General features: G+C 38.0%; 3 protein-coding genes across 12 annotated transcripts; 1 reads left to right on the top strand and 2 right to left on the bottom strand.

Annotated features, from left to right (window-relative positions):
- The first annotated feature begins 54,563 nt into the window (after positions 1-54,563).
- LOC129775294 (UPF0430 protein CG31712) lies at positions 54,564-69,456 on the top strand. Of its 3 annotated transcripts, none has more exons than XM_055779857.1 (5): positions 54,564-54,853; positions 55,509-55,656; positions 55,721-55,921; positions 64,270-64,353; positions 68,758-69,456. In XM_055779857.1, the coding sequence occupies exons 1-5, from the start codon at positions 54,708-54,710 to the stop codon at positions 68,914-68,916; spliced, it is 738 nt and encodes a 245-aa protein (XP_055635832.1). In that variant the 5' UTR covers positions 54,564-54,707; the 3' UTR covers positions 68,917-69,456. The 3 variants fall into 3 exon arrangements, with proteins under 3 accessions (XP_055635832.1, XP_055635834.1, XP_055635833.1); XM_055779859.1 differs by having other exon boundaries at positions 54,800-54,853; positions 55,090-55,656; XM_055779858.1 differs by having other exon boundaries at positions 54,839-54,853; positions 55,011-55,656.
- A 12,376-nt stretch (positions 69,457-81,832) lies between these two features.
- On the bottom strand, positions 81,833-132,487 carry LOC129779088 (tubulin glycylase 3B-like). 2 transcript variants are annotated; one of them, XM_055786354.1, is made up of 4 exons: positions 132,366-132,487; positions 109,142-110,649; positions 82,345-82,866; positions 81,833-82,278 (listed from the first exon to the last, which is right to left on the bottom strand). In XM_055786354.1, exons 2-4 carry the CDS (start codon positions 110,565-110,567, stop codon positions 81,971-81,973), a joined length of 2,256 nt encoding a protein of 751 aa, XP_055642329.1. In that variant the 5' UTR covers positions 110,568-110,649; positions 132,366-132,487; the 3' UTR covers positions 81,833-81,970. The 2 variants fall into 2 exon arrangements, with proteins under 2 accessions (XP_055642329.1, XP_055642330.1); XM_055786355.1 differs by lacking the exon at positions 132,366-132,487 and adding an exon at positions 111,008-111,147.
- LOC129779087 (tubulin glycylase 3A-like) lies at positions 110,587-132,871 on the bottom strand. 7 transcript variants are annotated; one of them, XM_055786346.1, is made up of 4 exons: positions 132,744-132,871; positions 131,073-132,461; positions 117,581-118,093; positions 110,587-111,688 (listed from the first exon to the last, which is right to left on the bottom strand). In XM_055786346.1, the coding sequence occupies exons 1-4, from the start codon at positions 132,751-132,753 to the stop codon at positions 110,784-110,786; spliced, it is 2,817 nt and encodes a 938-aa protein (XP_055642321.1). In that variant the 5' UTR covers positions 132,754-132,871; the 3' UTR covers positions 110,587-110,783. The 7 variants fall into 7 exon arrangements, with proteins under 7 accessions (XP_055642321.1, XP_055642328.1, XP_055642325.1 ...); XM_055786353.1 differs by having other exon boundaries at positions 131,073-132,513; positions 132,764-132,870; XM_055786350.1 differs by having other exon boundaries at positions 131,073-132,513; positions 132,791-132,850.
- Between the last annotated feature and the right edge of the window lie 11,308 nt (positions 132,872-144,179).

Genomic DNA, 144,179 nt, shown 5'->3' with positions numbered 1-144,179 from the left:
AAAAAAAAGGTTCGTATGAAACCTAACTGATCATGTCACTACATTGAAGGAATGGTTGGATTTCTAAGGCATCAAATTCGTACACATCGTGTACGTATATAATTAACAAAATTGTTTGATTGATAGACAGCTCGGAAACATTTAGCATTTGTTCGGCGAGCACCAGGTACCGGCAATCGAACCAATGGAACGGTCCGAAACGTCAAGTGTGGTTCAATATTAATTTAATGTCCTCAAGATTCTCCATCTTTCTGAGCAATCGATATTCGAAAGAACTATGCGATTGCGAAACCTTCCCCAACCTTATCTATACTTCGTGCCCAAAAAGGCTATCGAACTTATAAGGATTTTTCTCTGTGTACTTATTACTGGGCCGAGATGTGTTTGACCTAATGAGAATGTGCTATTTCCAAAAAGAATTGTTTACTTTGCACTTTATCACAGACGTTAAGATATCACAGACAAGTTCATACCACTCACCCACAATACAAAACGCCTTTTGACCCTCTTCCCACAGACGATCAACCCGAACATCCGGTGACTTATGTTTAACGTAATAAATATTTAAAATAAATAGCATTAAGCATGGCCATAAATCCGACACCAAATCGAATCAACTTACCTCTCTCCACTCAGAGATCGCCGGCAGACGGAGGAGGGAACGACTGAAATCCCATACTAAACCGCTTGTCGGCGCTGGAAAATCACATGTTTCTGCAGCTCGGTAGCAACTTTACCATGTCCGTCAAACGCAGGAAGCGCAGGGGGAGAACTGTCGGGGCGAGACCGCAAACCTCCTACACGATTATCACACGGGATAGTCGCAAAGCACTTCGACTTCTGTCTAGCCCGAAATTCATTGACATTTAATGAATTCAATTTCGCACCGCTGTCGACGATACCGTGTTTGGCCTGCCGAGCGTGACCGAAGGGAAGTCGCTGTGTGCGGTTGGGTCTGTCCGGATCACGCACTCTTTTCCGAGGGAACAAAACATGCGAAACCACTGCTAAAAAAGGGGTGCATAAATTTAAAACAGTTTCACACATTCATTAATAAAAAGTAGCGTCGATCGGTACGGATCGGGTGGGAGGAATAAGATATAGTTGTCAAGTACAGCCCGATGGGAAAACTCGTATAAGATTACGAGCGAGTTGATGGCCTGTAGGAATTGATTGCAGGGGTGATGTAGTTTTCAGCGGAAAAAGGGTGTCGACGGTTCGGAAAGTAATCTGTTTAGATTGCGACGGGATTAGAGGGTGCCGATGGTTAGATTGAGTAGGTTTGCCTGTAGGCCGCACTGGGTGATTTAGTCGTTGCGTTGATTGATGAGAAACGTATGCTAAAACACCGTGCTACATCGTTCAGAATGGATGACACACTTTACGAAAGGTTGAAACCAACCATTTTTACTTGAGTTTGCTCACTCTGTTTTTATTTCATTTCATTCTATTTTTGTATGATATTAAATCGATGAGTTATCTTAATGTTCCAGAAATAAACTAATTTTTAGGAGTAATTTTAAGAAATATACAGAAGTATACTTGAGAACTGAAGAGAAAACGTCAAAATCAACATAGAGAAATCATTCAACACGCACACATCTACAAACACATACTGTCGACCGATCACTACCCTGTGGGGTGATGGATTTGGGTGCTTCTTCCGAGACATCCATCAGTTCCGTTCCGGCACCTTGGGAAGTAGTTTAAGTTCCTGTACCAAGCTTCTTCAGGATTGCACAATGGCCCAGGAGATGCATTTAAGTGGAAATTAGCATTTAGAGCTCGACAGTTATTCTCTAGACCAAAACTGTCTCGAACAAAGTTGTTACACATAATAGAGCGCTCATTTTTATGTCATCAAAAATAGGATGACCATAATTTTCGAAGAAATAACAAATCTAACTTTCTCATCTTTATAGATAGAGTTAAACATAGTTCGACAATATTGTAGTCCCAGTTTTTTTCTCTATTATAGTGACTTTCAACACATTTCGGCTGGTTCGTCACTTTTACTTCCATTTTTTTTTGTTTTTGAAGAATGTCGGGAGTGAGAATTGAACTCGTGATCTCTGCGTGAGAGGTATGGATGTTACCACTACGCCAGATCGCCTCCTCAAAATGTAGTCCCAGTTATTTAAAACATCTTTGCAAAACAAGATTGTTTTCTATCTCTTGAAATAACCGATATACCGCCTTTCTTCTATGTTACGTAAGGGTCACCATGAAAAAAAAAACTGTTTTTTGCTCTAACTTTTATATTTCAAATTCTACATACAAACTATCTTCGAAAAATTTTTAGAGCTTACTAATACAAACATTTTTCGATGCAGAACTTGTCAATATCTCAACTTCAAAGTTATTGATATTTCTTCCCAAAAAATACGCTCTCTGCAATTGTTTGTCATTCTCTCTGGGCAAACATAAACAAAGTTTATTGGCGGCATTTGAAAGAGTTCACTCTACATTATGTGTGAACTCCAAAACTATGTTATTCTTCGTGTTTGAGTAAATTGAAATTGAAATCATGAGTTTTTGGGTAAAAAACCATCAATAACATTGAGACGGATTAAGATATTGACAAGTTCTGCATCACAAAATGTTGGTCTTGATAAGTTCTAAAAGTCGTGCGAAGACAGTTTTGATGTAGCATTTGAAATATAAACGTTAGAGCAAAAAATCCGTTTTTTCATGGTCACCCTAATGCAACTTAGGTAAAAAGCGCTAAATCGATTATATTAAAAGATAGAAAAAAGCTTTGTTCTACAAAATTGTTTAAAATAATTGTGGCTACAACATTGTCGAACTATGTTCGAACTATCTATAAAGATAAGAAAGTTTGATTTTTTATTTCATCGACAATTTTGGTCACCCTATTTTTGATAACATAAAAATGAGCGCTCTATCATTTGTAATAACTTTTTTCGAAAACAGTTTTCATCTAAAGAATAAATATCTACCACAAAGTTGTTTTTTAACTAAGTTGCATTAGGGTAATCATGGAAAAAACAGTTTTTTACTCTAACTTTCATATTTCAAATTCTACGTCAAAATTGTCTTCGTACAACTTTTAGAGCTTATCAATACCAACATTTTGCAATGCAATAACTTTGAGCAGATTTAAGTGAGCACTCTATCGTTTATGTCATTCAAATTCGGATCGAATACAGATGTCAAATCCAAAGCCCTCTCTTCTTCGAGCAGACCGAGGGGAATTTACTATCGGGATTTCCAAGATAAACGAACTGGAGCAAATTTCTGGAAGCCTCAACTGACCCTTAACCAGCACCAAGAAGAAAGCGTTAGGATAGACTTAGAATATCGCGACACTACACTCTGTCCAACTTCTATAAAACCAGGTGATAATCTTGTTGCTTTGCTTCAACTTATATTCTAGTGGGTAGGTATTGATGGCTACCATACATTGCATGATTTTCATAGGTGTGCGTGCAAGCGTTGAGCGTAAATGAATGTTTTTGTATCTTTCAAGTGTCAAGTTTCTATAAGACTAGTCACATCTTCCGTTGTTTTAATTGTTTTGATCAATAAATTTGGAAAATGCCGAAGGAAAAAGTGCTCACGGAGAGAGAAGAAAGACAAATTGATGCATTTCACCAAGGAAAAGTTGGTATCAGAAAAATTTCTCGTCAGATGGGACGATCCCATCAAGTAGTGTTCAATTATTTGACGAATCCTCAAGGATACGGTAAGGAGGAGAGAGCTTCACGTAAATCGAAGCTCTCTGACCGGGATAAGCGGGAAATAGCTAGTACAGTTTCGAATACCTCAAAATCGCTTATGCAAATAAAGCAATATTTCAATTTAAATGTTTCTCGGGTGACAATTTATCGAATTTGGGTAAAAAAATCACACATAAAGAGGGTAAAGGAGGTTGAAGCTCTTCATCTTACACCGTCTCACATCGGAAGACGTTTGAGTTTTGCCAAAGCTCACATGAACCGACAATGGGACATGGTATGCCGTGACAAAGAATTTTCCAAAACAATACATTTTGCTATATACCATAACGAAAAGTTCTTCAATGTATAGGTTATCTTCACTGACAAAAAAAAGTTCAATTAGGATGGTCTTGATGATTTCAACGAGTACTGGCGTGATTTACGGAAGAAGGAACATTATTTTTCAACCAGGAATTTTGGTGAAGGCTTGTGCATGGTTTGGGCGGGATTCTTTGCAACCAGAAAGCTCAAGACAGCTTTCATATCATTCAAGGATTACATACATGTTCTGGAATCCTCTCTCCTACCGTTTTTGCGTGGATATCGTCACAGAAAATTCACATTCCAGTAAAACAATACTACTATTCATATCAGCAAGGAAACTTAACAATGCACAATGGTCCAGGAGATGCATTTAAGTGCAAATTAGCATTTAGAGCTTGACACTTATTCTCTAGACAAAAACTGTCTTAGACAAAGTTTTTACTCATGATAGAGCGCTCTATTTTATCTTGTCAAAGATAGGGTGACCAAAATTGTCGATGAAATAAAAAATCTAACTTCGTTATCTTTATAGATAGAGGTAAATATAGTTCCACAATGTTGTAGCTCCAATTATTTGAGACATCTTTGTAGAATAAAGTTTTTCTCTATCTCTTGAAATAACCGATATAGCGCTTTTTTTCTAAGTTACGTTAGGGTCACCATGAAAAAAACTGTTTTTTGCTCTAACTTTTATATTTCAAATTTTACATGCAAACTGTCTTCGAAAGACTTTTAGAGCTTACTAATACAAACATTTTTCGATGCAGAACTTGTCAATATCTCAACTTTACTCAAAGTTATTGATATTTCATCCCAAAAAACATGCTCGTTTCATTTGTTTGTCATTCTTTCTGAGGCAAACATAAAAAATGTTTGTTGACGGAATTTGAAAGAACAGATTTCACTCTATATAATATGCGATTTTCAAAACTATGTTATTTTTTGTGTTTGAGTAAATTAAAATTGAAATCATGAGTTTTTGGATGAAAGCCCATCAATAACTTTGAGCAGGGTTAATATATTGACATGTTCTGCATCGCAAAATGTTGGTGTTGATAAGCTCTAAAAGTCATACGAAGACCATTTTGATGCAAAATTTGAATTATAAAAGTTAGTGTAAAAACCCCTTTTCACATAGTTATCCTAATGCAACTCAGATAGAAGGCGCCAAAAAGAACTTTGTGGGAGATATTTATTGTTTAGACAAAAACTGTCTTAGACAAAGTTGTTACATATGATAGAGTGTTTTTTTTTTATTTTTTTTTTATTTTTAAAGAGACTGTATATTGATTAAATTTTATTTTGTGAGTTTACAGTAATTCATATCTGATTGTATAGTTTGATGTCTTTTAAAAATTTCAGTACTTTTTCTTCCATATTGTTGTTGTTACTTAAGATATCCCTTATATTGTTTGGTAGTCCGTTTCGTCTTCTTTCAATAGCGTATTTACAGCAATCGAGTAGTAAATGGTTCACAGTGTTTGGTTTGCTACAGATGTCACACATCGCGGGAGGTTTCCTCTCGAACTTGTTGAACCAAGTATGTCCCAGACGCAATCTGGTCAGTACTATTTGCTCTCGCCTAGTTTTTCTGTCCTTCCATCTCGTTATGGTACCTTTAATAAGTTTTAGGCCTCTCGGATCTGCGTTGTTCCAGATAAATTGATGTTTTTGCCACAAAATCCTTCTACACCAGCTAACTGCATCTTGTGCGGGAACCGAGGAACAAATCACCTCCGCATTTCGTCCTTCGCGAGCCATGTCATCCGCCTTTTCGTTTCCGTCGACCAGGGACCCAGCATAGAATGATTTGTTTATCCTTCATCTCTTTTACAATTTTTTGAATGAAAGGATGATGCAACTTCCCTTTTTCTATCTCCTGTAAGCAGCTTGCAGAATCTGTGAAAATTACGCTTCTATTTTGTATTTGCCTTGTAGCTTTCGCAATTGCAAAAGTTTCGGCGGAATAAACGGAACATTGATTACCAAGGCTTCCACTAAGCCGGTAGTTCGGGCCTACAATTCCAACTCCAACTTTGGATTGTGCTAACGAACCATCTGTGAACCAAAGGTCGTAATCAACGTATTTTTTTTCCACTAGTGATTGAAATAATTTTTGGGCTATCAGACGTCCTTGACCTGCTTTGATCCGTTTTTTCAAAAACCAGTCGATTTTAGGACACGCTTCATACCAGGGTCTACCTAGCTTAGTGTGGATTTTTGTGATCATCGGGAGTTTTTGATTGGTTAGAACATTAAGTGCTTGATTGGTTTTCTTCCATATTGTTTTGGTTGTAGCCTTTTCCCTCTCCATGATTCTACAAGCCTTTTTTGCCAATGTTAAAGTTGCCACAAATTCCCATGGGAGCCGTGCTGCTTCGGCCATCATCGATTGTGTTGGAGTTGTCCGGAGGGCACCTGATGCAATCCGAATGACAGCATTATAGGTTGGAGTAAGTTGGATGATATTTTGCCACTTGAGTACCTCAAGTCCATAAAACAGTTTGGAGAGAACAATAGCGTATCCAATTCTTTCGAGGGTTTTCCTGTCAGCCCACTGAGAAATTGCTTTCAGCAGATTTAGTCGACTTCTGCAGTCTTCGATCAACTTTTTGGTGTAATTGTTGAACAAGCATCTTCTGTCGAATATCACACCAAGAATTTTTATGGTTTTTGGCCTTTGGAGTTCAACTCCGTCCAGGTCTATCTTCCCTCCGTCAAGGTGCCATTTTCGGTGTTTTTGTAGTTTGCAGCAATGCATAGTTGAAGACTTATCGACCGAGATTTCAAACCCCACGCTAGAAGCCCATTTCGAGATGGCTTAAACTGCTCTCTCCAACTTTAGGCGCAAGTGTTTGACCATTTTGCCTGTAGCAACGACCACAATATCGTCAGCATAAACGAACATACGGACGTTCTTAGGAGCAGCACCAAAGATAGGATTGATTGCCAACAAGAATAGTGTCACAGAAAGCACAGACCCTTGGGGCACACCATTTTCTTGAATTTTTGCTCGCGATAACGATCCTCCATAGCTTACTTGAAATGTTCTTTCCGCGAGGAAATTTCTTATGAATCGCGTCATGTTCTTCCCCATGTGGTTGCTGATAATTCTATCCATCACGTGACGGTGCCATACACGATCATAAGCTTTTTTCATGTCGAGAACTACAATTTCACAATGTTCTCGATTTTTTGCTGCTTCCGTTATCACATGGTCTAATTCCGAAAAATAATCGCTTGTGCCCATACCTTTACGAAAGGCAAATTGATGTGGGTGGAATACTCCGTTTGTTTCTAGGTGGGTAGTCAGCCTACGGTTGACCATTTTTTCTAAGGTTTTGGCTATACAGCTGGTCAGAGAAATGGGACGAAATTGGTTATAATCCTTGCTGTTTTTTCCCGATTTTGGTATTGGAATCACGATGCTTTGTTTCCATGAATTCGGAAATACTCCATGAGACCAGATATGGTTGAATGCCTTTAGAAGGGTGTATTTGCAATGGAGTGGAAGCCGTTTCAGCATCGGGTAGCCGATGTTATCAGGACCCGTTGATGAACTTTTCGTGTTATCTAGGGCTAGCAGTAGTTCGTCAATTGAAAAATCCTTGTCTAGGGGTGAGGATACTTCAAGGCTGTAGTCTAAGTTATTCTTTTCACGATCTCGTTTCAGTTGTTGAAATTCTTCTGAATAGTTGGCTGTAGATGAGGTTGACGCAAAGAACTCGGCAAAGTGTTCGACGATTTCCTGAGGGTCATCCGTTTGTTTCCCGTCGATGAAGATACTACGGGCTCCAGTATGTTTTTTCTTCGCAAGTTTGTTGTAATTTTGCCACAATTCCGACGAGTTAGTATTCGAATTGAAGATTTCCGCGAATCGTTCCCAAGATGATTGTTTGGCTTCCGTGATAATTTTTCTGGCATGCTTATTTGCTTCTAGATATTCCAAACGCGCAGCTTCTTTGCTTGGATTCTCTATGCTTAATTTGCGGAGTTTCCTCAAAGCTTTCCTTCGGTTTTTTACCGCCATCGCTATCTGTTGGTTCCACCAAAACTGGCTCCTCTTCCCGATTTTCCCACTTGATTTTGGAATTGAAAGTGATGCGACATGGATAATGTTAGTAGTGATATTGTCTAGCGACATGGTGGCACCAGCTGGAATTTTTTCATCAATTATCATTTCAAAAGCAGTCCAGTCTGCATCCTTGAAAAGCCATCTTTTGCGATAGTAAATGTTGCGGAGCGTATTGTGGGATCGTATGAGAATCGGAAAGTGGTCACTTCCATAACTGTCTTGCTCAACTGACCATGTAAAATATGACACGAGGCCAGCAGAAACAAAAGAAATATCAATTGATGAAAATGATCCTGACGTGCAGTGTATATGAGTAGGTGATCCATTGTTCAGCGAGACAAGATTATTATCAACAGCCCATTCAAAAATCCTGCGACCTCGAGTAGTGGAAGTTGATGCACCCCAAGCTTCATGTTTCGCGTTGAAATCTCCACAGATTATGTAAGGAGGTTCACTTGTCCTTATGAGTTCGTTGAGCTCGTTGACCAGGTTTTCGTTGTTCGCATTGTTTGGAATGTATAGCGAAATGACAGTTATGTTCCATGGATCGCCAATTCTGGCAATACAAGCGTGCATATCAGTGGTATTGTTTATGCTTTGGTAGCAGAAGTCATTCCGAATGCCCAAACCAGCGATACCCTTCCCTAGGCTCGCTGGACGATTGTGTGTTATCCAGTTGTAATTGTTGCATAGAAGGTTGTTGGTTTTATCGGTCATCATTTCTTGTAAACAGATAACGGCTGGAGTGTTGTCATCAGCGAGTTTTTTGAATTCGGGATAGTTTCGCCATATACTTCGCACATTCCATTGAAGAAGGAAAGTTTCGTTGTTATTTGTGTTGATTTCGGAGATATTGCTGAACTGACTTTCGTTCTCGTTGTCTCGTACTCGTCGGAATTCAGTATCTGAGAATGAGAAGGTAGCTGGGGAGAATTGTCTGTTGTCAATACGCTTACTTGTACTTGCCTGTAAGGGCAAGTCGCCAACACCGGTAGCTGCTGTAGGATCAGTCCGAGGTACGGGAACATCTACAATCAGGACCGGTGTTAGGAAATGCCCGGGGTTAACGGACCCCTCACCGATAGTAGTTGCAGCTTGTGAAAGATGAAAAGACGTTGTAGGCGGTGGTGAATGATGTTGAATCATTGGGGCTGACATTCGGGAGCTCGAACCTTCGCCTGGATCCCACAGTTGGTAAAAACCACGTAAAGTTGGTTGTGGGGACAGGCCCCTCACATCGAAAGCTTTTGAAGGGTTGCTCCGAGATTCGAGAACATCTACTGTCAGGAACCGAGTGTGGAAATGCATAGACTCTTGATAGGCATCGTTCGAAGAAAATTCTAGAGTTTTGAAATCATTTTCAATGTTGGAAGCAGAACTAACGGTGCTAATTGGCGTTGAGCAGCTACTACTGCTTTTACTGGTCGTAGAGAGGGTTTCGCTATTAACAGGTGTGGGTGTAACGTCCTGGACAAGTATGTTATCCTGCTGGGCTTCCCGGCCGGAAAGTGAGGGAGTGTCTACATTTTCGTTCGTCTCAATCCAGTTAGATGCGTGGTTGTTGTTAGTATTGTTGTTGTTGATGACGTCTGCGTCATTGAGTCTGGTGGGTTGATTGTTGTGCGTTGGTGTTGACTTACTGGGTTTTTCGAACATAGTGAGGTGAAGAATCTTCATCGAACTCTAATTCAAAATCGGAAATATCCACCACTTGTTCTTCCGCGTATAATACAGGAGGTTGATAAGTTGCTGGTAACTGTGACTTTTTGGAGGAAGGTTGGTTGTTTTCGGGAGAAAATTCCTGACTGTGTTGATATGATAATGCTCGAACATTCACACGCTTTGATTTTCGTCTAGTTTCAGTTTCACTTTTGTTGGTACTACGCGTCTCGAATTGGATTTTTTCTTGAAGTTTTTGAATGTAGTGTTTCATAGCAGAGTTTTGTTTTTCAAGCTGTTTGTTTGCTTGTTTGCTTGCTCCTGGACTGTTTTAAGTAAGTTGTCAAATTCGTAGTTCTTTTCTGCTTGCACTTTGAGGATTACATCCATTTTCTGTTCCAACGCTTCACTTTGCTTAACTTTTTCGGTTAGGAGTGCAATTAGTTCATCTTTTTTCTTGTTTTCTTCCTGTAGTGCATCTAGTCTAGCCCGATCAAGGCGAGGTTGAGCGGCCACTTTAGAGTAGGTAGTGTGTCCAGTTGCTACACGTTTTCTAGCTTCATCAAACGAGAGGTTGAGATCGATTTTTGTTTGGATGACAGCTTTTTCTTCTTTGTACTTTATACATTTACGACTGGACGGTCTGTGGTTTTCAATGGAGGCAATGAGAGTTTTCTTCGCATGATTCTCTTGCATCTTCATGTGTTTGGGAGCAATTGTAACATCTTATTGGGCCGGGACATTTGATTTTGGGGTGACCATACTGATAACATTTGAAACAAAGCATCGGTTCTGGGTAATACGTCCGCGTTTCAATTCGTAGCAGACAAACTTTCACATGCTTAGGGTATGTTGATTGATTCATAGTCAGAACAAAAAGTGGCGTATTTTTTATATGTTTCATTGCTTTTACTCGTTGACTTTTCAACTCGCTCAGTAGTTCATCGTCGGTCATGTGAGCAATGTTCCAAGACGCGATAACACAGCGGCATGAGTTAAGCGTAGGGTGCAGCTTAATTTCGATCTCTGTCCCATCTGACAAGTGAGTGAGGTTGAGCAGCTCTTCGATCTGATTTGGTTTTCTTTTTTTAAGAATGTATTGTGTACCTTTTTCTGCTGTCCGTGCACTCTCGATCTGACCGACCTGTGCTCGAATGCTTTTTGCAATTAGAAGAGGTTTCTTTGGAAGTGGAGATTGGTTTTTGCCTGTCATAAGCAAAGTTGTTAATGCTCCAAACTCATTTTGATGGTTGTAGAGTTCAGGAAAACTTCTTCCGGGAGGTTCATCTGAACCGCCCTCGCTGGAAGAGGCCATATAGGCCTCGATACGGTGATATCTAAAACACTGTGCGGTTGATTTCTTTAATCACGATTACACCGACTTTTTTATCGATTGTATGGGTTGTTTGCTTAGTATGGATTTCCAATTTTTTTGTTGCACTCACTATTCACAGCAGCGTTATGGAAAAATATCAAAGCACGAATATTAATTATATATATTTTTTAATTTTCCAAAAATTGGAGCAGGTGAAAAAATTCGACAGCTGTTTTTATGTTATCAAAAATAGGGTGACCAGAATCGTCGATGAAATAAAAAATCAAACTTTCTTATCTTTATAGATAGAGATAAACATAGTTGAACAATGTTGTAGCCCCAGTTATTTCAGAACTTGTCTATATTTTAATCCTACTCAAAGTTATTGATGGTTTTTTACCCAAGAACTCATGATTTCAATTTTAATTTACTCAAACACAAAAAATAACATAGTTTTGAAAATCACACATCATGTAGAGTGAAGTAAGCTCTTTCAAATGCCGCCAATAAACTTTGTTTATGTTTTCCTCAGAAAGAATGACAAACAAATGAAATGAGCATGTTTTTTTGGGAAGAAATATCAATAATTTTAAGTAAAGTTGAGATATTGACAAGTTCTGCATCAAAAAATATTTCTATTAGTAAGTTCTTAAAGTCTTTCGAAGACAGTTTGCATGTAAAATTTGAAGCATAAAAGTTACAGCAAAAAAACAGTTTTTTTCGTGGTGACCCTAACGTGACTTAAGAAAAAAGCGCTATATCGGTTATTTCAAACGACAGAGAAAAACTTTGGTCTACAAAGGTGTCTCAAATAATTGGAGCTACAATATTGTCGAACTATGTTTAGCTCTATCTATAAAGATAACAAAGTTAGATTTTTTATTTCATCGAAAATTTTGGTAACCCTATTTTTGACAACATAAAAGCGAGCGCTCTATCATGAGTAACAACTTTGTCTAAGACAGTTTTTGTCTAGAGAATAAGTGTCAAGCACTAAATGCTAATTTCCACTTAAATGCATCTCCTGGACCATTGTGCAATGGATTAAGGACCAAACACTTAATGTTTTGGACTGGTCGGCTCACTCTCCAGATTTGAATCCTGTTGAAAATTTTAGGGGGATGCTTGTACGCAGAATCTACACTGAGGCAAAACGGTACACCACGATTGAAGAGCTCAAGGTAGCAATTTCGGAAACATGGAAAAATATCGAGAAATCCGTTCAGCAGAATTTGGTGAATAGTATTCCAACACGAATTTTCTAGTTTATTAGCCGAAATGGCGAGGTTGTCAATTATTGACATGGAAAAACGGCCGATCATTCTGAATTTTTCATTGATAATCCATATGAATTTTGAAATGGTCTTATAGAAATTGGACAGCTCAAATTATCATATTTAAACACAATAAATAAACAAACAACTCTTTTGAACGAAATTGATGTATGAATGTATCTTGTTGAAATTCTAACTATTTGTGTTGCAACGAAATAGAATCAGGGTGGTCTTACAAAAGTTGGACAGAGTGCAGAACAACTGCCCAATGTTTCTTGTAGAGCAAAGTAGTTTATGAAATATTTCACTAATCAACAAAATATTTCACTTACATGACAGCTGAAACACTCCTCTTTATTTCGATGTCCAACATGTTTACATTCTTCTTCAGTTTGGTAAAATGGCGTCGAATCAAGTGGAAGTACGCAAACACGTTTTTCGTGAACGGCAGCAAAATCCAACACTGTCGGTACACGATTTCTCCAAAAAGCTAAAACTGCCGAATAGCACTGTGTTTAGTGTGCGCAAATCGTTTGACCAACGCTTAACTGTGGATCGGAAGGTTGGAAGCGGAACAAATCGAAAAGTATGCTCCCGACAGATGGACCGAAAGGTGGTTGCCATTATTGAGAAACATCCCCACCTTTCAGTTAGAAATGTGACTCGAAAGGTTGAAAAATCGAAATCATATGTACAAAAGGTAAAGCAGAGGCATGGACTGAAGGCGTACAAAGTTAAAAAGGTGCCCAATCGTGATGATAAGCAAAATTTCACTGCAAAGAACCGTGCTACGGTGCTCTCCACCTAGTTCTTGCAAAAATGTTCATGCACCATAATGGACGATGAAACTTATGTTCTCGAAGACTTAAAACAGCTTCCGGGTCTCGCTTTTTATACTACAATGCGAAGGAATGCCGTAGCCGAGTGTTTCCGGACCAAGAAGCAGTCTAAATTCCCCAAAAAGCACTTGGTTTGGCAGGCCATAATTCCGAAAATTCAAATCATTCGTCTCTACCGGCACTATCAACAAAGATGTCTACGAGAAGGAATGTCTCTAGAAGCGGTTGCTACCATTCATAAGAAGCCACGACTCTCCAGCGTTGTTTTGGCCAAATTTGGCCTCTTATCACTATGCAAAATCCATCCTGGAATTGTATAATGCTCATGAGGTCAAATATGTGCCATAAACAGCAAATCCACCGAACTGTCTAGAACTTCGCCCAGTGGAAAAGTACTGGGCTCTGATTAAGCGAGAACTACACGGAACTAAGAAGAAAGCGAATGGCATTAATGATTTCAAGAGAAGTTGGAAAAGCGCCGCCGCCAGCATATCTGAGGATACTGTACGGAACCTAATGGCAGATGTTCCCAAGAAAGTTGGTGAATTTTACAGACAACGTAATTAACATCGAAGTAAGCTTTCCTTGTTTTAGATATAAGTCTATTTTACTGAAATAAATAATTGGTTTTGTTGTAAAAAATATTCACGTAGAATTTTTGTTTTACTGGCATCATCTTGGTGTCCGAAATTTAACGTGGACAGGCTTCAAGCGAACGCGCAACCAATGTTGCTACGAAGACCCCCTGCCGAATGTGTTGATAAGCATACAACTAAAAGAAGGAATTGTCCAATTTGAGCTGTCCTAGTACTAGGAAGTACTAGAAAATTTATAATAAAAGGAAATTGTAATGAGTTAAAGGGTAATCAATCAATGAAGAGGATCCACGAACGTTCGCTTAGTAAGAAGACGTGAATGTTTGAAAGAACCATATCAAAAAAATCAATTTTGGGTGGGACGAAGTTCGCTGAGTCAGCTAGTTTAGAATAAAACTTTATCAGAAGAAAATGTTCTCTATTTATTGAAGTTCAAAGATACACTATGAGTATTGCGTCCATTTTGCCACTTCAGTTTAGATTTGATGATACCTCAGTACATTTCGTCCGGTCAAAACTTGACGGGACCCGAGGAGACTTGGAGGGATATGTCGGTCTATCCGAGTCAATTGCTGCTACCGACAACAGATTTAGTTGTCTGGTCCCTTCACTCATATCCCGACTGTAATGCTTTGAATAACGGACAGTGTGTTCTGCGTATCGGGTGTTCAGAAGTTACGCAACAGTTTTCCAAATGGCTGAGGAGTTGAAGTCGGCCTTGTAGCGATTTTTTATCACCGTATCCGTTTTTTGTCGTTTAAGGTTCCAGCCTCTCAATCCGCTCCAGTGCATTTCGGATATGAGTGGGAGTTTCTAGCTAGTTCTGGCTTCCTCTTTCGGTTCTGGTGTCTTGCTTGTAAAATCAATTGCACTGTGACATAGTGTTTCTTCAATGTAGAACCGAAACAGGAGTACTTTGCTCTCAGCGAAAGCTGAGTCCGCGGAGGGTAGACGGAGGAAGATTTGAGCTGCCATACACAGCACGATAGTGTATGAATATCTTGTCTAGCAGGGTTTGGATGCTGATGTCGTGTGTTCCAACACACAAGAGAAACAGAAGTCTCATATGGAATTGCAAACGTTCAACCTTGTATTCCGGTTGGAGTTTGCGAGTCGCAAGTCATCTGATCCGGTTGATGCGGCTGTGGCAACCATTTTCAATTCTATCGCTGAAGGACATCTTAGATCGATGACGCCATACAGTACATACAGTACAGGATACAGTTGGAATCCCGCTGAAGAAGCCTATTTCGCCATTCATGAAACGGCTTGAACGAGCATTTATCTAACGAGTTTGACAGAAGGGCCCACCACCATTTACATCACATTGTCCGTCATCGCATTCAAAGATACGGATGTTCTTTGATAGTTTCTTGAAGATGCTATACATTTTCACCAGGAAAAGTGTTACGCCTACCACCGAGCCTAGGGGAACTTCAGTTTTTTCGGCGAATTCCTTCGATTTTTTGTTATATATTATTAGCCGGAAGGAAGGGAGGCTCAAGGAAGTTATCACGAAGGGGAGCATGTAACCTGCGATGTTCTATCTCTACAGCTGATACAGAATAGCCGGTATCCAAGCATGGTTATATCAGTCAGTCGTCGGTTCACCATTCTCTTCATGACATTGAGGGTGCAACAGGCCATCGATACGGGACCAGCGTTTGGTTTTGTCTGGTTTGCTAATAGGAACGACCAGATTTTGTAGCCATTCCCGAAAGAAATCGCGTTCAGTCCCGATCCCGTTGTCCAGGTGATCTCCAGCGCCTTCACCTGGTTCTTACGGTAAGTTTCTTGAGGAGTGGATATCCTACCTCGCCCGGCCCCGCTGGTTTGCGAGTGTTGAGGGTTCATCGTCGTTCGAATGATGATCGGGTAGAGTCGAAGTCAAGACGGAGAGTGTGTCCCACAGCAGACGGGGCAGCAGGTTGCGGCTGAAAAACCTTAGTTCGCGGTTTCGCCGTTCAATGCGGCCATGTACGAAGGTGGGGACCCTTCGATTAATACTAATCCGAAAATATGGCTTTTGAACATACGGGCATGAATTCTACAAAATGTTGTGAAAAAATGTGAATGAATATGAATGGGAAAAAATCGTGAAATTATTTTCAATTTAAATATGTTATTAGAAAAGTCTAAAAATAAATCACAAACTACTACTTACTGATCATAATCTAAATACTTAATTTTTTGACCCTATTGAAGCAGGAAACCCAATTCTTTAACAACACCCTTTTTTGATTTTAAGGACACACAGAAGTTTATATTTTAATTGAAATCTGTCAGAATACCCAAATACCCAAAGAAACCCAAAAAACAAAGAGATCCTGGCGCCATTCACCACTGGACCTTGATAGCTTTTCAGAATAGACAAAATCGCCATACTTGAATCACATTCATTAATCAATACGAAGTGATTGCAATTATAATCGTCAACTGACGATTTTGTAAAATATTTATATCCTGCAGCCAATAACAACTCCTTTCAACACCTCGCAGAAACACGAACACGCGTGATAAAATGATGAATGTGTCGGCAGATCTACACTCGGCAGATAAGAACCAACCGCAACAGGCGTCATTTTTCGCTGTCTTCACTGGAAGGCAAAATAAATGGCTGTAAGGCCTACAGCACAAAATGAAGGCCCAGAAACATGTGACCTAGCCTCGAATGATTAACGCCGCAGAACCGCACATCAAACCACCGCCATCAATCCATCAATTGTAATGTAGGCAAATACAGACGAAACTGCGCGACGAGTGGGCTTCCTAACCACGGGGATGTGTGTGCCTCGCGGTGAACTGCAGCCGGACAGATCGTACCGGCCGCGTGTACGGAGTCCAGAGATTTGCTGGCCCATATGGAAATTCTCCCAAGTCTCAGACCCATCCAATATTCGAGAAACGGAGCGAAATTTGACTTGTAATCAACTGGGCAGTATCTGACTCGTTAGAAGTCGGCCGCATCCGTATTACCTGCTGCCATCGAACGAAACGGCTCCGTCTCCGTCCGGCTGGAGGTTATTAATGGGAGTGTTAATTAGATACAATTTGTTTTTGGTCCGTTCCGCGTCTGGTCGGGTAAGATTGGCTGAGTGAATGTCATCTCGGTTTGCTTGGAGAATGAAGTTATCAATAATTAAAAAATATTACTTGCCATAACTTGGACTGGGAAAAAAGATTTGATGCATCGACGTACATTAATAACCAAATTTGCGCTGTACGTCCAGGATGAGAACATCAATCAACGCTTCACTTCCATCCAACACTACATAAATACGTTAGCAGCTACTCAACATTACAGTTTTCATTATCATATGGCCGATTTTATTTTTTTTTTCAATTTTAGTAAGGGCGTATTCACAATTATTGTCATTTTTCAACAAATAGTAGCTCGAACGTCGGAATCGGAATGTTAATGGGAAGATAAGGGGTCTCCTTGTAAATTAACTCATATTAATTACTTTATTTTTGTTAAATTTACTAAGAAGAATTTAATTTTAAAAAAATGTATGTCTCATTACATATTTCCGTTTCAACATGTATCATGTAGTTCAACTTTTTAAAATTGAGTTTAATAATGACAGAAGGATCTGAACTGTTTATATAAAATCCAAAAAAACTGTTAATAATCCCGTGCAACGCTACCATTACGAAAAAAAAACAAAATAAACGCCAGTGAGAGTGGATTGAACAGCCAAAAAGATGAGTCTTTGGTCCACCCACAATGATAAAAGGACGATAATCCAGACATCACCTCGTCAGCGCCAACGATGTTCACAGAATAAGCAAAATGTTAATTGCAATTAACGTTCCGCTTCTTAATTACTGGCGTCATTAGAGCATAACGACGGATTTGTTTCTGTTCCAGTAAGGTGGATATGTTTTGTTTGCCGACGAGACTTTGAAAGCTTCGTGATGAAATTTGCTCCTCTGCATCCGCCGATACAGCGGTGTCTGATGCTGCGAACACATCAGCTCCATCCAATATGGGAAAACCATAATGACTGAGATAGTAGTAACTCCGAGTAATGACATTATAACGTTGCATCAATTATAATTTCATCATTCAGCTGTCCTTATACACGGTTACGTCATATTCAAACGTATTTAGGCAACCGTGAACGTGGACCGGAGAAAATACTGTTTTCGTGGGTCTTCTCCTGCTGTGCTGATTCCCTCTTGGTATGACATATAATTTTAAAATACCAAACACTTTGCCAGAGAACGTCAATTATAGTGGGCAGAACAGAACACATCATCCAGTTGTCGGAGGAAAAAAAGGAAACAAATGCTCCAGGGAAACATACTGATGATTGGTTGTGGCCACCTTTTTGTGTGTCTTTTCCACTTGGCACGCGCCCTGTATTTTTGAATGAAAATGTTATGGTTCATGTACATTTCGGGGAGTCCGAAGCTACCTCTGGCACGTGATTCCGAAGTAAAACAAGCCGGCATTATGTCAGTCCATCTTTTACGATATATTATTTAATTGAGTTGAATGTTGTTTACATTGGCGTGAAACTTGAGGAACAGAGCTGATGCGATTTTTCGAGTTGAGTGAAAAATTGTTTAATTTAAAGTATTTTAACAAATATTGCTCGTTTGTAAACATTCAAACAATAAGGGATTCACACCTTTGTCATGTTGATGTTATCTCCAGTTCCAGTTCGCTTAGGCTATAAATTATGGTTGACGAATTAATCCGTCTATCCTGCAAACATCGTTGAGCACACATAGAAAACACAATTTTATGTGAAAAGAGGGACCGCAAACACCCCCGTAGAGTTTAGAATATATGGATCCATAAGAAGTGCCCGAAGAAAAGGAAAAAAACATATTTTCATCGCCACTCGCAGACTATGTCCTCAAGAGCCGTCTCAGCACATTGTAATCCCTCTATAATTTGTCAACAGTTCGTCGTGATATTATTACCAGCCAAAATTCTGGATGACAATTTGTATTGCCACAATCAAAACAAATTATGATTATTATTCGCCTTCAGCATCAACTTCATGTGTTTTCCAATGATCGATAAATCTGTGATCTTATGAGCAAAACACGCGTTCATCATGGCACCCCAATCACCGTGCCGTATCTTTTCGCGTCCCCGGTTATAAATTTGAAACCTAACACGTTCCATCTGGATGCTGCTGCTACTGCTGTTCTTCAACTCCAAAGGTTCGGAAGATATTGCGCCGCACACCACTGTCATGGCACACCGTCGAGATCGACAAGGGGTAGATTGCTCGTAACTCGTAATTGAATACTCAAGGTGAAAAATGAAGTTCGCACTCCAAGCTCCTCGATCTTGATCGCGCTGGGATATAACGCGTTTCGCGTCCACTGTTGGGTGGCCAAAGCGGTTGCCGACTGAATTTTATAAAAATTTTATTGACATTTACACTTAGTATCCCTGAATTGAATGTTGTTACTTGACTCAATTGCAGGTATGATCGAATACAACATTTTTTGTATTTATTTCATAATCAGCATCAATCTGAAAAAATGAAATTGTTTTAGCCTACTTAACTCTTTGAGCCCCGCGTCGGTCCCTAGGGATTAATTTATAGCCTGAGCTTATATTGTGTTATATTGTGCAAGCGCTTTTGATGCGGACTGAATGAAACGCTCAGCAAGAACATTTCGGGACTCAACGTGTTAATGTGCAGACTAGAAATTTTTAAATGATTTTCGATATCAAAATGTAGTAGAAAGAGAATGGGTTTTAAGGGGGTATTCTAGTGTAGAGACACGAATTTCGGACGTTTTTTCGAACTCCGTAAAAATAAAACAAAGAATATTTTTACTATCCATTATATCATTATTCGTTTATCTATCTTTCAACAATAAAACAAAAATAGGACGGAAAAAAATATTCATAATTAGAATAGTTACATGCTGGTGAAGTGAGGGTGTTCAAAAAAAAGTTGTGCCATGGCGTACACGATTCCAGTCCTTCTGGTTATCTGAAACAAAAAAATCGAACAGATTCTGAATCAGTAAAGATGTCGCTATGACATGAACCTCGGACAAGTCAAAAACATGGGTTTTAACAAAATGGCGGCCGTTTGAAAACAAAAATGCTGTTTAAAAGGTTTTTTTTTGCGTTGACCGATTTTTAAAAAAATAGTAAAATTAAAAAGTTATAATTTTTTATTGGTTCATGCGATAGAGAGATGTATGCAGATTATTTTCATATAAATTTGACATAAACCGGTTCAGTAGAACTTGAGATATCGTGTACGCCAGTTAGAAAAAAACTAGTTCCGAGAGAAACGCGTTTGAAGTTCATTGTGATGGCCGTAACAGGTTAGATACCACATCACTAAGATGGCTCTAACTAGGTAAATAATAGGATTTTCGATAAGTCCTTTCTAGAGTATATTCTTGAATGCCTAAACTACAGAAATATGGTAAAATAAAAATTTCGATTTTTTCAGATTTCTAGACTAGAATACCCCCTTAATTGGATAAATATGAAAAAGGTTTTGACGTAGGACTACGTCTTTCATTTCTATACCGGGGTGTAAAACCAAAGTTTCGAGAACGAAAGCGTTACGCTGGAGACCGAGATTTTGAGCGTTAATAGCTCTTAAACAACTGAACGAAATGGTATGATAAACACTTCATTTGAAAGATAAAATGTCTACGCGTCATATACTTGTTACTTTTTCATCCAAAAACTTGTTTCAATAGTCTTAAAATTGCTTTCAAAACAGGCTATTGAAATCACCAATCGGTATATAAGCGAGCGCCGCTCGTAAACCCCCTCAGTTATGATTGAACAGCGATTGGAGCATGTTGTCGCTGTTGTTTCGTTTATCATGAAAACGCTGATGAACGGTGTCACCAAGAGCCTGTTTGTGCACCTAAGGCCAAAAGAGAATCCATCAGGAGGAGAGTGATGCCACGGTTCCGCTTGAAACATCGGAGCAGCCGCCACACACACACACACACACATACACGCGCGGAATTCTCGTTGCTATCATCGTTGCTGAAAAATAATCTGCCAGTTCCCCTGGGAATTGAAAAATACATTCATGCGAAAGAGTTTATTTTAATGTTTTCTATCCATATAACACTGCAACCAAATACATTTGGTTTTGTTATTTTTCAATCAATCGCAATTAACAGGAAAGCTTCTGAATATTTTTTTCCCCATCAGTGGAAATTTTCGTATCCAATATTGGATGCATAACATGAAAAACGGAAAATGTTTCACATCGCGAAAATCAAGTCATTTTCGAGCGATTATTTGCTTTCTACTCATATAATGCTGCGACCAAATACATTTCGTTTTGGATTTTTTCAATCAAGTGCGATCAACGTAAGACCACGTCTTTCGGCAATTTATTAGAGGTGCAATGAATCTTTAGGAATTCCCGCTCTACGCGCACTGGCAAACAATGTTTACTCAACAATTTCTCAAACGAGAAATGGGTGTTGTGAGAAAGAATTAGCGAATGCGAAAACGACAAACGGGAGAAAGATACGTTTGGAGGTTGAAGGAAATTGGCAGAAAACTTCTTCATTCTATCATTCAAATAATGTGATTCATACCACATCGTTTTGCAAGAAAAAGATTATTAATGTTCAAAGGAGGAATCGAGTCCTCCGAGGAAATTACCCAGCGCAAATTAGAGGCGACTATCGATTGCGGCATTCGTACACAAATAATTTTATAATGCAGTTTCACCAAAGTGATTTCTTCGGATATATTCACTACATCATGTCATGTATTTCATATTCTTCATTAAGAAATCCATATCCATGGCACCTATCGGTAACGAATTATTATCGAAAATACGATTTTCGCTAAATGCTCCTTTCAGTTAGGCATATAAAAAACTTTTCTGAACTCTAATCCATCAAATTTGGAGCTCTGAAAAGGGCTGTTGATTATATGCTAAGCTAATATAGCACGCTCTCCTCGGATACGATGGGCCAGCTGGATGTCCTTGGGCATGATGTGACGCGTTTTGCGTGGATAGCACACAAATTGGTATCTTCGAATAAGCCTCCTGCAGCGTCATAGCCGCGGAATTTTGGAAGCGCAAGTCGGTTTTGAAGTCCTGAGCAATTCCACGATCCAAATGCTGCAAAGGTAGCTGCGGATCAGCAATTCGGTCGACTTCTGATAGCGATGAATTTCACGCAAAGTTCCCGGTCGATAGCGATGTGGCTTCTCCACCTATCCTGCTACTGGTGCGCTTATCCGAGCTGACTTCGTGTGCCTTACCACCGAATGACTAACGAGCTGTCTGCGAAAGACTAACGAGCTGGAGTCCTCACGGTGCGAGAGTAGAGTAAGAAATGAACGAAAGCAAAGGAAGCGTCATTTTATAAACCATAAAAGTATAGAATCTAAATCCCACCCTTATTATATTCGTGAGTATACAGTAAGCTTATATAATAAAGAGGGTGGGGTTTACATTCGATTCTTTTATGTTTTATAAAATGGCACTTCCCTTGCTTTCGTTCATTTCTTACTCTACTCTCGCACCGTGAGGACTCGTTTCATCGGGACTAAGCAGACAGCTCGTTAGTCCTTCGGTGGTAAGGCACCACGAAAGCAGCTCGGATAAGCGCACCAGCCGCAGGAAGCGTGAAGAAGCCACATCGCTATCGACTGGGAACTTCGCATGAAATTCGTCGCTATCAGAAGTCGACCGAATTGCTGACCCGCAAGCTACCTTTGCAGCATTTGGTTCGTGGAATTGCTCAGGACTTCAAAACCGACTTGCGCTTCCAAAGTTCCGCGGTTATGACGCTGCAGGAGGCTTATTCGAAGATACCAATTTGTGTGCTATCCATGCAAAACGCGTCACATCATGCCCAAGGACATCCAGCTGGCCCATCGTATCCGAGGAGAGCGTGCTATATTAGCTTAGCATATAATCAACAGCCCTTTTCAGGGCTCCAAATTTGATGGATTAGAGTTCAGAAAAGTTTTTTACAGGCCGAACTGAAAGGAGCATTTAGCGAAAATCGTGGTGTCGATGATAATTCGATACCGATAGGTGCCATGGATATGGATTTCATAATGAAAAATATGAAATATATGACATGATGTAGTGAATATATCCCCATATCGAAGAAATCACTTTGATGAAACTGTTTACCGTTTGTCGTTTTTAATTGTTGGGAAAGGGTATTATTTCTGCTGACTAAATTCCAAGAAAAAATCCATTCCTTCTTTAAGCGTGATTCATTCTGCTTCGGATCAACGGAACAGTGATAATCATTTCATACAAAAGATAAAATGTCCAAGAGTTATATGATTGCTATTTATTGAGTCGGAAAATTGTTTCAATAGCTTAATGATAGCTTCGAAAACAGGTTATAAAATGACGCTTCCTTTGCTTTCGTTCATTTCTTACTCTACTCTCGCACCGTGACGACTCGTTTGTTTGGGACCAAGCAGATAGCAGGTTAGTCTTTCAGTGGTAAGGCACACGAAAGCAGCTCGGATAAGCGCACCAGCCGCAGGATAGGTGAAGAAGCCACATCGCTATCGACCGGGAACTTTGCGTGAAATTCATCGCTATCGGAAGTCGACCGAATTGCTGATCCGCAAGCTACCTTTACAGCTTTTGGATCGTGGAATTGCTCAGGACTTCAAAACCGACTTGCGCTTCCAAAGTTCCGCGGTTATGACGCTGCAGGAGGCTTATTCGAAGATACCAATTTGTGTGCTATCCACGTAAAACGCGTCACATCATGACATTCAGCTGGCCCGTCGAATCCAAGGAGAGGGTGCTATATTAGCTTAGCATATAATCAACGGCCCTTTTCAGGGCTCCAAATTTGATGGATTAGAGTTCAGACAAGTTTTTTGCAGGCCAAACTGAAACGAGAATTTTCGTTTGGATGCCATACAGTATCGAGAAAATTCCGGAAAGATCTAATCGTTGCTGAAAAATAATCTGCCAGTTCCCTGGGAATTGAAACATACATCCATGCGAAAGAGTTTATTTTAATGTTTTCTAATTATATGGCGAACACAGCGACCAAATACATTTGATTTCGTAATTTTTCAATCAAGTGTAATTAGCTGGAAAGCTTCTGAAGATTATTCTTTCCCATCAGTAGGATATTTTCGTATCCAATAATGGATGCATAACATGAAAAACGGAAAATGTTTCGTATCGCCAAAATTATATAATTTTCAATCGATTATTGCTCAGTCGCCGAAATTTTCATACTCAGAGAGTTCATTCTCCTCTAGTTTGCCTTCCAAATTGCCATCGTAAACCACACCTTCTCTCGATTCAATCACGCACGAAAAGCATACTGAAATGATATTCTGGTGGTGAAACCGATTCATTTTTCGTGAGGCGTCGTGCACAAATTACGTAACGCGATAAGGGGGGAGGGGGTAGATGTTGCGTTACTTTCTGTTTATTAGAGATAGGAAATTGCGTTACGAAAGGGGGGGGAGGTTCAAAATCCGGATTTTTGCGTTACGTAATTAGCACGACGCCTGAGGACATCGACAAGACAACATCGTTACTGAACGAGCTGAACGGCGAGGGATCGAGGTATTCATTACCTGGCTTGACCTGACCTGAAATGCAATCAGTTTGTTTTAACTGTGAGGGAGCGCAGAAAAGCCGATCGATCAGTAGGAGAAGAGAAGGTGACCAAGAGAGTATCAGCATCGAAATACGGTTCCTCGGGAAGACATAGAAGCAGCCGCCACACACACACACATACACGCGCGCAACTCTTTTCGTTTGCTGGTTATCGAGAGGAAACCTGGAAAGAAATGATCGTTGCTGAAAAATAATCTGCCAGTTCCCCTTGGAAATGGAAATTACATTCAAGCGAGTTTATTTTAATGTTTTCTATCCATATAATACTGCGACCACATACATTTGGTTTTGTGATTTGTCAATCAAGTGCAGTTAGCAGGAAAGCTTCTGAAGATTATTCTTCAGAACAAGGTTTTTTGTATCCAATATTGGATGCATAAAACCTTGAGTCTTCAAAGTAACACTCTCGTTTTTGAAGTCACCCAAATATTTATTTATTCATTCATTCAGGATGGATTTAGATTCAACTTCAAACAAATGATCTCTAAATCAACGATAGTCCTACGTCACCCTTGCGGTTATACCATAGATATAACCCACTTCCTGTTTTTTTTTCAGGAGGGTCTTCGTAGCCACTTGGTTACGCGTTCGCTTACCAAGCGATCGATCGTGAGTTCAAACTCAGGGCCCTCAATTGACCATCTTTGTGTTGTTATAGAATAACTACGTCCACGCAACCACCATCAGCGATGAAAATCGATCCACGGTCGAAATAAGATCGATTCATCCATACAATGCTCTGCTCTGCAAGACACATCGGGCTGCTGTTCTATAAATAACTCAACAATGATCAATATCAACTGTCTTCGCTGTCCGGTCTGCTGAACAATGGAAGAACAGAAAGAATACCCTTACGCCTAAATGGCTACTACTGTGTGATTTACCATAATGTAATGAAACAGAATACTTAACGCCTAAATGGCTACTACTAACTACTGTATAATTTACAATTTATAAAAAACATAAACATATGTACATGAACACGATTAAAACCCGGCTCTGTTACAGCTAAAATGCTAATGAGCCTAATAAATAAATAAATGAGATAAAAAAAAAGAAAAAGGTTTTTTTCTTTTTATTTATTCATTCAGTATCTAAAGTATATCATTTCAGGCATTCTTTACGCCTGATGATGGTTTCATTGAAATTATCAATGTTCATGACTAACTATACATCCCATCATAGTTTAACGTATGCATTGATCAGTTGCTCGAGAGCAATATACTCTTTCCATGGGGTTATGCACCAAAGAACACAATTTCAGATCAAGTTTTAGGAGAAAATTTATAACGTCACTTGAATCAACACTAATTACAATACGAATTCTTTGAAATGAATTTGATTTATATGCACCAATTTTTGAGAAGGGCGCTTTGAAAAACCACATAATTATATGTAACACATTTTAAGTTTTATTGATTATTTGATTATTTTTGATTATTTTTATGTAAATTTCAGATAAGTATTTACTAAACATGTGTTTCAATGTGTTTATCATATTAAGTTGGCTGATATCATTGATTATGTAGGGGCCGATACAAGAAGGATTTGAAATATTTTTAGCGCAACACATGCTACCCATCGTTTACCTAGTTGAAAAAAAAATAAAGATACAACACTTATACCAAGCCATTCGTCATAATATACATACCACATTGTAAAAGGTGATTTTCTAACCTTTTCAGCGTGGAATAAACACTTAAATCCGGTAAATTTGAAGGAAAATTCGAATTTTTCTAACAAATTCAAACGAATTTCATACCAAAAAACAAAACATCATCATTTTACTCGTTGCGCCATTTGGTTGTAAATCTAACGTAAATTCGTCAATTGGGTGTAAGGGCCTTACCAGAATGCCTCACTGTCGGTTCATGTGAGCTTTGGCAAAACTCAGATTTCTTCCGATGTTAAGTTGGGGTATAATGAGGAGCTTTAACCCTTTAAGCCCTCTTTATGGGAGATTTTTTCACCAAAACTTGACGAATTGTCATCCGAGTAACATTTAAATTGAAATATTGTTTTATTTTCATAAGCGATCTTGAAGTATTCGAAGCTGTTCTAGCTATTTCCCGCTTATTCCGGTGATTCGATTTACGTGGAGCTCTCTCCTTCTTACCATATCCTTGAGGTTTCGCCAAACAATTGCGCACTACTTGATGGAACCATCCAATCCGACGCGCAATTTCTCTGATACCAACATTTTCTTGGTGAAATGCATCAATTTGTCTTTCTTCTCTCTCCGTGAGCACTTTTCCCTTTCGGCATTTTCCATATTTATTGATCAAAACAACTTAAACAACGGAAGATGTAACTGGTCTCATAGAAACTTGACACTTGAAAAATACAAAAACATTCGTTTACGCTCAACGCTTGCACACACACATATGAAAATCATGCAGTGTATTGTAGTCACCAATACCTACACACTAGAACATAAATTGAAGCTTGTTTGTTTACAATGACACCAAGTAGCAACATCATCGCTTGGTCTTATAGAAGTTGGACAGAGTATATGAGGTGGAAACGAACCCCAGCACATGTAACAGTAAAGGTTTTTCTACTGGAATTTGAAAGCACGCTTCCATGAGAGTTACGTTGTATCTAAATGTATTAGAGTGCCTTAGAGTGCAAATGGATAATGGGATCCGGAGTTTATAAAGATAAAAGCGGAAAATTACCAAAGTAAAGAAAAACATGTTGTTTATTGAGTTGAGTTTTTGTACAGTTCTGATGAAATAGAATTTTGACATAAGCGCTACACCGCTCGATTGTGGATAGGCAGGGTGGCACTGAGAATTATGGAGAAGTATATATTGATGGAAATTATAACCACTTTAATGGATGTATGGGGAAAGTGACCTTAGAATGTTTAAACGGAACTGTCCTAAAAATGTTGATTGTAACGAAAAACTCCCCTATGCATAATGTCAGCTCAATCGGAATCGAAAAACCACCATGTTAAAAAAAACTGAGAAACCCAAATGTTAGAAAACTCCGATTTTATATCTTGATTTCGATCTTGATGAATCGATTCTCTAAACGGCGCTGGGATCGATCACTGATTAAATCGATACTAAAGAATTGATCTTGGCTGAATCGATATTTGAAAAATCGAATGCCCTTTTCCAATTTATTTACCTTATTAGTTGTTGTGTTAAGTGTTGTCTTTTTTAAACATTGAATAAACATTCACATTGCTATTAAACCCTTAAAGGCATTTCATTTTGATTCTCGGAATGAAGGTCACAAAAGACATGGAAGTCCAGGAAAAATGTATTTTTCTTGGTTCATCTTGAACCGTCATGTAATTATTCTACTAAACAAATTAATTGAAAATTATTATTAGAAATACAACAACTGATATTTATCCAGAACTTCGCTGACAATAATCCCGTTGAATTCAATCATGTCATACGTCTGACATTTTGTCGAAATCATGATAGTAGCCCCAGTTCTAGGGAAGAACGTTTCGGCTGGACTTGATTTCACCATCCAGTTTCATCACAATTTTCACTGTCAGCCTGGTGAATGTGATGGTGTGAATATAACTTGAGACCACTTGTTTTGTAATGACCAAACTTACAAAACTAAGTTTACTAAGTTTACGACCACTAATTTGACAACCTTGAAATTGATTCAATGCTTATGACATTTATAAAGTGGTTTTTGATGAGATTAAAATCAATGTTCACTGAAAAATCATTTTGAACCGACTTTCTTCGATCAAAAAGACCGAAAAGATCGAAAAGAATAGTTCGTTTTCGTGATATTTTTTCGAGTAGGAAGAATCGATCGGAAATCGGAGAGGAAGAGATCGATCTTCTAGATACCGATCCAAGATCGCCCAATCCTATTCACTATCACTAATTTGACATTCTCGAAAGCTATCCAAATGTTGACATTATTATATAAATTGTCAGGTGGTGAGATTAAAATCGATGTACACTGAAAAAAAAACTCTAAGACAGAAAAAATCGAAGCATAAAGATCGAAACGATCTTCACGATGTTTTTTTTGGGTACAATGAATCGATCCAAAAAATCGGAAATTGGAATGGAAAAGATCGATCTCCTGCAAATCGATCCAAGATCGTCCAAACCCATTCGCAATATCTTTCATTCATTCCGTTCTTGTATCGAGCCGTGAGTGTACTCGTAAATGTGTGTGGAATTTGCATTAAGAATAAATTGTGCTTGCTAGCTCACTCGCGATTGTGATTTCAAATCGAGGATGATTTTGATACCAAATAAGTTGAAAATGGGCTTCTTTTTCTTTTTATATCTTCACGGATACTTTAAATCATTGAAAACGGGCGGAAAATGTATAAGCACACAAATCGGAAGAACAAATGTATGGGAAAATGGGAATGCTTCCAGTTTTCATTAATTTAATCCGTTTAGAGATTAGGGAATTGTTATGTATACCATATCGAACAAATCTTAGAGAATTTACGATTCGATTGGTATGGAAATCATCAGAGTTCGTTCGTAGTGGAAATAGTTATTAACATTAATTTTATTTCATAAAAACGTGACCTGTTCTCTGATTTGGCACCCTTTGTGAAAGACATAGTCCTACATCAAAAGCCCTCTCCGTTCTTAAATAAACTAAGAGGGAAGTATTCTAACAACTGCAGGCATTGCACCCTAAATGTATTCACATTATTATCACAATCTATCGTGATCATACTGATCACGCAATCACAAAATCTTCTTCTGATCAATTGCAAGTATAGTCCATCTAAAACGCTTCCACCAATCAAAGTTCAGTGTAGTTAAACGCTTTAAACTACAAAGTTCATTAGCCTCTATACCAGGGGTGGCCAAACTTTTAGGCATTACGGGCGACTGATTGTTGAAATGCTAGACTGCGGTCTACCAACGTTGACTATATCAAAAAGTCGCTAAAAAATGAATGTAGCACTAGGCGATAAAACAAAGGCTTAACCTTCCTGTATTCGCGCACAGTGTCACAGACTGTGCGTGTCTCCGTAATATTCTATTGTGTATTTTTAGGCGTTATTGGTATTTATTTGATATAAAAAAAACATTTCATTGAATGAAAATATTTTTTTCTTCAACTTCATTCAGTTTTAATAGTAATTTATTTCCTCAAAACAATTGATTTTCGGTCTGTGAGACCGTATGATAATTTTTTTCTATAAAATTAAAATAATTTAATTAAAATTAAAATTATCGGTTACTAAATACATTGAATTCTTTTATAAGCGACTGATGCGTGCCCACAAAAAAACGTAATTTCGAGTAAAAAAATTCTAGGAGGTTGTGTCCAAGATACGACCGCATTGTTGACGTAGAACTCCGCTGCTATTTTATATAAGTCGCTTGTTAATACCTTCGGATGTTATTCTATAATGCTGTGAAATTTTCGAAACAACTGCTTAGTAGAATAATCTTTGAAATTGTTTTTTTCATTGTAGAATCCGTTGACGATAATTGATTGATGATTCATTCTTGCCCTCGCAAAACAATACACTAGCTAATCGTATGTCGTAATTTATTTCATGGCAATGCGTTGAAAATTTACCTCGAACGCTATTCCGGTGGCCTTTTTCGCAATTGACATAGACTCGGCTACAGTCGATTATATACATGTTACACAAGCGCCATTATTCCACATCTCATAACTACATCAATATATCTTTGGCACCGAGTGGAAACAACAACAATGACGTCACTTGCAAGTATCAAATATCATGCTACATGTTATTTAGTATTGTCTCAAAGCAATCGCACCTCTAGGCATCGTTCGTGCCACGTAAACCAAGCACCAAACAAGTGTTCGCCATAGCATGCATACAGAACCATACATTGGTGGCTTGAAGCTACTAGGAATAAAAATACTTCTCATCATTTTGCGCTATTCTCAAAAGAAACGCTTTTGTTAATATTACTGGCCTCAAAAAAAAGTTGCATTACTTTCTCATGCTCGAGAGAAGCGCAGCTGTCACCCTAATGGAGGAATTTTTGCTATTGGTAAGCGAAACCTAATCACATACAAAACCCCAGAACGACATTTACTTTCTTGATAACTAAACAAGCGAAATAAACTCTTATTATTAATATCAACAACCTCGAAAACAGTAGCAATACTTCATTATGATCAATATTAGCGCAAATGCAATCCTAGATGAAGGCAGTTTTGCGACTGGCACGCGAACCTAAATAACTTATAACATTCCAGTAAGACACTCAAGATGCTTGGTATTCCCCAAATATTTTTTGGAGCATAATCTAAACGCTTGCTTCGCCATAACGTCAGTTTAATGCATTGATGCATTCTCAAAGGCACCAAAGAAGCCGTTTACATTTTCGACCGACGCGCCGAAATCACCTATTTTGCTGTTGTCGATGCGGTGTCACACTCGCGAAGGCTCGGTTCAGTGCGAGCGCTTTTCACTACACCAACATCGCGTGCATCATTAGATGACGCTTGCCTCGAAATTTCATTGCCCCTGGCAATGCGTTCGTTTTTTGCAGGGCTAGAGCCTGCTTCCCTCTTCTTCTTGCTTATCACACACTACGCGAAACGTCCAATTTATGACGCGGAAGAAAAACACACGATACGAATAACGAATAACGAACAGAAAAAGCAAACGACGATATCCATGTTGGATTACCACTGGTGGGGTCCAATCTTAGATCGAAGCGCAGCGAAAGCAAAGTGAACTGGATTGCTCAACAGTCCGATGCCGAATGAAAGTTTGCCTCAGCGAGATCCACTGTTTATACTGTTTATAGTTATTAACGTTAACTTTATTTCATAAAAACGTGACCTGTTTTCTGATTTGGCACCCTTAATGTAAGACGTAGTTCTACGTCAAAAAGATTGCCCCATCACCGACGCGCGCTCGTCACAGCCACACGCGCACACGCTCTCGCAGAATTTATTTTCTTCTCTTTCTATTCCCAGCGAAGCGACGGTAGGCAGCAGTCTTCCAAGTTTCACAAAAAACACTGCGTCCGGAATAAACATGTCCACGCTGCTGTTCACAGTTTTGTGTTTGAGTACAAACATGATTTTTTCGTACCTATGTTAGAAAATGTGACATGTTTGTATTCGTGGTATGTTTGGACATACGATGTTTAATCCCAATGTTTCACATGATGTTCGAACATGGTGTACAGTTTCTCTTGCATTTTCACCTCAAGCACCGGCAGTGCCTAGAGTAGAAGAAGCGAATCGGACACCACACCACCACCACTCAACGCGTGGTGTGTTGGTATGTTGACATGGAAAAAATGCTTTCCTTTCATGACAATGGGTGCTTCATCAAAAATATTGGGCAAATAAAATAAACCTCTTTTTCTGTTCTGAACAAAATAAACATCGATTGATATGAGAGTTTTTCACATTTGATATAATTATTTAGTGCACGCATCAATTTATATATTGAATTCATGTAACATTCGCTATTATTAGCTATTTGAACAAGTACTAAAATTGAATTATTCAGCAGTGACATGTTAGGCGTGACGCTAACCACTCGACCACGGGAGCAACAATTTTGGCTGGATCTTTGAATACAAATGGCCAATACTTCTTGTTCGCGACGATCGCGACCCGAGCTATAAAACGAGCGGAGGTATTTTTGGGTATTTATTTTTTTGGGTATTTATTTTTTTGGTCAGCATTTGTACGACGTCGCCCGCTATGTCGGCTCCCCAGACTTTAATTCGTGACGATCGCGACCCGTGCTATAAAACGAGCGGAGAAGAGGAGAAGAGGAGAAGAAAGGATGATGCAATCGCATGCACACATAGCATATGTAGTGCAGTGTAAGTGTAGCTTTTAGTTTTTTCCTTCATTCAGTTTATGATAACATCGAGAAATTAATGGTGTGTTTGAGGGTGGGTTTAGACTAGTGATATATTCATGTGAAGAAATATGATGAGATTTATAGAAATCGCATCAACCGTTTACTCTAGCGTGAACTTCTATAATGAATATATTCATATTTTCGGTGAATTTATTCACCTAAAGTAGAACTGCATCCAACTTTAGTGATTTCTCACCAGTGAGAAATTCACAAGCGTTTACATATGCTGAATTTATTCAAGTTATATATACCTCGAATAAGTGTATCATATTTATTCTCACCCGTTTACACCTATTTTCACGTGAATAAATCCATCTATAGCTATAGATCTCCCTAATGTAAACCCGCCATTAGTCGCTGAAATTTCTCTGCTGGTTCTGCTGTGTGCCGCTGAAGGTTGCATCTAAAACTAATTTTTGGGTATTTATTTTTTGGTCAGCATTTGTACGACGTCGCCCGCTATGTCGGCTCCCCAGACTTTAATTGCCAACATGCGAAGTTGGTCGACTCTGACTGAACAAACATATTTTTTAAAGACTTTTTCAGCCATGAACAATTTGATGATGCAATCATATCATTTATTCAGTAGAATTTCCTCCACTAAACCTATACAATAAAGTAAACCGGTTTTAGGGCTTGAAACAGTATTGTACTCACCAAAAATAATCGATTAGTATGTATTTTCAAGTACAATTCTTGATTTTCCAAAAAATATGTCTCAACAACGAACGAATTAGCGTGATGTTGAATTAGAGTACTTGCAGTCAATGAAATCAATGAAAGACCACGGTTGGATCTGAAATCGACCATGAAAAATTTTATGATTACAATGTTTTACTCTCTGGTATTTGGTCCACTCTGTCTGAAGAAGATATAATAATATATTCGATCAACTTTCCAATAACTATTAACTGTGTGAAAACCATACATTGTGTTTCAATACGAGTTACTTTTCCGGATTCACTGAAGAACAAAAGCTAGAATATTCTGATGCGGAGAAATCCAACATTTCATTTTAAATACCTCCCATTTTCTGGTTGGCAGAAAAACGTGGCTTCTGCCGTTTGGCCTTCCCTGCTCTAAAGGGTGTGTCACATCAAATTGCATCACGGAAAAAACGCTGTAGAAATTCGCCCAGTAGACCGATCCTTTTGAAAATTTTAGACAGTAAAATAAAAACTATTAAACAACTTTTGGCATTTTCTTTTTATTCATACTTCGAGCCCAAGCCCGCATGCTCGCACCTTCCTCTTTACCCCGTCCATAAGGTTCTGTACAACGTCAGGTTGTAGTTTTTTTTAACAGAAATCCATTTTCTCTTGAAGTCCGCCTCCGATTTGACAACTTTTGGGTTCTTCCGGAGGGCCTGCTTCATAATCGCCCAATATTTCTCTATTGGGCGAAGCTCCGGCGCGTTGGGCGGGTTCATTTCCTTTGGCACGAAGGTAACCCCGTTGGCTTCGTACCACTCCAACACGTCCTTTGAATAGTGGCACGAAGCGAGATCCGGCCAGAAGATGGTCGGGCCCTCGTGCTGCTTCAATAGTGGTAGTAAGCGCTTCTGTAGGCACTCCTTAAGGTAAACCTGCCCGTTTACCGTGCCGGTCATCGCGAAGGGGGCGTTCCGCTTTCCGCAAGAGCAGATCGCTTGCCACACCATGTACTTTTTGGCAAACTTGGATAGTTTCTGCTTGCGAATCTCCTCCGGAACGCTGAATTTGTCCTCTGCGGAGAAGAACAACAGGCCCGGCAGCTGACGAAAGTCCGCTTTGACGTAGGTTTCGTCGTCCATTACCAGGCAATGCGGCTTCGTCAGCATTTCGGTGTACAGCTTCCGGGCTCACGTCTTCCCCACCATGTTTTGCCTTTCGTCGCGGTTAGGAGCCTTCTGAACCTTGTATGTACGCAGGCCCTCCCGCTGCTTGGTCCGCTGGACGAATGAACTTGACAAATTCAGCTTATTGGCGACATCCCGGACCGAACTTCTCGGATCACGTCTAAACTGCTTAACTACGCGCTTGTGATCTTTTTCACTGACGGAGCATCCATTTTTGTCGTTCTTCACCTTCCGGTCGATGGTTAGGTTCTCGAAGTATCGTTTTAGTACTCTGCTGACCGTGGATTGGACGATTCCCAGCATCTTACCGATGTCCCGATGTGACAACTCCGGATTCTCGAAATGAGTGCACAGGATTAATTCACGACGCTCTTTTTCGTTCGACGACATTTTTCCAAATTTACGAAAAATTGACAGTGAAGCATGGCCAACGTGATCTATACACTCTTATCTGATTATAAGCGAAAGCTGAAGATATAATTCCTAAAAATTAAATTTCTACAGCGTTTTTTCCGTGATGCAATTTGATGTGACACACCCTTTATACCCATTCGTAGGAGAAGTCAGTGATCACCTCACAGAGCCGTTAAAAATGATCACCTAATGTAGCGGCGTAGCACAATCCCATGCATTGCTAAGGAGAAAGGGAAATCCGCAACAAATCACGAAAAGAGAATTCAAGAGGAAGTCAACTACTTTCGAATAAGGTCAAGCTCGTACGAATCCAACGACACCATTAACACCCTCCTTCCTTGCAGAGTATTGAATGCCACGAACCACAAACAGTTAGAGGAGGTGGAAAAATTACTGTAATAAAAATGAGAGCGACTCGTGCAGTCCATTGCCGACGTTTTTATCCCAAATCTAATACTAACAGACCATGTTAACAAAACTCCCTGAAATCAATATTCAGACTCAGTTTTTACAATTTTCTATCACATCGAATAAAGAGAACAAGAATATCAAACAAATCTTCAGTTGATGAGCACCAGAGAACTCTGGCCACACTGGGGCTCATAAAAACTGCTACAGGTAGTAATTTCCCAGTTAGTTAATGTCAGTGATGCTTAAGGGTCTAATGATTCAAATCAGTTCTCGCCTCCAGAGTGTCTCGTAGATTTCGACTGCCATCGTTCGATTGCCGTTCGTAAATACGCACTAACTCATTTTGGAAGACGGGAGAATGTGCAGTTCGGAAATTTCTTCGCGCAAAAATCAGCGGGTAGCACATTTCTGGACCAGTAGGGATGTATCTGCACCAGGCTGCTTCATTTCCAATCTGCCCCAACGTTGTGTATGTGTGATCTCGTAAATTCAAATCAAGCCCCCATGGGATTTTCGCGAACGAGGACAGAGAACTGCTCTCGTAAATCGACTCACCCGGTGGCACGACACAGAACAGAGAGAAAAAAAATTGGGTAGCGTGTGCGTTATTTTTCACTTTAAATTAATAATTTTTATCGGATCAATAAATTGCGGTCGAAAAGTTTTACAACTACCACGGCCATAATTCACCAGTAGTGACCAGCGAATGTGAACCGGAGAAAGATGAAAAACAACAAACCCGAGAAATAACTTCATATTGACTCTCGCAGCTGATTTGAATTTGTGCTCCAGGGGTATGAGGGATCATTAATATTTCCCCCCTTGAGTAAGCTCATAAAATATTTTCGTGCGCACCATTTTTTTTGCGACGGCAGAAAAAAAACGTCATATGAAGATGTAATAAAAACGATAACATCCCCAATATTAATGACGGTTATTTTGTTATGAATGAGCTGAATTCAGTAGCGTAATCGTGATGTTCCTTCCTCCGGGGCAACCCTATGGTTGGATTTGGATTTGTTCTGTCCTTTACGGGAGAGTATTTTGTTTCAATTTGTCGTGTCGTGGTGTTTCGTCGTGCTTAGGCGGTACAATTGAGGATGCTGAGTTGGATAGTTTTTGAGCCAAAATTAGGAGGAGAAAAGTTACTAAATGTGTTGATGGTCTCAATTAATCATGGATAACAATCTTACTCACAATTGCAATGCGTACAAGATTTGTATGGTTCAGTTATTATTTTATGTATTAGAAACATTGAGTTGTTGTTTTTCCTTTGAAAAATGAAGACTGGCAGAATCTTTGTTGAAACAGCCAAAAGACTATATTGATTGTAGTATAGGTACATATGTATGTTTCTCAAAATAAAATATTTTATGACGTTAGTCTCGTTATTTGTTAACCCTACTTCCAGGCCTTACGCAAATAACACGTGTTGCAAATCAAATTCCGTTCCCAAGTGACACTTTTTTTTATCCCTTTTTGTTTATTTTAGGCTCATTAGCATTTTAGCTGTAACAGAGCCAAATTTTAATCGTGTACATGTCACATGTTTATCATATCTATAATTAGCACAATACACAGTTGCCATTTTTCGACGTTAGAGTATTCCCTTCTATAACCATTGCATATGGTACACATTAACACAGTAGCCATTTAGGCGTAAGAGTTTTCTTTCTGTTCTTCCATTATCCAGTTAGACCGGACTGCGGAGACAGTTGATTGTTCATTGTTCAGATATTTATAGAACAGCAGCCCGATGTGTCTTGCAGAGCAGAGCAGTTGTATGGATGAATCGATCTTATTTCGACCGTGGATCGATCTCCATCGCTGATGATTGTTGCGTGGACGTAGCTATTCTGTAATAACACAAAGATGGTCAATGAGGGCCCTGAGTTTTGAACTCACGATCGATCGCTTACTAAGCGAACGCGCAACCAATGTGGTTACGGAGACCCCCGAAGTGACACTTTGAAAAAGATTGGAATTCACACCAGTAAACGGAAATATCGACCAATGACAATTAAAATTATCTCTGGAATTCGAACGGGCAAAACGCGCCCAAATTAAATCGGGGGAAATTTACTAAAAATAAAAACACAAAAAATCAAACGGAATATGAATATCGTAAATTAGCAACTCATTTGAATTTCCGTTAGCGTAAAATAAACGAGTTCTCCACGCGACTAAACAGGGGGGAAATTCCGACATTTGCGACATTCCTCCCGCAGACATCATCCGCCGCAGTACTCTTCCACGCGACCGAGACTACCTTCTTCCCTGGAGTGTAGCGCCTTGTGCCCAATATCATAGCGGTAACGGCAGCCAAACGATGCAATAAAAACTCCATCGGCAACGATTCCGATGATTATTAGGTTCGATGACGACGATAACAATGGAAAACAGCGCGAAGGATAATAAACATTATCGACGCGAGCGCTCGGCATTTCAATTTTCAAGCGTTTTATCTTCGCAGCCGCCTTTGCCGCCGTATTCTTTCACACGGAATGAGTTTCTGAAGCTCGACCAGAGCAGACAGCACTCCCATATGGAGTGATCCGGATGAACGCTAGCTTAGCACATTTTAATCAGAACATTTACAAAGATAAGTTTCATCTGGTGGAGTATTTATGGGGATTAGGGGGAATAAATAATCATGAAGGTTGCACATGATACATTCAGTGGATGCTACGTCAATGTGATACTTGACAAAACCAATAGATGTGCAAGGTGTAACATCGAAAATTTTAGTAGTTTTTAAAAGACTATAATTTCGAGACAAATATGCACCTAGAGGTGAAATTTTCAACATTCCAAAGATACATGATTCTAGTCTAGGTATCTTTTACGTGACAAAAAAATAGAATGTGTTGTATCTAGGACACGTCTGCATTTTTCGAGTAAGAACTACGGAATTATATTATTCAATTCACTTGTTTATCACTTCGGATATTATTCTAGAATGCATAGAAATTTTTGAAATAACTTTTTAGCTATTTATTATATATACTGAAGTGACTCGAAAGAGTAGAGTAGAGTCGAAAGCTATCAGCACTTATCGTTTATTTGGTTTAACTCGCATCAGACTTTCTCCTGATACCAATCAGATATAGATCCTTTTGCTCCTATATTTCGCTTGAGATGTGATTGAACCCCACAACAGTAAGGTTACCCTGCTGGAATTTGAAAGCATACTTTCATGAAATATACGTTTATCTAAATAAATGCAGTGTATATAGTAAAACCTGTTTTTGTGCAGTTTTTTGTTGTGCGAATTTTCTTTTGTGCGATTTTTTTGTGTGGTTTTCTGTTCTTGTGCGGTTTTTTTGTGCGATTTTTGTTGTGCGGTATATGAAAAGAAGTACATTTGACGGAGTTATCGTCCATTTAGTTTTTTTCGATGGTTTATATACATTTCAGTGCGAAAAAAACATATTTGCGTCTCAATTATCCACTTCTGAAATCATTCCCTTCCTCCCATCAAATGCTCTAAAGTTTTCTAAGTATTTGCCTAACATGATTTCTAACAGCAACACGTTTCGACATGCAACTAAAAGCACAAAACAGCCACGCGCAACCGAAAAGGAAAACTGTCCCGTCGCAAAGCAGGAAAACAAAATGAAATTGAACGGTGAACGGCGTGGATTTGAGTTATTTTCTTGGAGGAAACTTTTTATCTACCGCACAAAAAAAGATTTTTTCAGAATGTGTATCGAACACGTTTTTTAAAGCAACTGGTGAAGTTTTGTATGATTTTTTTATGCGGTCCCTATCTCCCGCACAAAAAAAGTTTTGCCTGTATCTATATTCCAAAACTCTGGATACTCTTCCATATCCGCACTAGCACAAAAGATTCTCGTATGGTGCTCTTCTTTGTCGTTGCACACCTCGATACAGAGGGCTTCCTCTCCTTGTATCGAGCTGTGTATGTATGTGTGCGAAATCAACATAAGGTATGAATGATATCCGCTCGTTGCTAGCTCACTCGCATCTGTGTTTTCATTCTATTCTATTTTTGGTTTCCGCCTCTAGCCCTGAAAAGGGCCCTAGTGGAAAGAAACTCTATTCCGTGCTCTTCCTTCACCCGTCAAGAAAGCAATCCTCTTCCGCTCGACGCTCTGCAGCAATCATGTTGCTTCGATGACCACCAACGAGAAGTGGTGTGGCTTCAAATCGCGGATGGCTTATTCAAACCAAATATGTTGAAAACGGGCAGAAACGAATGTATCGGTTGCTCGTTATTGACAGCTCTGTTCGGGAATGCTGAACAAATGTATGGGAAGAGTGCTTGAGTGCTTCCAGTTTTCATTCATTTAAACTGTTTAGGCATTAGTGGATTGTAGTGGATTGAAATCTTAGAAAATTTCCGATTCCATTGGTGTTATCAGGATTTGTAAATTTGTTAACATTAACTTTATTTCATAAAAACGTGACCTGTTTTCTGATTTGGCACCCTTCCTGAAAGACGTAGTTCTATGTCAAAAAGTTCGGTCACAACTTTGCTGGATTGCCAATAACCTCTTAATATGGTACAAATGCTGCCATCTGTATGTCGAATAAAAGGGTTATCATCATAGTACAAAATGACAGTGATCGACTTCGCCGGAATCCTGTTCAATCTGCTCGATAGTTGGCTAGGAACCTCCATGTCAATCGAGAATTCCTCCGAATACTCCTGCGGTGAGATATGCGACTCAAAGCATACAAAGAACGTTTGGTTCATGGAGTTTCGGAAGTTGCGAAATGAAAGATCGCGAGAATTGCTCGGTTAGCGCGCAGATGATGAAATATTTTTTTCGGATGAAAAGTTATTTGTTTAGGAGTAGTCTTTCAATCGCCAAAATGATCGTATATGGAGTGTATTGAGAATATTGAGGATGTATCTACCCATATGCAGAACGTGTTCCGTTATCAAAATAAAACATCAGTCAAGGTTTGGGGAGCAATATGTAAAAGAGGAAAATTTCCTAATGGTATGAAAATCAATGCAGCATTACCTCGACACAGCTTTGAACCAAAACGCTTTTCCTCGCTCAAGAGATTTATTCAAGGATGATCATTATTGTTTTCAACAAGATGATGCTCCTTCCCATACAGCAAAGGTGGTACGGCAATGGTGCCAGAATAATTTGACGGATTTTATTACCAAGGTACAAAAAATCGATATTTTAAGTTTTTCAACGTACTTTTATTAGCTTTCATTATTTCTTTAGAAAAGATATCATTAATTAATGAAGAATTATACTTTCATATTTTGTTATCAATATTTCAAGAAATCGCACAAGAAAATCTATAAGTTGCTGGGAAGAAAGCTAGCTAGTAGGCTTTAATTTGATATGTCGATCATCTGAATCGGTCCAGGAGTTCAAAAGTAATAAATTTTTAAAGAAAGTCATTTTTGGGAAAAAAGGGGAAAATAATTTTTTGACCATCGGCTAACTTTGAAAAATCATAACTCAAAAACGAAAAAAACGCCTCCCAGGTTTCGAGATTTCTCATGAAATAAATCTAATTTTTGAAAAAATGGTCATTTTTGACAAAAATGCGAAAAAACGGTTTTTTGGGCCACCCTAAAATGGAAATAGTCACCCTAACTACCACCATATGTATTAGATTTCAAAAACAATCGGAGACGGTCGCGTTAAAAACTACCTTTTTTGGCTGTTTTGGCATGGAATTGTTGTATGAAGACCGTGTCACTCCTCTCAACATCCTCCAGCTGCGACCAACAGAAACATTATAGGCGAATCTCAAACGGAGGATCTACACCAATAATTTCGTGGCCAAAACAGAGGAGCGGCTGATCACCAATGTCACAAAAGAGCTATGTTCTCCAGGAATCCACACACAAACTAGCGTTGCTAGAAAATATTTCATCTTTGGCAGAAAAATTGCCTTTTCGTGTCCTGAAGCGTAAAATGAGAAAATAAAATTATCTGTCTCAAAAGCCATAAAATGTTTGCATGTATGGGAGCAGACATCTCTTTCTTTTTTCATCTCTTTTGGGATTGCACCCAAAAAAAAGGGCAAACGATGTCAACGGGGATCGAACCAAGGCCAGCAGGAATGCAAGGCTGTTTTACATGACCACGCTAACCACATAGCTACTGGTACTGTTGCGCAAATGCATGATAATATTACCCCTCATTATAAAATGAAGTTGTAAAAGTATTTTCTAATCGTAAAAAGGAGAGCATGAAGGAGATCTATATTCATCTCGGTCTGGGCCGTGTATGTGGCAAAGTGTGCGAAAAGCTTTTGTGCCTCTTGTTTCACTCGCTCCTATTGATCTTATATTGCTATATCATATGTATTATACAAATGCTTACCAGAATTTGAGAGTCATGGCATTTTCTGTTATTTTTAGGCTCATTCATTTGAGAGTCATGACACTTTCTGTTATTTTTAGGCTCATTCAATCGGGATGACAAAACATGTGCTAAAAATTAATTTTGGGTACATCTTTACATCGCTCATGGCTAAGGCTCCGACCAACTACCGTACACTCACTTGGCACGGCGTCGGAGCGTTTTTGTAGATAGTTTAATGAACGTAGGATTTAAGGAGAATTTGTTCCATTGAATACCTTCGAACGGGTTGTAAGAATTGAATTGGTAGAATGACTCCGAAAACGTTAATTGAGGGACTGAAAATGAAAAGGATGTAAGTGACATAATCGATTTCTCTACATCGACTCATTTCCAGCTGTATTTGACAATGTGGAAGATAGGTCAGAACCTTATCATAAAAATATAGAAATATAAAAATACAGAAATCATTAATTTTTTTTCTTTTTTGTCTCATCGATATTATCCTTGTCCGTAATATTGCCGGTAGTCGTCATCCTCGACGTGTTTCCACAATTATTCACTGCACGCTGCCGCTCCTACATGAGAAAACTCGCTGAAAATAGCGCTTTCACGCTTTCCAAATCTCTTAAACTTTTCGTTACATGCTATATTTTCAATTTCTGTTTTCCCCCTCTATAAAGCCATTTCATGCCGAACCGATGTAGTGGTTCTCATATTTTCGTGAAAATTTGTAGTTTCGTTCCTTATCGCAAAATATTAGACCCTTATTTTTTATTTCTTTATTCGGGAGACCATTTCCATTTCAGAGTGGTTCGGAAATTGAAAATTTTCCCCTTTTTTTTTGAAAAAACATACCTTTTTTCGAAAATTTTTATAAAACTTTTGAATTACTGCACCGATTTAGATGATCGACATATCAAATTTTATTTTAGTCTCATCTATGAACTAGATTAATGAAGGAAGGGTGTGATAGCTGATTGCCTGGTTATTTTGACGTAGAACTACGTCTTTCATTAAGGGTGCCAAATCAGAAAACAGGTCACGTTTTTATGAAATAAAGTTAACGCTAATAACTATTTTTGACGCGAACGGATTTTGGCGAGTTACATACTTAACGAACCGGAAATTCCCTAAGATTTGTTTAATATGCTATACATTCGAATCCCCTGGTTTGTAAATGGTTAAAACTCATGAAAACTTTAAGCGTTTCCATTTTCCCATACATTTGTTCTGTCCATTTGTGTGCATTCCCGAACAGAGCTGTCAATAACGAGCAACGAAGGAGGAATTGTAGAATTTAAAGTCTCCGTGAACAAAGGAAAAGAAGAATAATGAAGAAGAACACTTGCCTAGAGTATAAACAGTGGATCTCGCTGAGGTAAAATTTTATTCGGCATCGGACTGTTGAGCAATCCAGATCACTTTACTTTCGCTGCGCTTCGATCTAAGATTGGACTCCACCAGTGGTAATCCAACTTGGATATCGTCGTGTGGTTTTTTCAGTTCGTTTCTCGCGTTATTCGTATCGTGTGTTTTTCTTTCCGCGTCATAAATTAGGCGCTTCGCGTAATGTTTGATGAGCAAGAAGAAGAGGAAGGCAGGCTCGAGCCCGGCAAAAAACGAACGCATTCCCGGGGTCAAAACAATTTCGAGGCAAGCATCATCTAATGAGGCACGCGATGTTGGTGCAGTGAAAAGCGCTCGCATTGAACCGAGCCTTCGCGAGTGTGACACCGCATCGAACAACAGCGAAGTAGGCGACTTCAGCGCGTCGGTCGGAAATGTAAACGCCGTTACCCAGGCAGCAACCAAAATCAAGCTTCCCCGTTGGTGGTGAAGGCGGTCGCTGTTGACAAACTCATCAGCGAACTCGCATCGATGGGTGTTACAGCAGAGTACAAGCTGTGTGGCATAATTCAGTCTTTTTCCAAGCATGGCTTCGTTGGTGCCTTTGATATTGCATCAATGCATTAAACTGACGTTATGGCGAAGCAGGCGTTAAGGTAGTGCGCCAAAAAATTATTTGGGGAATACCAGGCATCTTGAATGTCGTACTGGAATGTTATAATTTATTCGGGTTCGCGTGCCAGTCGCAAAACTGCCTTCAACTAGGATTGCATTTGCGCTAATCTTGATCATAATGAAGCAATGCTACTGTTTTCGAGGTTGTTGATATTAACAAAAAGAGTTTATTTTGCTTGTTTAGTCTTAGAGAAGAGAAGAAAAAAGTAAATGTCGTTCTGGAATTTTGTATGTGATTAGGTTTCGCTTGCCAGTAGCAAAACTTCCTCCACTAAGGGTGACAGCTGTGCTTATCTCGAGCATGAGAAAGTAATGTAATTTTTTTCGAGGCCAGCATTATTAACATAAGCGTTTGTTTTGAGAATAGCGCAGAATGATGAGAAGTGTTTATATTCCTAGTAGTTTCAAGCCCCCAATGTATGGCTTTGTATGCATGCTATGACGATCGCTTGGTTTACGTTATATGAACGATGACTAGAGGTGCGATTCCACTGAGGCAATACTAAATAACATGTAGCATGATATTTGATACTTGCAAGTGTTGTCATTGTTGTTGTTTCCATGCGGTGCCAAAGATATATTGATGTAGTTATGAGATGTGGAATAATGGTGCTGGTGCAACATGTATATAATCGACTGTAGCCGAGTCTATGTCAATTGCGGAAAAGGCCACCGGAATAGCGTTCGAGGTAAATTTTCAATGCATTGACATGAAATAAATTGCAACATAAGATCAGCTAGTATATTGTTCTGCGAGGGCAAGAATGAATCATCAATCAATTATCGTCAACTGATTCTACAATGAAAAAACCATCTCAGAAATTATACAACTGTGCAGTTGTTTCTAAAATTCCACAGCATTATAGAATAATATCCGAAGGTATAACCGAGCGACTTATATAAAATAACAGCGTAGTTCTACGTCAACAATGCGGTCGTATCTTGGACACAACCTCCTATATTTTTTTTAGCTTTTAGTGCATTATGTGTATTATTAATATGTTGATTCACAATGAAACCGTTCAACTTAAAAAGAAATTTGAACATATGCGTAGAATGATGTTTTTCGTCAAATATGATCATCTATCACATCCTGAGAGATTCTAGAAAAAAAAATCATGTGAGAAAGGTGTTTTCTGACTTTAAGGGAATGAATCAAAAATTAAATTCTTCTTTTATTTACAATGAACGAAAAATATATGCATAAAAATGAATAAAAAAATCGAGGGGTTATATCCGAGACACGACCGCTTAGAACGGGGGACTACGCAATCTTTTTTTTTAATTTGCTCGAGGGAAAACATAAAACACAAAACGAGCAGAATAGGCAGCCTTTGTTGTTTCGAGCACAGAAAAAATCTGAGAATTTTCCTGGTTTGGTGGTTTGGTTTTTGATCATAGAGATTTTAAACTTTTCAGTTCATTCGTCTCTAGCCTTGAGAAAGGTCCTTGGAAAAACATTACTCTACTCCTGCACTACACCTCCACCCTCATTGCCTTGAGAAAGGCACTCGATCCCTCGTCGTCCAGCTCGTTCAGCAACGATGTTGACCAGTCGGTGTCCACACAAAGAATGATGAGAATTTTCCTCAGAGGAGATGCAATACTTATACGCTACCAACAGCTTACTTACTATGCAAGGGTGGAGTTTACTTCGCAAATATTCTCTTTTCGCTATCCCCCTTCGTTGTTTCTATTCTTCCTCTTCTTTTCCTTTGTTTACGGAGACTTTAAATCTTACGATTCATTCGTCTCCGTTGTTATTCTAGCGGCTGCATACGTTGCCCGTTATTGACAGCTCTGTTCGGGAAAGCACATAAATGAACAGAACAAATGTATGTGGAAATAGGAATGCTTCCAATTTTATCAATGTAAACCATATACAGACTATGGGATTGTAATGTCTAGCATATCCAAAATTCAAGAAGGCGTTACTTTTTGTTCGTAAGTTATGATTTTTCAAAATTAACCGATGATACTAATTTTCCCCCTTATTGTGGTGGAAAAAAGACGTAAACATTGATTTTTCATGCTATGATATGTCAATATTTTTTAGTAGTTGAAGTTATTATCGTAACCGCATGAGCGTTCGGATTTCGATGCATTACTATATTATAGAATCTTATCCATAGAATATGACTTCAATTCGTGAACACTCTTTCTCAGGTATTCTCGGAAAAAATCAAACCATCGTTTCGCGCTGGCCATCAGAGGAAAGCAAGAAGATGGTTTGGCCTTTGTTCTTCTGTGTAATCAATGTGTTGTGTGGCATTACCCAGCAGAAATCCTTGTGAGATGACACATTGATTTAATATGCTGGGAATGATTATGAACCTTCACAAGCTGCATATTCATCATTCGCGATTTGATGATATAGCGCAACCAGCTGGTAGATTCGATTGTGCAATAGTGAAGATGAACCATAAATTATAACGCAAGAGTTCAATAAGCAATATTATGATTTATGAGAGTCGAAGTGTGCTGCTATAGCTGGTGATTCATTTAAATTCACACACGATTATAATCTAGTCAATTCTATGCATTCATACGGAAACACCAAATTGAAGTATTCATTGCAGAACTGAAAATGCTCTAATTTATACTCCAGAAACTTCATTTGTACATTAGAAACATGTTTCACAGACTCATTTAATTCGTGAATGCTCTGTAATCCTGTTGCATGCCGCCACCATTAAGAATTCATGGAAACGCGTACATTTTTCCCTGAATTCTGCTCCGATTTACCATATGGACGCTCATATTCTGACAATCTATAATTATATTCCATTCAACTGGTTCTACATTGTTGCACAACTAAAACGGGTTGGATGATCGTTGCAAAAAATGGTTCCCTACGCGAAGCTTTACTACTTCGATTAGGAGGTCAAGTTGGCGTGCGGAACCGAAAATGAATGCGAACCGCAATGATGGCAAGAAAAAAAATCTAGTTCTCATGAGTTTGCAAATCCACATTAAGTAAACACACCGCAATCAACAGACAACCAAGAGACTATTTTCAAATCGATCATCGCACCGACTCGGAATTCACAGCTTCCGAATTAACCGCAAGTTCTCATGGAGCTGGTAAGGTATTAACACTCCGACCAACACACGCCACATCGTAAATTAGAATCGGGCATCACTTTCCATCACCGAGGCCCATCGAAAGCGAAGCCAAACCTGCAACATTTCCATAAAATTGCACACTTTACTGCCGATCGCAGTCAGTAAAAGTGTTGTAAACGTGACCGACCTAATTGGAAAATACAGAAGCTGCGTTTGTGGCTTGACTGGGGGTTGAGTGCAGTGAAATATGGTGATTTAATGGAACCGCGGAGCTTGTCTTCTTCAGGAGGCTCGAAATATCGCTCTGCCGAAGGCTGCGTGTTTCCTAGCAAATAAATACAGATCATGCAACAGATGCGTCTTTCATGCGAAGCACCCGGACTAAGCAATGAGGCTCTCGTGCAAATTGGCCGCCGCATATGGTTTTCTCGGAACGCGTCCTATTACCGAAAATGTTTTTTCAGCTATTCCTGCTAAAATCGTGTACTGGACAGTGCAATGTGGGATTTTTTCTTAACGATGAGAATTCAATTCATTAGCGGCGTGCCCAGTAACGTTCCGCGAAGCGTTAGCTGTCTGAAGAGGTGTTTATTTTGGCATGTGATTAGAGCGAAGCAGATGTTCGATTGCTGGTAGTTAGTTACATTAGTTACAAAGTAATATTCTTTGCTCGGGAGAATAACTTAGGAAGCAGCCTTTTAGTAAAAATAAATGTTTGATTTAGAAATTGAGGAAATATGTCGTTGAAGGTATTGTTCATCAGATGGATACTGCAGGTATCCAATATTCTACGGCAATAACAATTAACTTCGAACGCGTTTTTCTCAAAACTATTTTTTTTCAAACAGGCGTACACGATATCTCAATTTTTACTGATCTGATTTGAAAAAAATCGGAAATCGTGAGAAAAAAGGGTAAAAACGGCATTTCTTTTTCAAACGACCGCCATTTTGTCAAAATACATGTTGTTGACTTGTCGACGTCTGGTGGTGACTTTCAATCTGGGGCCATAATTTGGGTCCCAAACTCGATGTTTACTTAATTCATGAATCGCCCAGCTTCCTTCAGACTTTTTTTCTGATATGCATGGCGTTTTCCCGGGGTGGAAGAGTCGATTTGCACTCCACCGCCCGCCAGAAAAGGAATCAATATTATTTATTCAATTTATTCATACAAATTCGGTTCATTCTGCACCCCTAAAATCGTGTACTCGGGGGCGGTCCGCACCCCCCGCATCAACCAGTGGACGCCACTGTTACGCGAAATGCATTTTGATTGTAAATGACAAAACCGTAATATTGTTTAGTTTTTCTACAAGCGTTCTCGTTATATTTACCCACTCCGTCCAGAGCAATTTGATTTCTACATCTATTCAGTTATATGAGTCATAGCGTTTCATGTCATGGAAATCAATAAAATAAAATTGTGTTGATATCAATACAATTATTATTTTTACGTTTAATTGGTCTATATTTTTAGATTTAGATTTTTATATACTTTTAAGTACATTGTTGGGGCCCTTAAAGCTCGTTGATGAGTTGACAAACAAATAAATAAATAAATTTAAGTTTTAGCAACTTTAACATTGGTTAAAAAAATTGTATTGCAGAGTTCGGAACACTGATACGGCTGCCTATGCTTTCAAAAATAGTAAACGGAAAAGTATTACATTCAATCAACTCTCCAACGTGAATATATAAAAACAATACGATCAACGAAGAAAAATATTAAGGAATTATCAACATCGAGTTACTGTGCGGAAGAACTTGTTAATACCAAAAGACTCCCAATTCGCATGTGTTATAAATTGGCTCATGTTACGCTTGCGTATGATCAGAATTTTACATCAAATGAAAGTACATTTATATATTAGGCTGTCAAAAAAGTCCTGCGGTATTTTTTTTTGAATTTTCATTTGTTCATAAAATTAGTTACAATCATCTGTTTTAAGTCAAATATGCGCCGTTTTGTTCGATGACTTGTTCCCAACGAGATGCCAACTTCATAATACCCCTGTTATAGAAGCTCGCTTCCTTATTGGCAAAAAACTCGGATAGCCAATTTTCACAGGCTTCTTTTGTGGCTAACTTCTGACTACCTAGATCGTTCGCCATGGACAAAAACAGGTGGTAGTCACTTGGTGGAAGGTCCGGACTATACGGCGGATGCAAAAGAACCTCCCATCCGAGCTCCCGGAGCTTCTGGCGCGTCACCAAAGAAGTGTGTGGCCTGGCGTTGTCCTGATGGAAGACAATGCGGCCTCTGTTTATCAAAGATGGCCTCTTCTTCATGAGTGCTACCTTCAAGCGGTCCAGTTGTTGGCAGTACAGGTCCGAATTGAGCGTTTGGCCATAGGGAAGCAGCTCATAATAGATTATTCCTTGACAATCCCACCAAACACACAGCAGAACCTTCCTGGCCGTTAATGAGGGCTTGGCCACCGTCTGAGCCGCTTCAGCGGGCTTCGACCACGACCGTTTGCGCTTCACGTTGTCGTAAGTGACCCACTTTTCATCGCCAATCACCATCCGCTTCAGAAACGGGTCGATTTTGTTGCGATTCAGCAGCGATTCACATGCGTCGATACGGTCAAAGATGTTTTTTTGCGTCAACGTGTGTGGCACCCATACATCGAGTTTCTTTGTGAATCCAAGCTTCTTCAAATGGTTAATAACGGTTTGATGACTTATCCCCAGCTCTTGGCCGATGCTACGGCTGCTACTATGCCGGTCTTTCTCGGCTAATTCAGCGATTTTGTCGCAATTTTCGACGACAGGCCTTCCGGAGCGTGGCGCATCTTCGACGACCTCTACACCAGAACGAAAACGTTGAAACCATCGTTGTGCGGTGGAAATGGAAACTGTATCGGGTCCATAAACTGCACAAATTTTATTGGCAGCTTGAGATGCATTTTTGCCTTTGTCATAGTAGTACTGTAAAATATGTCGGATTTTTCTCTTTATTTTGCTCCATATTTGCGACACTATAACTCACGAACGACTTAACCAAACAAAACACTGTCAAGGACTATATTATAGCCTTAAAATACCTTTCCAACAAGCTATAGTATGACTCGATACAATGAATACAACTAGAACTACGCGCTTACAACGACACCTCGCGGAAATACCGCAGGACTTTTTTGACAGCCTAATATATATTTATATTTGCAATTGTTCATCGGAACACAACGTTCATACATTTTACTTCGGTATTCAATTGTTATTTTTTTCCAAATGTATTCTAAGACTCGTGTCACTGAAGCGTCACACAGTCTGATAAGTGAATTGGTCTATTTGCGTACAAAAATCAATACAAACGAAACAAATTGATCTTCACACACAAACACTATTACCCCATTTTTACACGTGGTTTTACCTATACCACTACAATGGCTTCCTTCCACCTTCACCTTAATGATCATCTATTAGCACTTTTTAAATTTTAAAATTTAAATAAAAAATTGTTAAAATAGCATTGAAATGTGAGATAGATCTATGCAGTCTGCAATCGGACAAATAGACGGAACTGCTGAAGGGACTAGGAATCATGTTTTTTTTTATTTTGTAGTACAAAGGCTTTAAACTTTTAGGTTGATTTGCCTCGGGCCTTGAAAAAGCAATTTTGAATATTGTCAATGGGGATCTTAGAATTGAACCCACGATCGTTCACTTTTATAAAAGAAATAGTTGCGTGAAGGTTAGGACTAGGTGGTCCTAGTAATAAAAAAGCCACAAGAGGGATGCGTCCGAGACACGACCGCATAGTTGACGTAGGATTCGGTTAGGTTAAGTTCCAAATTTAAAATTTTATTTGCTTGAATTAATCGTATCACTCACTTTACTTGCAAATATAAAAATGCAACCGACTTGCATATATTTGCAATGCCGTTTCCCCCCGGGCTGCTTGGTTTTGATGTCTCTGTTAGGGAACACATTTCGATGGGAGCAAAAGTTTCCCCTACTTTCATGTATTTACAATACCGATTTCCCACAGGCAGCTTGGTTTTGATGTCTCTGTTAGGGACCCGATGCATGTGTCGTCAATTCGACCAATCAGCAGTGGGCATTTCCGTTATGATAGGGGTTGAGATGTTTAGATTGTTCGATAGTTAGTACCATGAGATATATTATTTTCTTCAATATAAAAAAAATTGTTATGAAGTACCAAAATCGATTGACGCAAAAATTTCATCAATCCATCATGAAATGACTGAGCAATAAGCGTTTGAAATTGGACAATTTTCACGATGTGCTCGATTTTTGATTTTCAAATTCCTTTCAAATTCCAAACCCCAATATGTTCCCGAAAGACGTAATCCTCCGTCAAAAAAAAAAAAAACAAGTGAAAATTGTTATACAAATTTTAACAATTTAATATTGCTTTCGGGTCTGCTAATCTGTTAGAAACAATGGATTATATCTGCGATATAACCGCAAGGTGGACGTAGCACTGCCGTTGGCTTAGCAATTAATACGTAACAGGTCTAAGAGCTATATCTTAGAAATGTCATCTTTTGAATGAAGTGTTTATCATACCAATTCGTTTAGCCGTAAAAGAATAATTAACGCTCAAAGGTGGAATCGATTACTCCACGGAAATACCCAGCGCAAATCATACCCCCCAACCCCGACAATTGGATCCGAAAAGATACATTTTGATACCAAACACGATAAAAACTTGCACTTGCACTTTTTTCTCCACCTGCCTTGACAAAGATACTTTATTCGACGCTCCTCGGCAAACCGTGTCTGCTTCCGGACCACCAAACGAAGATCTGTTTCATGGATTTCTGAGTGGACACCAGCATATATACTATTGCCGATTGTTATAAGTTTTAAGTTTTCAAAGCAATTTTTAAGCTGTTGAAACAAGATCTAGAATCAATTATTAATAAGCACATAAATCATATACATTTAATCTTTCGAATAAAATTATTAAAATACCACTTCGTTTAGTTGGAAAAGAATTAAAACCGCATCAAACAATATGGTTTCTTTGATATGGTGGAATATTCTCTACACAATACCAAACCTTTCATTTTCTCCACTTTCAAATCCATAGCCAATGTCACCATCTGTAAACAATCTGTATCGAATTGTCATCCACACGTCGTTTTTCGCTAAAGTCTCTGTTAACTCCGACTGCAGAAAAGAAATGGAATTGTGAGAAGAAAGCAGAATACATAGGCGTTTGAGCGTGACCATCCGCATCTCATATAGCAATAACAATTATATTGATTTTTCAAGCCTGCGCCAACTTATATACGGATTTGTGTGATTTCAATAATCTGTTTTCAAAGCTATTTTTAACTATAGAAACAATTTTTCGAGTCAATAAGTAGCAATCATATACCTCATGGACATTTTATCTTTTGTATGAAATGATTATCATGGATGGATTCCTCCTCGGGATAAACAGCAAAAAACTATCTTCCCAACAATTGGAAACGACGATCGATTGCGACATTTGTAAACAAATAATTTTATGACGCTGCCTTCATCAATGTGATTTTTCTGATATGGTGAAATCTCCACTACACCATATCAAACATTTCGTATTCTTCACTATCAAATCCTTAGTCAATGGCACCCATCTGTATCATATTATCATCGATACTTCGATTTTCGCTAAATGCTTCGTTCACTCCGGCATCAAAAAAGAAATGAAATGGAAGAAAAGAGCATAGTGTTTAAGCGAGTAAGCGAGAACATCTTCCCAATCACAACTAAATGGATTTCCAAGCGGGTGCCAGCTTACATACAGATTTGTGTGATTTCAATAGCCTATTTTCAAAGTTATTTTTAAGCTATTGAAACAAGTTTTCAGGTCAGGTCAATAAACAATCATTTAACTCTTAGCTTTCAAACGTAGTGATTATCATTCAACTCCGTTCAGCCGGCAAAGAGGTATTAGGCGAGGCGTGTGACGCTAACGATTAATCCTGTGTGCTCTTAACGATGTGTTCACACCAGGCTGACGTGCCGTGTGCGAGGTTTTGGCGTGTTGCTAGCGTGCAAACGAAAATACTTCACGCCGGCGATATTTGAACTTCTCCGCTTTTCTCTTGCATATGTTTGTATGTAGCAGAGCTGCACTTTTCATCAAAATCACTGACAACTGACGAGCCACGTTAGTCACTTCCTATTGACGATTTTACGTTGGATTTACAACCAGATGGCGCAGCGAGTAAAATGAGGATGTTTTGTTTTTTTGGTATGAAATTGTGGTTTCATGTATTCTTTCCACGCTGAAAAGGTTAGAAAATTATCATTTTACAATGTGCTCTGTATATTACGAGGAATGGCTTGTTATGAGTATTATAACTTTATTTATTTTTTCAACTAAGTAAACGATGAAGCTGAATCAGCTCATGCGACATCTACATTAGAGCTCAGAACCACAAAAGTGAGGGTGTTTGTTTATTTTACGCACTGAAAAGCAAGTTTCGGTGGCGATTATTCATTTCATTTCAATTTAGATTAATTTCAGTCAATGAATGTCGTCAGTATATGGTAAGAAAGTTGGAGTTTTGTATATTTATGATGGTTTCAACACGCGATTTGACCAAAGTCATAGATAATCTTCGAAAATTTTAAGTTTGATAATGCATACGGGTTATTGATATTATAGATAATTGCGATGAAATCGATATCATATCAAATTGGCTGATATCATTGATTATGTAGGGGTCGATACGAGAAGGATTTGCAGTATTTCTAGCACAAAACACCCTATTCATCGTTTACTTAGTTGAAAAAAATTAAAGTTACAATACTTATAACAAGCCATTCCTCGTAATGTACATAGCATATTGTAAAATGAAGATTTTCTAACCTTTTCAGCGTGGAAAGAATACATGAAACCGGGAAATTTGAAGATAAATTTTGATTTTTCTAGAAAATTTGAACGAAATTCATACCAAAAAAAACAAAACATCCTCATTTTACTCGCTGCGCCATCTGGTTGTAAATCGAACGTAAATTCGTCAATTGGCGATCTAACGCAAAACGTAAACGATCGGTGAGACATCTGGATTTTGTTTTTGAACTAAGAAAATGATGCTAATGTAACCTAAAACTCAAAAACAAATCACGTATATTTTACTTCCGGGCTTTCCAAGGTAGTTCTCACATGCAGGAATCGTGCATTTTTCTACTTGTGTTTGATTGTGCTCTCGAATTTCCTTCTTTAATTCAACCATTGTCAACATTTTTATAGTTTTCACTACTGAAAGAGGTGAATAAATAACATGTTATATATAAAATTGCGCATAATTAAATTTCGTACAAACTCATCGCAATCAAATAGTCTTTTATGATTATAACATTGTAATTCATGGAAAGAACTACAAACCTTCCATAAGCTCACATGGCAAAATTTAAACCCATCATCACTTTCACCGCAGCGCCGTCTAGGTGTAGATTTATACGTTAGATCGCCAATCAGATTGGTAGCCATCAAACCCGTTTCAAAATGTTAAAATTTTAATGGAAATGTTTACATCATGTTATTTTTGTTATTTCAGTTTATTTTCACTGAAATTTTTCATCATAATATAAAATAATCTTCAGACAGAATTTTCGTCTGAGATTTTCTCAACACCTGCAAAAAAAGTGTTTTCATTAAAGTAGAATAGTAATTTGATACGGAGAAGTTGATTTTCATTCATAATTTCAATTTTTTATTTTTTTTCAGCCTAAAAATTAATTACTAACTTTGACGCTCCCAAACCCATAAAACGAAGCTCAATTGGCGATCTAACGCAAAACCTAAACGATCGGTGAGACATCTGGATTTTATTTTTGAACTAAGAAAATTATGCTAATGTAACCTAAAACTCAAAAACAAATCACGTATATTTTACTTCCGGGCTTTCCAAGGTAGTTCTCTCATGCAGGAATCGTACATTTTTCTACTTGTGTTTGATTGTGCTCTCGAATTTCCTTCTTTAATTCAACCATTGTCAACATTTTTATAGTTTTCACTACTGAAAGAGGTAAATAAATAACCTGTTATATATAAAATTGCGCAGAATTAAATTTCTAATAAACTCATCGCAATCGAATAATCTTTTATGATTATAACATTGTAATTTATGGAAAGAACTACAAACCTTCCATAAGCTCACATGGCAAAATTGAAAACCCATCATCACTTTCACCGCAGCGCCGCCTAGGTGTAGATTTGTACGTTAGATCGCCAATGCCGCCAACGCGAATTATGAGAAAAATTTATAGCATGTTTATGGCTGCCGCTTTTCGACCCGCGACACACACCGCTTTCGTCCATTACATAAATACGTCAATATGTCAAATCACTTTTTCACCTCTTCGAGTTAAAACGCACAAAGTGCATTTTTTAGCGACGAACAAGGGAAACTTGCATCCGTTTGGGATAGAGTTAGTGTCCAATTTTTGTGCAGAGCAAGTGATTTTTTTCCCCCGAAATGGGTCGATCCCGGTCTCGCAGCAGAACGCCGAAAAAACATAAGAGCAAGCACCGGAAGCGAAGCAAATCTCGGTCATCTTCGCATAGCAAACACGAATCCCATCGCAGCCACGACAAATACAAGGAACGCAGCTCCAAATCAAGGTAAAAATAAGCATTTTCTACTGATGCCGCTCGGCTATTCTAAATAAAAGCGAATCTGCTAACCAGATTATTATTGATAAATTATCAATCGTGGTTGAATGTCAAACTTTAATTTTTCCTCCATCGAATTCACATTCTTGAAAAATTGTGTATTCAGAATTTAGATTGATTATTGTGAGAAGGAAAAAGAAGACATGTTTTTGGTCGCTTCGCGGCCGGAAATTCCATTTTTGCAGGAGCAGGCGGTCCCCCGTGCTCGAATACCGACAAAGGAAGCGCTTGACGAAACCATGAACCGTTTTTCGCACGGCTGAAAACGAGAGCCGGAGAGAGAGAGTAGGTAGCCTTGAAACCACTTCTTTTTTCAACATAGAAATATTTGGGGTTAGGTATGCTGCGAAAGAAGAATACAACGAAGTCGAGTTGACGGTAAAATAACAAAACATAAACAAAGTGTAAACTGGCTTTGCTGAGCGTTTCTTGTGTACACATTAGCTTTTTCCTTTTATCTCCTACCAAACTACTGTGGGAACAATTCGAAGTGGTTCTGAGTGTTTATCAGGATCAGCAATTTTTCGATGGTTGTAACATTAATATCGTTCTTTTTGTTTTCTTCTTCAATATCCCGCTCCGGGGGATTTGAATACATTTGTAGGAAGCGCTCGTTATCCGGGTCATCCGATAGTAGTAGCGATGAACGGCATCAGCATAGGAAGAAGAGCTCCAAAAGCCGGAAGCTGACAGAGGTTGAACGGCTAGCCGAGATGGAGAGACAACGAAGACAGAAAGAAGCCGAACAGAAGGTACCGTTTTTCCTGTTTAATCTCTGCATTCTGGATCGTGCTAAGTTTTCATCCTTTGTTTCAGATGATTGAGGAAGAAGCCGCTAAACGGATTGAACTGTTGGTAAAAAAGCGGGTAGAGGAAGAGCTCGAGAAGCGCAAGGACGAGATCGAGACGGAAGTACAGAGGCGGGTGGAAGCCGCCAAGAAGCAAATGGAGCAGGAAATGATGCTCGAGCTGGAGAAACGTCGCGAGCAAGCCCGCGAAGAAGAACGCAGGCGAGAGGTAAGAATTTTCTTCGCAAGTTGCGTGCCTCTTTGGCGGCCTCTGTTACCCTTACGTATTCCAACACTTCTCATGGCAAATGTTGCTCTGGGGGTGTAGGAGTACCGTTTTCATTCACAATTTGTTCTTCTTACACAACAATTCTAAAGCATTCGGTGACAGTGAATGGCCCTCATTACCCCATTTTCGTTATTCAGAAATGTTGTGTCCGCCAACGAATTCATCATTGATTGTTCAAAGTGGAAGTGAGCGAATGTGTTTTCGCCACTACATCGAATTTATTGTTTTTGAACTATAAACTATTGCGTGTTCTAAATTGGGGAGGATGTATATTACAGCCAAGGAAATTTGAAAAACCAATGGCTCCATGCTTGTTATAGAAGGATCATCGGATAGTTGATTTTCTATATCGAACTCAAAATTGGTAATATGTTAGTAGTTGTTCAATCCCATTTATAATGTCTGTTATATTATTGGGCCCTATAATGTAATTCGAGTAGATAAGAATTTTGCTCATCGGTTTAATTTTGCTATTATAGATACCGAGTGAAAGCTATCTGAACAATCAAGCAATTTGCAACATAACTCGACAAATCCACGGTTGTCAGGTTCTGTTTGCCATCGATAACATCTGTGAAGTATGTTTCAGGTGTATGACACGATTATCGCTATCTCACTCTACCTACCGTCAACGCCTATCTCACTATCCCTCTGCTGTAAAAGTTCATCATCGATATCACGATATGTCAGATGGTGGTAAATTGGTAATTCGCGATGACGTCGACGCCTGGTGGCGACTTCAAGTTAGAGCCATAATTTGGGTCCCAAAATCGTGTAATCTTTACCAGATTAGAAGACACGGAGCCGGTTTTCAAATTTTAAAATTTGAATGAAAATTTTCACATTATGTTATTTAGTTATTAGTATTTCTGACTTTCATTCATCCATATGGTCATACAATTCCAACATTGTTGCTTATTTTTTCTCTATAATATAAAGTTGTCTTCATAAACAATTTTCGTGTGAGACCCCCGTTTTCCCCACCTGCAAACAAAAATGTTTTTAATTTAAACAGAATACTGGGGCTGATTCTGATGCGCGAATGTGAAGTGACAGCTCGGAAAAATTGCCTCACTCAATTCCCGAAGGCGGCTGTGGTGAGATTTTTACCTTGAGTGAACTCTCATGAACACTCACTCAATTCCCGTGGGCGATTGCAGTGGAAAAACATGCCATTTTGTGACTTTTGAAGTCGTATCCTCATTCGTTATCGACTAGTACCAGCAATGGTAGCCAAAAATATAATTAGGCATTTCCAAAGGATTTGAACGATCTCTAATAATTCGCCGTTCCAAACGGGCAATAGCTACTGCAGATTCAAAGATGAATTCATCATCTACTTTATGAAAATTTCCGGAAAAAAATAGGCAATTTCGAATGCAATCCAGTTAAACTGTGAATTTTGAAATGATTTATATTTATTATTAACATGTAGACAGTTCAAGTATTTGGTATGCTATTACTAATGACGAGAATATACATCTTCTGCAGCCGCTATAACGCGGTACAAAATTAAATTGAAAGTTTACAATAGTTGACCCTAACTGATACGAGAAACACAATTCAGCATACCGTTTCCTTTCTCCAAAAACACAAATCAGACTTTCAAAAATTACGAAAAGCTACTTAAGTAGTTAAAAACCGTATATGTTTAATCAACTTCTTCCATGTGTGGGGCATCCTCGGTGTCATCCACTAGTGGAGGAGCATCTTCATCAGTAGTTGCGGATGGAGTATCTGTGCTTATCCATTTCAAGACCCAGCTTGACCATAAGGTAGATGCGAGATGCGTGCTCACCGGGCTCATCCAGTGAGAATCCAAACGATAACAGCGCAGTTTCGGACAGTGGAATTACAAGATTCTTGACAGCTCTATCATTTTTATCGGCTAATTGTCTGTGAACAAAATTTAACTTCTAAATTTATTTGAATGCGATAATAAATATATCTTACCTTGATGACTTTTATGTGAGGCGACTATAACATTAATGTTCACTGTAATGTTATAAAGAATAGTCAACCTTCCGATAAACTTTTAGTAATAATTACGCTAAAATCAGCACCGGACACTAAGTCAAAAAACGAATGCGGAATCAAAACACGGATACGAAATCAAAACAATTGAAATAACATACACTCATATTAATGCAAAGGGACTATGCAAAAACAGATTTGAAAATATATTTTTATTTGTTTTCTTATGCCAGAGATATTATTTTTCATCAATTATAATAAGAGGAAAACATTTATAAAGATGAACGAAATTATTTCCTGTACATATTTGTAACAAGGAATGAAAATTTTTAAAATAAAAGAAATATATATTCATGAAACACATTAAATACATAGAGCCTTTGCAAAAAACACAAGCTTTGACATATATTTCAATGAACACTGCACCATTTGTAATTCATTGAGTATTTTACTCCAAAATGAACCTCTCACGTCAGGGCAATCGCCTTCGGCGATACGGTGACCTGGGTCATGTGACTTTGAGGAGTTCATTGTTGTCACATTTCATTCGCGCTGGAGAATCAGGCCCACTAATTTGATATGGAAAAGCTAATTTTCATTCATAATTTTAATTTTGAAAACGTTCACTCCGACTGAAAATCAGCTGTTCTTTGACGCTCCCCTAAACTAGTAAACGATGCTCACTACCGTCAACGCGAATCGCTGTTTTGAAGAAAACAAATACTTCTGACGTGTGAGATGTTGGCACCAAAAACATGGCGGGTGCCATACGGCTGGTATGTTTACTCCGATATTATTGGAGATGAGTTAGGTAATTTTCACCCTGCACAGTGGGCCTGATTCTCGAATACACTTCACGGTGGAAAAGAAATAAACGGCACGCCATTGAACTACGTTTTACGAGTTAGTGAAGTGTCGAATATAATAATGAGTTGAGCACAAAACTTTGTTTTCTTCATGTGATATAATAATTTCATATAAAAATTTGATCTGAAGATAATTTGATATAATAATGATAAGTTTAGTGGGAAACTAATCTCGTATCCAGATGTCGAAACCGTACCGTTATCATCGCGGAAACGTTTCATACCGTTTCCACCGTGAAGTGTATTCGAGAATCAGGCCCAGTATTTCTGCCGTCACTGCAATAAGCACAGCTCGTGGACCTTAATTTTTTTCGGGTTCCAGCAGCCTCTCCCTGAAAATGAAGACGAACGAAATGCAGGATAAAACAGTTATTCAGGTGAACCTTCATCATTTCTAGGGAGCTAGCAGTGTCTTTTTGAAAGCACACAAACTGCACCAAAAGAAGCAAGTCTAACACGGGGTAACATTAGGTTTGTACCAATTATATAATTAATCAATAGATACATCGTGGCAATATAATTGGAGGTTTCATCGACCCGAGGGAATACTGTTATCATCGTCGTTTCGGCTTATTTCCCCATAGACATCGTTGAAGTTCCTCTATTTGAAACTGGCGCGCTGAAACAGCTCTGCAAATTAAAGAACAGTTCATCATAGGATGCGACGTTAATGTCCAACATACGGTCTGGGGTAACATCAGTGGCAGTGGTGAATGTTGAATGTTTGCTTGAATATTTTATGTCAAATAATATTAACAATTGTAAGCAAGGAATCGACTCAACATTTGTTAACTCTATTAAAAAAGAAGTTCTTAGATCTAACACTTTGCAGCTCCAAATTATCAGATAGGATTCGGAATTGACATGTGTCAAATGAAGAATTTTTGTCTGATTATAAACATATCTATATATTTATTTATCCAGTCTTCGCCAAAAATTGTCGGAACTACTGAACCGATCGACATGAACATTGGTATGTAGCGGTTTTTGGGGTCGGGGAAGGTTCTTATGTTAGTTCTCACCTCTCTAAGAGGGGACTGCCATACAAATGAAACCCAAATTTCCACATTGCTCGAGAATTAATCAAGCAAATGAAACGAAATTTGGCATGTGGAGGTTTTAGGGCGCAATCAATGATTCTATGGTGGTTAGACACTCCACCTCCCTCTCAAAGGGGGGGGGGGGTCTAGTAGGTTTGGCATACAAATGAAGAATTAATTTCTGCATGACTCAAGAACTGAACTATATTCGGCATGTGGAGGTTTTAGGGGGCACGAAACGTTTCTATGATGGTATGACACCCCTTCCTCCTCTGGAGTGGAGAGGAGGTCCCATAAAAATAATGCATATATTTCAACCAAACATGACCATTGAAAATTTTCGGAAAACTGAAAGAAAATGGGAAAATTCGAAAAATTCAATTCGCATGTGTTACAATTACATATTGACAAGCGTTGTTAGTCCATTTGAAGTTTGCGGTAACGAAATTGATCTTCATTCGAAATTGTGAATGGATTTCAATGTGATAAAACGCATTCCTATATCGTCTTCTATCTATATAAATAAAAATGGATCGCTGAATGTGTTGATAAGAGCAAAACTCGAGAAAGGAATTGTCCGATTTAGGACTGTCTTTGTTCTATCATATTTTTTGCACGAGAAATGTGTACGAAAATAATCTGATATTAAATGCCGAGTTTTGGTAGAAGTACTGAAATTTTGTAGTAAAAAATAATGTTCAAGGGGGGAAAATCATTGTCTGACTGCATTATTTTCTTCTACCAAATTTCTATAAATAGAATTAGTCCTTTAGCACCTTGACAGATGCTTGTTAGAATCTTTTACAGCTTCTAGATAAAACTTGGTCAAGGTCAAGATTCAAAAGTACGACCTTTGCATCGATGATGATCCATCAAACCATTTGCTCCGTTAGAACGCGTCAAATGTAATGCCAAGCAGTCGAACATGAGCTTAAAACACTGGCAGCAAATGCTCATTTTGGTAGTCAGTATGTGCAAAATATTTGAAAATAATTTAGCAAATATACAGTGTTGAACTCAAGCATGAATGCGCGGGGACCTCTGGATGTAGTAAAAGTTACAGCATCAAAGACACTGTCGCCAAGGTAAATCTCACCCAAACATTCATTGATAGGTGCATAATTCAAATCATCTATTTTTGCAAACATTTGTTATTTTGGTCTCCATAAATTACTTCAATGTCTCGCTACGTTTTGACGACTGCGAGAGAAGTGCCAAAAGAGATGAGATCGTATTGAAAACCTTGACGTTTTCTTGTTGTTTGTGCACGAGTGAAGCAAAACCAAGTTCAATACGTGTGCGCGACAGTGAATAACCAATGTTTGCACACCAGATTTATCTCCGGACATTACAGTAGCGCTATAATAGCTCTGGGCCACAATTTTGTCAGCATTAAGACCAAAGTACGCAGCTATTTCATCCACATGTCCGGCCAATGCAGCGGAAGTTTTGAAACGTAAGCAATGATGATGATGATGATGGATTAAAGAGACTTTAAACTCTGGGAGTTCATTCGTCTCTACAACGTAAGCAGACATACGTGTACTATATGTACCGGGTTCAAGTTGTCGAATGAACAAAATCAATAAAACGCTCGAATTAAAACCACACATCAACGGAGTCAACGCGGTCTCGTGCCCTCTCTCAAATTTTAATGACGTCAGGAATAGGAAGAGAAACAGAAAGGGAAACGATGACAACTACGAACAAACACTGAAGAGTGTGGTGTGTATTTTCCATCGTTTTCATAGGTTCGTTCAGCAGAAATAGTGAATCGAAAACGTCATTTTTACGCAAGGCGGCGCATTAGTAGAAGTGATCGTTCCATACGTAGTGGACAGTGTTTGCCCTATGTTTGGATGACGGTGGGTTCAGATGAATGGTTTGAACCCGATAGTCATTACTGCTTATTTCGTAGCGTTAAAGCTGTGTTGCGCGCGGGTTGGACTGTATTCAAATGTAATTATCAGATTATATTCTTCACGGTGGGCTTGAATTCCACCAAAATAGAAAATATAATAAGGATATTCGGGGTAACATGGAAATCACAAAAAAATTACCCTCGATAATTCCTCATACATGTTACAAATGTGAAATAATATACATTTTATTCTGAGATTGTCTACCTGTCCTATGAACAGTTTGAACAGGCGGACGAGACGCCTCTGCGTGTCAGTAGGGCAGGGTGTAAATAATTGAATAAAAGATGCATTGCTTAAATTGCGTCTGTTCAGCTTTTTCATGAGTTGTTGAACAAATAAAGCATCCTCAATACTTTTCACTGGCGTATTTTCCAATTGAATATAAATGGTTGAACAAGAGCTCCAATATGGTCTGAATGAACTTTTATACAACATATAGTCCAGCATACCGTCTTATTAAGCACTCAATACTATTGTTCGATCATTTCTCAACCGACCAGTTTAAGAACAGCTAATGATTGTTTGTTGGGTTAATTTGACTTACATCGAATTAATTGTAGAATTTCGATCGCATAGAAGACTCGCGTTATGGATTTTTGGTTCAACTCAGGAACTGATCATAGAGGGTGTCCGGGACATGCTCGATCTTATACGGCGTGGCGTGGATCTTATACGTTTAAAGCGCTTCAGGTCCCAGGTGCATATATTCCAGAAACAATCCCGTCTGTATCTCCTGAACCCTACATCCAATCCAGAATCTGTTGCTGAGAAATACACCGTCCAATTTTTGTCACATGCGGGATTTGGAAACAATAATGTAAACATATTTTTTGCAATTCTAATTTCAAAAATAAATTTTTTGCTAACAACACAATATTATTAAATTTTGATTTTTGAGAGCCGGTAATTTCGTGAATATATGCGGGAGAAAGTCGGGAAAAAAGCGGGAATTCAAAAATTGAAATTGAGTGGTCACCCTGAATAAAGTTTCTTATAAATTTCACGGTTTTTATCTGTGAGGTTTTCATACCCATGATGTTTTTCCCGCGTCACAATATTTCTAGGCTATTTGTGACATCACCTTTTTCTCTGTGCGGTTATTTCTGTTCCTTTTATTTTCTTTCCGATTTTTTCGAGTCACGGATTTAATCACAAACAATTTCCACCTTACAATATGAAAACCGACGCGAAGTACATTTTCAACTAGACGGATTTGCCAAAAAACAGATTTGCGATGCGGATGGCACATCTCTAACAACAGATTCGGACTAGACAGAACAGTTTCCAGGTTGTTTTTTAAGGTTTTTTTTTTGTTTCGAAGGCCAATTTTTTATGCTGAAAATATGGATTTAGTGCAAATTACTCAATTGAAAAAGAGCCGTTGCTCCTACCCTCTTATTGTGCCAAAACGTCATGCAATTGTTTATAGTTCAAAACACTAAAAAATACTTATCGTTCTTGTTCAATTGTTAGTCGTCTGCACCGACAAGCAAATACAAGTGAATTTCTGTTTTTCGTATTCAACCAAAAACCGAAGATTGATCAATGATCAAAACATAGTCTGTATCAATTGTATGTGACATCGAAGTGAAACATTATTCTCTCAAAACGTGTGCATACACACGCCGGGCTCACGGTGAATGGAATCTCGACCTTTTCTTTCTTCATAGGCAACGCTTTTCAGGTATTCCATGATTTTTTATTAATCGCTAATGTGAACACACCCAACGGCAAAATGGTAAAAGAGGAAGCATAGATATGATGTGAAAATTGGTGCAAAATTTTTGTTTTCAACGCCTACGAGCACGACTGCTTACGATGGAATTAGAAGGGTATTACTCAACGGCAGGTGACGATTCCATAGCAGACGATTGGTTCACGGGACGTTTCCAGCTATCCCTCAACAAGACCGAGCCCGTCGTTTCCAGGCGGGCGCAATGTGGAAAACATGTGAAGATTGTTACAAGTCGTTTATATGAAGGACATCGTATCTTCATGTTTGTGTTACAGTTATGTTTTTGAAAAGGTGTTCATTATACAATTTCTTTAATAGTGTTGTAATATCTTATCCTAACCGGATAGTAAAATTATAGTATAGATTAACCGAACTGTAGAACTTACCGAATAATTGCTAAGAACTTTCGAATATGATAGATTTTTCATTCGTTCATTTGAAAAGTCAGGCGCGTGTGACAGCAGAGGAACCAGTGCCATTAGGAAAAAAGGGCGGACTCCTGTTGGACATTCGCTCTAGCAAAGCATTGCCGTTACTAGTTGTAAAAAATGCATAGTGGATTAAAGCCCCAATTCAAACATGAAAAAAACTATTATATCAATGCAGACGCACTCCAAGTTTCGTACGACATTAAGGACAAACAAGTCAGAAGATTTCGGGATATATCAATCCCGATATGAAGTCGTTAGGAGATTGCGCCTGCCGCTAGTGATAACACGTGGACACTGATATAATATTTTCTCTCCCCTAGGAGGAAGAGCTTAAAAAGCGTCAGGAGCTCGAAAATATTATCGCCGAGAACAATCGGAAAATAGAAGAGGCCCAGCGTAAATTGGTAAGTCATCGTCCAACATATCTGCAATTCCATGAAAAAATGCCAAAAAAATTGCTCCTAATTTACCCATACTGTGTGCTTTAGACCCTTTTTATTTCGTCCTTAGGATGCACCAATTTCATTAGGAAAAATTCTAAACTGCGCCTCAAATATCTATTTTACGGGGAAATTTGAAGAACTTTCGGCAGCAGCACCATTTCAAATAGCAGTGCAACGTTATGTGTGTTAAGACATTGATCATTTAAGCAACTTTGCATACTTGAAGTATCTAAAAAAAATTAGATTATTGACTACGTCTTTGATTTCTATATAGGGGGGTAACTCTACGAAAAATGTAACGTTTATTAAGAGTTTTCAAATGCATATTACTCAGAATCGTTCTTACGATATATGTTTTAATATATATCATTAGACAAATTTATCCAGTTTTTTTTTCGCTTGAGACATCAACAGGGGAAATAATAAAACATGTGAGCAATTTAACAAATGAAAGAGGTATGTTTTGCGAGCGGATGAGGAGGTAAACCATGTACAGTAAACATTCACTAACTGGGCGAAAAGGGAAGACCACTTATCGACATTCGCGTTTTAACTGGTCCGGCATGTTAAACGTCAAATAAAATCGAGGGAAACTTCAATGAATTGTTTGATTCGCATTGTTCCTGTAATTGGATAAATAAAAGGATTCCAATGGATGTTTCGCATTGAGTGCGATAACAGGTATGACATATGATTTGAGAAAATTATTTTTCTGTAGTTTCATCAATGTTTTTGTCGTGCGAAAATAATGTCTATTCTCATAACATTTTAAATTACATTCGAATGCCCCTCACAGCAAATCTTCCATTTGAATATGGCGTAGATTGTTTACGAAATTCTGCTTTTTAACTGGTCCAAAGACCAGTTAACGTTCGCCCAGTTAAACAGCAGACCAGTTAAACCAGGACCAGTTAGCGAACGATTACTGTATTATGCGTTCTTTCTTTCAACTTCGATCCCACGAATGTTGTATGCAACACAAAATTGTGTGCAATAATTCGTTCTATCAAACAAATTAGCAAGACCTTTTTCGAACGTAAACACCGAATGTGTATTTCGTTCGAGTTATAGTTTTGCATTCCCCGTTTCGAATGTTTTGCCCATTTATCGTTCGAAGAGAAGCAGATCGAACGAAATGCAAAAAAACAACTCGAAATATTTCGAATCGATCAAAATACAGAATAGGGGTGTTTATGAAAGCAACGAGGAAAGTGCCACCCAAGTAGTGATCGTTCGTTAATTAGGCCGGAAAATCAATACAGTTATCAAATTTTACTCGCTACTGGATTGCAAAACAGCAAGATCAATACTTCAAATTGAAGATGACATCTATTATTGATACATAACTGCTTTGCTGCCCAGTTAACGTACGCACTGTTCTAGATAAGTCCATTCAGCGAATGACTTCTGTATATGACGGGGTAACGAACATCTTACAGTGGGTTTAGACTTTTGATATATTCATGTGAAGAAATATGATGAGATTTATAGAAATCACATCAACCGTTCGCACTAGTGCGAACTCATATAATGAATACATTCATATTTTCGATGAATTTATTCCCTTCATATTCAATGGTATCAATGACGATAATTTTTTTTTTTTTGATTACCGATCCACATATACTTCATCTAACATTCCACTCATTTTCAGTTGAACTTCCTGCCAGAAACTAATTTTCTTTTTTTTTGTTCGTTGCCGTTTGATGGTTACGAGTACATATAACAATCGGCCTTTTTCAGGGCTACTATTTGGAATTTCAAAAGAGTTAAACTAACAGATTTCTGCACGATGAAAAAGATCACATTTAAAAAAACAACTGTTCTGAACAATCACAGTCCTCCGTCTAGCTCAGACCTTCTACTTTTTTTAAAAAGGGCCGAAGTTATTTTTCTCAATTTTTTACAAAAATTATAACTTAAAAACTATAATACCCACGAATTTTGGGTCAAGGAATGGAACATATGAAATGGTTTATATTTTCATAAAAAACTGAAAGGAAATGAAAAAAAAATCAAAACAAAATATTGATAAATTGCATTCTTTGATTCTTTGATTTCAGGATTAGTTGTAAATTAAAAAATAAACATGGAAAAGTTTTTGCTAGAAAAACTTTTTCCCTATAAAAGTGATGTGTGGATGGCTCGTTGGAAATTGTAAGGGCTATTCATAGAATTGATTTTGTGAATTTAAAAAAATGACGTTTTTGAGAAAAATGAACTTAATTTGTAAAATAATTTTTTTCCAATGTGTTTTTCAAAATGTTTCATGAAATTTTAAACAATTTCCTACAACTTCTTAAAAACAAAATAGATATTATAGAGTCTGAGTTGTAATTTTTTGTAAAAAAAATAAGAAAAAAACGACCCTTTTCAGAAATTAGTCTATTTTTTTTTTTTGAATATTTGAAATATGCAAAGTTGCTTAAATGACCAGTGTCTTTACACTCACAACGTTTCCCTGTAAACTGAGATATTGCTGCCAATGGTCAGTCGAGTTGGCGTGAGATTCGTCAAATATTGGGTTGCCCGAAAGGTAATTGCCTATTTTTTCAATACAAATATTTTTTTCTTGTGCATAATACACATAAACGCGTAAAGATGTGATGTACACCATTTTAAAGCTTAAACCAAAGCAATTTCAATTAGCCTGATCAACTAGCTTCATTTGATTCCTATAACGTTAGTGTAGGAATTTTCAATAAAGATATATTTTTGTTTGAATGAAAAATTTCCTCTCCGCCTTTTGATGAATAATTGTTCTATAAATAATTATGGCATCGCAAATAAAAAGGCAGTTCTGAAAACTTTTTTTTTAAATGAATGTAAAAATTTTTAATATATTTTTTTCCATTAATGTTACAAATTATCCTTGTATAGTAGAGCAAGTTCAAATAAAATCGACAAATGACAAAACATGAGTATTTTTGTTTCGAATGAAAGTTTGTTTTTCGTTTGGGTTGGAGGAAATATGAGTTTTCCACAGCAATTGGGATTTTTTTGACTCAAGTGTAACTTTTGAAATGTGCGTATCGATTTTAGTAAGAGAAATCTTTGATAATTTATATCCCAAAAACTCTGAGTCGTACCGAAATAGTGTCTTTAACAGAGTTGATATGTTGATGTTAAAACGTGAAAAAATATACACTGAGGAAAAAAAATGAGTACTCTTTTTTATGTACAAAAAAACTATAATTTGGCAATATATAAAATATGTATTCTTTAAATTTTTTAAATTTTTTTCATATGAAATAGAAGGCATGTAGAAAATTTAAAAAATGAGTCCAAGATGGTAAAACTACTTTGGCGAACTTTGTGGAACATCGATTTTTTATGAATTTTCGAAACTTCGAATTTTTGTATATTCACAATCATTTTTAGCTACAAATTATGATTCCTGATGTGATTTAAAATAAAAAGCTCTTTGTCAATCTCCTTCTAAATGCAGCCATTCTCGAGATATTTGAAAAAAAAACATTTCTAATTTATTGTCTTTTTTAATTTTAATTTTTTTGAAATTTATGTATTTTTTTTATTTCTACTAAAATGATTTATATATTGATCATGCGGAAAATTTAAAAAATTAGTCCAAGATGGTAAAACTATTTTTGACGAACTTTGTAGCACATCGAATTTTGATGAATTTTCGAAACTTCGAATTTTTGTATGTTAACAATCATTTTTAGCCACAAATTATGAATCCTGATGCGATTTAAAACAAAAAAGCTCTTCTTCAAGCTTCATCAAGTTTTCTAAATGACTACATGACATATTTTAAATTATTTTTTATTGCAAATTAAAGCTTGTGAATAAAAAAAATAGCAATATTTTTTTCACGTTTTACATCGATACTCTATAACCCTTTCTAAGACACTATTTCGGTATTAGAGGTTCGCCTGAAAAGTTTAAAGCCTCTTTAATCCAACATCATATTTCGGTACGACTCATAGTTAGATATAAATTAAATCAAAAATTTCTCTTGCTAAAATCGATACGCCCTTTTCAAAAGTTACACTTGGTCAAAAAAAAAAAATCCCAATTGATGTGAAAACTCATATCGGAAACACAAAATTTTCATTCGAATCAAAAATACATGTTTTTAAAATCTGCATTTTTAGGACGATTTCATTTGGAATTGCTCTATAGCATTTATTGCTCTATAGCATGAAGCGTTCATTCTGTGTACAAAAAATGTATTTTATTTGTAACGAAAAAATCGACAATTACTTTTCGGGCAACTCAATATAATATACAACATTTGAACCAATCGGAGCAGTTTTTTATCTCGGTAGAACTTTTTTTTAATGGAATTGCAATCATACAACATATCATGTGAACTAAACAACCATTGTTTCCCTCCGACAGGCCGAAGAAAGACTGGCGATAATTGAAGAGCAAAGAAAAATGGACGAAGAACGTCAAAAGATGCGCAAAGAGCAAGAGAAGCGTGTCAAGGAAGAACAGAGAATGATTCTGGGTAAAAACAATTCTCGACCCAAGCTATCGTTTTCGCTAAAACCATGAACAGGTGTGTGTGTGTGGGTGGGTTTACTGATAACAGTGAAAAAGTGAGACAGCGCCATGTGTTTTGTCTGGTCTGTGCGGTGAAACGAGAGGGTACCGGATTGTGGGTGCAGACGTACATTTCCTTTCAATGTATAAATTACTAAACACTAGTTCATAGATTTGCTAGCTAGTAATTCACGCGCAGCGGATGGTACAATATTGTAAATCACGTATCGTGATGTTTATGAAAGTCACCTTTCGGTAGATTTCTCTCCACTGGAGGGGACCTTGATCTTCCTGCAATATTTATAATCTTTTTGTTGTGATAATGCTATTGTTAAAGAGTACACCGTTTTTTTGAACTGATATTCTGTAAAGACTGTAAGCATGGGTAATCTTTAACGATAGCAGATCGCATTTTAAAAAAATGTACAGAATCCCGTCTGGGTATGTTCTATTTTTTGTTTATCAATGGTGTATTTGATTAATAATTAGGCTAGACTCATGATCGGTTGTTTTTATGAAAATAATAAAAACGAATATTAAAGACTCAAAGAATCAGGTTGAAAAAATAACTTATTGATCTTACACAATAGTATTGCATTACATTGAACACAATATGGTAACGCAAATCTCTGTTCTTATATGTTACCGTATTTGCTTATTCTGTTACATGAGAGATTTCTTGTTTCGATAAAGAGAGACAGTTTGCAATTGAGACATGTGGGAGTTATCGGGCGCAAAGTAGTCCATTTATTACCAATATAAATACATACCCTTTCTCGCACTGAAAACAATGCCATGCAATGAATGAAAAGTTCATAGTACTCAAACCCGCGCTAGCAAACTATTCTGAGCGATCAATTTCCTAGTTCTGTTGAGTCCGGTATGCCAAACGCGGAACATCGGCGCGCAAGCCAATCCAGAAGCAAAGAAAACAAACATACACACAGACACAGTGAAATAAAAGTTTTCCAATTTTCCAAGCACTGAATAAAAATAGTTTGTAATTGCAGTAACTCACAAAATCGTGTTTTCGTTTCGAAGCCGTATGATACAGATATCTTCGCCCTGTGCGTCTTCCACGAAAGTCAATGGTGGAGGTTCCGTCACATTTTGTTAAGCCAAACAAGTAGACGCCAACCTGAATTAGCGTCGTGCATTCCAGAGGGAACGACTTGCCAACTAATTTGGTTAATTATTGTTGATGTACACTTTGTGTGGCAGAATGGGTAAGCCGCTTGCCATATGTCATATCTTGGAGAAAGCTTTTTCATGCTTGGCATTCATTTCGCAAAGTTTTTCTTTCTCATGATTAGTGTGCGGACGATCCTTGCAGGGTAGCAGTGACACACGACTTTCATTTTGTTTTGTTCGACATTTTCGGGAGTTGGTCGAAAACATTTTTCGATCATAAATCGTCGCTTGCCGTGGTGGAATTAATCAATTAGGCAGTATCATCGCGTAGGACTATTTTGAACTTTTCTCCTTCTTCTTTTTGCTTTGTTCACGGAGACTTTAAATCTTACGATTCATTAGTCTCCGTTGAACACTTGAACACAGTTTTTCAATGTTTTCTAACATGAATACTTACTGATTTTTTAAATTTATTTTTTTCATATCTACAGAATAATCTGTATTAATACAGATATTTTAGAAATCAAGAATCTGTAAGATTTTTAGAAATGACGGTCCAATACTGCCCGTGATTGCATAGGAGACGTAATCGACAACACCATTAGTGTTGGGAAAACGCATTTTTGTTGTTTTTTGGCCTACAAGCATAACCATGCAAATTTCCGATGAAATTATCTGTCCAGTTGAAGGATATTATCGGCAAAAAGAGGGCCTAGGTGCCATATTTTTTTCCATTTGGAAAACGCTTGCGTCTATTCATGCGGACAATCAATTGTTTCAATGAACATTTGTCCGCATAGCTAGACGTAATCACCAGGTTGCTCTGTTTGTAGCGTTAGTATTTACAATTCCGATAATAGTCAAAACGTCTCCGTCGGTAGTTTCAGTTGTTATCGGATAAAATCGAAAAGGTTTGGAAGAAATTTAGTGAAATGTCTGGAAAAGGTGCTCTTGATTTGTTGCGAGTCTATGATAGTACTTCTTTTCCTGAAAAATACTCTGGGATATGATAAGAACAACATGTTCGTGTTTTTTCATTTAATTGAATTTGTAAAAGCAATCTGCAATGTTGGTAATACTAGCAACATGATTTACCGATATCACGATTAATCGCATAAACATGGTAGAGTGACTTACTCCAACGGTATGAGTAAACGCTGAGTATGTGGAATAATTCAATGTTGAATCCGAGGAGGTATAATGCTAAGAACCAATATTATTTTAATTTTACTACTGATCTGATTGTTCCATTATCTACTTGAAGATTCAAATGCAGAAATTTAGGTAATTATGACATTAGAAAACACAATTGCTTCTCTTTGTTCATCGTGTACAGAAAATAGTAATTATATGAGCAGCGTTTCAATGGTTTCTTGTATTCATCTATTAGGAAACACTAAGTAATAAGACACTATCGTGACATACATGTTTGGACTCTACAAAGAATGTGATTCAAATGTAGATTTAGCTTAGAGCACATAATACTGACAATTGTTGATTTTCGAACGATGTATGAAAGCTGTATGGAACTACGTCTGTTATGCGGACAAACAGTGATTTCTCGAAAACGTTTTTTCAAAATTGCTCAAATGTTTTCGAACAAAAAATGTTTGTTTGCATGTTGAGCAAACGTATTACATTGTGTAGAATGCGAAACAGCGAAAAATTCGATTTTGTTCATTTGGTTGTTTACGTCTCCTATACAAACATGGGCAGAATATTAGTTATAGCTTCATGTCAATGATATATTCATATAGCATTTCAACCAGTCTGAATGACACTCATTTTACAATTCATATGTAGCGGGATTCTGTGCTTTCTCGTGTTCCATCTAAGGTGAAAAGATACAAAAATCTATGTCATCGACTACATTACAATAATGAATGAACACAGTTTATCCTTTTCTCTCTAAAGAACAGTTAATTTGAATTTCAAAATTGCGTTCATAATGCCGTCAAAACCCATTTTGCTTTGTAAGTTCTTGTTTCAAGGTGAAGGTGGAAGGAAGCCACAAATGGCTGCCACAATGGCGCTCATTTCTTTCATCTCCCTCTCACCCACCAAAATCAATAATTTTGCAAAAAAGTGTGAAGAAAATGATTACTTTCGCACACTTTCCATGAAGTAATATCAACCAAACTCTAATGGATTACTCACAAGATATTAAATTTTCATCTGCAGTCGGATAGTATAATGAAAAACGTCGGAAAATTCGAGCTAGTGCTCTGAAAGTTAAATTTTCAATTTTCCGCAATGATTTTGTTTGTGTTGATGAAAGCATCGTTATTTTTCCGACACAGATGCCAGACAACATCATCGAAACGGCTATAAAAACCACTCAATAAAATGATATTCCTGAGTCAAAGCGTTTCATGTCATGAAAATCAATACAATAAAATTGTGTTGATATCAATACAATTATTATTTTTACGTTTAATGGGTCTATAATGTAAGTTATAGCAACTTAAACATTGTTTAAAGAAATTGTATTGCAGAGCTCGGAGGACTGCCACGACTGCCAAAAATAAACAACGAAAAGGCGCTCAATCAAAGTGCCTCGACCAACGAAGAGAAGGGTTAAATCTCTCCAACGTGAATATGTAAGAAAAAAATACGATCAACAAATGAAAATATTAAGGAATTATCAACATCGAGTCACTGTGCGGAAGAACTTGTTAATACCAAAAGAGCGCCAATTCGCATGTGTTATAAATTTGCTCATGTTACGCTCGCGTATAATCAGAATTTTACTTCATATGCAAATACACCTTCTATATACATTCATATTTACATTTGTTCATCGGAACACATCGTTCATACATTTTACTTCAGTATTGAATTGTTATTTTTTTTTATGTATTCTAAGACTCGTGTCAGTGAAGCGCCACACAGTCTGATATGTGAATTGATCTATTTACGTTCCAAAATCAAAACAAACTGCTCTTCTCTCACAAACACTATTACCCCATGAATACACGTAGTTTTACCTATACAGGTCGGACTCGATTATATGTGATTCGATTATTCACAATTTTGGGCTCGATTATATACAGTTTGAAAAAAAATAATGTTTTGTTACATTTCAAATATAACTTATTTCAAGCAAAAATGTAACCTTTCAACAATGAAGTGAAATTTAAGTGGCTAGTATATGTACAGTGGGGTAAAAATAGTGATTTTTGAAGATTTTGCTTGAATTTCTACCAGGAATTGTTTATATTGCAGCGAAACTAAGATATATAGAAATCGGGTGTCAATTAACAAATTGTAGACCGGTTAGAGAGCTTTAATTTAATTGATAGAAACAATCAACTTTAATATGAATTTTCTGAATAAAATTAATAATAACATGTTAAAAATCACTAACTTTAAAGTTTTCACTTCCGAAATGTTATTTAAATCTACTAATTTAAATGTTCCACTACTATATCCTATACTAGATTTTCTCATCTTTCAAATGGAAGCAACAGAATCGTCTTCCGTAGCGTACTTTTTGATGAAGAGCCAGTTTGAGGTAACTTGAGTAACTTGAGAGTCCGAAACAGAAAAAAGTACTATAACTCTCTCATTGTTGAAATTCGATCATATGCGTAGGATTTTTTTTTCATTAAATATGATCGTCTATCACCCACTGAGAGGTTCTAGATAAATTTATTTTTTTCATGTGAGAAAGGTGTTTTCTGACTTCAATGGGATGAATCAGAAATTAAATTCTTTTATATTCAAAAAACGAAACATATATGCATAAAGAACGAATAAAAAACTTTTTTTGACTCGATTATATACAGTGAAAAGTAATCGAAGACTGTATATAATCGAGTCCGCCCTGTACTACTACAATGGCTTCGTTCCACCTTCACCTTAAGGTTTGAAAATATTTATATTATCGATACGTTTTTCCGTAGGATTATGTTTTCGGGAACATATAGCGAGTACAAATTAAAAAAATAGGAGGTTGTCCCCAAGACACGGCCGCATTGTTGACGTAGGACTACGCTGTGGTTAAATTCAAGTCGCTTGTTTTATAACTACGGATATTATTTTATAATGCTACGAAAATTTTAAAATAACCATTCTACCAGTTTGGTCGCCTTGAAATGTTTTTTTTATTGTAAAATCATTTGACGATAATTGTTTGATGATTCATTCTTGTGCTCACAGAACAATACATGCTCGAGATAAGCGCAGCTGTAAACCTTAGTGGAGAAAGTTTTGCTACTGGCAAGCGAAACCAAATCACATACAACATTCCAGAACGACATTTACTTTCTTGGTGACTAAATAAACGAAATAAACTCTATCTGTTAATCTCAAAAACCTCGAAAAGAGTAGCACTGCTTGATTATGATCAAGATTAGCGCAAATGCAATCCTAAATGAAAGCAGTTTTGCGGCTGGTACGCGAGCCTAAATAAATTAATAACTTAATATAACTTATTGAATAACTTAGTATTCCCCTTTTTTTTTGTGCACAACCTTAACACCTGCTTCGCCATAGCGTCAGTTCAATGCATTGATGACAGAAAACAAACAATGTTAACTGCTTGGAAAAAGGCTCAGCAGAGATTCATTACTAAAACCTAGCGTAAATATTTCCCTCCCGCTATCTTCCCTCCTTGTTTATATTTATCATTACGACTGCATAATTTGCAACACAAAACAATCGTCAATCATAGCATAAAAAAATATGCGATTGTTGCATCGTTACATGGCCAATGCACACGGTAGCAGATACAAATGGGGTTTCAGCGTAGCGAAGATGCACTATTTTTACGTACGGGTTATGAAGCACGCACGTACGCACACAAATATCCATATAAGATGGCTTGAAGCAGCTAAATATACACACACTTATCTCCGTTTTGCACTCTTCTCAACAGAAGCCCTTTCTGTTAATATTGCCAGTCTAGATTAGCTTAGCTGTCATCCTTTGTGGAGAGAGTTTTCCTACCGTCATGCGAAACCAAATCACTGACAAAATTTCAGAACATTTATTTTCTTGGTGAGCTGACGATAGCCTAGCTTGATGATTCCCCACACAATTGTGTAGCTCAGAACCTTAATGCAATGGCGTCAGTTTGATGCAATGATTGCAATGCCAGAGACATCAACGAGTGAGTAATTTGGTCGCTTCCACAGCTCAATCCAAAACGAAGACATGTAATGACGCAAAACAAGAAAGAACAAGCGATATTTATTGCTTTGAATACAAAACGATACTGAAAGTTTGCCTTCCTTCTTTGCTTGAGACTTTAAACTTCTTCAGTTCATTCGTCTCTAACCTTCAAGAAGGCCCTTGGAAAACTTTACTTTATCCATCATATTACTCCTCCATCCCCATTGCCTTGAGAAAGGCATTCGATCCTTCGCCGTCCAGCTCGCCTAGCAACGATGTTGTTCACTCGATTTCCTCACGAAGAATGATGGTTTGCCTCAGTGAGATCCACTGTTTATACTCTAGGCAAATATTCCCCTTCGTTCTTCTTATTTTCCTTTGTTCACGGAGACTTTACTCTTACGATTTCTCCTTCGTTGCTCGTCGATAAGTTGCTCGTTATTGAAGCACTGTTCAAGAAAGCACACGAACGGACAGAACAAATGTATGAGAAAATGGGAATGCTTCCATTTTGCATCAATTTAAACCATATACAGACTATGGGATTGTAATGTATAGTATATCAAACAAATCTTAGGGAGTTTCCGATTCGTTTGATATGTAAATCTCCAAAATCCGTTCGCGGCAAAAATAGTTATTAACGTTAACTTTATTTCATAAAAACGTGACCTGTTTTCTGATTTGGCACCCTTAATGAAAGACGTAGTTCTACGTCAAAAAAACACACATAGATGTTTGTTTCTCTATAGCGCGTGTGACGGAAAACTTTACATGGATTTAGCCCCGCTACTTATGACTCACTCGTTACGGTCACGCGTATTCTTGTCAGAAACCTCAACTAGGTACTAATAAAAAGTGACGCAAATAATACCTAAAGTGAAACGGCAGAAGTGCCAACGTTAGTGCCATGAAAGTCAAGGGTTATCCTGTGTTAGAATACCACGATTTTTTTTATGTATAAACTATTTTGAAGTAGGGGAAGGAGGACCTAGCCCGACCACGCAACCATGCAACCCTAAACTTCAAGAACTCCAAGGTCGAGTGAATCAGAGAACAGTATGGGTGAAATGTTCGGTGATACGAAAGTGAAACCAAGAGCTTAGAAAGTTTTGAAGAACACGTATGCATAATTTTCTCGGAACGTTCATTTTGAGTGTAGAAAAATTTCTAATTATTCGATGTTTGTGGGTCTATTTAGCACAGAACCAAAAAGCTCGTATTTGAATTTTATCATTGATAGTTACCAAGAGGAGATAACAGATCACCTCGAAACGTTGAGCAACATAAGATTGGCTTTACACCATCCTGCAAAAGTTGTCAACTGTCTCTGAAGAAATGCTTCATCTTCGTAATTTTCCACGCACATTAAAAGTTTGAAGTCATCCGCATAGAAAAGATTCTTACATTCTAGAATCAGGTTGACGTCGTTGAGGTACAGCAGGAAAATAAAAGGTCCTTCCTTGTGGAACACCAGATATAACGTCGAATGGTAGGGATATAAAGTCTCCCTTTTTTACACACATTGTTCGGCCGGTTAGATAGGACCGCAGCTAGAGCAGCAACGATCCATTATATATATTAGTTGATTATGAGTTATTATTTCCAGAGTGTACGTCATTTCCGTTCAATTGGTAGTACATTCACTGCAAAAATAAAGAGTCACGACCAGGCATCGGAACACTCGCATCGATTTCCACTCAGACTGCCACTCGTCTGCTATCGGTTAAGCCAGCGCTACACGATGCTACGAACACCCTCGGATGCTGGACGCTCGATGATTCGACTACACGATAGTCGACTGACGAGCTACGATCCTCCAATGTCGAGTGTCGAATATTCGCATTGGAAGGTAATCCGTTCGTTGTGGATTACCTTCCAACGCGAGTGACACGAATCAAAGGATTTTTGTCATTCGTTGATTCGACACTCGATGACATTCGATACACCGCTACACGATTCGTCCGAATCTATCTTTGACAGATTAGTTTGTTTACAAGTTTCAGGTGAAGGAACTGTGAAATTTATTCTCAAAGTTCGGCGAAATATTGCATTCTGATAATGTTGATTTGAAGCATTTTTAATTTACAGCCCGATATCAGTACAATTGCTACGGCAGCAATTTGAATACTCGCATCGTCATTCAGTTTCCTAACGTTTTCGATGGTAAATAAAAACAATAAACATTCGATCCAAATACTCGCCGATTGTTTGGGCCGATTGCTTTGAATCAAAAATTCACTTCACCGTGTAGCAGCACATTCGTCACAACATTTGACGATTTATCGAGTCAAATGTTTGAGTCCAACATTCGAGTGAAACGTTGGACGAAACGTGTAGCGCCCGCATTACCCGCGCTGCGTTATTTTGTTCCTTCATGTGTGACTGTCGATCGCCCCACATCTCCCTCAGCGAAAGCTAAGTGGGCGAGTCCCATCTTTTCCCTTCCTCACTCGCTCTGATGCATAGCGTCATCTATTCCAACAGACACTCATTCGCATCCCTCTCCGAGGCAATAAAAGTTTGACTCGCTCGGCAAAACGAGCGGTCATGATTATTTGCGATCGTGAATTTGGACCGAGTTACTTCGGATAGTTCACAGAGAGGCAAACGATTAGTTCGCATTGAGCAGCCAGTGCAGGATGGTAGATGCATGCAAGGTGAACGCGAATAAACGCCGTCCGCGTTGGACGGGAAATTTAAATGCATTACTGAGTTTATATAGGGCTGTGGGAAAACTTATTTCTCATTAAATTTTAAAAAAATGCATTAAAAAGATTAATTGGTTTTATTCATATCATGAAATCGTTCGACTTCATTTTATAATATAGTTTCAATTTGGCCTTGATATGTTCTGGATGCGAGCTATTTTCGATTTCAGGAGACGATGGTTAATTGAATAAGACACGTTGCTGAATGATGCTTGTTGCTTTACGTCGTGTAAAATCCTGGGCTTATCGTGTGATATGGGGTGACTTACTCTAAGTATTGTCAAGTTATTAAGAGTATAATCAATAAGTTTCCAGCACACATTATCATGCCGCGGGTTCGGGTTCGATTTCCGTTCTGGCCGGGGGATTGTTCGTGAAAGGAATTTATTACGTAAGTGTAAGGTCAGTGTTATTCGGCATAGAAATCTCAACTAAGTACCAATGAAATGACGCAATTATACTGCGTTAAGAAGGGAAAGATACTTTTAAAACTTTATTGCCATTTAAGAAGTTTCAGAGAATTTCAAATTAACGCAACTCAAAGATGTGCAATACCGTAATGCTTTTGAATCTGAACGGCTTTTTTATCCGGGAAATAAACGAAATGTGCTGTATTTTGTCAATTAGATTGTTACCTGTAGTCAATTGTTACCTGTTCTAGCCGTTTGGCGGTAAGTAAAAGGTATAGGTAACTCTAACAAATTTTTGGTGCTCCCTTGGCCGAGTGGTTAGCGTCATAACTAACATGCCGGGTGTTTGGGTTCGATTCCCGTTCTGGTCGGGGGAATTTTTCGTCAAAGAAATTTCCTTCGACTTGCACTGTGATCACGCGTATTCTAGAGCTTGCTATTCAGAATGCATTCAAGGCGTGTTATTTGGCATAGAAATCTCAACTAAGTACTAATAAAAATGACGCAAGTAATACTACGTTGAGACGGCGAAGTTCCTCTAGGAACGTTAGTGCCATTGGAGAAGAAGAAGAACTCTAATAACTCTAATAGTAACGTTCCCATTGGAACTTTCGATCTGGAGTATTTATTTATTTTACATGCGTGAGCTTTTTGAACGCCAAGGAGAGTTCGATGACATGGTTATGGGAATCAACATTAACGGTGCTATGTTTTGGGTAGCCGAGGCTTGAGACAAGGTATCATTTTCATTGGCACTCCAATGGACATTGTTACTCATGGATTTGTTCTTAATCGAAATAAATAATAATTTGCCAAACAAGTTCTGTCAAATTTATGCTGCATAATATCGTAACATATGAAGATGCTAATTAGACATCTTTTAAGAATCCAAAAAATCATCTTGAACTATCCTATCGAATTCAAAGGTTTTCACTTATTTTGTATTCTTTGTAACAATCTCAACCCTCCTATCCCAACTTTTCCATTTCCTTACTACGTCCATGCTTATTCGAATGATCATATTATATATGAATATTGAATTGATATTTTCATTTGAATTTGTGATTTGCAACACTAGATTGTCAAAGCAAGCCATTTTGACTGTATTTCAATTTCAATTGGAAAAATAATGATGAGACATTATGACATATTTTTTTAAAAACCTGTGACTTTTTGTACAACTTATTAATACGTTTATGAATAAGTGATACAAAAACCCACAACTTTTTAAGAAATTGTATCATAATGTGTCATCATTATTTTTCTAATTGAAATTGAAAAGCAGTCAAAATGACTTCCTTGGGCAATCTACCGTTAAAGCAAAAAGTACACTGTGGATAGGCAGGCGATCTGGCGTAGTGCTAGCATCCATACCTCTCACGCTAAAAGTCACGTATTCAATTCTCACTTCTGTCGAAATTGGAAGTAAAGTGACGAACCAGTCAAAATTATTGAAAGTCACCAATATAATACAGAGAGAATAAAAAACACTGTGGATAGTGAGATTTAAACATACTAAACGGGCCCCACTCATCCTAGCTACATTTATGATTAACTATAAAATCTATAGTCTTTTGTACACCGTGACCATAATATTATTTAGTAAAAATAAGTTCATCTCTATATTAACATCCATAAAAATTGAAATAAACTTGATACCGCAACATACCGTTTGTTTGTTCAAGATTTTTTTTTACAATTTTCCATTTTCCATTCTGTGCTTTTTTGCAAGCACAAACACACTGCGACTAAAAACCTTTTTTATTGACAAATATACATATACGCTGCATCAGTTTTACATTCCGGGATGGAAAAGCACAGGAAATATCTAAGAAAAAAACCTTCATCCATCTATGGGTGTGGGTTTTTTTCTCTATTATTTAACTCATGACCGGCAAGCTTTTTCTTACAAACGAAAACTATTGCTGTTATTTTTATTGTTGGCGCTGGAGAAATATGAACGCAATATAATTATTTCTCTCCGATTATCTATTTCCCGTAAAAAGGAACATTTTCCAAAATGTTCAAAGTACAAATGCGCTGCGAAAACACGATGACGTTAAGGGCTACGAGGTTGCTATTCAGTGCAATATATTGAAAAAAAAATTCTTCGTCTATAAGTTGCCCACTGCATCCGACGGGAGAATATTCACACCAGCAATCTTGTTAGAATCATCGTTAAATGTCCCGATAACTATTTTTTTAAATGTGTCGAAAAAAGGGCTTCCGATTTGGATTTTCTCCTATTTACTCATGAATCCCACCGACCAGTAGGAAACTTATTAGAAAATTGTCGTCACTGTCGTCATCTGACGCGTAATGTGTTAAGGGAATTGTGATACAAATCCTGAGTTGAATAAACTTAACATTGGATTCAATACTTACCTGAGAGTTTGAAAATATATTTTTTTCCATATTTTTCCTTTATACTGCGCCGCGAGTGACGTGAGATCCTGAAGTTTCTCGTTCTTTCATTCTGGAAGCCATTTTACTTTTTAGCTCATATTTGATACCCGAGTCGATAACATATGGGGACACCGAGATGAAAAATAGAAGGTGGGAAGATTCACGGGTTTTGCTTGTGTTAAACTTTGATTGTATTGGTAGCCAGGAAGATAAGAAGTTCACATATCAGGCATAACAGTCAGTTACTCAAATGGTACAAAATTGAATGTGTCAACGAATAACGTTGAAAGAGGATATACAGAAAATAATTACATATTTCCAAAAAATATTTTTCGCGTTACATTCATCATTTGAAAAATAAACAGAACATGTCACGAACCAAAATGTTTCATTTTTGTTATTTCTTCTTATATCAGAATTAGTATTCTAATTTTTACTATGTTTGGATTTTAGAGCATCTTCATGGTAGTTTTTCTCTTGTTAGCAATTGTAATTCCTTTTACCACAATTAGGGTGCTGAACACTTCATTCGTCTAAAACTAGGACGGAAGCAGAAAACTTTTCGTCTCAATTTAGGTCATATGGAGTCTATTCAATTTATTTTTCAAGTGCATTTTACGCGGAAAAAAAACTTGCTACTTTTTTCTCATGCGCTGTAAAATGTTTTCCGCCAAAGGAAAAAACGATTTCGTACCTCTGACTTTGTTCATTTACGTTTTTGGTCGATGTAACGAGAAGTAAAATAAGATTGAAATAAAGTTTAGAACACCTCAACAATACTGAAATTTCAGTTTCTGCTAAAATTTCAGTTGGGCCCCTATGATTTTGAACGCTAGCATTGATTTAAGAAAAAATACTAATTTGTTCATTTCATCTGCTTATTTTTACTTTTAATAACAACACTTTTCCTATGTAGTGGACTATTATAAGAAAAGTAACATACATAAACAAAATCTGTGACGTCACAGATTTAAAAATCTTCCCACCTTTCATTTTCCAGCTCGTGGGGACACGACCTCAAATCGCATCTGATGACAAACTATAGTCATGCTAATCGCCTTCGGGAATACTATGGCTAGAGTCATCTCACGTCATTTGCCACGCGAAATAGATAGGATTATTTGTAAACGATCACAAACGCTGCCAAATGTTCATGGTCGTGTTCTTTATTCGGTTAGTACAATAAATGGATCCATATATACTTCGATTTAGCTATAAACTACTGTAATGACGGTTGAAGCAACACTCAGTTGTGTGTAACATGTGTAACATTTTGGTAACGATTTAAAATTCGCATTATCTACTCATATTCGAACGTGGTCTTTCGACCGAATTGTTTGCGCTAGATCCCTTACTTCCGCCGTTCGATGCAAGAGGCGATGAAATTGTAACGGGTGTTATCTTGGCAGTGCGACTACGATTCAATGAACACATCGTTGGTCCGGTTGGTGGCAGTGGGCTTCGGCATCGATTCCTGGGACCTATGAATTTCCCCTCGAGCGACAGTCCGTATCCGTATGGAGCGACACGGGGAATTTCGACCGAATAGATACACTCGAACTGACCGGTGCCGGCTCGTTTATCGTTGGTGTTGTCGATCACAACTGTTTGACAACAATTATTCGCGTCAATATTATAATTCTACTTTGTTCCATTTTATATAAACCTACCTTTTACTAGATCTTCTAATACGGCTGGACAAATTGCTTCAGTAACTTCGGTAGACGGAGACAAATCCGGACTGGAGTTAATCTCAATGAGCATGGTTCGAAAATTTTCCGTCACCATGAAATCGGCTCCGTACAACTCGAACATGTTGCGTTCCATCTTCATCCCATCAATGCTCGCCCAAATAATCGCCAGAATGTTCTTCTTCATGTCCGGATAAATTTTTCGCTCCCAGTAGTATCCCTTATCCAGCGATTGTAGATGTTGTTGGAACTGCTTGCTGGACCACATGTTGCACGAAGGGAGCGGGCAGCTCTGTTTCCTCGGGGTCCCCGCATAATACTTTTGGATGGAATAGTTGGTCAGATGGATAGATTCGTTGAAGTCGTCAAGATTGAACTCGCGAGAACTGAATCTCAGGTAGCACTCGCGATACATCCACACTTTCAGCTGATGGCTGGTGAAGGTGATCAAAAAATACTGTCGGATGTCGAATTTCGTGTTGTGGATCAGGAGGGGTTTCTCTGGAAAGAAAATATCACATGTTCAGTTCCTATTCAACCATAAACCTTTTTGAATTTTTTAAATCGTTGAGTGCATATAATTTCGATGAGTCTCAAGGTTCTGGCAGGAGTCACTTCTTCAGAACCGTTCTCACATTGGTATACTGATCAGATGCGCAGTAACAAGTTATTGGACATTCTTGAACTGAGCACACAATGAGAATTAGTTCTCATAACATTGAAATCGATTTGTCGATAAACTAAGTAACTGTTTGGAATGCAGATCAACTTCGACCTATTATTATTCCACGTATTAGACTGAAATGTACAAACAAGTTAGTTTCATGAAATGTTCCTTTTCTAATGAGTTTCGTTCACAGAAAAACGGAAATGTACGGATTTTGTTTTGCCAAAGATCTCCAAAGGAGACATCCCTGAAATGACCTTTTCTTCAAAAATGACACTGCGAATAATCGGTGTAGATGTAATATTAACGTAAATACAAGCTTGCAGAATGATTTTGATGAACTTCAATATTGTGGTTTTACTATGAAGTAGGGTAGGGTGGGGCCAATTGGTCATTTTTGATTAAATTTGGTTATAACTTTGTAGTACGAAGTTTGCGTTAGAATGTTATATATCACAATAAAGCTTACCTTTTACCAAAAAAAAAAATGTAGGGGGTTGTATCTAGGACACGATCGCATATTTTCGACGTAGAACTACGCCATTATATTATGCAACCCACTTGTTTATCACTTCGAATATTATTTTAGGATGCATCGAAATTTTTGAAATAGATTATGTTCTTCGTTACCAACAAATTTGATTAACGTCCTTTTACGTTTGATATAATTCGTTTTAGGGAAACATATTTCGGTCTGCACAACGACAAGGGAGTACAAAAGAACTCAACAATACCCCCGACTTGCATGTATTTGCAAAGCGGATTCCCCCAGGCACATTAATTTTGAAGTCCGTGTTAGGGAAACACAGCTCGGTGGGAACAAAAATACCCCCGACTTGCATGTATATTTGCAAAGCGGATTTCCACAGGTACATCGATTTTGAAGTCTTTGTTGGGGAAACCGTAAATCGGGCCAATCGACCCTTGGCAGTTAGGGCGTTTAGATAACGCTTGACATTTTACAGTTATTCAATTGTTCATCTCATAAAAAATAACATTTTATTACTTGTGAAAGACGCGTAGAAATATTTCCTATCAATTGATGCAAATATCTTTCCGATCTGTTAAGAAATGTTCGAGTTATAATCATCCGAAATACGGGTAGGGTTAGCAAAAAAATCGGCAGAATTTGGACCACTCCTTTATCTCAAGAAGTACGGTTCAACATGGATTTTGACGTAGGACTACGTCTTTCATTTCTATACCGGGGTGTAAAATCAAAGTTTCGAAAACGAAAGCGTTACGCCGGAGACCGAGATTTTGAGCGTTATAGCTCCTAAACAACTGAACGAAATGGTATGATAAACACTTCATTCGAAAGATAAAATGTCTACGCGTTCTATACTTGTTACTTTTTGATCCAAAAACTTGTTTCAATAGTCTTAAAATTGCTTTCAAAACAGGCTATTGAAATCACCAATCGGTATATAAGCGAGCGCCGCTCGGAAATCCACTCAGTTCTAATTGAACAGCGATTGGAGCATGTTGTCGCTGTTGCGGTGAAGCTCTTTATTTATCATGAAAGCGCGGATGAAGGGTGCCACCAAGAGCCTGTTTGTGCACCTTAGGCCAGAAGAGAATTCATCAGGAGGAGAGTGATGCCACAAACGGTTCCCCGGGAAGAGTTCGGAGCAGCCGCCACACACACACATACACGCGCGGAATTCTTTCCGTTTGGATGCCATTCAGCATCGAGAAAGTTCCGGAAAGATCTAATCATTGCTGGAAAATAATCTGCCAGTTCCTCTGGGAATTTAAAAATACATTCATGTGAAAAAGTTTATTTGAATGTTTTCTATCCATGTGACACTGTGACCAAATATGTTTCGATCAAGTGCTATTAACAGATGGTTATCGAGTTAGCATTAACCACTGGTGGGCTTCCAGTATCGAGGAAAATGTGGAAATATCTAATCGTTACTGAAAATAATCTGGCAGTTCCTCTGGGAATTTAAAAATACATTCATGTGAAAGAGTTTATTTGAATGTTTTCTATCCATGTAACACTGTGACCAAATATGTTTCAATCAAATGCTATTAACAGGTGGTTATCGAATTAGTATTAACCACTGGTGGGCTTCCAGTATCGAGGAAAATGTGGAAATATCTAATGGTTGCTGGAAAATAATCTGCCAGTTCCCCTTGGAATTGAAAATTACATTCCATAAAATATCCATATAATACATTTGGGTTTGTGATTTGTCAATCAAGTACAGTTAGCAGGTTAGCTTCTGAAGATTATTCTTCAGAACAAGGTTTTTCTTATCCTATATTGGATGCATAAAACCTTGTGCCTCCAACGTACCGCTCTCGTTTTCGAAGTCCCCCAAATATTCATTTATTCATTCATTCAGAATGGATTGAGATTCAACTTCAAACAAATGATCTCTGAATCAACGATAGTCCTACGTCACCCTTGCGGTTATACCATAGATATAACCCACTTCCTGTTTTTTATAATGCACTTCGATTGTCAAACAATGCGAGTTTTCCGATCGTGCTTTCAAAGTTTTTCCCGCTGATTAAATAAACTTTTCGTGTATCGTGCAGTAAAGTTCTGTTCGCCTACAGAAGAGGAACAATTTGATGCAGCGAAACGGTAAGTTTGATAACAATAAATGAAATTAATTGCATTTTATTTTTTATATGCTGTGTGGGGTGACATGGAGACGTCCTACGGGTTTGAGGCTTTTCTTTGGTCTAATTGATTCCAGATGCCGCTGAATTACAAAAAGAGGATGGGCAGACAACGTTGGAAGAAGGAGGAGCTTGAAAAAGAACGTAGGCCATCAAGAACGGATTTTCTTTGACCAAGCATCGAAAGTGTTTGAAAATGCTCGAACAACAGTGAAAAGATCTATGCAGGATTCGAGATGGTCTCAATCCATTTTTTCTGGTTTGGAATCTGGCCAAGACACCTGGTATCGATCCCAGAACACTGTTACTGATTGTAACATTATCCCAAAATACTTTACATATACATAAGTATGTTTTCTTCGATGAAACACACACTGGACCAAATCACCCCACAGACGGTCCAAGTCACCCCGCATCAAATTATATTGTCCAAAAATCATCTCTTTTATTTTATTATATACAAGTTGACCCGGCAAACTTCGTCCCGCCCAAAATTTGTTTTTTTTTATATCAATACCTTCAAACATTCACGTTTTCTTACTGTGAGCATGTTCATGGGTCCAATCGCAGAACTGTTTATTGATTCATCTTCTATTCAACCCCGTTGAATTTACATTTTACTATAAAATTCCTAGTATTTCTACCAAAACTCTTCATTATAATATCAGATTATTTTCAGACACAATTCTCGAAGATTTTTCAACCACTTGCAAATAACATGTTTCTCCGTTACATGGAATAAATGTTTGATACAGAAAATATGATAGAATAAAGACAGTCCTAAATCGGACAATTCCTTTCTCGAGTTTTGCTGTTATCAACACATTCGGCGATACTTTTTTGTTGGTATAGATAGAAGAAGATATAGGAGTGCGTTTCATCACATTAAAATCCATTTCCAGTTTCGAACAAAAATCAATTTCGCTAGCGCAAACATCAAATGTACTAACAGCACTTGTCACTATGTAATTGTAGAACATATGGGAATTTAATTTTCCGAATTTTTCCTTTTTCCTTCAGATTTTTTCGAAAATTTTCAATTGTCATGTTTGGAATGTTTTTGGTTGCAATATTTGTAATGTTTTTATGGGACTCCATTCCAGTGGAGGGAGGGGTGTCATACCATTATAGAAACATTCCACCCGAACAGATCAGTAAGGTGGGAGGAGTGTTGAACCACTTCAGAAATGTTTCTTGCCCCCTAAAACCTCCACATGCCAAATTTGGTTCAGTTTACTTGATTGGTTCTTGAATTATGCACAAATGTATGTTTCATTTGTATGGCAGTAACCCAACACGTGTTATGAATTATACTCCACTTGCCGATAATAGGCATTAATCAGTTGGCATAATCAATGGAGGGATGATCTCGGAAAATGGTTTTACTATATTATCCCCAAAGTTCAATCAATTCGGGCTCATTCACGTCTTTATCGTTATCTTTCACTTCCTCGAAGGCACTTGCCCATTCTCCTTTTTTTCCTATGCATAAACAGAACTTAGCACCCAATGAAATCTGTTCACTATAGCAGCTACACGAGCTTCTCAAGAGAGCACTTATGGCCCTATGGCTTAATATACATCACCTGGCTTGAAAGTTATTCCAACCCCCTACAAACAATGTTCCGAACAACGTGGCAACGTGGCAACTGCCATACAAATGAAACACAAATTTCTGAATTACTCGAGAATTAATCAAGCAAATGAAACGAAATCGGGCATATGGAGATTTCAGGGTGCAATAGATGTATCTATAGTGGCTAGACTCTCCACCCACCTCTCAAAGGGGGGTTGCCATACAAATGAAACACAAATTTCTGCATTACTCGAGAATTAATCAAGCATTTGAAACCAAATTTGGCATGTGAAAGTTTTAGGATGCAATAAATGTTTCTATGGTGGTTAGACACTCCACCCCCCTCTCTAAGGGGGGGCTGCCACACAAATGAAACTCAAATTTCTGCATTACTCGTGAATTAATCAAGCAAATGGAACCAAATTTTGCATGCGGAGGTTTTAGGGCGCAATAAATGTTTTTACGGTGGTTAGACACTCCACCTCTCTAAGGGGGAGCTGCCATATAAAATTAAACGGGGTCGATTAGAAGATCAATCAATGAACAGTTCTGCGATTGGACCCATGAACTTGCTCATAGTATGAAAACGAGGTTTGAAAGTATTAATAACAAAAAACAAATTTTGGGAGGGACGTAGTTTGCCGAGTCGGCTAGTTTTTCATAATTATTAACCATTTTCAGAACAAATTTTATAATGCACAAACAGTGAATGATTTTTGGAAAAATCAGCACCATGTTTGTATGTTTTAACTCTTTGTGGTCGTTTGTCTGCTCTCAGCCACCACAGCAAGAAGCCATGCTAATCTTATATTTTATTCAACTAAGTATCAGTTTATGCTTTTCCTAAACGAAGCTTGATGTCTAGTGAGCCTGTTCACGAATTAATACGGTGCTCCTATAAATAATAGATAACGGTACAAACAAAGTAGCCACCCACATAAGACAACGCACAGTGCGTTGAATGCATAGGAATGTGGGGCAAAAATCATAACTGCAGAATTTAGCCATTGTAACACTTTGGTGTGATCGAAAAGATTGTTCATAAGTGTCAGATATACTGTTTGTATAAATGTCTCATGTTATTTGAATAATCGCATAGAGTCTCAAGCGACAAAATCTTTGTTCGTCTAAAGTGAAAAGTTCTGAACATTTCGGATACGCAGAAAACATTTTTTAAATAACTACTGGTTTAAATTTTGTTGAAGTAGTTGTTTTCAAAAATCACAACAATTTCATGTAAAGAAATTTCGTTTGATAAAAGTGAAAAGTGTTGATCTTTCCGGATACAAATTGCTAACATTAATTACACATTTATTGCATCAATGGCAAAAGCGTCTCATATTCAACGAATAATAAAAATAAAATAATGTATTTATTATACTTCATATGATTTACTTTTGGAGACTGTTTCGAAAGATTTTATACGAAGACAAAATATAAAATATAATTTTTATATAAAAACATAACATTAAAACACATTGTTAATTAATACATTCATAAAATTCACAAAAAAAATATTTTTCATAATCTTGCATGTATTACTGCTTTTTCAAGGAAAAATAATTCCGGCCAGTACGACACCCATGCCCAAATTTAATACGACCGCAAAGGGTTAACTTAAAAAAAAGTTTTTCCAATTTGCTTATTTTATTGCATCAGCAATTCGCTTTATCAATAGATCGCTAATTTTTTGGACGTTCAGATTTCAAGATATTGTCACTGACCAACTTACCCCTATGACCAACTAGCCCCGCTCTACCCTACTGATGGTACTGATCAAATATATCTAGATTCTGTATCTATTTCTCTTCTACTTGAACAACTATGGGTTTTAGTGGAAGTTCAAAACACTTCACAACATTCTCAGTATGGGCGTAGCACGGCAGTTGATCAGTATGTGGAATCCATTGGTTCTGTTTCAGCTCGTTTGAAAGTCCACTCTCCTGCTCTTCTGTTCGGTGACTATAACAAGCTGGCTTGCAGTGGTGTTTCCCTGAAAGTGGTACGCCATTTATCGATCCATTGTCATCGCATATACCCGTGGCCTGTTGTGATCTTTTGGTCGGATTCAACTTACACGGTTTTTCTCAAGTCAACACACATCTCAATAGAAATGGTCGATTGCTGGACCCTGTCCTGATGAATGATCCTGCATTACCCATTTCTTCGAATTCTTTGGCGGTTGATTCCCTGATCTTGATGCTGATCACCCTGCTCTCGTCACTTTGCGTTACGTATGGATTCAGGATTGCAATTTGATGCTGGACTTCAGGCTGCTCTCAATTCAGTGAAACACGAAATTCTCCTCGCTAAACTGGATAAACTTAGTGTATCGTCGAGGAGTGTTAATTGGTTTAGATCCTACTTATTAGTTCGCTCTGTTCGTGTCAAGATTAATGTTGCCACAAGTACAGATTTATCTGGAAAGGTACAGATTTTTAAGAATTTTAGGTACAGATCCTGTGCGATATAAATTACAGATTTTTGGGCTGAAGTACAGATAGGTATAGATTTTTTTGAATGTTAAATTCATAAAACGTGTAATTCATAAAGTAGCTGAGAAAGAAATTCGGTTACAATTATTCATCCCTCAAGGCTACTGTATTGTTGAATCCCAGAAACTATGCTTCTAAATCGGCCCAGCAACGACACGATGAACGCAATAATGACGTTTTTCAAAAATTACTTAAAAATGTTTCGTTCAATATTCCTATGTGACTAGACTAGACCTATGCGACTAGAATCCAATTACAAGTGAGATATATTTTCAAAGAAGATTAGCTTCTTTGTTTCAATTCAATATGTAGATCATCTAAAGCGAACAGTAGTTCAAATTTCATGATTTTTTGTAAAAAGTCATTTTTGGATAAAAGGGGGAAAATTGTTTATTGAGAATATCGGTTAACATTGAAAAATCATATCACATAAACGAAAAAAAAACCTCATTGACTTCAATAATTTGAAGTTCAAAGATTATAAATTTATGGAAAAAAATGATTTTTTGGACCTCCTGGGCATGGGCACCCTAATAAAAAACAAATAAGAAAATACGGGTCTAATGTTTTGCGATAAAGAACCAAATTACCACTTTTGACGAAAATCTGAGAACCACTATATCGGTTTGGCACGGAATGGTTGAATGATAAAATGCCCTTCGGACTGCGAAGAATTGCAAACTTCAGTGTGTACCTTTGCAGCTTGGTGTTCCAGAAACATGCCTTAGCGTTGAGAAATTTAACGTGATCTCTTATCACCGCAAAAAATCAGCCGATCATCTATGACTACACCATGTCTGATGACCGTCTAGCCCGAGTACAAGATCTCAAGGATCTCGAAGTTATCCTGCGAATAGTGAATATTTATTTCTTGTAATAATCACGTATCACGTTGTCATTCTGGTCGCGTGGTCTATCGGGTTGTCGATGTTAGATGGTTGGATGAAAAAATGTTGGATAAACAAAACTGTATAGCCTAATTCTCAACCTAAAAATGCATTAGCCTTGAGAAAAATTCTTTAATTCATTAATCGCGATTACAGTGGCAATTATTCGATGTATTCATATTTTGATTTTAAATTATTCGATACCAAATTACTCGATTATAATTTCAGATATTCTATTATTTGAATTGATCGAACGATTAACCGACGTCTCTATCTGTCTGTCTGTCTGTCCTCCCTCCACTGGAATGGAGGCCCATAAGGGGGTCCCATAAAAACATTACACATATTTCAACCAAAAATATTCCAAACATGACAATTGAAAATTTTCGAAAAACTCTGAAGGAAAAAGGGAAAATTCGGAAAATTCAATTCCCATATGTTCTACAATTACATAGTGACAAGTGCTGTTAGTACATTTGATGTTTGCGCTAGCGAAATTGATCTTTGTTCGAAACTGGAAATGGATTTTAATGTGATCAAGCGCACTCATATATCTTCTTCTATCTATGCCAAAAAAAAAGGATCGTCGAATGTGTTGATAAGAGCAGAACTCGAGGAAGGAATTGTCCGATTTAGGGCTGTCTTTATTCTATCATATTTTCTGTATAAATCATTTATTCCATGTAACGGAGGAACATGTTATTTGCAAGTGGTTGAAAAATCTTGAACGAGAATTGTGTCTGAAAATAATCTGACATTATAATGATGAGTTTTGTTAGAATTACTAGGAATTTTACAGGAAAAAGGTAAATTCAACAGGGTCGATTAAAAGATCAATCGATGAACAGTTCTGCGATTGGACCCATGAACTTGCTCATAATAATAAAATGTAAATGTTTGAAGGTATTGATAACAAAAAACAAATTTTGGGCGGGACGAAGTTTGCCGGTTCAGCTAGTCTAATATAAAATCATAGGGGATAATCTAAAGAATCAATTGTGAGAATAATTTCACAGTTATATCATCAGGGCATTAAGCATTTCAAGATATTATTACAAAGTTTCCGAAATATGATTCAGAACGGTATAAACAATAGGACTCAATTCATAAATTGGGCCTGATCACAAACGTCACTTCACGGTGAAAACGAAATGATTTGTATGCAAGGCTATATGCACTTCATTTCGTTTTCACCGTGGAGTGACGTTCGTGATCAGGCCCATTATGTGGAACATACTGAGGAACGAAATATGAATGATTCTTTTTTTTTAATTTATCATCATTCATTCATATAGCAATCACCGACAAATAACGTCCGGCATCTGCAGCAATGTTTGAAAAATAGACGATCTTAACTGATTACAACTTACCCCAGGGTTGAAAACATAGTGTGAGTTCAAATGCTCAGAGCTATACGGAAAATGATTTTTCAGTTTAGTTTTCAAAACTACTACACTTGATTATCCCTATTTAATAACCTGACTTGCAATTCTGGTGATATTTTTGAAAAAATCAGTGTTTTCGGACCGATTAAGTAAGCGCGCAAAATTGTTTATTTTGATTTCATGGAACAAGGAAAATTAAACAAAGGCGCGGATTGCGTTAAGGCATTCCAATATTCTGGTAATGGCTGCCATAAGGTCGGTTGAAAGATAATGTTTACTATATATATTTTCATCACGTCAATCCACCATACCTACTAAAAGTTATGGTATCTCAATATGAATGTATCATTGGGCCGTTTTTTTTTCGAAAAATCTGACGATTGTTACAGTGTTACAGTAACAATGAATAGCGAGCGTTATCGTGGAACATCGACAGATTTTTCATCCTGCAAATTGATCAAATCGACTGCAGTTGGCAACGCAATTTGGCGGAAGTTCTGTGATCTCCGAAATCGCTTTACTTAACACCATTGGATTATTTTCTTTGTAGCGTTTTAACTCAAATTTTTGAAACTTTTGCAAATCTTGAAGAACTTAAGGCCAAAATATACATACTATTCCAGGGGGAATTTGTCACAGAATAATCGAAAATTGGAGCATTGTAAGCAAAAGAGTCATGGTGATCATTTGCATGATATTTTATTAGAATCATAAATGACAAAACAAAATTCATCATGTAAAGCTATTCCTCACTATTTGAGAAATTCATGTAACTTATTTCACTTTCAAATGGAAACCGGATTACCCAAACGGCGGAAAAAGCTTCTGTAGAAAAGTACACATCCGTCTTTTCCTCAAAAGCTCCAAATCATCTAAATAAGTAATATTCGAACTAATTTACCAAACTTGCAAATAATCACTTTATTTTTATTTAATTTTGTAAGCTGCTTCGCTAAATTTTTTTTTAGCGAAACTACAAGCTTCACCCTGCGGAATACGATTTTCATAAAATTCAGTAAATCTATCTGCTTCGCACCGCTGAAGGGCTGGGTACAAGAAAGCCCAGCGATCGAAGCTATTGAACCAGGGGAGGCATGTTTTGAGGTTGGGAGGTAACAACCATGCTCCGCGCTTCCCAAAGCCGTTCTAACTTTTGAATTCATTCGTGACTGAATCGATTACTCCGAATACATACATTGCAAAGGAAATATGATGAGTGCAGTTAGCCCCCGATAATGTGTTGATGATCGGATAACGTAACAATTAAGAAAAAGTTGCATTTCATCAAATAGTAATTGGTTAGAAACACGGCACGCAAACATTCAAACGTAATCCATAGCAAAATAGTTTTCTAATGGGAATAACTTTACATTACAAATTTTCCACTCTGCGAAAAAGATAATCTTTCGCCATCCACAGGCGAATGTTTCTTGCGATAGACCAACAATTTGAATTTCGACCTTCCTCTATAGGAATTCAATTAATTGGTGTTTATTCGTACAAAACACGAGTTTTTACGATCAAATTGAGCGATTCACCGGAGAAGGTTGGCTCACTATCAACGTATAATGCCGTGCAGTCAATCCGACGAGGACAACAAGGGATGATATCAACATAAAACTGCTTCTGCTGTTGCTGGTTGAACTGATTCCATTACCTGATTTCAGACTTTTTGCCGTCTACCTGCTATATCAGCGTGTTCAATGGTGAGAGGAATACGGAACAAGGACTAAAATAAAACTTTTCATAGTCGAAAGCGGCGGATAGATAATGTTAGAGTTTCTTTCGTGATGGCATCGAGTTCTTGATTGTATTGTTAAAATGTACTCCGCCCGCGACTTCCGCTCCGATGCCCCGTGGGAATCGGTGGGAGCTGGAGGTCGACAGCGTACAAGTCTAAATCAAACAAACCCTTGGCAACGACATGTTTTGTAAAACGGGAAAACAACAAAAAATCAGCGAAACGATTTATCAATTCATGCGAAATTTCAGAACGCTATCGTATCAAATTATCAGCCAGAGTTTTTCATTAATACAATTATTTGCTAATATACATATTACCGTACTTCCTTAACAGTGACTGAATTATCGGGTATTGATTTTATGCCAAGGTATTGAGGAATGTTATTTTTTGACAAAACCTCAAAGCCATGGATCATGTGACTAATGCGCCAAAAATTAGCCATGCACGTATAAACTCAACAGGAATTTGGCGGATGCATTCGAATATTTTCGGGAGATAAGGGCCAAATGAGCAACGAGGATTATGCTCTGCACCTTCATTTTTGTCCCTTCCGCTCGAGACAACTTCAAAACATCGTTTCTAAATGTCAGGACTCTACAGCAGATGCTCAATTAGTCGGCTATAGGATGTGATGTGTAACAACTTGCATTTTCTCGATGAGTTAAATGAGAAATATAAAATCATCAAACTCAAACATAAATAATGTACCTCATATGAGAACAACTAAGATGGAAACGAACCCGGATGTATTTACTAATCAGGCTTCCAGCACAAAATGTCTGATCATTGCATCATATCTATAGATAGGTTTTAACAATGCACAATGGTCCAGGAGATGCATTTAAGCGGGAATTAGCATCTAGAGCTCGACAGTTATTCTCTAGACAAAAACTGTCTTCGACAAAGTTGTTACATATGATGAAGCGCTCATTTTTATGTTGTCTAAAATAGGGTTACCAAAATTTACGATGAAATAAAAATTATAACTTTCTTATTTTTATAGATAGAGGTAACCATAGTTCTACAATGTTATAGCCCCAGTTTTTTAAGAAAACTTTTTAGCACAAAGTTTTTTTTTCTATCTATTGAAATAACCGATTTAGTGTTCTTTTTTTCTAACTTCTAACTTTTATATTGCAAGTTTTAAATGCAAACTGTCTTCAGAAGACTTTTAGAGCTTACTAAGACAAACACTTTGCTATGCAAAACCTGTCAATATCTCAACTCTACTTAAAGTTATTGATATTTCTTCCCAAAAAATCTCAAAAAAGCTCTCTTCATTCGCTTGTCATTATTTTTGGAGCAAACATAAAAAATGTTAGTTGACGGCATTGAAAAAGCATACTTGACTCTACATAATATGGGATTTTCAACATTATATTTTTTTTTGTATTTGAGTAAACTAAAATTGAAATCATGAGTTTTTGGGTGAAAACCCATCAATAACTTTGGGTAGTATTAAGATATTGACAAGTTCTGCATAGCAAAATGTTGGTCATGATAAGCTCTAAAAGTCGTCCTTAGACAATTTTGATGTAGGGGTTGAAATGTAAAAGATAAAATATAAAAATTTGAGACAACATAAAAATGAGCGCTTCATCATATGTAACATCTTTGTAGATGACAGTTTTTGTCTAGAGAATCACTGTGGACCTCTAGATGCTAATTTCCCCTTAAATGCACTTCCTGGACCATTGTGCAATGTAGTTGAAGCTGAAGTTGAAGTTCGGACCGATTAAGTCAGCGCGCAAAATTGTTTGTTTTGATTTCATGGAACAAGGAAAATTAAACAAAGGCGCGGATTGCGTTAAGGCATTCCAATAATCTGGTAATGGCTGCCATAAGGTCGGTTGAAAGATAATGTTTACTATATATATTTTCATCACGTCAATCCACCATACCTACTAAAAGTTATGGTATCTCAATATGAATGTATCATTGGGCCGTTTTTTTTCGAAAAATCTGACGATTGTTACAGTGTTACAGTAACAATGAATAGCGAGCGTTATCGTGGAACATCGACAGATTTTTCATCCTGCAAATTGATCAAATCGACTGCAGTTGGCAACGCAATTTGGCGGAAGTTCGGTGATCTCCGAAATCGCTTTACTTAACACCATTGGATTATTTTCTTTGTAGCTTTTTAACTCAAATTTTTGAAACTTTTGCAAATCTTGAAGAACTTAAGGCCAAAATATACATACTATTCCAGGGGGAATTTGTCACAGAGTAATCGAAAATTGGAGCATTGTAAGCAAAAGAGCCATGGTGATCATTTGCATGATATTTTATTAGAATCATAAATGACAAAACAAAAATTCATCATGTAAAGCTATTCCTCACTATTTGAGAAATTCCTGTAACATTATATTATTTTTTGTATTTGAGTAAACTAAAATTGAAATCATGAGTTTTTGGGTGAAAACCCATCAATAACTTTGGGTAGTATTAAGATATTGACAAGTTCTGCATAGCAAAATGTTGGTCATGATAAGCTCTAAAAGTCGTCCTTAGACAATTTTGATGTAGGGGTTGAAATGTAAAAGATGAAATATAAAAATTTGAGACAACATAAAAATGAGCGCTTCATCATATGTAACATCTTTGTAGATGACAGTTTTTGTCTAGAGAATCACTGTGGACCTCTAGATGCTAATTTCCCCTTAAATGCACTTCCTGGACCATTGTGCAATGTAGTTGAAGGTTAAAATGTGTGTTTAGATCTCATTAAAATCCATTATCCATGTTGTTATAGTTTATCTGCAATTTACATGGACAAGGTTATAAACCAATGACTTTTTCGAGTTCAAAATATTATATAAAGAGAGTTGCTTCATCGATTTTCTTCTCATTCACTTTAGCAACGTGTTCGGTAAAAAACAGGAAGTGGGTTATATCTATGGTATAACCGCAAGGGTGACGTAGGACTATCGTTGATTTAGAGATCATTTGTATGAAGTTGAATGAATGAATAAATAAATATTTGGGTGACTTCAAAAACGAGATCGTTACGTTGGAGGCTCAAGGTTTTATGCATCCAATATTGGATACAATAAACCTTGTTCTGAAGAATAATCTTCAGAAGCTTTCCTGCTAACTGCACTTGATTGACAAATCACAAAACCAAATGTATGTGGTCGCAGTATTATATGGATAGAAAACATCAAAATAAACTCGCTTGAATGTAATTTCCAATTCCAATGGAAACTGGCAGATTATTTTTCAGCAACGATCAATTCTTTCCAGGTTTCTTCTCGATAACCAGCAAACGAAAAGAGATGCGCGCGTGTATGTGTGTGTGTGTGGCGGCTGCTTCGATGTCTTCCCGAGGAACCGTATTTCGCTGATACTCTCTTGGTCACCTTCTCTTCTCCTTCTGATCGATCGGCTTTTCTGCGCTCCCTCACAGTTAAAACAAACTGATTGCATTTCAGGTCAGGTCAGGCCAGGTAATGAATCCCTCGATCCCTCGCCGTTCAGCTCGTTCAGTAACGATGTTGTCTTGTCGATGTCCTCAGGCGTCGTACGTAACGCTAAAAATCCGGATCTTGAACCACCTTCCCCCCCCCCTTACGTAACGCAATTTCCTATCTCTAATAAACAGAAAGTAACGCAACATCTACCCCCTCCCCCCTTATCGCTTTACGTAATTTGTGCACGACGCCTCACGAAAAATGAATGGGTTCCACCACCAGAATATTATTTAAGTATGCTTTTCGTGCGTGATTAAATCGAGAGAAGGTGTGGTTTACGATGGTAATTTGGAAGGCAAACTAGAGGAGAATGAACTCTCTGAGTATGAAAATTTCGGCGACTGAGCAATAATCGATTGAAAATTATATAATTTTCGCGATACGAAACATTTTCCGTTGCGCGCGCATATAATATTGGATACGAAAATATCCTACTGATGGGAAAGAATAATCTTCAGAAGCTCTCCAGCTAATTACACTTGATTGAAAAATTACGAAATCAATTGTATTTGGTCGCTGTGTTATATGGTTAGAAAACATTAAAATAAACTCTTTCGCATGAATGTATTTTTCAATTCCCAGGGAACTGGCAGATTATTTTTCAGCAACGATTAGATCTTTCCGGAATTTTCTCGATGCTGTATGGCATCCAAACGAAAATTCTCGTTTCAGTTTGGCCTGCAAAAAACTTTTCTGAACTCTAATCCATCAAATTTGGAGCCCTGAAAAGGGCCGTTGATTATATGCTAAGCTAATATAGCACCCTCTCCTTGGATTCGACGGGCCAGCTGAATGTCCTTGGGCATGATGTGACACGTTTTGCGTGGATAGCACACAAATTTGTATCTTCGAATAAGCCTCCTGCAGCGTCATAACCGCGGAACTTTGGAAGCGCAAGTCGGTTTTGAAGTCCTGAGCAATTCCACGAACCAAATGCTGCAAAGGTAGCTTGCGGATCAGCAATTCGGTCGACTTCTGATAATGACGAATTTCACGCAAAGTTCCCGGTCGATAGCGATGTGGCTTTTTAACACACTTCCTGCGACTGGGGCGCTTATCCGAGCTGCTTTCGTGGTCCCTTACCAACGAAAGTCTAACGAGCTGTCTGCTTGGTCCCTCAACAAACAAGTCCTCACGGTGCGAGAGTAGAGTAAGAAATGAACGAAAGCAAGGGAAGTGTCATTTTATAAAACATAAAAGTATCGAATGTAAACCCCACCCTCTTTATTATATAAGCTTACTGTATACTTACTTCGATGTTATTCGTTTCTCTCTCAGGGTAAGCTACGAATATAATAAGGGTGGGGTTTAGATTCTATACTTTTATGGTTTATAAAATGACGCTTCCTTTGCTTTCGTTCATTTCTTACTCTACTCTCGCACCGTGAGGACTCGAGCTCGTTAGTCTTTCGGTGGTAAGGCACACGAAAGCAGCTCGGATTAGCACACCAGACGAAATTAGCTTCACAACAACAGCGACAACATGCTCCAATCGCTGTTCAATCATAACTGAGTGGGTTTACGAGCGGCGCTCGCTTATATACCGATTGGTGATTTCAATAGCCTGTTTTGAAAGCAATTTTAAGACTATTGAAATAAGTTTTTGGATTAAAAAGTAACAAGTGTATGTCGCGTAGACATTTTATCTTTCGAATGGAGTGTTTATCATACCAATTCGTTGAGTTGTTTAAGAGCTATTAACGCTCAAAATCTCGGTCTCCGGCGTAACGCTTTCGTTTTCGAAACTTTGATTTTACACCCCGGTATAGAAATGAAAGACGTAGTCCTACGTCAAAAGAGACTACCTCGATTATCCGCGAGCGTATGATACGATGTGGGTTATCCGCGAAAGCGAGTTCCATAGTAATTCTATAGGCCTTCCCGAAACTTGTCAGTGAGTGGTAGGCTCTTCCTTTATTGTTCTGGTAATAGATTTCAAATTATCTGTACACGCCCTACAGATGGATAGTTCGTTAATTAATGTATTGATAATACTTAGTTTTAATGTTAATTATTTTCTCGTGTTGGAACCTTATTTTGAGTCCTTTATTGCGTTATCCGTGGTTTCCGTAATCCGTGGTAACCTTGCCACTCCATTTCGCAAATAATCGGGGTACTACTGTATTTCTATATGACAATCCTGCCGCCTAGCGTCAAATGCTAAACTGACATCTCAATGTAATGTTTACTTTCCAAATTAGAGAGTGAAACGAGTTGTTATCATGAAACTATGGTTAAAAGTTCTTGGCGGTTCTTCGGCATGGTTTGTCGCTATGATAAGCTCGTTAACCCAATGATGGGATGTGAATAAGACTGCAATTTCATCGACTCTAACACTTGTTTTGACTTGACTTGTAGCATGTATCAAGTCGAATAGATGGAATTGCGGTCTCAATATACCACGCACAGTGGTTTTAGAACCGCACTGTACTCGCTTCACTGGGTGTTGCAACTGAACTTTTTTATGACGCAAAAAGAAATACTCAGACAAAACGACACAAAAGCTGAGATATGCAGTAATTTGATCGAAATGGACTGAGTTCATTTCCGCACAGTCCTGAAATTAAAATGTAAAAAAATGATCGAAATCAGATCTATTAATGTGTTTTCCACCATACTTATTAAACCACAAAATAGATAACCACGCAATTTTTTTTATTTCTATTGCCTTAACAAGTTGCGTTAGGGGGTCTTCGTAGCCTAATTGGTTGCGTGTCCGCTACTAAGCGAACGATCATGAGCTCATAACTCAGGGCCCCTCAACTGACCATCTTAGTGTGTTGTTCTAGATACTATGTCCACGTAACAATCATCATGTGACAGTAATCCCAGTCCCTTACCGCTCACATTTTCGGTCTGCTGCATCGGTAATTGGCACAATTGATAACGTAACAAAGGAAGCCTCATATCAACAGTCCCGCTGTGAACAGCCCAACTGTGAACATTCGAACAATAGCAATATTCTTACGCCGAAAAGGGCGACATGTGTTGTGCATCGATAGAATAGGAATTCTCTTACGCCTAAACGGCTACTGTGTTATAGATAAAACAAATGTTTATCGATAGATAGCGAGACTCTTACGCCTCAAAATGGTAACAGTGTAGTATACAACAAAAAGTTATCTTAAGATAAAAAATGTCAGCGCAACGAGGGCGAGGGAGATCGAGTGCCTTCCTCAAGGCAATGAGGGTGATGGTGTAGTGCAGGAGTAAAGTAAAGTTTTCCAATGGCCTTTTTCAAGGCTAGAGACGAATGATCTGATCTCTGATCTCTATAATACAATACCTGACCTGACCCAGGAAAATTCTCAGAATATTTCTGCGCCCGAAATAACAAAGATGGCCTATACTGCTCGTTTTGTATTTTATGTTTCCCTTCGAGTTGTGAACGCCAGCGAATATTGCACTTGAAGTGCATCTGGCAAATGATTGCAAATGCAAATGATTATATGTCGCTTCTAGCCATCAGTGTTTGGCTTTGTTCTTAATAGACGGAAAGCAAAGAAATAAACCAATTTAATTTGTAATTGTACACAAACTAAATTTAATATGGATTCTAATAATATAATATACAACAAATATCGAATGCTGAAATCCAACATAGAAGATGCTTAGGATATGCTGAACTTAAACAACGGAAGAACCAGCTGTAGCCAAATAAAATACCTTCAGAAATATTGGCTGAGACAATGTTTTTTGATAAAACTACCGAGATATACCGTTGCGACTATTAATGGATTTATTTTTAGGATATAAAAAGACGGGTGGGTAATGTCGGGGACATAACCGGAGTGACGTAGGACTATACAAAGGGGACAGCTTTTGTTAAATATATATTTTAAATATATTGTTTTATTTTCTTCTCCTACGTGAATACCTACCTATCTACCTGAAAAATGGATTAGTTTACTGTTTACTCTTTATGAATATGTTGATGGTTCTGAAAAGAACCTTTGGTGTTGTGTTTTTGTTATCACTCGATATTCCCATCTTGTTCGGTTAAACCTTCCTGTTTAGCTATTGCGTTTGCCACTCGCCACAGCTTTCACAGTTGGAAAATTTCTTCCCATCCAGCTTGTGACATGTTGTTCAGTAAATTACATTTAATGGGACGTGCCGGTGAAACACTTTGCCACTCACTGAAACTAATTGTTGCCTTGATGAGCGCCGAACCGAAGCTGCTCTGTTCTTGATGCGTGTTTTCTGTTTGTCGTGAGCAGCTTTGCAAGCCAACTCGAGCACTCCGACGGCCGAAACTCTATAATCGCTGTTAGATATACTGGTGCTCCGGCGCCAATCCGTTCGGCCTAGTTACCCTTGCGGAGCAATTGGCGGATACACCTACGGGGAACTGCACACCTGCACGATTCGAGTGGGACTTTGCCTTTCCCTTAACTTGTTCTCCTTTGTTACGTCCACGATGCCGATGCCGTACAACCACACGGGTTTACGGTTTGAAAGAAAATAAGATATTTTTTTGGGGTCCGCGTGTTTTATACTCTAGCGGTACACACTCACAGGATAGAGACAAATCGGCAGACTCAGCCAGAGGGGCGAATCCAACGAGACGAGAACGAATGAGCGTTAAAAGGGAGCGATGGCAAAAAAATACATGTTTTCTAGAAAACCGGTCTTTCAAAACCGTTATTAACAACCACCAATCTTCTCTAAAAATCCCAGAAAACGGATTCCCCAAAGGCTCAGCACTTTCACCAACCCTCTTCAACATTGCCATGCAATCTCTATTCGAGGTTATCCCGGACCACATAAAAATCATAGTCTATGCAGATGACATCACTCTTATCTCTACGAGCTGTTTCGGCTTAATTCAGAGAAAGAGGCTTCAAAAAACCTTAGACTCCATCCAAAACTGGGCTCTAAAAACAGGTTTCAAAATTTCCCCGGAGAAATCCAAACACATACATATCGGAAAAGCTCTCAGAAGGAGAACCTATCTTCAGCTCAACAAAATCCCGATCCCTACAATGAGGACATTGAAAATACTAGGGGTTACTTTCGACAAGAAACTCAACTTCCTATCACATTCCCAAAAGACCAAAATAGCCACCAGAAAGAAATTGAACATCATCAAGGCTATCGCAGGCAACCTAGCCTCTGGTCATAGAAAGACGCTGCTAAATGTTGTAAATGTTTGGTTGGTCCCACAAATCCTTTACGGAATACGCACCTTCAGCCGTGGAGGGGACAAGGTGTTAAACACCATTCAACCAATTTACAATAAAGCAATTAGGCTCGCAATTGGCGCTTTTCCCTCCAGTCCTACTCTTGCTGTAATGGCAGAAAGTGGGCAACTTCCCTTCACCCACCTGGTAACAAAAGCCATCACTAATAAAGCCATCCGTCACTTGTCACTCCCCGAAAGCGACCACAATGTCCCATTAATACATAGGGCTAAAACATGGTTCAAAAATCTCACGAACAAAGATCTTCCCGATATATGTGAACGTTCATCTGCGACGGGAAGAAATTGGAACGTCAAACCGCCGAACATTAACCTTGAACTTCTCAAGGCAGTTCGGGCGGGAGACCCTTCTCCAAAAGTCAAAGCCTGCTTCAATAACCTCGTTGCATCCAATTTCCAAATCAATCACCAGGTATATACAGATGGTTCAGTCAATGCCGATGGAGTTGGATGTGGAATTTTTGAGAGTAGATACATAGGTAGCTTTTCTCTTCCACCACAATGCTCCATCTTCAGTGCGGAACCTTTCGCTCTTTTAATAGCTACCCAAGAATGCACCCATGATTTCCTTCCTACCACAATATTTTCCGACTCAGCTAGCTGTCTCCATGACCTTCTAAGTGGAAACAGCAAACACCCATGGATTAAGCAAACAAAAGATGCTGCTTCAGATAAAAACATCTCCTTCTGCTGGGTTCCTGGTCACTCAGGAATCCGCGGAAACACAGCCGCCGACATATTGGCCGGCAAGGGCAGCAAAATGGAACCCCCAGACATGCCCTGTCCTCCATCTGACATTGTCCGCTGGGTAAAACAGCAAGTCCGTGAAAGTTGGGACATAGGCTGGATAAACAGCCGTCCCACTCATCTTCATAAAATCAAAAATTCCACTCTCCCTTGGGAGGACCGTCTCAATAGTAGGGAAAGGCAAGTCCTTACGCGTCTTCGAATTGGGCACACTAACTTCACCCACTCACACTTGTTCTGCAGAGCCGTAAAACCCCAATGTGCTTCCAACGAAGCTCCGGTTTCTGTTAGCCATCTTTTACTTGAATGTCAACACACCAAAGATGCTCGAGTCCGACACAACATAGGTCAGAGTCTCCGAGATATCCTCAGTAGAGACGAGACCCAAGAAACCGATTTAATTGCGTTTCTGAAAGAAACCGACTTCTTTGGTAAAATCTAAATCGAAATACTAAATACCTTGGAAATTGCTTATTAAAGTTCGCCACTTCACAGTCATGTATGCGTGTTTATGTGTGTATACACATGTATGTACGGGTCGGAAGGAAGGAATTCATACATGTATATACACGCATTCAATGATAATAAATAACAAATAATATAATATATACTTTCATACCCACATCTATCTTCTATCCATTACATTATACTTTAATCGACTTCCTATTCCTACAGCCACACTCACCAAGGAGCCACTCACCACTCCCACCCCCTTCCACTCCTCTAATCCCACCCAAATCCTTTCCACTCCTTTCCTTCCCATCCTCCTGAGAAGGGCACTTGGAGTCTAGGAAATTTGTGCTTCGTCACTGCTTCGGTCCTCGGATCAGTAAATATTTACTTTTCTTTACAGCATATATTAAATATCTTATGAAGTATAGGATCCCTTCCTACCTTCTTCTTTAACCGAGAGTCGAGCGGACAGATCTGATGAGTGATTTTTTTGGTTTCCCTTTCGCCAGTCCCCTCTGGACTGGTTTTATTGTGGCCGTTCACTGGGCTAGAGGCGAATGAACTGCAAAGTTTAAAGCCTCTTAAAAACAAAGAAAGAAGAAGAAGATACATTCATTACCTTTTGTTCGCTCGTTGGATTCACATGCAGGCTAAAAAGGGTCCTTTTCAGGATCACAAAATTATCTTCAATCTAAAGAGTTTATTGTTTTGTTTTCCCTCGATATCCCCATCTTGTTCGGCTAAACCTTCCTGTTTAGCGATTTGTTGCCACTCGCCACAGCTTTCACAGTTGGAAAATTTCTTCCCATCCAGCTTTGTGACATGTTGTACAGTAAATTACATTCAATGCGACGTGCCGAAGCGCCACTCAGTGTCGCATTGGAGGCGATTTTAACCTGTAATTGAACATTTGCGATGACAGTGGTACAGTGTCGACTTTCACTGTGGGGTCATAATTTGGATCTCTATGTTTATAAAAATGTCCAACTAAATAAGTCGCATTACATGTCCGTCCAATTAGCTAAATGTCGAACTAATTGTAAATTACTGTACTTTCAATCTGGAAACAATTTAAGAATTGGTGAAAATTGAATAATCAGGAAAGTCCCCAACTATCAATAAGCTCAGAACAACTGCCAAATTCACATACTCATCAGATCCTGGCAAACAAATGATGAAAAAATCTATTTGTGTTTTATTATTATTTTGGATAATGTTTTAGAAAGCATTGAACTGTATTTCCTAAACTCTTTTTTGGAAGGTTTAATGGCCCTGAAAAGCGCCTTGTTTTATGGAATGGTTCCAATTTAGAAAACTTAGTACTCGTGGTTTTGAAAAAAACCATTTCGAACGCCCTCGATGCCGCCTTGTTCTGGATTTGCCACCAAAGCAGTTTGTATAAAGAACAAACTTTTTTCTTCTGCTACCTGATGCCGTTTTGCGATTGCGTTTGCCACTCGCCACTCGCTGCAACTGCCTGTTGTCTTGATGTCCACCGAACCGAATGTGTTCTGTTCCGAATGCGGGTTTTCTTTTCGTCGCGTTCGCCCTAGCTACCCTTGCGGGGAACTCCAGATCAACACGGTTCGAGCGGGATTTTGCCTTTCCCTTCACTTTTCCTCCTTTACCATGTCCAGACATGGCTGCTTGGGTTGGTTTGTTGATGTGTTGTGATGCGAACCGATGTGGTGTACGGTTTGAATGAGAATGATCGTTACGGCAGCGGAGCGGGGATTTTTAAGCTGACTGGCTGGCTCGAGAATTACGCATGTGTGAGACTGCGACTAATGTTTCGCTCATTTTTTTCTTTTTCCTTTCGAATCGTGCTTCATTCTATTTCGCTGCTGCTCTGGTTGCCCGTTTTGGTCGGTACGATTTGAGGAGCACAAAATGGACCAATCAAAAATGGGCACATAGTGCAATTTGACAATGCTTGATATTTCACAATTATTCAATTATTTATCTCAAGAAAAATGAAATGTTATTCGTTATGATAGATGCGTAGATATATTTCCTATTAATTGATGCAAAAACCTTTGCGATCTATTGAGAAATGCTCGAGTTATAAGCGATCCAAATCTTGCATTTTTTCCTACTTGTTCAGTGCCTAGATTTCCATTTCACCCCCTATATCTTCCGGTTAGACGTAGTCCTACGTCAAAATAAATCCATTAATAGTCGCAACGAGAAATAATTCTTCGCCATGACAAAGGTAACAAAAGGACCATTATCAATCATCAGCATTCATTACGGGTGGTTTTCTGAATTGTTTTGATTCAGCACGCGGAAATGAATTTATGTGTTTTAACAGTCATGTTCAAATAATAATATAATATAGTAATTCCATTTACTAGCATATAGTAATGTTTATTATTTTGTTTGACGATGTAAGAAAAATTCAATGGAACGATTGAATATCTACAAAACAAAAACCTTTTTCCTCTCCGGCTCCGTAATGAGCTGATGAGCTGCGTTGTTTTGATTGCGAGCCAATCCGAATCCGCTCACTATGATGAAGCGATTCGAATGAATAGCTCATGAGCGGATGGCACATCTCTATTGTGCAATCAAGTTTTTGTTAGAGCTCGGATCCACTGTAGCCTTGAGTGCGATTATAATGGCACGGAACACATACGAGGATTTGATTGTGCGAGGACTGACGAGGGGAGGCAGGCTATTTTATTTTTTCTATGCGGGTGGGGCAGGGGGGATATTGGTGGCCGCACCGGTACAGTACTGTGTAGTTGTATACTTCTCGCGATTGCATACGATTCGTGGTTATTTTTTCAGGTTTCCCAAAAATAACTCTCCGTCGTCGAAACTAGAGTTCGATAAAGATTATGCGCGAAGAGCAATGGCATTAAACTCAGGTCCGATTGATTTTAGAGAAGTTTCCTCGAAAAATCATTTTCCAGTTTAGTTCGAAAAGTAAGAAAAGGAGGGGAAGAGTCTCGTGTTCTGTTAGGTGGATGCTGAAGTTCGCCGGCGCGTGTATAGGGCACAGAAAGTGTCGAGTAGTTTTCGTGCTCAGCAGAACGGAGGCTCGTTAGATTATTAATTGTTTGATTCCTCAATTCTTTGATACTTTGGTTCCTTTATTCTTGGTTTCGTTCATGCTTTAGTTCTTTAATTCTGCAGTTCTCTAATTGTCGAATTCTTTCATATTTAATTGGTTAGTCCTTCAACTCTTTCATTCTTTAATTTTTGATAAATGCTACGCTCAATGATCAACGAGGTATATTGCCGGTCCGATTAGTTTTAGACGAGCTCTCGGTGATCTTCTCAGGTTTCCAAATTATAACTCTTCGCTGTCGCGATTTGATTTAGATTAAAAGAATGTGCGATGAAAGTAGAATATCACGTAAGTAGAATACGTGTTAAGTCCAATTAATTTTACAGGTTTTCCTTCTCAGGTTACCAAAGATGAACTCGTCGATAGTTAGCGTTACACAATCACATCACTTACCACAGTGAATCCTGATTCTTGCCTCTCCCTACTAACAACTATCCCTTCCATGATATTCGCTAGGGAACCACACTATAGAGGCGACCCTTCTGGCCTTCGGGCGGTGAATATCAAACTAACATTCCTTCCGTTCTCCTGGTGACTGTAAGGACGTGGCCGGCGTCGTTATTGACCATTTAAAGCTTGAATCACCGAAAATTGCACAACGAGAATGATTTGCTAGTCCCAAGTGTCATTCTGTGTGTTCTTTGTGTAATTTGGTTGGTTCTGGTCAATCATGGAGAGCAACTACGAATTGTACAGTCTACCCAAGCTCAAGCTCAATTACGGTCAAAAGCAACTATTCATGATGGATGTTTTTTACTCAATTAAAAGATGAAATGTAATATAATAATACGGGGAAAAAATTGCTAATGGAAATTCTTGGATTGCGGCGCCCCAAAGGGTCCCTAGCAAATGCCGGGTTTGCCACCCGCACACTACGCTGCTGGTTCGACATACCCATTTCCTCTCTACGGCCACACAAATGAAACACAAACTTCCGCATAACTCGAGAACTAATCAAGCAAATGGAATTAAATTTGGAATGTGTGGGGTTTTGGGTATGAGAAATGTTTCTATGATGGTATGACACCCCTCCTTCCTCTGGAATAGAGAGGGGGTTCCATGAAAATAATACACATATTTCAACCAAACATAACAATTGAGAATTTTCGGAAAACTCTGAAGGAAAACGGGAAAATTCAGAAAATTCAATTCACATATGTTCTACAATTACACAGTGACAAGCGTTGTTGGTCCATTTGATTTTTGCGCTAACGGAATTGAGCTAAAACTCACTCCTATAGCTTCTTCTATCTATATAAATAAAAATGGATCGCCGAATGTGTTGATAAGAGCAAAACTTGAGAAAGGAATTGTTCGATTTAGGTCTGTCTTTATTCTATCATATTTTCTGTATCAAACATTTATTCCATGCAACGGAGAAACGTGTTATTTGCAAGTGGTTGAAAAATCTTGAGCGAGAATTGTGTCTGAAAATGATCTGATATTATAACAACAAGTTTTGGTAGAAGTACTAGGAATTTAATAGTAAAAGGTAATTAAAAGGGTAGATTAGAAGATCAATCAATGAACAGTTCTGCAATTGGACCCATGAACGTGCGCTTAGTAAGAAAACGTGAATGTGATAACGAAAAATAAATTTTGGGCGGGACGAAGTTTGCCGGGTCAGCCAGTTCTTTATATTTGTTTTTCCCCAAATTTCCCCTCATTCAAAACGAAAAACGAATAAAATAAAAACAAAGTTCGATGTGATAAGCAAACATAGCTCATATGCAAAATAACGTCAGTTTCTATCGTGAAGGGTAGCAATGATCGATAATTGGGTCACTATGCTATGCGAGGGGTTACGTTGCATGAAAGAACCTCCGTTATGTTATGACGACGAGGGTTGTTTTTCGCACGACCAACTCCAGCAGGAATGCGTCCATGCATATTTCAGGCACATTTATTGGGGCGGTGTCGTGCGTGATAATGCTTGCGCCTTGTTGCTGTTGTTTTGAGGTGAAGGTCACATTCGATCTATTTCCAGCAGGATATCTCGGTTTGATTGGCACATGGCGAAGAAGTGTGAAACCACAGCAATAGCGTGCTGTTTCTATCAGAATGAGAATTAGCTATCAATCGCTAGGATTACTTATTGGATTCAAATCTTCTCTGAACTTTGTCATTCTCATTATTTTTTTATAAACATAAAAAAAAAGTTAAAAAAAAAGTTTGAAAAAACAGAATTTCTTCAGTAGACCCATGCTAGAAATCTTTTTCGGGCACATGCCCGAAATACAACGTTGCTACAAACGACTATTTGTATCCTAGGTTATGATCGGCTCGTATCAAATGCACTAGCGAATGTATAGGAAATGTGTTTTACACGTGCCTGCCAAACAAAACAAATCTCCTAAATTGTTCCAATCCAGAATATCGCAACTCTTCCCGCCAATAATATTCGGGTAACTTAGTGAGAACAATGTTCTAACTTACCAATGTACTTCTGCGCAACGTATTTCAAATCCTGGTTACTGTCCACGTAGTCCAGCAGCTTACGGTCATCGTTGAAGATCATAATCCCCAATCCCCGACATCGGTTGCCGGGCTTCAGTATCCAAATATTCCGAACGCCGTCCACTTTCATGTCCCGGAAGTTCTTGGTCGCCTCCAATACCAGTTTCTTCACCTGTGCAACCAGGGACAAAATTTCATGCCCCGGCAGCAGCTTGAATCTGGCATCCTCGTGCAAAATCTCCACAATTGTCGTTCTGTCTTCGAGGGTAAGCAAAGGTTCACAGTACTCCTGATAGTCCACATCTTCATGGCGAGCGCAAGCGAGATGGTATCGGCAGAACTTCATCGCCGTGTGGATGATGTCGACCGTTTTTGTTCCTTCCGCGTCGAACAGCGCGTCCAGATACTTGGACAGGTAGAACAAGAAGCTGGTACAAGCCGTCAGTTGGAAGTCTTCGAGAAACTTTGTGATTGCATCCTCCGAATCCAGCAGATGGGTGCGAGGGCAGTCGAGTTCTGCGATGCCATCCTCGTGGTGCCAGTGGATGGACTCGATGACCTTCACAAGCCCTTCCTTTATGGTGAAGTCCGACGACCGCTCGTAGTAGATTCTGCTCCGATAAGGCGTATAGAAACGATCTTTTTTCGATTCCTTCAGATGACGGTTCTGCCAGATGAAGTCTGCGTTATACGGTCGAAGAATCTTCGATATCAGAGCCTCCTCGTATTCATTTCCGTCCTGGGCTTTATGAAGTAGCGAATGCATGGACAGGTCTTCCACGAGAACTCCTTTGCACGGTTTTTTCTCCAACCAATTACGTTTCTTGAGTGCTTTTCTTAATGCCGGAAAATTTCCAACTATCGAAAAAACATTCTTCTTCTCCACAGCGGCGGCAATTTTTTCTTTCAACTGTTTATGTTTTTTAAAGTTGAAGCTATAATTATGGAAAAATCTTCGTTTCTTCTGGTTCAGAATAAAATCGTCGTCATCATGTTTTTTGGCTCTTGGGAACGTGTTCATCATTGGGGAATTGTTGCGTTCGGCCACATCAGCTGAATTTGGTTTTTGAACGCCGCGATTTTTACTGTTATCGAAATCTATCCGTCTAAATGGAAAATCTTTTTTCATCTGCACATCTTCAATTTGGTTCACATTTGATTCTTTCGGGAGCGTGTTCATTTTTGGTGAATTGTTTCGTTCGACCGCATCCGAAGGGCCTGTTTTTGCAACGTCCCGATTTTTATTATTAACGTAATCTATCCGGTTTAATAAAAGATCATTCTTTAACTGCACATCATCATCGTGTTGCGGTTTCAATTCTCCAAGCTTCAGCGTTACATCAGATAGATCAACACCGGGATCATGGTCCCATATATCTTCAACAAATTTAACCTTCAGCTGCATTGATTCACTATAATTCCACTATTAATTTGTTTCTGGTTTAACTCGGATTTCAATAACAATCTAATTTCGAAGCACTAAAACGCTGTAAATACAGAAATGTGTTACATTTATCTGGTGGAGGTACACGGAACGTCACTACACACTAAAGAACAGGACGATTGCTACGTTTTCTCTTACTTAAAGAGTACGTAGTTTGTTACTTTTTTGCTTAGCTAATTAAGTTTTTTCTAACTCGACTAGATTTTCGTTTGATTGTGTGTAGCTGGCGTTGGATCGGGATGCCTTGGGGCTTTTAACCACAGTCTGTTTCCGAAGGCTCAACCCAAGTGTGTATAAGTTATCCAATGTCGATGTCAGCGCCATCTTATTACTATTGGTGGATAGTTTATTGTATCTACTGTAACCGGAAGAGTTTTCACATAATGTGGTGCTTCGTTCACCATTGACATTTGCACTATCTAGGTCATCACAATTATTGGCGTTAGGCGCAGTTTTCGGGCAGTACTTCAGGTTAGTATAACTGGCACTTGGTGACGTCTGCAACTCTCCACATCCGAGAGGAGTGTTTCGGTTGGCGGTGAGTGAATGCAGTGTATTGGCGTAGTTACTCTGGAAGATGCTGGTCGTAGCTCGTTCCCAATCTTCTATGTTATCAATATACGTTTCATTATCAGCTAGATACTTCGGAGCACCGCTTCTGCGGAAAAAATCACCCGTCTTCGCGATAATATAGGATTTCTTCTTGGCAAAATCATACCGCAAATTGGGCCTTGGCGAGAACCCCGCCTTGCGATAGAGCGCCGTTCGGACACGCGTTTCTTCGTCCTCCTGGAGCTTGGTATCGAACTGTAGACAATCGATAAGATCCATTATCACGGGAGCTGCTATCGGTCTCGGGGCAGCCGAGGCAGCCAATCGTGATACCTGGAGGACGTTCTGCACTGGCTTAACGGGGAGAACGCGCAAGCGATCCTTCTTGATGGAACTTTTCGGCGTGATTCTGTGGCCGCGCAGCTGTAGATTTAGACCCATGTAGGCAGGCGTTTTTGGGATAACCTGTTTGTAGATCAGCTCAAACGAACCGGTGCTTGCGTTTGGTTCGTGGCGACGATCGATCACGACTGAGAAAAAAAAAGAAATAAAAGTTTTAGTAATAGGAACCGCGTGTGAAAATAGTAGCTAAAAATGTTTGTGATCATTATATGAAATCAAGAAAGATGAAGAACACATATTTGAATTAGGAAGATAACATGAAAACCGGATAAATTTTTATAATATTATATTTTTTTATATGTCGTTTAATAAATTATCCGCCACTTCCCACTAGTTTTAACGTAGGACCACATTTAAAAGGTAGGTATAGAGTGTTAAATGAAAATCTTGAAAAACTGAACTCGTCACATATAATAAAAGATCACTTATAACTCGACCGCTAGATCGCAGCAAATATTTATATGCATCAATCACATTGAAGAGAATCATATTTTCTTAAAGCCAACTATTGAATAATTGCAAATTGCTAAGCATTATCAATATCACGTTCTGATTAGCAAAATTTGTGCTCCTCAAATTGTACAGACCAAAACAAACAACTAAAGTGAAAGGGAAGCATAATGTGGAAACAACAGTACCATTGCGAAAACTATTGTAGCTAACCACCGTTCATCATTCTACTCTATGGATACTGAGGAAGGAGATGAAGAAAAAGAAGTAGAAGAAAGAAAGAAGAAGAAGGAAAAGCAACTGAATAAATATTGCCGCTGTTTAGGAAAATCGTCAGTTTATCGTTCTGAACTGACATGTTAAGCTGTTTGCTTCAGAATATGCACAAAGGATCACTAACGCAAAATAGAAGAAAAATATAATATTAGGTTGGGGAAAAACATATCCACTATTTTTGCGTAAAATGTAAAACATTATTTAAAATGTTTCAGATTGTCCGATTTGGGGAAAATATGCACCATTTTGTTGTATAATGCGAGGAAAAGGTGACGCTCGCTCGGAAATCCATTTAGGAGAGATGGGGGTAAGATGGACATGTTAAGGAAAACTTCATTTTATTCTTTGGAAACTCATGTTTTCTAAAACATAAAAGCAGTTTCTTACAGCTCAACATACTGGTTTTCGAAATAATTAGCCAAATGTTTTATAAAAATGTATTTTTTATGTTCTTTACTGAAATTAAAACAAGCCGAAAAGTACAACATTTTTATCGATGCGGGTATAGTGAACATGTAGTGGGGGAAATATGGACAGGTCAATAATATACGAAGCGTCAAAGTTTATCGCTCGCGAGAGGAATAATTTCGCTCTCTCAGTGTTTGTGCGTCTAGTAACTGAAAGAGAACAAAAAGAGAAAGCAATATCAAAAATAGTTCAATATTCTCCCCTTCACTTGCTATCATGCATTGGATGTGAATGTCCATTTCAACCCCACCAGTGCAATTATTTCAATTATTTAAATTCATCATTTACGAATAAATTAACTTTTCCGTACATACCTAATACCGCTTCACTGTTAACTCACAAACCGAAATATAACCATCAGCGAATTCAATTTTGAAATTAAACCACTCAAAATGCTTGATATCGAAGCCATAAATATTCTAGAATAGCATGTAGAGGGGGTTCCCATCAACATAAATTTGAAATTCATAATACAACTATACAAATCAACCACCTGTCCATCATACCCCCACTGTCCGTCTTACCCGCGGTTGCCCTAGCTGTGTTTGCGATGTGACTGGAGTCAATGGTCTCACTTGCCTGAGTCCTATGCTCTTCTCTCCCAATTCTTATTTGCTTGTTTCAAATATAACTTATTTCAAGCGAAAATTAAATATTTCAACGTTAAAGTGAAAGTTAATTGGATATTATGAGTACCGTGAAGTAAAAATCGTGATTTTGAAGATTTTGATTGGGTTATGTCATTCAACAAATTGTCCGCCACTTCCCACTAGTTTTAACGTAGGACCACATTTAAAAGGTAGGTATAGAGTGTTAAATGAAAATCTAGAAAAACTGAACTCGTCACATGTAATAAAAGATCACTTATAACTCGACCGCTAGATCGCAACAAATATTTATATGCATCAATCACATTGAAGAGAATCATATTTTTTTCTTAAATCCAACTATTGACTATTTGCAAATTGTCAAGCATTAGCAATGTCACGTTCTGATTAGCAAAATTTGTGCTCCTCAAATTGTACAGACCAAAACAACTAAAGTGGAAGCGAAGCATAATTTGGAAACAACAGTACCGTTAATATATTTGTTTCATGTTTTAAATAACACTTATTTCAAGCGAAAATTAAATATTTCAACGTTAAAGTGAAAGTTAATTGGTTATTATGAGTACCGCGAAGTGAAAATCGTGATTTTGAAGATTTTGATTGGATTTTCATCAGGAATTGTTTAAATTGATATTGCAGCAGTAATTGCAAGTAGAAGAACAAACGGTTAGAGAGCTTTAATTTGGATGATGGAAACATGCAAGTTTATTATGTATTTTTGGATAAATTTAGGAATAATCACTAACTTTTAAGTTTTTCGCTTCTAAAATCTTACTTAAATCTACTGAATTGAAAGTCTTACAACTGTATCCTTTATTAAATTTTCTCATCTTTCAAATGGAGACAACAGAATTGTCCTACGTAGCGTAATTTTTGAATTAGAGTCAGTTTAATAACTCTGTCATTGTTGAAATTCGATCATATGCGTAAAAGTATTTTTTCATCAAATATGATCCTCTATCACCTCCTGGAAGAATTCGGATTTTTTGTTTTGTATGATAAAGGTATCTCGTGACTTTAAGGGGATGAATAAGAAATTAAATTGTTCTTTTATATTCAAAAAAAAAAAACCAAAAATATATGCATACAGAACAAATATTCGATTATATACAGGATTCGATTATATACAGTGAAGAAAAATTGGAGACTGTATATAATCTAGTTCGTTCTAAACATGCCAGCTGTGAGAACTTTTTTACTCTCCTGCATTTGTGGTGAACTAAATATTTCCCGAACACGGACGCATAATCAAGTTGCCTCGGTTCTATTCTGGACCCCCAGCAAGTTAAAAAAACTTGAATTTTATGTGTATCTTTGTATAAATAATTCCATATTTATACTCATCTACCGTTCTTCATATTTCGGACACTTTGTTCTAATATTTTGAAATGCTGAATGCACTGATGATATAACTATAAAATTAGTATCCTAATTGCTTCTTTAGGGTATTCCCTTGGTTTCACTATCACTTGATTTGAGAATTACATTTGAATTATTACATAGTTATCCCTTCATCAATTGTCTGACATTGTCTACCGCAAAAAATAATGGATTTCTTTCTCCACAACCTAATATTTCTAGTCCTTTTAACTTTTTCTAGTTATCTTCGGTTACGAAAAAAAGTATAATCGCGATAGTCCTGATAGATTCAACAAATGCTGATGTGATTTATAATATATTTATATTATTGGAACAATATTTTTTCATTTGAAACATAGGTAACGAACTATGCATGGAATGGGAAGCGTTTTGGGCAGCTAGGGTGGCCATTTCCGTTTTAGGGTGGTCTGGAAAATCAATTTCCCCCAAATTTTCCAATTTCCAGAAATGACTTTTTTCGAAAATTCATAACTTTTGAACTACTAGACCGATTAAGATAATCGATATATTGAATTAAAGCAAATTAGCCTTCTTTAAAAAAATGTGCTCGCAAAAAATGGATTTTGCTTTCGTAATTATTGATTGTATCTGTTTTTTATACATTTTTATTTTTTACATGGTTTAGAGCAGGGATTCTATTTTGAGCAATAGACCCCTTTTCCAGAATGAAGTGATACCTCAGACCCCTATAGAGCAAATATCTATATCTATTATGTTTCAAAACACCTAGTCCTAGGATAAAGCGTTATATATAGTTTTCTTAAATGATTACTATTTCACAAAGTATGTTTCAAAATTTTCCAAAATTCATATCTTGATTTTAGAGACATTACCACGACACCACCGTACATCAAACTCTGTTGAATTTGAAGAGTTGTCCAATAAAAATATACAAAAATATAAATGGGAGGAAGGTGTTTTGAGATCTAAAGGTTTTAATATTAAATTCAAATTTTGAGTAAGATTTTTTAACAGTGCAGTTAAAATGTTATTTTTCCTAAATAGTTTAATAATTTTCAAACAACTTTGTCAAGGATCATATTTTAATTAGACATCTGGATTTTTAATAAGGATTTCTTTAAAGATAGACCAATGATTTTGAATACGCCCTTTTAAAAAATCAGTAGAGATTTAAATTGATAATGTTATAGTGAAAATTTTGATTTTAGGTAATTCCCATCATAAGAACAAAGTTTTAAAATAAACGGAGAGAGTCGAGTCAGCGGTCAGTTGATTTGGCATAAAAATGCTCTATAGCCATTTAAAAAATATATATATCTCTGGTTTTTTCCTATTCATACAAATTAGTTACCAATTTAAAAACTTTGGGTAAGTGAGTAAACATGACATCAATTTTTCATCAAAATTCAACAAAATGAATAAACATCTAATAAATATGGTAATTAATTTTATACACCAATACAGGGCGTACTCGATTATATACAGTCATGGATGTTTTTTCATTGTACAGGGAAACTTCGATATAACGTACACATTTTCAAAGTGTAAAGGACAAAAAATTTAATATTTTTTTAAAGAAAGAACAGTGAATTATTTGTATTGTGATGCTAAAACATGTTTTGTACTTTTAATCAATCCCGTAATACAGCTAGTTTTGTGATTTCAGATTCTACATCAATCAATCTTTAATCAACAGTACGAAGGGAAACAACATGAGAAAGGCTGGCTTTGTCTTCTGATTTAATTTATTCATTAACTTTACTAAAATAGCAACACAATAATGTATTATAGACTACGTTTGTGAGTTCTTTATTATGCTTCGATATAACGTACAATTCGATACAACGTGCAATTTTGAAAGCGAAATGTACGTTATGTCGAAGTTACCCTGTATATCCTGTATATATTCATATGCATATTTTTATGCATATATTTTTCGTTTTTCGAAATATTTTGTTTTTCGAATTGTGTATAATCGAGTCCAAAATTGTGTATAATCGAGGTAATTGATGTTGGTTTGTCCGATTTGGGGGTTTTCACGCAACTAGTAAATGCAAATCGATTTTTCTTCATGAAAATCACATGTAATCAAGACGAGTTTGGGTTTGTCGAAAAGCCCTAAGTCTCTAGTTGCTAATTATACCACAAGGCGTTCAAAGTTATTTTTTTTTTGTTTTTTAACGATTTTGTTCTATTTTGATTTTATTTAATTTTTTATAAATTTTTATAAAGAGAAATTATGATCATGATTTGGATTTTTTTTACACAACATCTCCAAAAACAAGAGAGGTATTTTTTTTCGTTTTGAGTTTGACATGTTTCCAGTCTTCGTTCAATATTCCTAGACTATAATGCGCCTACATTGATTTATAGCGATTGTAACATGGTTACGTTATCACTATCATATTATTCACATTATCGAAACAAGACTAGCAAATTGGCATTAATATGATATTTCGATCATCTGAATGGGTTCAGTTGTTGAAAAGTTACAAGTTTTGAAAAAAATCGTCTTTGGAAAAAGGGGAAAATTGATTTTTCGGACCACCCTAAAATGGAAATAGTCACCTTAGTGAAAATAAATACGGATCTAATATTTTGCGTTAAGTAACACAACTACCAATTTTCACGAAATTTTGAGAAGCACAATATCGGTTTGGCATGGAATGGATATATATAAGACGTAGTCCTACATTGAAAGAAAGAATCATTGCATGAAACTTTCTTTCGAGTCAATTCAATTTCTTCGGTGAGACACAATTTGCAACAATACAAATGGTGTCCGAACAACAAATCGTTCTGAATCAAACTATGGCCAGAAATTGAAAAAAAAGTGTTTCTAAGACTATAGAATATTCAAATAGATAATACAACTACCTCTAATAGTATCCTCTACGCACTGCGGACAAAGGCGTGCCGTAACGCTCGTACTGGGTGCCAAATCTGGACTCGAGTTGATCTCTATCAGCCACGGGTAGAAGTCCTCGGTTATCATGAAATCCGCTCCGTACAGCTCGAAGGTATTCGGTCGACGATCCATGTTATCTTGGCAAGCCAACAGCGAGCCGATGATTGCCTTTTGCATTCCCGGATAAATTCGTTCGGACCACATTTCGTACTTGCCGATCTGGCGCAGGTACGCCTGGAACGTGTGGCAGTCCCACATATTTTCGTGCGGAAGTCGTTCGTCCCGTTCCGCGTTGTGGTACTTCTTCTGGATGGCATGATTGGTCAGGTGCACTGATTCGTGGTAGTTCATGAGATTGTACTGCTGGGAACTGAAACGTAGGTAACTTTCTTTGTAGAACCATATGATCAACGGCTGGACGCTCGTTATCATGAACCATTGTCGTATGTCGAATTTTGTGTTGTGAATGATGAGGGGGCGCTCTGAAAGGGGAAACATGACAATCATTCAATTGAGTTGTTTAGATTGTTACAGGCATCGTATAGAAACAACAATTTTTTTTATTACACTGGTAAACAGATGTGCCTCCCGAGAATGGTAATCCAGAACAGCATACACCTTGTCCCAAATTTACACCCACGTTTATTCGCAACAAAGTATGGTATGAGCGGCGTAAAACTTGCTATTGACTTCCAAAGCCAACATAACATCGCATGACATAGACATAGTTCTAAATCGTAAAGCGGTTACAACTTTACAGAGGTTGGAGGTGCTAATGTTGAAGGGTGACATCTAAATATTTTACATTTCCAGACTCACAACTTTTCTGTTTGTGTAACACTTTGTGTCCGTACATATCGGAACATCAGTGGAATTTCAGTGGTGCCGAACTAGGTCATATCCATGATTGTTTGATAAAGCTTGCATGCGTCTTGATTGACGGTATTCGAACAATTGTTTGTTCAATTTCCATTTCTGCACCTCGGTTTCCATCGCTAATTTCTGGTGGTATCAACAAGTTACGTTATCTCGGTAGGAATAATAAAGCTGGAGGGAAAATGAATACGGGGTTCTGATATGTATGGCAATTTTGTCGAGAATCATTGAAAAATTTGAGCCTAGATCTCGAAGGATGAAATGAAGAGTATTTTTCTGTACAGCTACAACCACTGAGAAAATATTGAACACAATGTTTGTAGTTCATTCAAAATCAATCCAACAGATGGTTCAAATGCTATGGTTAGCATTGAGTAAACGAGCGTATTTCGTTAACGGTGTCTTTTCTGTTTTCTTCTGAGAACCCTACGAAGACAATTATTCAAGGAATAAAGTAAGACTACACTGCGTTTCATAGCTATGTAACCACTCCTTTTTTCTGAGTTTCCATAGATTGAGTTGAAGTATATTGTGTAGGATATAATAACTGTATAAAAGACTGGCTATTTGAACTTTATTGTTGTGTCCAGGCGCGAAACATTCATAAAACTAAAATTCCAGTGTTTCATAACTATATAGAACCAGATGGAAAAACTCTCACTCCTTTACAAAATTAATGTCAATTCCACATGAATTACAATAAATTTTCAATTCGTAGGTCATCTTCAGTTCTCAATCAGTTCAATTAACCCATTCAGGGTGGTTTAGACCAAGCTGCGCTGTGTTGTAGTGTCTATTTCGTTCTATGCAGAGGATACTATACTGCTCGTTTAAGCTCTTCAAATCATTCATACTGCTTGTAAGCTAAATCTACTATTCGTACGATCACTTCTCATAAGTTCTTGATAGGATTTTGATCTGGTAAACAAGCTGACCAGTCCAGAATCTGAAGCCCCTATTCATTAAACCATTGATGACAAATTGATGCCAAACTACCCAATTATCACAGTGTTTTTGATACTAAAACAGAAGTTAATTTTGTAAAGAAATGAGTGTTTTTCCTCCTGGTTCTATAGTTATGAACCACTGGAATTTTAGTTTTTTGAATGTTTCCCGCCTGAACACAACAATAAAGTTCAAATGACCAGTCATACGAATGAAGATAGTTATTATATACTACACTACATACTTCAATTACACCGAATTCTTACATGTCTCTAGAAACTCAGAATAATGGTGTGGTTCTATCGTTATGAAAGGCAGTGTATTGTAATTTAATACTGGTCGCAAATGAATAAAGTATGTTCCATTTGTAATTTAATCGCACAAAATTTCTAATTTCTCTATGAGAAAATAAAGTAAAAAAAAAAAATCTAATCATATATACATCCACTCCATGCCAAACCAACATAATGGTTGTCAGAAATTTGGAGGTTTTGTTCCTTGTCGCAAAATATTAGACCCGATTTTTTTTTATTTTTTCATTAGAGTGCTCATTTACCTTTTAGGGTAGTCCGACTTTTTTTTTAGATTCATAACTACTGGACAAATTCAAATGATCATATCATATCAAACTCAACTTAATGGGCTAGTATTTGTTGAAAAATTAGGATTTTGGTTTCGTAATTAATGATTGTACTTGTTTTTTTTATAGTTTACGTGGTTAAAGATATTAAAAATAAATACAATAAATTCCAAATCCAATTTGTTGCTGGTATACTTTTTTTCAAAAAAGATTTAAATTTGATATATCGATCATCTGAATCATTACTGTATTTCAAAGTTATGAATTTAAAAAAAAAGTCATTTTTGGAAAAGGGGAAAAATTGATTTTCTGAACCTCCCTAAAATGGAAAAAGGCACCCTATTAAAATAATAAAAAAACGCGAGTCTTATATTTTGCGATAAGGAACAAAGCTACAAATTTTCAAGAAAATCTGAGAACCACTAAAAAAGAAGAAAAAAATGGCTTTATGTACATAAACATGTTCTGTTCGTGTTGAGTTCAAAAACTCGAGAAGCTCAGAACCGATTGATTTTGTCACAATGTGCCAAAGCAAAGCGTGGCAGCGTACAGCTAGGTGATTTATAGACTTTGTTTAGATTTTCATTCTACATTTCTAATGTATTTATTTTTTTCTGAATTTTCCTCAAAATATTCCAAGTTTTCTTGTCGTAACATTTATCTACGGGCAGAGACGAACACAACAAAATAAAGGCAGCTCCAATCGGACTATCCGTTCTCGAGTGTGGCCCTTAGTAAAATATTTGGCGAATCACTTTTATTCATATGTGTAACTCCACCTAAGAATCCATTACAATTTTCACCGCTTTGACGTAGGACTACGTCTCTGATTTCTATATAGGTGGTCACTCTACGAAAAATATAACGAAAAATTAAGAGATTTCATCATTCCAACTAAATTTGATTCTCGTCAAAGCTGTAAATTTGCTGATCGCATTTTTCATCTCGTGTGTAATATTACACGAGTTGTACTTTCTGTTTATCAGAAAAAGAAAAAAAAGAGGAAGCCGAGACAATTCATGAATTGGGAAAAAAAATAATTTTCTAGTGAAAAAGCAAATTAAAAAAAATCGTTGCTTCAAATCCATTGTGAGAATAGAAAAATGTATTGACGGGATTTTTTCTCTAATTGAACTATTATAAAATATGATCTTTGATGGAACCTAAGTTTAATCCCAATAGAAAACATGAAAAATTGCGTGAATCAAACTATTACATACAGCATTATTGGGTGAGAAAGATATATTTACATACAATTGTCGACTTTTAAAAAAGAAGCACCCTTTTCTCCAGTAATCCACAGAAAATATTAGGCTGTCAAAAAAGTCCTGCGGTATTTTTTTTGAATTTTCATTTGTTCATAAAATTAGTTACAATTATCTGTTTTAAGTCAAATATGCGCCGTTTTGTTCGATGACTTGTTCCCAACGAGATGCCAACTTCATAATACCCCTGTTATAGAAGCTCGCTTCCTTATTGGCAAAAACTCGGATAGCCAATTTTCACAGGCTTCTTTTGTGGCTAACTTCTGACTACCTAGCTCGTTCGCCATGGACAAAAACAGGTGGTAGTCACTTGGTGCAAGGTCCGGACTATACGGCGGATGCAAAATAATCTCCCATCCGAGCTCCCGGAGCTTCTGGCGCGTCACCAAAGAAGTGTGTGGCCTGGCGTTGTCCTGATGGAAGACAATGCGGCCTCTTCTTCATGAGTGCTACCTTCAAGCGGTCCAGTTGTTGGCAGTACAGGTCCGAATTGAGCGTTTGGCCATAGGGAAGCAGCTCATAATAGATTATTCCTTGACAATCCCACCAAACACACAGCAGAACCTTCCTGGCCGTTAATGAGGGCTTGGCCACCGTCTGAGCCGCTTCAGCGGGCTTCGACCACGACCGTTAGCGCCATCCGCTTCAGAAACGGGTCGATTTTGTTGCATTTACAGCAGCAATTCACATGCGTCGATACGGTCAAAGGTGTTTTTTTGCGTGAACGTGTGTGGCACCCATACATCGAGCTTCTTTGTGAATCCAAGCTTCTTCAAATGGTTAATAATGGTTTGATGACTTATCCCCAGCTCTTGGCCGATGCTACGGCTGCTACTATGCCGGTCTTTCTCGGCTAATTCAGCGATTTTGTCGCAATTTTCGACGACAGGCCTTTCGGACCGTGACGCATCTTCGACGACCTCTACACCAGAACGAAAGCGTTGAAACCATCGTTGTGCGGTGGAAATGGAAACTGTATCGGGTCCATAAACTGCACAAATTTTATTGGCAGCTTGAGATGCATTTTTGCCTTTGTCATAGTAGTACTGTAAAATATGTCGGATTTTCTCTTTATTTTGCTCCATATTTGCGACACTATAACTCACGAACGACTTAACCAAACAAAACACTGTCAAGGACTATATTATAGCGCGCAAAAATACCTTTCCAACAAGCTATAGTATGACAACCCACTCTACATTGTTGTGCCAAATCGGTCCCAACAGGTGGTGTCGACAACGGTGCCGATATCGTGCCATTTTGCAATAATTTTGTCGATCTACCCTTCATATTCGACAACCAATTACGAGCCAAACCTGTGCCAATCTGGCACCGCGTCGACCGATTGAAAAACTGCTCGAACCTTATTATGGCGGTATTTGTTTTGAAGAAAGTTTAAAGTTTCCAAGGAATAAAAAAAAAATTGCGTTGTTTACAAACATTTATTTTTCATACAATGCTTTCAAACTTAATACAATGCCACTAAAATTGAAAGCAAACATTTGCAGCGTTCATGTTGTCAGCAGCAAATCCCCGACAGGTGCAAATTTTCTTCGGAACTTTATCCACTCTCAGCTCAATTGTTTTCGTCGCATCTTGTGCTCTACAGCGACAGCAGGAGAATTCATCATCGACTATTGGGATTTCAGTGGATGGCTGGTTGCAGCAACTGCATAATGTTTCCTTATTGACACAGATCGAGTTTTTGTCTCCTTCGAAACCACCTTCTCCGTCCTCACTTCACTTCTACCCGATGATGTATGCCGTTTGAAGAATTTGATGAAAACTGCACTTAAAGTTTCCTTCGATCGTCCGTAACGATTGCAACGGAATATTGCTGTGCCATTGAGAGTTTAAGGGTTTCTGAAAAATATGAGATAGAGGTAAAATGTTCTGTAGATCGAAAGCAATGATACAAAATACTTCTGTTACCTGTCCATACTTCGATTGGAAGTTTTCTCTGTGTTGTTTTACTGCACCGAGCAGTATTCCAATTGAGAATAGAATCTCTAAAACCAGCTGATATTGGCGACTGTTTCTTTAACACTTTCATGTTTCGTGTTTTGACAGTTCAACGAGAAGGAGAAAAGCTATCGCTGCAGTGATGCCTTTTCACTCAGTATAAATAATCGCATATAATTATAATTGAAAGTGTAGACAGTGCTGCCTGTGGGGAGGCAAGGCGGGGTATGGTTCCAGCACTTTTGTAGCACTTTCCGTCGCTCGGTCCACTTTGTACCTATAACCGCTCGAAAATATAGGAAACTGGGAATGAATACAACTAGAACTACGCGCTTACAACGACACCTCGCGGAAATACCGCAGGACTTTTATGACAGCCTAATATATTCCATAAAAATGCCTATGACTATACACTGTAAGATGATGGTTTCGTGTCGCATTCAGCTAAAATAAATAAACGAAAGGAAAAAAACCGACAGATCGATCAATATTCCTGTAAGGACGGTTTCGTTAATAACGATTTTTATGTACATTTATGAATATCGAGACCAGAGAATGTCGAGTTTTTCATGTTAATTTTGGAATATCTATCAGCTTTTTCTTCAACAATTTACTATTGAAAATAGAAACTATTAATAATTAATGGTTCCGAATTCTTTTTACCTCTACGATTCCTGAGTCCGTTTGTAGTTAAGCTCAGTTCAGTTCATATAACACACGGTTTTTCTAGGGCCACCATTTGGAATTTTAAAAAGTTAAACTTACGGATCTCTGAACTGTCCGGAAAACGCAATTCAAATCAATTTAAGTTATGGTTTGTTGAAGCTAACCGATAGCTCGGAATACCAATCTTTTCCTCTTTTTCCTATTCTCAAAAAATCATAACTTTTGAACTACTGAACGATATATCAAATTAAAGCAGATGAGCTAGTCTTCTTTGACATATTCAAAATTCAGAGATGTCTTCTTTATCATTTTTAAGCTGTTATTGTTCAAAGTTAACGTGTTTTTAGTCTTCGTTCAATATTTCTATACGACTATACTGGATCTATGCAACTAGAATCCAATTTATTCGCTAATCTTTAATTTGGTATGTAAATCATCTAAATCGGTACAATGGTTAAAAGTTATGAATTTTTGAAAAATTTTTTTTTTGGGATAAAGGTGAAAAATGCTTTTTTGTACCATCGGTTAAATTTGAAAAATCATAAATTAAAAACGAAAAATAACAAATCTCTGATTTTGAGATATTTCGTGTAAAAAATCCTCAGCTTTCTTGAAAAAATATAAAAAATATATAGCGTCCTTGGTCCCGAAACCATGAAAACCATAATAAATGAGTCTCGAAGTCTTGGCAGGAGTACCCCCGCTTACTCTTCGATTCACAGAATTATCCTACAGATTTCTCATCCGTTGCAAGATCATGAATCCATTGGTGATTGATAACTTCGAAAATCTACTCCAACTGACTCCTCTGTCAAGTTTTATGTCTTTGTACCATGATTTCCTTACCCATGAAGTGCACCCTTCACCGGGCATCTCCAACCAAGTTTGCTTCCCATACTTTTGCAATTCCTCTGTCAATTTTGATCTGTCCATGCGACAAAAAATCCATGGAATCCCAGATCATCTACGCTCCGATTATATTCCGCCGATATTTTCGGCAGAATATGGGAAAGTTAGATCTGATAAAATGTTCTTTACTGACGGTTCATTCATAAACGGGTCCACTGGCTTCGACATCTTCAATGAAAATTCCAGTGCCTCTTTCAAACTCAAAGATCCTTGTTCCGTGTATGTCACTGAACTGGGTGCGATATACTACGCACTAGGGATCATTGAAACATTGCCCATCGACCATTATTTTATTTTTTCAGACAGTCTCAGCTCAATAGAGGCAATTCGTTCAATGAAAGTTGATAAACGCTCATCTTATTTCCTAACAAGAATAAGACATCTATTGAGTGTTTTGGTCGAAAAATTATACAAGATTACCTTAGCATGGGTTCCCTCTCATTGCTCGATTCCAGGGAATGAGAAAGCTGACTCGCTAGCTAAGGTGGGCGCTTCAGAAGGCACACTTTTGGAAAGGCAAATTGCCTGTAATGATTTTTTTTCAGATTCCTCGTCAGCACACACTCGTTACTTGGCAGCGCATGTGGAGTGAAGATGAGTTCGGTCGTTGGTTACACACGATTATCCATAAGGTCTCGACGAGTGCATGGTTCAAGGGGTTGAATGTAGGTCGTGATATCATTCGCGTGATATCTCGGCTTATGTCCAACCACTACAACCTAAACGCGCATCTCTAACGCATTGGGCTCGCAGCAAACAATCTTTGTGAGTGTGGCGATGGCTATCACGACATCGAGCATATTGTCTGGTCGTGTATCCGGTTCCATGCTGCTCGCTCTCAGTTCTCTAGAGCACTGAGAGCACAAGGCAGACAATCGGATATTCCCGTCCGGGATATCTTAGGTAGCCGTGATCCTGATCTTCTGCTTCATTTATACCTGTTCCTCAGAAACGTCGATTTCAACGTTTAAAGATGTTTCCTTCGTTGTGTCCCTGTTTCATATCCCTCCTATCCGATCTATAAACTTTTACTTAGTCGCGGAAATACATACACACACTCTTTACAGATACACGGGCCAAAGGTTGTGCAGTCCACTGTTCATTCAACAAGAGCCAAAGGTTGTACCGCTCATGACAACTCTACACGAGCTGATGTTTGCGCCGGCTAGTGACCATTCTATCCTGGATTCCTCGAGTCGAGAAGACGCACCACGCTAGATATTTGGGGTACAGACTAGGGGGCGTTGCTGATTAATGGTCAGCTGCATCCCAAAAGGAAGTATCCCGTGTCGGGCACAGGTACAGAGCATTGGAGACAGCAACATCACAATTACGAAAACACTTGTAATACTAACCTCGAGCCAACCGCGAGTTATCGGTTACATATTACTAACATAGTTATAAGGCAAACATTGTGGAAATATTGAACTCCCGGCCCCGTCAGGTTGACGCCATATGAGCCTTAATAAAAATATATATTTTGGATAAAAAAAAAAAAAAATAATGGAGGATGAATAACCGCCCTGAAATGTTTTTTTAAATTGTAGAATCATTTGACGATAATTGTTTGATAATTCATTCTTGTGCTCGCAGAACAATATATGCTCGAGATAAGCTGTCATCCTTAGTGGAGAAAGTTTTGCTACTGGCAAGCGATTGATTTAATTAGGCTCAAGTGGATAAAGAGTCACCATCAAGCAATACATTTTAAAACTATTTGAATATATTATAACTACATAATTATTAACTTAAGTCTAATTAGCTAAAACTACAGTGCAACTTCAGTGCAATATAAAAAAAAATTATTCCTTCGTTGCCTCGTCGGTATTATCCTTGTCTGGAACAGTGCCTGTGGTGTGTCGTAACAACTACATCGCCAGTTGATGTGTCAACGGTATCCTTTGGTAGTGAGTGCCTCCTTTGTATGTTAATAGTTCCTGTAATGATCTTATCTGAACGGATACTAAGTTCTGCTTGTGTAATAGGAAAGGAAGGGAGAATGGACAGTCGGGAACATAAAATTAGGGTCGCGAGTAGCTGAGATATCGCGAACTGGCATGCGTGAGTGTGCTCCTTGAGCCTCTAAATCGGCAACCAGTTTTATTCTTTCATTGCAAAATTCATTACATGACAAAACAACGTGCTCGATGTCATGATATCCTTGACCACAATTGCATAAATTGTTAGTAGCAAGACCTATGCGGAAGAGATGCGCATTTAGCGCGGAATGATTGGACATCAATCTAGACATAGTTCTAATAAAATATCTGTCAAGATCTAACCCTTTAAACCAGGCCTTCGTTGAAACTTTGGGAATAATAGAGTATAGCCATCTTCCAAGCTCATCTCTGTTCCATTGGTTTTGCCAACTGGTGAGTGACGTCTTAATTGCATGATATATTGCATCCAGTTCGGCAACATACACTGAACAAGGGTCTTCAAGTTTATGAAAGCTAGTGTATTGTTCTTTAAAGATACCAAAACCAGTGGATACATTGATTCTTGAACTATCAGAGAGAAACATTCTTGAAGAATTGATATGGTTATATTTTGAAGCGAAAATATTAGGGATTAACGATGATCGAAGATGATCTGAAATGTCTCGAGTTTCGTCCTTCATAGAAAGATCGAAATCAACGGAAGATCTGCAATGAAATTAATAACTTATTATAACTTATAACTTGGTATTCCCCAAATATTTTTTTGGTGCACAAAATGCATTGATGCAATGTCAAAAGCAGCAACGAAGCCTTTATAATGACAGACAGCAGAGGTTCATTACTAATACCCTAGCTCAAATATTTCCCTTTCGCTATCTCCCTTCCTTGTTTATATTTATCATTACGGCTGCATAATTTGCAACACCAAATACAAATGGGGTTTCAGCGTAGCGAGGATGCACTATTTTTACGTACGAGTTATGAAGTACGCATGTACGCACACAAATATCCATATTTCGGTGGCTTGAAGCAAATAAATATATACAAACATCTACATTTTGGGCTCTTCTCAACAGAATCTCTTTCTGTTGATATTGCCAGTCTAGATTAGCTTAGCTGTCATACTTTGTGCAGAGAGTTTTCCTACCGTCATGCGATACCAAATCACTGAAAAAATTCCAGAAAGTTCATTTTCTAGGTGAGCTGATGATAGCCTAGCTTGACAATTCCCTTCACAATTGTGTAGTTCAGAACCTTAATGCAACGGCGTCAGTTTGGTGCAATGATTGCAATGCCAGAGACATCAGCGAATGAGTAATTTGGTCGCGTCCACAGCTTAATCCGAAACGAATACATGTGATGACGCAAAACAAGAAAGAACAAGCGATTGTCATTGCTTTGAATACAGAACGAGACTGAAAGTTAGCCTTCTTTCCTTGCTTGTTGAATTAGAGAAACTTTCAATTACTTCAGTTCATTCGTCTCTAACTTTCAAAAAGGCCCTTTGAAAACTTTACTTTGTCCATCGTGTTACTCCTCCACCCCCCATTGCCTTGAGAAAGGCATTCGATCCCTCGCCGTCCAGCTCGATGTTGTTCAGTCGATTTGCTCACGAAGAATGAAAGTTTGCCTCAGTGAGATCAACTAATTATATTCTAGGCAAATATTCCCGTTCGTTCTTCTTCTTTTCCTTTGTTCACGAAGACTTCACATGTTACGATTTCATCTTCGTTGCTCATTTCATCATTCTTTGTGTAGACGCCGACTTGACAACATCGTTACTGGACGAGCTGAACAACGAGGAATCGAGTGCCTTTCTCAAGGCAATGAGGGTGGAGGTGTAATGCAGGAGTAGAGTAAAGTTTTCCAAGGGCCTTTCTCAAGGCTAGAGAAGAATGAACTGAAAAAGTTTAAAATCTCTATAATTAAAAACCTAATCTAACCTAACCTTCGTTGCTCGTCGATAAGTTGCTCGTTATTAACAGCTCTGTTCGGGAAAGCACACAAATGGACAGATTAAGTGTATGAGGAAATGGGAATGCTTCCAATTTTCATCAATTTAAACCATATACAGACTATGGGATTGTAATGTATAGCATATCAAACAAATCTTAGGGAATCTAAAATTCGTTTGGTATGTAAATCACTAAAATCCGTTCACGGCAAAAATAGTTATTAACGTTTACTTTATTTCATAAAAACGTGACCTGTTTTCTGATTTGACACCCTTAATGAAAGACGTAGTTCTACGTCAAAAACAAATACAATCAATAATAATAACAGAAACAAAATTGAAATTTTTTGCAACTGAAGTATTTTTCCTAAAAAGCCGAGGTAATTGGCTTTAGTTTGATTTTTGAAAACCATCTGACATGCATGCTTCATAACCAACTGTCAAGTTTACATATTCAGGTAAACAGTAAACAGTTGGTTATTTGGAATGTATGCCAGATGATTAATTCAAATATTATGAAACATATACAGAAACGTCCAGTCATGTATCTCTTTCCAGGTGCAGGAATATTTAATTTCTTCCCCTGCTCTGTTAGTCGCAACGTACACAGACACAGAGGACATAGAGGAAGCCATTGTGTTGTGATTGATAGTAAGAACAGTCTGATGTTTTTATTGCAATTTGCTAGGCACGGATGGATATTAAGCAATATCTTAAAAAGATCGCCATATCACTGATGAGGTTGCGTGGACATAGTTATTCTGATGATACAGATACAGAAATACAACGCTTTCTTTTGTGTATAAATTTTTATTACATGGGTAACAATTGATGAAATTTTGGGTTACACTTGTTCAGACTGTAATTTTTACATTTGCAAAATTTCGTCACAATCTGTCAAGTGGTTATTGAGAAACCTTCCAAACAAGAAGTGTTTCGACAAAAAAATAAGAGCGCTTTCGTGGAAAATCCAGGCTAGTCCCACTGGTGGATCGCAAAACAGTTGGGAAACGACCATTCGACCTTGTCTCGTATGGTACAAGGAGATCCAGACGACCCAGTGGTCAGCGGAAGAAAAGCAAAGGCGACCGACCCCGTGAAGGCAAGGAAGGTGAGGGATTATTTCAAGCGCAACCCGAACCTTTCGAACCTTTCGGACATGGCCAAGAAGGCCAATTCGTCCGTCTGGCAGACAATGAATCGGGCCGTACTTCATGTATTCAAGGTAGGGGAGGTGCCTAACCGAACTTATAAACATAATACGGTGGCCAGATCCCACGTCAAGAAACTGTATCGCGAGTGTTTGGTGCAGCAGAAATGCATCGTAATGGACGACGAGACGTACATCAAGTGGACGCCAAGCAGATCCCCGCTCTGTAGTTTTTCGTCGGCAAGTCCCGCCTGGATATTCCAGAGAAGCTCCGGAAGATGAAGGTCGAGAAATTTGCCAAGAACTTGGTGTGACAGGCGACTAATTCAGCAAGCCGTACATAGCGACCGGCCAAATATATGAAGAAGAATGCTTCCAGAAGCGCCTGCTGCTCTTCATCCGGTACCACAAAGGTGACAATCTGTTTTGGCCGGATCGATACCATCGTGCCACGACGCGAAACCGTGGTACGAAGCCAACGCTGTTTTTGTGCCGATGGAGGCAAATCCACCAGAACTTTGCCCAATAGAAAAATTCGGGGTGATTATGAAGGACAAGCTCCGGAAAACAGGGAAGGTATTCAAGAACAAACGTGATTCGAAGGAAGAGTGGATGAAAGTATGTAAGAAAAACGGCGCATATGTTGCACGGGATTTGATCTGTAACGTTAAGTCCAAGGTGCGGGCCTAACCGTTTTTTCAATCGTAATTATGGTATCGAACATTATGTCTAAATTTAGACAGATTATAAAGGATTAAACGGTATAAATTATTTTGATGATTTTTATCCATTTTGATGAGACACAACTTTAAAGTGACTGGCTAGTTTTATTTACAAATTCAGTAAACATATGAAATCTTCTCTATTTTATTTTACTAATACATTCAGTCCATGACTGCAGTTCTCCAACCTGATGCTTCACAATTCTTGACATGACATTATACAATACAACACGAATCGCGTATGAAAAATAAAGCTCTGAATAATATTATGGTGGAAAATATCAAACTTTCCAATGGAAACAGTGGAGATGTCTCCCAAAACATTTAGTTTTCGCACAGCTCAAGTAAATGATCTGATCTTATTTGCAGAATCATGAAAGTTTATGTATCGTCGGGGAGATTCAATCTAGTTTACAATCTGTCTAGTTATTTTATTCTATTAGCTCTTCATAATATTGACATAGGTGAAATGAATTAATTTGAGCAACTAACCTATATATTTCTGTATCACATATCTCGTTTTGCTCACAATGGGAGGATTAACCATTGTAATGATCTGCTTGATGTTGTTCATTAGATGAATTCCTCTTCCGCGGCATTTGTTCCCCGGTTTCACAATCCATATATTCAAAAAGCCATCCAATGCATACTGCGGCCAATGGTTTTTTATTTGTTCCAGAACCGACCGCGCATCCGCTACATAATTTTCAATCAAACTCGCATAATCCGCCTCTTTTGTAAGCAATATTTTTCCTCCCTCGTGAGTTAGCAAGTAATGATGCGTGAGGAACACATCCCAGTCGTGATCCCAAATTTTAACATCTTCTTCAATATCGATATCGTTATGTAAACAATAGTCCAGGTACTCTTTGCAACGAGCCAGTGCGAAGCTGACGCATGATCCAGGAACTTTTCCCTCGTCCGAGAGTATTGCATCCATCCCATCCTTTGAGTGAGCCTCGATTAGCCACTTTAGGAGGCCCATCGAAGCGGTCAGCCGGAAATTGTCGATGAATTCATTCAGTTCCTCAGGGTTCCACACATTGTAGCAGCGAGGAAAATATGTCTCGGACATACCTTCCTCGTAAAACCAATGAAAGTCGTGCAGTGCGGAACAAATACCTTCCTTGGTTGTGAAAGGAGCCTTACTGAAGCGGTTGATGATCAACGAAGCATTCTTGGTCATATCTATCCAGTCACTCTTCTCTCTGCGAGCTGTCCAGAGTAAATCGATGGGTGTATGCTCGAGAAATCGAGACATGATGCTACGTTCACATTTTGCGATATGATTCTTGCGAGATTCGCCCGGTTTGCGTTCTGGAAGTTGTTGGACGAGATCTTCCAGAATAAACCCCGAGGACGATGTGGTTGCTTGCGGTTTCGCCCGAAATCCATCTTGCTTTTCCACCCAGCCCCGTTCAACCAGCGCCCGCCGAACGGTATGAAATGACCCGCGTAAAAGAAACACTCGGTGATGCTTTGAGGCGTCGTGCACTTTCTTCCTGAGCTCGTTCAAACGGTCGGCGTTGATCCAATTATTTTTGAAAGGATTGATGAATTTCACCGTCGCTGTCAACGGTCCAACGTTTCCTTCGATTGTTTTGGGCGCTAACACTTTAACCTCTTTATCATTTTCATTCTCGCTTCCGCCACTGGTAGCACCAGGTTTCCCCTTCTTCTGGCCCCTTACAATGCTGGCCGATCGGTTGCCTTCATTATCCTTGTCATTTTCACTTTCAATATCCTTTTCACTCGAACTAGCGTCAGAGCATTTATCACTATCACCACTGGTACTGCTAGTGCTGCTACCACTGCTGCTGCTACCGCTACTGGTATTCATTTCGTCCTCCATCTTCAGCAGAACTGTGGCATCGAAAACCCCTTTTCCAAAATAACACAAAACATTTATGCCAATAAATTTCACTAAATCTTCCTTGAATAAAACAAAAATCATGAAAACATCCTCAACACAATTCCCACACCAGACAATATTTTACCGCGCCACGACGCCTAACACTACAATACTAAGCACTCGGAAGCTACTAAGCTCTTACCGCCCCGTTGCGGTCCAAAGAAAACCCTTTCGATGTTGTATCTCTTCCTTGCGCCCTTTTCAACCAAAAGACGGAACCACTATCTCACCCCAAACACTCTCACACATACACTCATTCATGCATCCTCACTGCTTCCACGAATTCCAATGGATTTACTTCCGTATCCTCTCACTATAGTCCACAAACGCTTCCAGGGCCGTGTTTCCCTCTTCCAAGTACCTCCGAACGGTTCCGCGGTTGATCTAATACTGGCGCTCCTGAGGTCGCGGCACTAGTTTTATACAAATTTTTCTTCGATATAAATAATCCTAGTTGTTTCGTGAGGTTTGTTTATTTAGCTACCAGCATAAAGCATAAAAAGCGCCCGGTAGCATAACACAAAAGACTTCGTTAGTGTTCTAAAGTATGTGAGCCCGTAGCGTGACATAGACACGGGGTGGCGATTTGGAGGGTGAGAGCGCCCAGTTTAGGGCGCACGTTGCAAGTTTTGCAAGTTTCATCGGGGATCCTGGCATGATTTAGCTTTTGAAATAAAGCTTTTCAAGGATTTCACGAGCGAGCAGTAGAATGAGACAGTCGCGTGGTGTGTGCGGAACCGTATGATTGTGAACGTTTGTGATTAATTGATAATCACCCTGTTGCATGCAATGTATTTTTAGCTCGTGTTATGATGCTGAACGTGGCTAATTCTGAAATCATAATTATGATTCTGTTTGTTGTGGACCAGAAATTGGGTTTACAGTGAATCAGTGGCTTTTTTAGTGTAACTTGAACGCTTCATTTGTTCGGATTCCACGAATAAGATCGTTTCCTTCGATGTGGATGAGACGAAGGCGAGCCATCGGTAGGCCTTGTTAGATTCTTGGCAAACCAAGAATTTAATCTTCAAGTGTAGAAAACACGAGTTATTTCGTGATCCATCCGTAACAGACGGAACGGGAAACACGAGAAATCTCGTGAGCGGTCCGCAATGTGTTAATATCATGCTTCGCTGAACCTCAGAAATGACAAGATGCTGATGAGTCGTGGACAATCAGAGACATTTACCATTCTCATATGAATCCGGTCCCCCGAACTAATCTTGACTTTGATGGCACTAACGTCCTCAGCGGGAAGTTTTACCGTCGCAACGTAGTTATGACTCGCGGAATTTCATTAGTACAGTAGAGCCTTGATTATCCGCAAGCGGAGGATCGGCGGTGCGAAACTCGAGTACAGTAAAACATGTTTTTGTGCGGTTTTTTTTGTGCGATTATTTTTTGTGCGGTTTCTGTTCTTGTGCGGTCTTTTTGTGCGATTTTTTTTTTCGGTATATGGAAACAATCATATTTGATGAAGTTATCGTCCATTTATTTATTTTTTTCGATGATTTATATGCATTTCAGTGCGAAAAAAGCATATTTGCGTCCAAATTATCCACATCTGAAATCATTCCCATCCGTCCATGCTCTGTTTTTCTAAGTGACATGTTTCCCAACAGCAACACGTTTCGACATGCAACTGAAGGCACAACTCAGCCACGGGAAACCGAAAAGGCAAACTGTCCCATCGCAAAGCAGGGAAACAAATGGAAATTGAACGGTGAATGGCGTGGATCAAAGTTATTTTCTTGGGGGAAACTTTTTCTATGCGGTCCCTATCTACCGCACAAAAAAAGTTGTTTTCAAAATGTGTACCGAACACGGTTTTTTAAAGCTGCTGTTAAGTTTTGCACGATTTTTTTATGCGACTTTTTTGTGCGGTCCCTATAACCCGCACAAAAACAGGTTTGCCTGTATATTGAATTCAATTGAATTCGGGAATTATTTCATTCAATCAAAAATTTAATCAATACAAACAAATTATTGCTACGCTAAGGTAGTCCCACGTCAACCTTATATAATAAATATAACTCACCCATATTTTTTTTCCGTTTTTTTGAGTTACGTTTTTTAATGAAATTCCTATTCCTATCATGCTTATTGATTTATAGCGAGTGTAACATGGAACCATTATCTCATCAATATTTCTAATCGTCGACTATCATTAAGATTTTTATATTTTGTGATAAGGAACAAAACTACCAGTTTTCACTAAAATTTGAGAACCACTATATCGGATTGGCATGGATGGATGCAGTGTTTGGATTTCGATCAAAATCGAATGATACACAATGTGTCATGCAAGAAAACTCTCACGAACATATAACCAAATATGAGAGGATCATTCAGATACTTGTATGAATGTCAGTAATCACTTGTGTAATATTTAGTGATTAAACTGAGAGAGGAACGAAGACTGTTGATTGCATATCCGATCTGTATCAAACATCGCATACCATTTTCGAAGCCTGCATACAAGTTTGAACCGCATATATCGTCCCGCTCTACTATAGCGAAACCCACTGCACAGGCAAGTGCAAAGCAATAAATGATACAAGAAAAATTACGTCATCATTCGGTCACCATTTGCGGAGAGCAACAAATGGGGAATGAGAGCGGTGTTGCTAGTAAAACTATGCGGTCTATATGAATATACACATTTCAAGGGATTTTTTTTTTATTAAATCGTTTATTTTTACAGGCTCAGTTACATAAGTTTAAAGGAGCCAAACTCCTATCTGTATAGTTACAAGTATACATATACATTTTTTTATTAATTCTAATGTTAATGAAGTAGAGAACCGATTACTCGCGGCTTGCTCGAGTTTAGAAGGGTGACATTTTGTTTCAGGAAAAGGATGGGATATAAGGATATGTTGACAATGTTCACACTCACATTCGCACTCACATTCATCATACTCAATTCTTAAGCCTATCTTATATCTAACATGTATTTACATTTCACCTTATTCTATTGTTAGTAAGAAGGGATTTGATTTCTCGCGAAGGAAAAGGAAAAGGAGAATATAAGGATATAAGGACAATCACACACGAAGATCGATAGCTTTTAGGAAGACATATATTTGGGACATGTAATCAAGGTCTAACCGAGCCAACACATCTCTCACCGGCACATTGGGCTGCCTTCCTCTAGCCCGAAGAGAGTTTTCTAAATTCGATCTGGCAACAAGATACTCCTCGCACGACCAAACAACGTGTTCGATGTCGTGGTAACCTTGGCCACAAGCACAGATATTGCCATCGGCAAGATTAAAACGAAAGAGTAGCGCGTCTAACGAACAGTGATTGGACATGAGTCGGGAGAAGGTGCGAATAAAGTCCCGACTTAAGTCCAGACTTTTGAACCATGGTTTGAGGCTAACCTTAGGGATAATCGAGTGAAGCCACCGACCCAATTCATCTTCGTTCCACTTACGTTGCCAGTTAGCGATGGTATTTTTACGGACTAAAGAATAAAATTCATTGAAAGCGATTTGACGCTGATAAATATCGCCTTCTATTGCACCTACCTTTGCTAATGAGTCAGCCCTCTCATTACCCGGAATTGAGCAATGTGAAGGGACCCAGACAAAGGTAATGACATAACAGCGTCTGGTTAAAGCACTCAAATTTTCTCGTATTCTCTCAAGGAAGTACGGCGAGTGCTTTTCCGGCCTCACTGAACGGATAGCTTCGACAGAGCTAAGACTATCCGTTACAATGTAATAGTGTTCAACAGGTCGTGAGGCGACGCTGTCCAGCGCCCAATGTATTGCTGCCAATTCAGCAATATACACAGAGCAAGGATTCTGAAGACTGTGGGAGGTGCTAAAAATTTCGTTGAACACTCCAAATCCTGTGGACTCATTCATAGAGGACCCATCAGTAAAGTACATATTATCACAATTGACACGCCCATACTTTGCATTGAAGATCGTAGGAACGATCCCCGATCGATGATAATCTGGAATTCCATGGATTTTCTCCTTCATGAACAGATCAAAATGTACGGAGGAATTGATGTAGTCAGGAAAACAAACATGGTTGGGAGTATACGAAGAAGGATCAACCTGCATGGAGATGAATTCATGATATGAGCTCATGAATCCTGAATGAAAATTTAGCTCGATAAGCTGCTCGAAATTTCCGATCACCAATGGGTTCATAACCTTACACCGGATGAGGAACCGAAGAGATAATAAATTGAAGCGATCTTTTAGTGGGAGTAGGCCTGCCAAAACCTCGATACTCATGGTATGCGTTGAGGGCATACATCCCAACGCAATACGGAGACAAAGATACTGAATTCGCTCGAGTTTAATGAGATGTGTTTTGGCAGCTGATTGAAAACAGAAACTGCCATACTCCATCACTGAGAGAATAGTTGTTCGATACAACATTATAAGATCTTCCGGATGGGCTCCCCACCAGGTGCCGGTAATTGTACGGAGAAAGTTTATTCTTTGTTGGCATTTTTTACTCAGATACCTAATATGGGCCCCCCAAGTACATTTGGAGTCGAACCAGACCCCAAGATACTTGAATGACATAGCATGAGTGATCGGTTTACCCAAAAGTTGAAGCTTTGGTTTTGCTGGTCTATGCTTCCTAGAAAAAACCACCATCTCTGTTTTCTCCGTGGAGAATTCGATCCCTAGCCCAATGGCCCAGGTTGAAAAATTGTTCAAAGTATCTTGTAAGGGTCCTTGCAGGTCGGATTCGTTTGATCCTACGACAGACACCACTCCGTCATCTGCAAGTTGTCTTAGGCTGCAATTTTGTGTAAGACAATTGTCGATGTCGCTTACATAGAAGTTGTACAAAAGGGGGCTTAAACATGAGCCCTGGGGGAGGCCCATGTAGGAGACCCGATTTACTGTCGAATCCCCGTGAGAAAAGTTCAACTGTTTCTCACAAAGCAAGTTATATAACATATTATTCAACAGAGGCGGCAGACCCCGAGAGTGTAATTGGTCTGACAAAACCTCTATTGAAACAGAATCAAAGGCCCCCTTTATGTCCAAGAATACTGAAGCCATTTGTTTTTTTTTCGGCGTAAGCCATTTGAATTTCTGAAGAAAGCAACGCAAGACAATCATTCGTCCCCTTGCCCCTGCGGAACCCATATTGTGTATCTGAGAGTAGGCCATTCGTTTCAACCCATCGATCAAGGCGAAACAAGATCATTTTCTCCAACAACTTCCGTATACAAGACAGCATTGCTATTGGGCGGTACGAATTGAAGTCGGACGCGGGTTTTCCGGGTTTTTGAATAGCTATTATTCGCACTTGTCTCCAATCATCTGGAACAATATTATGCTCCAGAAACCGATTGAATAAATTCAACAAGCGATGTTTCGCCACATCAGGGAGGTTTTTTAACAAGTTGAACTTAATTCTATCCGTTCCTGGAGCCGAATTGTTACAAGAAAGGAGAGCAAGAGAGAATTCTACCATCGAAAACTCGGAATCAAGATCGCACCTATCTTGTGGTATATCTCGAACAATTTTTTGCACAGGAACGGAATCGGGACAAACCTTCCGTGCAAAATTAAAAATCCATCGATGTGAATATTCTTCGCTTTCATTCGATGAAGAGCGATTTCTCATGTTTCGAGCCACTTTCCATAATTTCAAGGGATAGAGGCGTTAAAAATGGAAAATATAATCTGACTACCCTTCCCTTAGCCTCTATCGAGCTAAATAATCATATAGTTTGCACTCTCTGAGACTTAAAAATCAGGATCTGCTACATTAGCTGAATATGAATCTTTCGCTTTGCGTTGTCCGTACGATCCTGCTGTTTCATGATGCATGGAGGGGTCGGTATGCATATGTTAGAGGCAAAGAAGAAAATAAGCTTTCTGCACCGAAAGCGTATATGATAGCTTTGCTTGCATGCTGGTGTGCAATGAAGTGCGAGCCGATGCAGAGTTGTCTCGTTCTCTTTTGTGTCGTGATTTGCAGCACATAACAACAATAGAATACCGCTGGGGGAAATGTTTCCTGAAAGATCATATTTGAACGAACGAAAGCGATTTTTTCAATGAGTGGATCATTTGGCAAACACTGGATGGATGTGCTGCAATATCTTCCTTCCTTGGTTAACCCCCATATTTAGTCCTTTATTGCGTTATCCGCGGTGACCTTGCCATTCAATTCCGCAGATAATTGGGGTTCATTTGCACTTAGTTGAGATTTCTTATGCCAAATAACACGTGGTAAGCTCTAGAATCCACGTGAACACAGTGCAAGTCGAAAGAAATATCTTTGATGAAAAATCCTCCGGCTAGAACAGGTCGAACCCGAACCCCCCGCCTGGTAATGTGTGACGGTAACCCCCCGGCTGCAGAAGCACGCTCGAAATGGTACCTTCATTGTAATTATTCGTCACAAAAATGTTATTGTGTTGATGTTTCTTAGCATTCTTAGTTTTAGCCTTAAAAGCGTTTTAGTAGAGGAAAAGTTTGTTTATTAAGGGGGGGACCCCTGTCTGGAAGGTCGAAAAATAATGAATTTTGGTGATTTTATTAGGAATAAATTTAGGTGTTCCGGTATTATTGTTTGAGGTAAATTTGAAGATGTATTTTCTATTTTTGGAGTGCACGAATAATGATCATCACGCTGTTGGCAGCTGGATGCGTAGATGCGGTCTGAAAATCGGTACCTTTTTGGTGGTATCGGTTCTGAAGCAATGGGGTGTCGCAGAACGAATTCCAATGAATATTTTGAATCTTTAGGACAATACCTAAAGCGTTACATAGGGGTTTTACAAAATTCGAAAAAATACCAAAACGGCGGGAATTTTGTTAAAAATGAGTTATTTTTCATGAAAAATCGTTGCTTAGAAGCTAATAAATCGAAAAAATTAGATATAAAAAAACGACTATGTAACGCTTTAGATAATTCATTTTTTACATGCTGGTAAAAAATTTCAGCCAAACCAGTCGACTACATCCTGAGATATCGATACCACCAGTTGAAAAACATGGTTTCGAGAAAAACGCGTTCAAAATTCGTACAGCAATACTATATCTCTTGAGGTGACTTCATACTTTAGGCTATAACATTCCAACGAAATCAAGTATCAAAAAATCCTTTTAGGGCAACATTTCAGAGGACATAAGCTTCCCAAAAAATGCAAAAAACAAAAATTCGATATTTTCGATTTTCCAGACCGGGGTCCCCCCCTTAAGGGAATAGATTGATTCTGCATTACAATAAGGGGGGCACCCTTCGATATTCTGTTTGTATATTTTTTGTTGTGAAACCCTTCCAATTTAACAAAGTTTGACATACAGTGGAGCCATGTAAAATCCCCCAAAATGAAGATATGAATTTTTGAAAATTCAATATTTTGTGAAATCGTGGCCGTTTAACACGTTGAGCCCCGATTTTGTTTTCTGCGTTTTTCATTCAGCCCGCAACACAACCGTTTTCACAATATCAGTGTCGGTCTAAGCTCCCAGAGATACTTAGTGTATAAACAGAAAATAGTCATAAATTCGACCAGAGAGTAATCGAATTTTGTAATACATCCAAAAACAACCCATATACAGGGTGGCGCATAAGTCACGCAACGCTCTCTGAAGGAAAAAAAATAACGATCGCGCTGCAACTATCGAGCGTGTTGGTTCCTAAGCGGTTCAGTTGTCGACTTTGTATCATTTTTTATTCGAGAATAAAGATTTTGTATCGTGAGCTTTTTCTTTATATGAATGTTTTTTTTTGTGCATATCAGTTGCGTGGCTTATGCGCCAATCTGTATATATTTATTTTATTATTTTGTGACTGTCAGTCCCAGTCAATTTGCGCTTTCCTACGAAAAAGCTCAATGTCGACACCAAGGGACCGACGCGGAGCTCAACGTGTTAAGAAAAGTAACATAAAGAATAGAATCTACATGCGATTTCACAAAGTATTGAAATTTCATAAATGTTCAAAAAATCATGTCTCCACTTTGTTGACTTTTCCACGGCACCACTGTATGTCAAATTTTGTTAATTTGCATGGGTGTTAAAATAAAAATATACAAACAAATATCAGGGGAGATGTGTTTTGAGATAGAACAGATTTTAATATTAAATTTAATTTTTGAGTAAGATTTTTCAACAGTGCATTTAATTTTTTTTCCTAAATAGTTAATTATTTTTCAATAACTTTGTCAAACATCGTTTTTTAATCGGACATTTGGATTTTGCGTTACGATTTTTTGAGGGAAAGATCAATAATTTGGAATATGCTTTTTTTTTAAAAAAAATGGTCGTAATTTAAATTAGTCTTTTGATAATAAAAATTATCAATTTTAGGTAGCCTCCATCATACGTACCAAGTTTCAATAAAATCGAAGAAGGTCAATTTTGAATTTGTTGTTTTTCGGCTAATTTGGCGTGGAATTGCTCTATGACAATGAACCCGAAATTATATAAATACAATGTTTTAGTTGACCTTTAAAAAGCAAATCGTTTTTTTTTTTTGACATAGGATTATGCTTTGATTTCTATATAAGGGGGTCACTCTACGAAAAATGTAACGATTTATTAAGAGTTTTCAAACGCATATTACTCAAATTTATTTAGTTATTGCTACATATGTTGTGTTATATATCATTAGACAGGAAATTTATCCGGTATTTCTTTTTGCTTAAAACATGAACAGTGAAAATAGTAAAAAAAAGTTAACAATTTGACGGTTTAAATGGGTATGTTTTCTTGCGATTGCACTAACCACTCGCTTTCCTCCCCGACGCAACGAGCAATATGTTTGTCTAGATTCGGGCGTTAGCTCACAATGTGAGTTGATGCGTATAATGAGTTATTCTCCATTTACCGGTAATGGGCATTTATCAGTTATTGTATTGTATGTTGCCCAATCAATTCGGGCTCAATTCACATTTTTATCGTGTAGGTCTTGCTACTAACAATTTATGCAATTGTGGTCCAGGATGTCATAATAGCGAGCATGTTGTTTGGTTATGTAAAAATGCAATTAATGAATTTAACAGGCTGCTGATTTAGAAGATCGAAAGGGTATTCTCACGTATATCAGACTATGATAGCTTGAGTAGTCGCGATCTTACCGGGCTATGAAGTTATTTCAATCAATGTTCCGGACAACGTGGTAACGAAGGAGATAATGCTATTTTTATCTATAATATATTTTTGTAGTCATTGATTTGACTCAGGCTTATATTTATGTAGGTCTTAACTATTTAGACCTGTGTTTAAAAATGATTCATGATGACTCTTTGTCTTCATCTGCATGATGGAATAAACAGAAGAAAAGGGTAGTAATGGGTTTAATGGTATTTTTGTGTACATTTTTGAACAGAATGTGGCACCGAATTCTATCACGTTATGTCAACTAAACCCATTTAAAGGATACAAGTACATACAGGAAACGGTTTTTCCAGGGCATCCATTTGATGTATCAAAAAAGAAAAAAAAAGATTTTGAACAATAAAAAAATCAATTTAAATGCAATTATTATACACAATCACAGTCCTATGTCAAGATCCCGTCCGTGCCCCTAGGCTCAGACCCATCAACTTTTTCAGATTTCGTTTTTTTTTGGGGATCTCAAGAAACAATGTGTTTGAAATGCAATTGCAGCAATGGTAAATGAGTTCGATGTCAAAGAACTTATCGTAGAGCAATATGACATTTTTAGTTTCGTTGATCAAAACAACAAGGTTTATAATATTTTTAAGAAGAAATACTGAAAACTCCTAAAAACCACTAAATTTGAAAGCAAAAAAATTGAAAAAAATTTGAAATTTTTTTTTCTGAAATATATAGACTGGATAATGTTAGGGCAATGTTAAGTGGAAAATTATCCCAGTTTTCGAATGGAAATATTGGAATTGTGTTGAGAAACTGATCCTATCCAGAATGATGTGATTAGTCAAAAACTATAAAATTATTTTGAATCGCACCCTAAGAGATTCTCGATAACACCCTGTACTTAATACAAAAATAACTTCCAATAGAATAAATTTGAGTGCTCCCGTGGCCGAGTGGTTAGCATCCCACATTGTCATGCCAGCGGTTCGGATTCGATTCCCGTTCTAGCCGGGAGATTTTTGTCAAAGAAATTTCTTCCGACTTGCACTGTGTTCACGCGTATTCTAGAGCTTGTCACTTCAGAATACATTCAAGACGTGTTATCCGACATAAAAATTTCAAATTAGTACAATTTCACAATTACACAATTTCATAACCTTCCGTTTTACATGCATAGTCCTTAAAGGGGGATCCCGGTTTGGAAGGTCGAAAAATCGAATTTTTTTTTTTTTTTGCATTTTTGGGAAGCTTATGCCCTCAGAAATGATGTCCTAAAAGGATTTTTCGATATTTGATTTCATTGGAAAGTTACAGCTAATAGTATGAGGTCACCTTAAAGGATATAGTGTTGCTGTACGAATTTTTGAACGCGTTTTTCTTGAAACGATTTTTTTTGAACTGATGGTATCGATATCTCAGAATATACTTCACCGATTCGGCTGACGCATTTTCAATCAGTTTGTTAAAATGAATTATCTGAAGCGTTACATAACCGTTTTTTGATATTTTTTTTAATTTTTTATGAGCTTCTGGACAGCGATTTTTCATGAAAAATAACTCATTTTTAACATAAATGGCCGTCATTTTGCCAATTTTTTTAACATTTTCAAAAACCCCTATGTAACGCTTTAGGTATTGTCCTAAAGTTATAAAATATTCATTGGAATTCGTTCTGCGACACCCCGTTGCTTCAGAACCGATACCACCAGCAAGGTACCTATTTTGAGAAATCATCTATGCATCCAGCTATCAACAGCGTAATAATCAAGATTCGTGCTCTCAAAAAATAGAAAATACATTTTCAAATATACCTTGAGCAATAACCAAAATACCCGAACACACTTTATTCCTAACGTCCGAAAAAAACACGAACATTCAGTATTTTTCGACCTTCCAGACAGGAGTCTCCCCTTAAGTATCTATGGAAAAAGCTCATACGTTCACAGTTACTTTCATAAAACGATGAATTCAGGGAAAATAAAATCTACGATATGAGAAATCAATATATGAATGGTTGACCGCTCTCGAACAGCTAAAACTTTTCATTAATAAATACTGATAAGTACTCAGGATGAGTTGAAAGTATGAAAATGCTTGAAGATGCGGAACAAATTTGATATATTTTTGAATACTGATGTGAATTTACTTTTTTAAATATTATCAAACGTGTCCCCACGTGGACATTATTTCTACCATCTCTCGTACCAAATTACGTAACGCTAAAAAATGCGATTTTTATATGAATGTAGTATCTTCGGAAGAGCTTTCGATAGATTCATAGAATTTTGAACAAACATAACCGGAAAATTAATGATGACATCAGTTGGGATTGGTACTTTCAACCCATCTGGTGTTAAGCTGAGAAGAACATGGACTGATATAAATTGATGTTGATTTACACTCTCCTTGGTTCAGTGCAGCAGTTCCTGTCGTTACATTTCACTACTTGCAAAAAGCCCTGGGATGTCCTTACGCGATGAGCAAACCACAAGCTATATATATTTTCGATTTATTATTTCATCCGACGCTCAACGATTGGAAGCATTGCGGCCTGGAGCATTTGTAGTGACGCGTATTGAATCAAGATTCAATTGATTGAAATGATAAATAGAAAATATATAT

Source organism: Toxorhynchites rutilus, chromosome 3 (genome assembly GCF_029784135.1).
Source record: "Toxorhynchites rutilus septentrionalis strain SRP chromosome 3, ASM2978413v1, whole genome shotgun sequence".
In the NCBI taxonomy this organism is placed as follows: Eukaryota; Metazoa; Arthropoda; class Insecta; order Diptera; family Culicidae; genus Toxorhynchites; species Toxorhynchites rutilus.
Note: the sequence above shows the minus strand (reverse complement) of the source record. Positions and strands in the feature narration are given on the sequence as shown.

Bases quoted from the DNA above. Each gene is read 5' to 3' on its own strand.
- LOC129775294 (XM_055779857.1), top strand. From the start codon at position 54,708: ATGGGTCGATCCCGGTCTCGCAGCAGAACGCCGAAAAAACATAAGAGC. The intron at 55,657-55,720 runs GTACCGTTTTTC...CCTTTGTTTCAG, and splicing joins AGAAAGAAGCCGAACAGAAG to ATGATTGAGGAAGAAGCCGC. The intron at 64,354-68,757 runs GTAAGTCATCGT...TCCCTCCGACAG, and splicing joins AAGAGGCCCAGCGTAAATTG to GCCGAAGAAAGACTGGCGAT.
- LOC129779088 (XM_055786354.1), bottom strand. From the start codon at position 110,567: ATGCAGCTGAAGGTTAAATTTGTTGAAGATATATGGGACCATGATCCC. The intron at 82,867-109,141 runs GTAAGTTAGAAC...TTTTCTTTCCAG, and splicing joins CGTTGCGCAGAAGTACATTG to AGAAACCCCTCCTGATCCAC. The intron at 82,279-82,344 runs GTAGGTTTATAT...GTTGTCAAACAG, and splicing joins ATTAGAAGATCTAGTAAAAG to TTGTGATCGACAACACCAAC.
- LOC129779087 (XM_055786345.1), bottom strand. From the start codon at position 132,534: ATGATTTTTGTTTTATTCAAGGAAGATTTAGTGAAATTTATTGGCATA. The intron at 118,094-131,072 runs GTTAGTTGCTCA...TTCCCCTTTCAG, and splicing joins TGTGATACAGAAATATATAG to AGCGCCCCCTCATCATTCAC. The intron at 111,689-117,580 runs GTAGTTGTATTA...TTTTTTTCTCAG, and splicing joins CGTAGAGGATACTATTAGAG to TCGTGATCGATCGTCGCCAC.